The sequence below is a fragment of the Ictidomys tridecemlineatus genome, chromosome 9, assembly GCF_052094955.1.
Source record: "Ictidomys tridecemlineatus isolate mIctTri1 chromosome 9, mIctTri1.hap1, whole genome shotgun sequence".
Classification (NCBI taxonomy): Eukaryota; Metazoa; Chordata; class Mammalia; order Rodentia; family Sciuridae; genus Ictidomys; species Ictidomys tridecemlineatus.
In genome coordinates, this window is record NC_135485.1 from 8,568,226 (window position 1) to 8,712,404 (window position 144,179).

General features: G+C 37.6%; 1 protein-coding gene and 1 pseudogene across 4 annotated transcripts; both read right to left on the reverse strand.

The window, feature by feature from the left end:
- Positions 1 to 32,095: 32,095 nt before the first annotated feature.
- Rab28 (RAB28, member RAS oncogene family) lies at positions 32,096 to 111,141 on the reverse strand. 4 transcript variants are annotated; one of them, XM_078021047.1, is made up of 8 exons: positions 110,865 to 111,140; positions 106,192 to 106,288; positions 100,982 to 101,070; positions 89,646 to 89,775; positions 46,538 to 46,641; positions 40,813 to 40,890; positions 33,451 to 33,510; positions 32,096 to 33,037 (listed from the first exon to the last, which is right to left on the reverse strand). In XM_078021047.1, the coding sequence occupies exons 1-7, from the start codon at positions 110,937 to 110,939 to the stop codon at positions 33,466 to 33,468; spliced, it is 618 nt and encodes a 205-aa protein (XP_077877173.1). In that variant the 5' UTR covers positions 110,940 to 111,140; the 3' UTR covers positions 32,096 to 33,037; positions 33,451 to 33,465. The 4 variants fall into 4 exon arrangements, with proteins under 4 accessions (XP_077877173.1, XP_077877171.1, XP_077877170.1 ...); XM_078021045.1 differs by lacking the exon at positions 33,451 to 33,510 and adding an exon at positions 34,247 to 34,340; XM_078021046.1 differs by lacking the exon at positions 32,096 to 33,037 and adding an exon at positions 34,247 to 34,340 and having other exon boundaries at positions 33,492 to 33,510; positions 110,865 to 111,141.
- Positions 111,142 to 132,642: 21,501 nt separating this feature from the next.
- On the reverse strand, positions 132,643 to 136,152 carry LOC101961025 (putative ATP-dependent RNA helicase DDX47; annotated as a pseudogene).
- Positions 136,153 to 144,179: the final 8,027 nt, after the last annotated feature.

Here is a 144,179-nt window from a genome sequence, read left to right on the forward strand (position 1 = left end):
TTTAAAATAACCGCAGAATTGTTCATAGAGAATTCTGATGGCAATATTCTCAGAGCGGGCCTCCCAGGCTCTCACCTGCCTATCACCAATTGATCCTGCCTCCTGTTTCTTCCCTAAGCAATGATTTATCAAGTTATCTCCCTAATCCAGACTTTTGACCTGTTGCCTTTCAAATAAAGCCAAGGGCCTGGGGTGAACTCAGTGGTGGAGCACGTACTTAGCATGTGCAAGGCACTGGGTTCCGTCCCTACACGAGCGTGCAGAAACACACACACACAAACACACACACAAATTAAATGTAAAAATAAAACAAAGCTCAGCTTCCTTTTGTGACACTCATCATCTGACCGCTACCAGTCCTGCTCCTTCAGGCATTTCACTGTCCCCCTGTGCCACTCTGGGCCACAGACAAAAGGCCCCCGGTGCCCCAGGATCCTGCAGTCATGATGCTGGAGCTCCCTGGGGGCTATCCTGCCTATGGCTACCTCTGCACACCGGCTGCAATTCACCTGTAAATTAGTTAATTAAACAAAACAGAAGCACAGCCCTCATTCACAGGAGCTGCACCTCCGTGTCCAACAGCACCTGTGGCTCCTTGCTGCTGAATAGACAATGGAGATCCCAGCACCGCAGGAAGGGTGAGTGGTCCCAGCACCGCAGGAAGGGTGAGTGGACACACATCTCTACCGTGTCCTCCCTCCCTGGCTGCTCGTCCAGTCCTACTGACCGTGTCAGGTCTCGGTCCTAACAGCCACCTTCTTTCCACAGGAAAGCCATTTGGCCACTCAGGGGAATTCTAGAGTCACTCATTCCTGCTTTTCTTAGAGACTAAGCATCTGGACTCTGGATCCTGGCTGGAACTCCCTCCCGCTGGCTGTGTGGCCCTGAGAATCCACTTAGCCTGTCTTTACTCGGTTTCTTCATCTGTGAAGGGGATACTAACTGAACCCGACAGTGGCATTGGTATAAGTGCGGAAGAAGCCATCAAGACGTGCTGATGGAGGGTACTGATGTGGGCAAACCCTCATATCAGAGCCTGACACCAGTCTCCCAGCGGCTCTGGCCAGCAGCAGCCACAGAAGCTCCCACTTGTCATCCTTCAGACACAAGCCTGCTTCATCCTCTTTCTGGACTCTCCCCTCCTCAAATGAAGGAAGCAAGTCTAACTCACCCTCCAGTGTCTAGGACGATGCCTCCACTTAGTGGATGCACATTTTTTAATGAATAACTCAGATGATGAATAATGATGGGCATTTAGCAGCAAGGTTTCCTGCTCAAGACTCCACTTCCCTCGCTGATCGGCCTTCAAAGGCTCTCACTTCTAGAGAGGTCCGACCACCTTAAAATGCTGGTCCCCACAGTGCTGGGACCCTGGGAAGGGAGGAGAATGAAGACCTCCAGGCTGCCTCGGTGCCTTTGCATCTGTTGGCATTTTTCATCCTGCACAGAAGCCCTTGTGCTCCCTCTGTCCCACCACTCCTGAGGCACAGCCTGGTCAGGCCTCCCTGAGTCCCTCCGTGCCCTAGCGGCTGTGAGCGTGGGTGCAGGCAGCACAGGACAGCGGATTTCCCCCGCACTCCTCCGCCCATTCCCTCACCTCAAAACCTGCTCAGGACTCTGTGTGAGGTGCTGGCAACTCAGAAAAAGTAAAACAGATGCCCAGAGCAGTCGGGTTCAGTGACTTGCATGGCGGCAACTAGAGCTAATAATCATGTGCAATATACTTAACAAATGCTAACAGAGGAAATTTGAAATGTTCTCACCACAAAAAAATGTTAAGTAGGTCAGGTGCTGATGTTAATTTGCTTGATTTAATCATTCCAACGTGTCTACATATATTAAAACATCGTGCTGCGTGCTACAAATGCATACAATTGTTTGTCAATTGAAAATGTTTTCAGTGCTTAATCTCACTGAGTTTCTCTTTTCTTTCTTTCCCTCCTCTCTCTTTCTTCTTTCCCAGAAATATTTTGTCGAGCACCTATTACATGACACATTGTCTGATATACTGGGATTATATTAATGAATGAAATGGTGCATCATGAAATTCATGTTCTAACAGAGGAAGTCAAACAGAAATAAATAAATTATATGATATTAGGTAATAACCTGATATTAGAAGGTTATAAATGTTGTGGGCAAAGTAGAGCAGAGTAAGGAACAGTTTGAGTGGACATGGTAGTGGGTGGGGCAGTGATTGAAATTTAATTAAGTGGTCAAACAGGCTTGATTAAGAGAGAGAGGAGACTCCAAAGTGCTGGGGGAGAGGGAGATGGAAATGTCTGGGGAAGAGCATCGCAGGAAGAGAACACCTGTGCAAGGGCCCTGAGGTGGACACAGATTTTAAATACAATTGCAGTGGTTTTCAAAGTGTGATCTTAGGAGTCTCAGAGACCCTTCCAGGAAGCCTACAAGGTCAACACTTCATAATAATACTGAAATGTAATTTGCCTTTTTCACTCTCCTTTTCAACACCAGCTAAGAACGTGGGGGTGTGTCGTGTTTTTAATTTTTTCTATTTTAGCTTTCAAAGTGGTTGATATGCATTACTTACCTAGGTCAAAGCCCTCTGGGTCCCTTGACCAGTTTCAAGAGTGCAAAGGAGTCCTCACCCCAGGGAGCTGAAGAACCACCTTGGGAGAGAAGCAAGGGAACCAGGTGGGGGAGCCGCGGTGGGGGGCAGAGCCAGGCAGAGCCGGGCAAGAGCAAGGGGAGGGTCCCTGTCAGGTCAGGGTTCCCTACTCTAAGAGATAGGAAGCGATTCTAGGGCCGTGCACTCACCTGACCCACGTTCTACGTTTTAAAAATTAAATCTGGAAGGCTGTCTTTGATTCCTGTGTTTGAGAATCAACTCTGGAGGAATGGAGGAACCCTTGTTGACATAGGGTGACCTGGGGTGAACACTCGCTGCGCTGTGGACGCACTGACCAGTGGCCTAGCTGGGGGAGGCAGTGCCCAGGAAAGCAGGTGAACTCTCAGCAGGTGACGAATGGCGCAGACCCTGCCTGTCAGCGGGGCACTGTCCTGTCGGGTCATCAGGGAAGGGCTCTCTCACAGTGTGATGTCTGAGCAGAGACCTGTAAAAGGTGAGCTAGGGGGCTGCGTGGACATCTGCTGTCTCCGTGGCCGCAGGAGAGGCAGCAGCACAAGTGGGTCTGTGGAGAGCAAAGCCAGGTCTCAACCACAGAGAGCACGCAGGACTGTCAGCCTCCTCGGGCGCCTCTGCCTCCTAATTGGAAAGTGTCCCCTGGGGTTCCCTGTGTGCCTGAGGACACACACGCCTTGCTCGGGGTCATGGTCCTCTTGGCTGTGGGACAGAGCCTGTCTTCTCCACTGGGGCTGCTCGGTGGCACCTGCTGCCTCTTCCTCTGCAGATGCTCCTGTTCACCCAGGCGCTGTGCCTCTCCCAGCCCAGCGAAGCCGGGTTGTCACCTCGGGCACCGGGAGGCACCTCCACTACCCACAGGCCTTTGCTTCGTTACGGTCCACTTTTCAGACATTCCAGCAATCACAGTCTATTTTTGTTGTTGTTGTTATTTTTATTATTTCATCTTTCTTTTCTCAGGCATCAGCCTGAGAGGCAGGGCCAGAAGATGGATTGGGCGCAGGGTACCCACTGTACTTACTGTCCCCTGCATGCATCAAGGACTCGGAAAACACTCAGCCATCTTTGTTCTCTTCCCCATCACGGGACACTCCTTCCAGCTAAGTGAGAAACATAAAGACTAAAATAATAAGAATGTGAGATCCCTCTATTGAAAACGAGGTTGAACACATACACAATTGACCACCTGTAACTGTGGATTCCAGATCCATGCATTCAACCAGCTGTGGATTGAGAATATTAGAAAACAACGTGTTGAACTGAACACCCAGACATTTTCCTGTCCTTACTCCCTGTACAGTGTAATGACTACGTACATAGCATTTACGTCGCATTAGATTTTTACGAGTAACATAGAGCTGATTTACGGAGCTGTGCGTAGGTTATATGTAAATACTACACCATTCTTTAGAAGTGATGGAACATCCCTGTGTTTTGATGTCTGCAGGGTTCCTGGAACCAGTCCCCTGTGGATACTGGGGGACGGTTGTACATAAGAAGAAGGGAAGCAAACAGTCTATTGGTCACGGTCAGGTCTATGCCCTGGGTTCCATCGTTCAACACAGTATCTATCTGGTGCCTTCTAGATGCCCAGGACGGTTTAGTCACTGAGGATGTAGCAGTGAACACAGGCCACAAAGTTGTCACCTTCATGGGGTCCAGTGGAGCAGGGGAAACAGTAGATGTGAGATGGTAACCTCCACAGTCAGAAGAAGCTGAGGTGGGGGTGGGGGCGCAGTGTTCCAGGAGGGCCCCACGATGACCACAGGCCTGAGAGGAAGGTAAGCAGGGGAGCAGCCCGAGCCCAGTGGAGAGGCCAAAGTTCCCGCCAGCCCTCTCTCCTCCATGGAGAGTCCCTCTGTCCTCTGAGCATCACTACCAACCAAGATGTTGAACAATCGTTTCAGGAACTTAATCAACAAAATATTGACTTGAGTTGTCTTATTTTCAACATTCCAAATTTTAAAAATTACATCATAATATTTATTAAATATGCTTTTTCAAATGACGCAGTGACTGCCCAGAAAGTCTTGTAGGCTCTCTGTCCCCAAATGTCTGCTTTGTCAAAAACAGTCCTGATGGCAGGTTATATTCTCTAATAATCCACTTTCGTGCTGTAGTCTTTGGGAAGAAAGCAATTTCTCACCTTCTCCTTCCCGTGAAGACAGGACTGCAGGTCGTGGAGAGGTGTAAGGCATAAAAATACACTGTAGGTATTTCAAACAAGAGGGGAAATGGGCAAGGAGCGGACAAAACCATTGGGAGAGTGACAGAGAGAGAGCTGGGGCATCTCCCTGCCGCCGCCAGATTCATCAGGAGCTTTTAGAGGATCAAGAAGCAGAAGAAGGCACAGAAGGAACCCCCCTAACAACTGCCAGCAGCAACCGTCAGATCACTTGGGGACAGCACCTGCTGGCCCCTGCAAAGCCAAACACTTGTAAAAACCCACACATCTGCCCACTTCTGCCAGAGGAGCAAAAATGTGGATTCTGCCTCTGTTTGCCTTCTAGACTGTGACTGAGTGGCTGTCTGGTTGAAGTCTAATCCTGCAAGGGATTCTGGGAAATGTCATTCCCCGGCTCCAGTCCCTGGAATTTAGGGAAGAGCGTGGCGTCTTCATTCTGAATGGGTAGCAATGGTGCTGACATGGCCGTCAACTCTCCAGCCCACCAGGGAGCCCACCATGACACAGTAAATATACTTAGGTGATAGGAGAATCCCTGCCCATGGCCTCTGCTCGGGTACTAGGCCTGGATGCTCAGTTTGGTACTCCAGTCCTCTGACCCTCACAGATGTCCTGCAGGAAGACAGATAGGAGTCCACCGGTGGTAGAACTTAGGTTCCTGGGACTATGGTCAGCTGGTGGGCTGCTGAGCCAGCACTTTTCCCCCTCAGACAAGGTAGCAGAAGTGCACTGGATCTACCCCACCTAACATGGAACCTTCTCCCTGCTTCTCCTCTCCTGGAAACTCCATCACCCACCCCATCCCACTTGACCTTCCGTACCGGACACCCTGGAGGTTGATATCCCTCTACATACATTCTAAGGTGCCATCCGAAAGAGCCTCAGTGGAGCACTGCAGCAGATCCCAAACTAACAGTAATGAAAGCTGGTTCCTTCCCTGCTCCTCAAGGGCCCCAGCTGCCAAAACATTGTCCCATTTCTACTCTCCTGGGGAGAGGTTTTTAATGAGTCCCACAAATAGTACAAAATCGCACTTCTTTTACTTCTTGAACAGAAGACAAAACAAACCACACGTCCGTGTCATTCTTTCAGTGTCAAGCTCACAGGTGCCTGTGCTGTCACCATGGAATACCCAGGCACTTAGATTGAGGCACAGGAAGACACTGTGTCGGGTCCATTCTCTCTTGGACGGGGCTCTCCTGAGCTTTGGTTGGTGAAATGGTGGAGTCGTTCAGGGAAGTGCATTCACGGGAGGATGGGCCATCAGGAAACCGTACTGTGTGCAGAATGTATTTTACAGAGAACAGAAATGGATTTCTTTGTTCCAAGTAAATTGACAACATCCCCATCAGTAGGCTAAGCAAATGAAGAGAACCGAAACATGGTGTGTCTCCTGATAAAACACCAAAATCATACATCTATATTGCAGAGTGTGCATTCAAAGCCCACTTGTGTGTATGAAAAAATATGTATATGTGCCCCTGTGTAAAAAAACAAGTGCTGTACCAACTCGAATCAGGCCAGGATAGCAGTTAATGTCACCTTCCAGGAGATGCATAGCATGGGTCTTGCTGCTCAGAACACCTTTATTATCCTTTCCGCTCGCAGATTCTTTGAGACTCTGGCAAATGGCCTTAGGGCAGCCTGTTTACTCTGGCTTTATTTGCTCTGTGTACTTTCCCAACCTCCTTTTTCTGGTGTCTTTGGGAAACTGCTCCCCGACCCCATGTGTTTCTGTAAAACTGTCCCTGAGAGTGTTAGGGATGGGGAGCAGAGGGGACCCAGGTAGATCTGCCAGAATGGCTCCACACCTTAGTCCCGAGGAACAGTGGAGCTCCCTAGGTGACCCCTGCAGAGGATGGAGGGTCATCCTCTGGCCACTGGGTAGTACCAAGGTAGGAGTTTAGGAATCATCCTTGGTGACTTTATGTCCACCAAGTTAAAAAAAAAAAAATTAGAATTCAGTCAGAGGCAAACTGAGTTGGGAGGCAGAAACAGAGAGAGGTAACCTAGCCAGAGTGAGCAACTGTGAAAGTTTTTAGGGCCCTGAGAAGGAGCTCCTGGAAAAATAAGCCAATAAATCAGTCATATTCTCAAGGTTTGTGTGGTCCAACGAGGATAATCCAGGATTAAATGGATCTTCTCCCTGAAGAATGCACAGACCTACCACACACAAAATCATCCATCCATCTTCAAGAGCTTGTGCATATAAAATCAGAAGCTGAAGCCCTGGCAGGTTAAGAGCTCCTACCCATCAAGATTCCTAGATGGTCTTAGAGTTGATTTTAATATGAAAACTGTCCCTTTGGTTTTGGCCATTTATTGCACTTTGGGTGGGAAAGTAAATTAGTACAGCCACTGTGGAAATCAGTATGGAGCATCCTCAAAAAACTAAGAATCAAATTACCATATGGTCCAGCTATATCAATCCTGGATGAATACGTGAAGCAAATGAAGTCAGCCCACAAAAAAGAGAACCGCACACCCACAAGGGCCAAGCTACGGAATCAGCCTAGTGGCCATCAGCAGATGACTAATAAAGAAAATGTGGCCTCCTACACACTGGGACATTATTATCCAGCATGAAGAAGAATGAAATCATGTCATTTGCAGGAGAGATGGGCCTGGAGGTCATCCGGTTGAGTGAAATAAGACAGACTCTGAAAGACAGCTCTCACGTATTTTCTCTCACATGCGGAAGAGAAGAAGAAGCTAAAGAAAAGGAGAAGAAGAAGGTCAAGACCTGAAAGTGTAAGAGGGAGCAGACATGTACAGAAATGTCCCAGTCAAACCCATTAATCTATAAAATTAATGTGTTAATAATTATAATTTTTAAAAGACCTTTCTTTTGTGTGTCGGGGTTCTCTTAAACATGTGAAAATGTTGGACCCTGGAAAAGTAAATGCCATGTAACAGCCATTAATAAAGAGCCCGAGGAGAGCGAGCATGATGCAGAATTACCTGCAAGGAATAAGTTGGCAAGAAGATGACGAACAAGAGGCTCTTGGCTCTTACGACTGGAGCTAGAACAAGACACTCACCCCATCTGAGACGTTCCCTTCTCCTGTGATGAAGTTTGGATGGATTTCTGAGGGTTCTTTCACTAATGGATCTGCCAAATTAACCATAAGTGCTTTTCCCACTTTTGACCATAATATAAGTTTAAGCCAAGTCAAAAGAGGAAATGCTTCTTCCATGAGCAAAGAGCTTTGCCCACCCCCCTCTGTGAGTCCCAGTGTTGTAAAGACTGGCTTTGGTTTCTTCTCCACCAGAGGAGTTTGTGAGAATGGCGTGCAGAGGAGTCTAGTGGAATAATAAATGTATCACATTACCCTTGAGCGGCTGTTCTTTTAGTTATTCCAGGAAGACTCCAAACTCCATTGAATTCTCTAGCTTCAGAAATACCCCTGGGAAGGCTGGGAAATGAATGTGTTAATACCTGCATGTAAACCTATTTAAAAACAGAGCAAGGCATTTTAAGATAAAATACCAAGATGAGTGGAAGATTTCTCACTGGAGGAATAAAATTAAGATCTTGCGATTTGAAACATGGAAATAACTTCGGGCTAGTCTCCTCTCAAGAGAAAAATGAGCAGATGAGTAACCCAAGCTAAAGAGCAGTGTTTTTCTCTTCAGGATAAGGGGGTGGAATCCCCGTCTGAGCCTAACCTTGCTCACACTGAGGTTCATTCACAGCTCGCAGTGATGGGAAAACGGCGAGGCCCCCAAAGGATACATTTAATAAGGAAGAGAAATCAGAGCGTCCTGGAAGGGAAAACTCGCCCTAAGGAGAGCATGCTGCTTTTTTACACGTCTGACCAGAAAATCATCTGTCCACCTCAGTGGAGTGACCTGGGGCCGGTTCCCGCTTGCAATCCATCGACAGCCTGAGGCTCTGGGCTCACACCTGACTTGTACCAGTGTTGCTGCAGGAAAAGAGCAAATGTAAGTCAGGAGAGTGAAACAGGAACGTGGGAGTTTCTGCAGCCTGGAGGTCAGCAGCCAGGCACCAAGTAGACTGGTGTGTTTACACCCAGGGTCACAGCCCTGGTGCAGGACCCTGGCACTGCCCAGGAAGCCTGTGGCTTCAGAAGTGCAGGGTGCGGATCACAGCTGGAGGGACTCCACAGCAAGAGCAAAGGCCCTGGAGTGCACAAGGACCTGCTTCTGGGGACACTCAGGACCACTAGGAAGAGGACGAGGGGTACTATGGAGGTCTGTATCTCCCCTGCTAAGCCTCAGCTGCTTCACTTTTCCTAGTCCCTGGCAGTTAATGCCCTGTTTTCCCTCAAGATGGGCACGGCCCGCAGACTAGAAACGCCAGTAAGGTAGGCCAAGTGGAGCCTTGCCCAACAGTGGTCGGGAGATAATTAGAACATGGAAATCTTGGGTTGGGTTCGAGTGCTTCAGGCCCTCTGCCCAAATTGACATGAGAGAGTCAAACCAAGACGAGCTGCCAAATTTCCAACTCTCCTCCCTCCTTCCCGTCTCTAAACAGCTGTTCCACTGTTAGCGTGAATGCCTCCAGGCCGAAACCCTGCGATTGTCAAGGTGATGAAATGAGATCCGAATATTCCAGACACAAACTTCTAAACCTTGGGTCCGAGTGGGGGAAGGGCAGGGAGGGGGGGCCTGTTTACTGGTGATAGTACACTCTAAAAGTCAATTGCCTGATTTGTACACCAAGAATCCAGTCTTTTTTACAACCTAGTTAAAAAATGGGCAAAGGACATGACAAGACGTTTCTCCAAAGAAGATATACAGTAAGCACAAGACAAGGTCACGTTCAACATGACCATGCATCGAGTAACTCAACTCAAGACAACAACAAGGGAAGGGAAGGGAAGACATCTGGCAGAACAGGGAACACATCCAAAGGAAGTGAAGTCCCTCTGCTGGGTACACATCCAAAGGAAGTGAAGTCCGATTTTGATAGCTGACCATCATCTCTATTGCACCACTGCTGTAATAGCCAAGACATGGAATCAACCTGAATGTCCACTGGCTGATGAATAAATACAGAAGATGTGGTACCTGGCATGATGGAATATCATTTGGTCATCCAAAAAATGAAATCCTGTTATTTGTAATGACACAAATAAATCTACAGGACGAGTGAAAACAAGCCAGGCACAAAACACAAGTACCACATGATCTCACTTAAATGTAATAAAAATGTCAATCTCACAGAAGTAGGAAATGGAATGGTGGTTACCGGAAGTTGGGGAGGTAAGAGGAGGTGGGAAGGAGAAATGTTGGTCACAAAATATATAATTCCAGTTAAACGGGAGGAGTAAGTTCAAGAGACCTATTATATGACACAATGATGATGGTTAAGTGTGTTCTTGAAAAATGTAAGAAGAGTGGGTGTTAAGTCTTCTCACAAAGATGATGGCTGTAGGAAGGAATGCATTGAACCAGCCAGATGACCACTGCACGTGCATGCAGGCCTCCAATGTCACGCCCTCCACGTTCAAGGCATGCAATGTCACCTGAGTTCTAAAAACAGAAAAGAAGAAAAAGATGAGAAAACACTTCGCAGCAGATGAAGGCATCAGCAGAACCTGGTGAACACTGAAAGGCAATGGAATTTCATTTAGTCACAGGAAGCAGTGGAAGCTGACACCTGTGCCACTTGGGTGGCCTTGGAAGGCCTTATGCCACGTGAAATTAACCACACACGAAAGGACAAATAGTATGTGGCTCCGTTTGCATGAGGAACCTGCAGCAGTCTGATTCAGAGAGACGGAAAGTAGAATTGCGTGGAATGGTGACTGCCAGGGCCCAGCAGGAGGGACATGGAGAGCTGTTGTCCAGTGGGTCCAGGGTTTCAGTCTGGGATGCTGGACATTTTCTGCAGATGGATGGTGGGGAGAGGTGAGCAGCAATGTGATCGTATTTATGTTACTGAACTTGAAAATGGTCAAAATGGCAAATCACATGTTATGCAAATTTTACCACAATAAAACAATAAAACTCCCGGTACTTTTCATACTTGTCCATGTCTCTGAACAATGAGTGTCTAGGTTGAGAGTCTGGCTGGCCCTACGCACTTGTCAGGGTGGAAGTCCTGTCACCAGGACGTGCCTTAAGTCACCCCGTGACTGTGGGTTACTCTTGGAAGGCTCTCATTTGCAGTCATGCCTAAGTGGATTCACATGGTCCTCTGCTACCCAATACCACCCTGCGGCAGACAACAGGAAGGAACGAGAAAAACTGGACATCAGAGTCAAAACACTAAGCCCCCGCGGTCTCCAGTGGCAAAAGGAGTCCTCTGAGCCTCCGCACCACCCGAGCAGGGCAGGGGTCTCATCGACCCCCCTTCAGCTTAAAAACCCTTGTTTAGAAGGGGCTCACAAGGACGTTCCACCACTATGATGTTTTTTCCGGAAGATTCCTCCCAGACTGCCTCCCACCTCAACTCTGCACAGAGGCATCAAGTGTGTATCCAGACTGCCTCCTGCATTCTGGGCTCAGCCTCCTTCTGGTCACAGGAAGCAGTGGAAGCTGACACCTGTGCCCGCTGGGTCATGTTCTGGATGTGGCTTCTCGGTTCCCTGTTCTGCCAGATGCCTTCCCTTCCCTCAGGCTCCAGAGCTGATTTTCTAGCTTCCCTCTCATTTGACCATTCTTCTAGTCTTCTACTTCATTTTTACTTCCTTTATTTGCCCAAAAGATTTGGTGCGTTGCGTTTGTGCATAAAGGTTAGCAAAACAGAAATAATCCAGATGGAAGAAGAAAGGGAAGAAGAAAACACAGAACCTGTAAAAGTTAACCCAGCGGCAACCGCAGAGCTTCGAAAGGAGAACTCCGTGCTTCACGGCTCTCCAGGTCCAAAAGAAGCCAGTGAGTTTCAAAGGAAAATAAAGCTTCTGTGGGTGGCAAATTCTACAGCTTCTCACAAGAGACATGGAGTATACAGGATATTGTCAGCATGGAATAGGGAATATTGTGTATGGAATACGGAGATGTCCACGCGGCTTAGTCTTGGTTTGACTTCTGCTTACCCACTGGAGAGACATTTGCGTACCCACACAGAGCAAGACCCTTTACTCTTGGGTTCTATTCCCTTTGCAGGGACCAAGTTGGAAATCAAATGGTCTTTACAAATTTTCTATGTCATGTTTCCTGTCCTGTGGGGAAAAATCACATCCACGGTGAAGTCAGTGGTGAGCTACTGTGTCAGCCGCACCATGAGGTCCTTTCTTCCCATAGGTAGGTGACTGTGCCCCATGTGTCTGACCGTCAAACATCTGTGGCTGCTAAAACCTTCACCAGCTGCCCTCTCCCATCATAGTGTCTAACCAATAGGAGAAGTCATGGAAGAGCTATGGCGGACACAATTTTCATGATTCACTGAGTTGCTTGCGGCAGCTGGCCAGACAAAAGGCCAGGTCCTGTTTGCTCCTCTGGGATTAAAGGGAGTAGTGGACAAGCACTGCTGCCCTGAGCTGGACACAAAAGCTGCACAGACTCCTCTCCTTGATCTGGTACTTGCCAAAACAGAGGCTGGGAAACTTAAGGAAGGGCCACAGAGGGAGGCAGAGGTGGCAGGGGAAGCCCTGAACTGACCCTTAGCATCATGACCCACCAATCACTAGTTTAAAATAATAGCTTATTTAAAACAACTCCATCAAGCCACGTACAGACAGGGTGCGACCCCAGGCTCTTTATCACTCACAGAGTGACGGACCCCTCTGCCATTTCCAGCCCCCGCCCTCTTGTCTTCACGTCCTATATTGATCCGAAAGCTAAATCTTGACCTCACAGCCTTTCATGACTTATGACAGTTCAGGTCCCACCAGCGGCATGTAGGAACTGGTCCCCAGGGAGATGTCCATGGTAAGCAGAATAATGAGTCCCAACGCCACATCCTAATCTCCAGAATCTGTGTAGAGGTCACTTCCCTTGGTGAAAGGGACTTTTTGGATGGGACTAAAGTGAGGATCTTGAGATGGGAAGATGAGCCTGGATTGCAGGTGGTCCCCTGTAGTCAAAAGGTCCTTAGAAGTGAAAGAGGGGACAAGAGAGGCAGAGACGGGGATGCGGCAGCAAGAGCAGAGTCACAGTGATGTGACAGGAGAGAGACTCTCAGCCACCCGTTGCTGACACTGAAGATGGAAGAGCCAAGGACTGCGACAGCCAAGGAGTGGGGCATGACACACCTTCCTCCCAGTGCCTCCACTCGGAGCCAGCGCTGCCTGCCGACAGCTCACCTTCAGTCCCGCAGAACCAGCTGGAACTCCTGCTCTCCAGAACTGTAGGATAACAAATTTACAGCCACTGTGGGTTTTTTGTGACAATTTATTACAGCATTATAGGAAATTAATGTAGTTTCCCTTGTTAAATGAACGTACTTTCCCCTTCTTCCTTCCTTCCTTCCTTCTTTCCTTCCTTCCTTCCTTCCTTCCTTCCTTCCTTCCTCCCTCCCTTCCTTCCCCCTTATAGTTATATGGGATGTGATATGAAGCCTGGAGGGATAGCAGCCATCTGGTCATCTGAGGCATTACGAGGCTGAAGCCTTCATGCTCTGGGCGTTAAGCAGAGTCTGGGGTCGTGAGTTTCACTGAGCCTCCAACTCTTAGCCTCCCATCCCTGAACTTCTTATCACATTAGACACATAAGATGCACTATTTTAAAATCACTGTTGTAGGAACTTAGACGTTGGTGTGCTGAAGCTCACACACCAGCTTCTGGGGAGAAAGTGGTGAATTTTCAGGAAACCATTGAGCTGAGTACTAAACAGAGCCACTGGTAAAGATTAAGTTGTAGAGTCTAACAATTAAGTAAGCTGTCTTTAAAATAAAGGCATTTATACTCAAAGCTCCTCTCTTCCTGAATGGTGGACCAGTACACTTGGCTCTGTGCTCTGGGGTTTATGTGTCCTACTGTGTGGAGTGGGGGGGGGGGACATCATGCTTCGCCCAGCTCTGCCACGGCAGACTGCAGTGGACTGAGTCCCCTCTTCCCATCCTCACCCTTGGGGCCTCACATCACTAGCCTGAAGCCAGCCAGGAGGGAGAATTTACACCACAGAAATCAGCAAACACTACCAAACAAGTTATATTGACCCCAAACTAGATTCTCCCAGCTTCCCTTTTAAGTAGACATTTAGGTACCAGGCACTGTGCAAGGCAGGCTCTTTCTTATTCTCTCTCAGGTGATCCTTACTACTCAAAAGTCTCATTTCATAGGTGAGGAAATCAACACACAGAGGAACCATGGGGTATGCCAATGGCCTGTGGCCAGTCCTACCTGGTCCTCACCAAGATAGGACTGAACACGCTTTCAGTGACCTGTATTCAGTCTCCAGTAACCTGTGTGTTTTGAACAAGGTAGGGTGAATCATTGTTAAGTCATTTAAACAAAAGGCAACTCTCCCAGAGAGTTGGGGGCCTGGAACGCTCGGCTCATGGGCAGGGCGGAGTCCTCACCATATGTGCGGAGGACCTTGGCACCAGGCTGCTTTCCCCGAACATCAAAGCAAGCCCTGAAACACTTATGGTCAGAAGATTGAATTTCATAAAAGTATTAAATTTATGTGTTTTCGAACAGCATCGCTGGGGGAGGCACCGTGGTTACCACTCTCTCATCTTGAAACAGACAGAGAGTAATTTCCTCCTTTGCTGGTTGTCAGCCTGGCTCCCACTCATTCCCTCCAGAGCTGGCAGAATTTCAATGACTCTAAAATTAATCTGCAGGGCAGAGTCTGTCCAGGGCCTTGAAATTCTGGGAGCTTTGCTGTGGTCTCAATGTCGTTGCCTGGGATGGGAGGTCAGGAGGTCAAAGGTGAAACCCCAATTCTATGTCCAATTGGGGAATGGTGGACAACCTCGCAGACACACTCCACCCTGAGTTTTGGATGCAGAACCCCATCAATTATTCTCAAATGGAGTGATCAGCAACTCACAGAGAATGGCGAGGCATGAACAAGGAGTTTTAAAAATTAGTCTGCTGGACACGTACTGAGTTCCTAAGGAAGACAGACACGTGAACAAAGTGACACAGGTAGTGAAAGGGATGTGTGCAGGCTACTAGGGTCCACAGAACCTGGGGTGACTGTGCCCACACAGGAGGGAAGGGAGAACTTCAACAGTTTTTGGCAGTAGGTGATGCCTGAGGTTAGTCTGTAATAAACCAGAACTGGAGGAGCGATAAGGTAGCTGAGAGAGTTTCAGACAGGGGAATAACGCACCTGTGAAGCAATAAAGTGGCTAAACGGCAAGAAGATTAGCTTATAAAGCAGAGCACAAGACACCGAATGGCAGAAACATAGTTCAAGGCATGAATAAGGGCCAGGAGCTGCAGGGTGCCTAGATACCATACTAGGGTGCCCACACGTTATCCCACATGCAGCTGAAAGTCATCCAAAGTTTTATCCAGGAGATGACAGAGACATGCTTGAGTTTCAGAACCATCTCAGAGGCCTCGAGATCCATTAGGAGCTTATTACCTCTGCTCTCCCCTTGCAGGAGAGGAGCCCCAGGGGAGAGCAGAGGTAAGATAGGAGAGGACCAACACACTGACTCTTAAGCACTGTTGACAGAATCACAGGACATAGGGATTGAGATTAGAGCCAGTCTAGGATAATCCCTGGGTTTCTAGATCAGGTAACTAGCTGCATGGCAGTAGTCATAATTAAGCACTAGTGGTCAAAGAGCAGGCCTAAGGGGCAGATGGGTTGCAGAATTAGTTCAGTACAATTTTGGGGGGAGTCCCTGAAATGGAGGTATGCAAAAGCAAATGGACAGATGAGTCTTCATGGAGGACCCTGCTTGATCCACCTTTCACTCAACTCTAGCAAAAATCCTGGCACACAAAAGGTTCTGGACAATTATTTGTAAAACAGAAGCCGACATCAAGCTCAGGAAAAGGGATCATGTTTGCCAAGTGTGATGGTTAATCGTACATGTTAACTTGACTGGGCTAGAGGATGCCCAGAATGCTGGTGACAAGTTACTTGCGGGTGTGTCTGGGAGGGTGTCCCAGGAGAGACTGTAATTTGAATCAGGAGACTGAGTAAAGAGGGGCCATTCTCACCAAGGTGGGGAGGCCCCATACGATTCATTGAGAGTCAGAACACAAAGGCAGTGAAAGGCACATTATCAGGCATCAGAACTGCTGGTCCTTGGGTCTTTGGATTCCAGGACTCATCACAGCAACGATCAGTCTCTCAGGCCTTCAGCCCTGGTCTGACCTACATCCCCAACTTGCTGATTCATCAGCTTGGAGACAATAAATCTTGGGACTTCTCAGCCTCCATCCTCATGCGAGCCCACTCCCAAGACAAGCCTCCTCTTACTTATGTATATATGTCCCACTGGTTCTTAACTCTGGAGAACCTTCGCTAATGCACCCAGAGTGGTTGAAACTGAGAATGAATAAAATTCCAGAGAAAGAATTTTTCTAAGGAGAGCCAAGATCAGGGTCCCTGGGGGAACCACGACGTAAGAAGTGGGTGAGACAGGCAGGTGCAAGGAGTTGGAGACCCAGGGTGCAGAGTGGTTGGAGGGACACAGAGGCCAAGGACACGGGAGCCTCATAAGACGTTGTGAGGACATGGAGAGCTAAGACACACCCCGAGGAAGGCCTGCAGGAGCCCCCTGTGGACACCTGCAGTGGTGGAGGACTGTCCTGAATATAACATGGAGGTGACGAGAGGGAGGCAAGGAGGTGAAGAGGGCTATCTATCGGCACTCAAGGTCAAGGAGATGATGTTTGCGAACAGGAAAGACAGAAGTAAGGCTGGAAGTTTTAAAAAGTTGAAACTGTAGGGGGAAATGGGATTATCTACCATGTAAGGTCCTGTAGCAGGTCCCGGGGGAGGAGACTGACAACACGGTGGAGAGAATAGCCTTTTACCTGCGTGAGGTGCACTGCGTCAAGACCGTGAGGAAGCGCAGGCTCAGCGTGGAGAGTCGTGTGGAAATTCTGGGGGTGGAATTCCGACTTTGAGCTGGTGTCCAGAGGGGTGGAATTGGAATCTCCTCCAATGGCATCATTGACCGCAGCCAAAAACCTGGGGAAACCTTTCACACCCAAACATAGGGGAACAGGGGTGTGGTAATACACCATGACATATGACCCAAGGGAACATCTCATACTCATGAAGAATAACAGTGAGGAAATTATAGGGACATACGAAAAAGGCATTTTAAAATAATGTTACATTAAAAGGATGAAAATATTAGGAAGATGTTACCATGAATTTTAGAAGAAACTTCAGAAAATTTCTAGAACATGATTTCTACACTGACCGTGATCATGAAAAAGGATAGAGATCTTGTGGGTGCTTCTAGTATATTGTGTTTTATTTTCTACCACGTATTGGATTTACTTTTGAAATATTCACAAAAAAATGAATTTAAAATAGGACTGACAGGATGGAGCTGAGTTTTTCCATCATCAAAATTCATTCTTCTGGGTTCACGGAGCCGAGGAGCACGGTTCCTGGAGCATTTCCGCGGCTGGAAATCTTTCCTCCTCCTACATCAAGTTGCCCTCGGTGGGGCCTCCCGCCGCCTGGTAACTGGCTCCTCACCTTTTCCCTGACAGCCCTGGCCCTAGAGCACACCCAGCGGCCCCTGCATGAATACCGACTTTGAGCTGGTGTCCAGAGCTGCGGCCAACTCACAAGGAAGACCCTGTCCTCGCCGTAGGGCAGGTGGCCGAGGTGCCAGCCAGCGCTGGAGTCAGCTCAGTTTCCTTTGACACTTTGCCTGAGTTCTCGCCTGTTTCTGAAAAGGTGATCCAAGTGGGGATTTCAGGGCAGGTCCCGAGGATTGAATGAGAGGAAATGGAGATGGAATCTCCAAGCCTCCTTATTATTAGGCCACGACAGTTAGAAAAATAGCTTCAGGGTCTGCATTGGTAAAATGGGGGTGATAAAAGCCACTCTGCTGACGTCTGAGAATTAAATGAAGAAGCATGACTTTGTCTGTATATGTAATATCTTGTTAGGTCTTTATCTAGCTATGTACATTGGCATTAGAACTTATCAAGGTGGGGTTGGTATTGGATGTCGTCATTTAGAAATTGAATGACACCTTGAACAATTCACTTCACTGTCTTCTCTCTTCATTTTCTCGTGTGTACAGTGGGGATAACGTGACTGCCTCTGTGATGGTTCTAAGTGCCTTAAGTGTGTGTACAAAGAGGCCATGTTCAACAAAAGGCTTTTATTATTGTGCAAGTACCAAGCACGTGGACGGAGCAAGGAAACGTGATTCTGTGCCTCTTTGCACAAGCAATACAGCCATGGCCAGGAACATACCTTGCCCTGCTTCTGCTCAACAAGTCTGCAGAGGTAGTGGGCCTTCCGAGGTTGTCTCAAGGTGCCTTTTGTTTTAGACTCAGCACACTGACTGTGTTGCCTGCCCCGGTGTTACCTATCTAATCTGAGAGCAGTGAAGAAGAATGGGTATTGTCATATAGGTATTGTCAATACAGGTATTGTCAGCCGGGAAAAGCCATGAGGAACCAAAGGATATAGGGTCAGGTAGGGAAATCTCCCAGAAAATATCAAAGATCAGAGACTGAGCAAAGAAGAGCATCGTGATGTTATCGATGGCACTCATCACCATTTAAGTATCCTTCTACTTACTGTGGTCCATGTTAGGAGTCCTGCTCTCTAAGCCTGAAGACAAAGCTTGAGGCTCCCTTGGAATCAGGAGGTGAGCATCTGGTCTCAATTCCACTAATCACAAACATTTTTTTTGTTGTTGTTCAGAACAGTACAACGTGAGGGAGGAGGTGCCCTGCGGGATCCGTGGGAGAGTGAGAATGGCAGCCTGGGCAGAGGTGTCAGCAATAGTGCCCTACACTGATCATGTATGGAGCCAGTTCTGAGATCTGGGTCCCACTGCCACGGGATGGCATTTGCAAACCATCCAAGGTGAAACTGGAGTGTTCTCCTGCTTGTATCACCCCCCAAAGTGGATTTCTGACTTTCCCAAAGACTGAAGGCCATCCAATGGATGTGTTGCCTGACCACCTTGCTGAGTGTGAACTCTCCTCTTTGCAACTGAGAATTCCAACTAATGCACATGGGCTGTGTTCCTCCATCAGAGCACATGCCGCGTTGATCTTGCTGTCTTGTGGGATAATATTTTGAAACAGTACCTGGATGTTTGCTCTGGTATTCATTCACGTTTGCACCTGTGCCTTTCTTCCTTAGCATACCGCTAAACCCAGCCCCTGTCCCTCCCACTACTTTAGAAAAGCTATGTGGAATAAAAGGGGTGTGCGGCGGGTACATCTCCTTAGGATTTCGGTTTTAAGATTATTAGAGGGGTGGATAGGATTTGGAGCACAGGTAATGGATTGAAGAGAAAATAAATCAAGCAAGTGAAACTATACATCCACATGACAAAGATTCTCCAACTTAGAAAATCGTATTATGTCAGAAGGAAAGCACCGTGCACACAGAAGTGGGGTGTCTTGGACAAAAGGGTTCGCTCCTTGAGATGAGCCCCAAGGAGAAGTAAATTCCAGGGCTACATTGTTGGCTCTGAGAGAAGGGGAGACCTATATGCTTCACGGAGGCCTGAATCAGACCAGGGGGTGAACACAGTCCCAGGTAGGTCAGGGTTGTAGGGATGCCCCGGCAGTCAGACCTGAGACAACCCATGATTTCCTCAAGCCCTCTTCTGCCTCGCTGATAGCACAAGGTGTGGATGCACCCCAGAGGGCCCCCGGCAGGGAGGACAGGACTGTGTGTCTGGGGGGCTCCATGCATGGCAGTGAGGCATCTCCATGGCGACCTGACAAATTAACAAACGAGGACAAGATAAGATGCTAAGGACTGTCGTTGGGAGCTGGTAAGGACAGATGGCAGTGAAGACCGAATGAACTAGCCTCTTTAAGAAGCTTCTAGAACTTGTTCAAAACCTGGGGATGAATGGGATGGACCACTCAGGCTAAGTGGGCCTTACAGGGGGAAAAAAGTAAGTTCACTGTAGAAGAGCAGAGGTTCCTTTCTTTCCCGTGGTTCACGCACTGAACGTCACGTGGTAATCTGAGTGAGAAGGTGGCAGTGGAGTAGCTGGCATACGAGGGAGCAGCTGGCAAGAGGCAACTTGCGTTCCATTCCTGACCTCACGTCCTGGCTTTACAAACCGGTCGATGGAGGCCAAAGGAGAGGCAGCGATTGTTCATAACCACAGAGCAGCTCCAATTCGGGTCTCCTAACCTCCAGGCCCACGCTGCTTCCCCAAAAGCTGGTTGTATCTTTTCCAAAAGGAACGGAATGGGAGCAGAGTGCCCTGCCTGTGACAGGCCATTTCCTTGAAGTGCAAGTCCTTGGTGCTTGTGTCTGGAGGGAGTAGTCTTTCCCTTGCATCTGACCCCTTCATTACATCGGGGGTGGGGGACATAGCCACACCATCCCAACTGATTGCCCAGAGGGACGGGCATCTTGAGATTCCACCTATGTCAGGTTGGGTCAAGCAGTGATGGTCCAGCCCTGTGCGGCCCCAGTATCTTCCAACTAGGTTTATTCTCGAGGCAGGATGGCCTATGAGAATCTCCACCCATGAGCCTTGATCCGGGTGACACAGGGACATTTTCTAATCTACACTATTGTGTGGCTTAGGACTACTTTGTCTGAAATGACTGAATGTCTTGAACTAGCTTGGGTAAGCCCACGAGTTTCTTAGGAGGATGCTAGTCCCAGGGCTCACGGACATGGGATTGGACTCCAGGATTTATTGGAAGCAGATATTTAAATGGCATCAAGAATTCTAACTCTGTGTTTAATTTCTGAGCTACTGTTTTATTCTTAAATTCATTAATCATAAGAAAGGATTCACCCTTGGGCTGGCCAGTTGGGCTGACAGCCTGGGTCCCACCGGCACGTCCCTGACTTGGCCTTCACTTAACGGAAGAGGTGGGGTCAGAGGGTCCTCCGTCGGCACCCAGCACTGGTTCCAGTGTTCATTAAGTGGAGGACTCCATGCTCGTTTCTGAGGGAGAAGACAAGTCAGGGAGAAGAGCCAGATTTTTCCCTCTGGGAGCCTCCCACTTTGGAAGGGAAAATGACATAATGTGGTCCAGGAAATGCCATCATCGTCTTGGGTACAGGGAATGGAATTCCCCCTCACACAGGGCCTGGGTTCTGAAGGTAGAAAGCAAGGCCAAAAGGGGCCTAAGTCAAGTGCGTATGAATACCTTAATCGCACCCAGCAGGCCAGGTGCTCACACCCAGGGAGAAGATCCCAGAGTGACTCACACAACCAGGGTCACCTCTCACCCCACTGAACAGACTGGCAGGCAAGAGCCCCTCCCCAGCCAGAGCAGTCCCCCCCCATTCTCTCCTACCAAGAGCCTGGAGTTAGATCTATGGGACGTGCTCAGTACGTCCCCCAAGCCAGGCAGCACCGAGCTTGGGAACCAGGATGCCAGCCCAGGGGACCTCAGTTTAGCCCCATCTTTCTTCTCACTCCAGGCGAAGCCTAGAGTCGCTTCACCCCCGTTCTCTAAACCTTTTAAAAGTGGAGGAGGCTCTGCGGCTTCTCCTTGGGATTCTCCACCCCACCCCAGCAGCAGCACAAAGTCCAGCTCAGATGGAGCCCTGTGAGTCCGGGGAGGCTGGGTTGTGCTGGGCTGGACTGGAGGTCCTCTGGATAAGCAAGGGGGGTGGCGGGAAGCAATCCCCGGGCAGCTGAGGGGTGCCATCCATTTTCCTAGGTTGTATATGCTACAAAGAGCTTATCAAGGGGTGTTTACACATGAGGAGACCTTGCTGTTTTTAACAGATTAACGTAATGTATTGGCTCAGTGACCTGGCAGCCCATTTACATGAGTTGTTAGTTTATACTTGACTTTTCCTGGACAGTAGGCAGATAAAGAGGCCACCAGGTTGGTGGGGAGGAAGCAGGCCTGGGCCAGAGTGTCCATTAAGCAGTTAGGCATGGGGTCTGCAGGCTCTGTGCACCCTAGAATTTGGCCCTAACTCACCTCCCTCTTTCCCAAATGGAGACAGGAAGCCTCCCATCTGGCCCTGCCTGTGTCCTTCACTGAACATCTCCAAGCACTGGCTCATGTCCAAACACCATGGAGGAATTTTACTGTCAGGTAAAAATACCAAGTATTTACGTCACAACCAGGTCAGACCGGCCAACGGGATCCCAGGGCCTGGTTACGTTTTCTGGTCTAGAAAAGTCTGGCCTCAGGGCAGTTAACTGGCAGGCACTGTGCCCTCGCCTGCCGACTGTGTATGCTCCAGGTCTCCAGGAGATGGGCACCGCTCTCTTTTGTGTGGATGAGAAAACTGAGGCTCAGGGACATTCGCCCAAGTGGAGCAATTCCTGGCAGTGGAACTGGAGGTCACCTGTTTGTGCTGCTCAAGCAGATGACCAAGGACTGGGGATTTACAAAGAATAGATGTTTCTTTGCCAGTGGCTCTTGCAGGCTGGGGAGTCCAAGAGCAGAGTGCCAGAGTCCTGCAAGGGCCTTTGTGCAACACCACCCCCTAGAAGAGGGTCGGACAGGTGAGTGTGCAGACCGGAGAGGACAGGGTTTTTCCTTCAGGAACCTCCTGCTGAGATGATGACATCAATCCCTGCAGAATCTGATCACCTTGGAGAGGTTCCAGCTCTGCACACTGGCACAACGGCCATTACGTCTCAATGTGCATTTGGAGGAATCTTCCAAACACAAGGGTGTTCTTCTGCCTGTGACCTAACCAGACCTCTTAACTTCTAGGGGACAGAGGAACTTGTCACTTGCAGAACACTTGGGACAGATGTCTGATAGTGAAACCCGCTGGCAGTAAGTCACTTTCAGTCATCAGTGAGCAAGAGACTCCTCTAGGGAGCTTGTTCAAAGTGCAAACCCCCCGGGGCTCACAGACTGTGGGTCTGTAGTTCAGCCCAGGGAGCAGCATTTCCCATATATCCTTCACAGGTGCTCCAAATCTGAGGCTGGTCAACCAGATGGCATCTTTCAGCAGCACAGGGTCCCCTCCTCTCCAGGAGTGGAGGGTCTCTGGTGAGATCAGTTATCTGCTCCTGTCCTAGTCCTTCCATTTTCTAACCTTTTAATTTTACGATAAACATACATGATTCCTGGAGTTATTGCAGCCATCTTGGGGCCATGAGGGAACCAACTTAACAGTCATAGCCAGAGAAAAAGGCAAAAACTCTGGAAACTTGATGGTATCTTGGGGCAACTTACTTAAGCAACCCGAGAGTCACCTTACCCTGAGAATGCTTCTTGTGAGAGGTGATTCGTATTCTTAGATTATTTAAGACATGTTAAGCTGAATATTCTGTTACTTGCAGCCAAAAGGGTCTCAGCAGGTATACCTGCTAATGAGATTCACCTGCTTACTGCCTGAGCAGTTCCAACAGGGCTTTAAATATATCAGCATAGGGGGCCCGCCAGACAGTAACGCCTAGACTCGGTCTGGCTGCCCAAATGACTTTAATTGTCATTAAATACCTAGTTACCCCTTGAGCTGCTTGAGTGATAATCATGGCATTTCATATCCACTCCCTTCATGCCAGGAGTTGGGTGATGCAGATGCTATCACATGCCACCTCATCCCATCCTTAAAATCACCCACTGAGATGAGGAGCATCTGTGTTTTGCACATGAGGAAACTGAGACCCAGAGAAGTTAAGGAGTTTGACCAGGCTGCTTAGCCGTGAGTGGCAGAGCCCGGACGAACCCCAATCCGTCAGACTCTCAAGATGGTTCTCTCCAGGAGACCATGTGTTCCATCTTCTGTGACTTATGAAGCTCTGTGTGTTCACACATACACCGAGGTGCTTAACGATGCGGATAAAAGGCATTCATCATTGTAATCCCTGAAGGAGATAACAGAAATATTAGCAAAGGCCCAAGTGAAAACAGATCAAGTGAGGCCTCATCTTTTACAAGGCCAAGGAATGATTTACTTTATCACAGCAAAGAATTTTATTTGACAAATGCATACTTTATCATCTCTGGTCTGCTGAAACTGTAAGTTTACATTTTTCCCAGCCATAAAATTAAAATAATTTTGGCTCCAAAAACTTAAAAAGAAATCCCATTGTAGTTCAAGTATTTCCCTGGAAATTTCAACGTGAAATATGGAGCTGGAACAAGTAAAAGTACTTTCAGGCAGGACAGACTCTGGAGTCGGGAGGGGCAGGGTTCAAATCCTGGTCGGGCTTCTTGCTTACTGTGTGACCCTGGACAGGGCAGTTCGCTCCTCCAAGTCTGAGTTTTCCTATCTGAAAGATGAACTCACTGCAGTCTCACTGCAGGCCTGGGCAGAGGTTTAAATGGGTAGCCTGTGCCAGCTGCATGGCTGCATAGGTGCATAACAAAGGTCTCCTGATGCAAAACGGTGTGGGAAGCGTGTAACATGGCACCTGCTACAATAGGTAGCTATGCGATAGATCTTAGTTCTCATTTCCCACCTCCAGGGTGGGCCTCCAGACCCCGCACCAAACCCAGGGGGTCGTGGTTGTGGAAGGAGTGACAAGAAGCATCCCCATGGCTCGGCTCTCTGGCACCTTTCACAGCATGGTCCCTACCCCTGACCCAACCCAGGGCAGAGGACCAATCTGTCAGTGGGCCATCTGCCAACTGAGAAGACAAATTTGAGAAAGTTGGAGGATCAGAGTAAGATCAAGGAGTGGGGCTGGAGAGAGGAAATGGTTAAGTCAGCTCAAGAGCCGAGGTCTCTGGGAAGCTGGAAAGAGGCAAGCCTCCATGTACAAGTCAGAGTGGGTTTCAAGCACATTTCAACGAATGAGGGACTGTCCAGGGAATGTGGGTGGCTAGTGGGAGAGGCAAGAGACAGGGCCCTGGCAGGGAGGACCTAGCCATGGTCAAAGGGAAACCCAGCAGCTCCCTAGAACGATGGGTTACCAAAACTGTACTCCCAGAGACACTGAGATAAGCAAGCCTGGAAACCAAAAGTCCCCATCCTTGTTTGGAATTGTTGTGCTTTCGTGCTATCCCCTACCGCCCATACCACGTCCTTAGCACCTCCTCTCAGCCCAGGAAACTCTCAGCGCTGTCCCCATTTTACACATTTGCAAACAGAGGTTCACGACTGGTAATGTGTTCTCTATCAAATAAGGGAAATAAATGGAGAGACAGGGAGATGAGTGTGTGCAGCGATTGCCAGAGAGAATCCAGGGCCCTGGGTCTGGGCTGGAGCCCCAGAATTGTTTATTAAGCTTTCCAGGCAATTACAATAATCACCCAGGTTTGTGAAACACCAATATCATCCAAACACCCTCACTGTGGGTAAAAGAAACACAGCCGGACAGAGATGGAGGAAACTGCCTGAGGTCACTCAGCTGGTCAGTGGAGAGCAAAGATGGTTGGTCCCTCCACCTAATCTTCAGGGCACTTCCTGGGTCACCTCATGGCTGTTTGACAGTCCATGAACCTCCAGTATGGATCGCTTTCATTCAATCAATAAGGCTTTATTGGGTGCATGTTTGGTGCTAGGCACCAGGTTCTGGCCTCTTGGGGTTCATGGTCTGATGGGAAACTGGTCAGGTAGCTTACGGAAGCAACGGGACATGAAGGTACTTTGAGGGACAGCAGCTCGATGCACAAGCAAAGGGGCACACGAGGGGTTAGCAACTTCTCCCTGGGAGGCTTTAGAGGAAGGAAGCAAAAAATAAGTAGAGTGTCCTTACCTGTGAGCCTTTGCTTTAATAAGCCACTTATGTGCTGGGACTTGATATAATTAAGTTAGAATCAACAATGTTAAATGGAGTGTGTGTAAGGGTATTTATTATGTGGATAAGAAAAAATATGACGCCACTGAATATGTTAGGGCAAGTATGTAGGACCAAGATAGAGGTACCAGGAGAACTTCCTGTACACATGGACCTCTGACTGAGCCCAGGCTGCGACTCTGCTTGTGACCAATGGTGGAAGTCAGCCCTTGTCTGCACCGTGCAGAACACGAGAGGGGTCAGCACATACACCGCAATTACAGAAGGGTTTACCATTTCCAGGGTGAAATGAGAAGGGGTGGAATTCATTTTCTGATGGGAACTACAAGGTCACTGCGAAGGGCACACTTTCATTTGTAATTAGCACAGTAAGCCACATGGTATCTCTGAAGGATGGTTTGGCAAAATTTAAGAAAAATACAATGCACTCAAAATGTCCTTTAAGCCAGTCTGTCAGTTATCATACCAACACCCACTGAATTAGTTTTCTATTGCTATGAAGTCAATTACCCCCAGACTTGGGACCTAAAATAACTATAACAATTCACTATCACTCCTAGTTTCTGTGGGTGAGGAACACGAGGGCACCTCAGCTGGGTACTTCTAGCTGGGGTCATTGCTGAGGTTGCAGTCAAGTAAAAAGCCAGGTTACAATGACCCAAAGCCCTGACTGGTGGTTTCCAAGTTGGCTGAACCAAAGGGCCACAAGTCGGTACTGAATGTCAGCAGGGTGTCTTGTCCACAGGCTCACGTTGCTGCTGGAATGTTCTTGCAGCATGGTGTCCAGCTTCATCCAGGAAGAGTAATGCAAGGGACCCAGGAGGGAGCTTCAGTGCCTTGGGTGGCATTGGAGCTCACTCACACCGCCACCATCCCTGCTGAGGTATTCCAGGGTCACAATTAGCTCTGATTTAATCAGGGGGTAGGTAACACCAAGGTGCGATTATCAGGAGGTGAGAACCTTAGGGGAGGGGCCCTTTGGGAGGCTGACTACCACATACATCAAAGGAGAAAACATTTAGAAAGAGCTCTGGATACCTGCACTGCACTGGGAATCAGGATGGATGGTGAATGATGGCCCAGACCTCTGGTTTTTCAGATCAGAAAACTGAATCTAAAAAGTCTGACTGATCATGCAGGCAGTTTCATTCTTGTTTATGGTGATACTGGCAAGTGCTCTACTACTGAGCTACATCCCCAGACCTTTCTATTTTATTTTGGGACAGGGTCTTGCTAAGTTGCCCAGGTTGTCCTTGAACTTGCGATCTTCCCATCTCAGGCTCCCAAGCTGACGGGATTACAGTTGTGGACCACTGTGCCTGGCTAGGCAATTGGGTTTTGAGACAGGAGAAGTAAGTTTTCTAACTGTCCTCTTCAGGGTCTTTCTTCCAAGGGAAATCCCAGCCAAGGTGCAGAGTGGGGGCCCACCTGCTAGAAATCAGTGGTCTGCAGAGTTGAAGAAGAGCCGATGTTTTAGAAGGAAGAGCCGGAAAGCTGTGAGAGGATTCTGCATGTCAGACAGAGGAATTCACTTTTCTTTGATGGAAAAGGCCACAGAGGGCCGCTGGGGGGTGTGGCACCAGAGAGTGACTTAAAACCCATAGGTAAGCCCATTCTCTGAGGTGTGTGTGCAACGGTTTGTGAGGCCTCCGAGGTAAGCTGTTGGAGCGATCCACCAGGTGTTGGGAGACCAGGGCAGCAGCCAAGGAAAACAAAAAGGGGTCTGAGACATGGCATCCAGGAGTCCCCACCATGTGCAATATGTGGGTTCCATGTTCATGAAGGACTGAGGGCGAAGGTGAGGGTGGCTAAATGTGCATGGGCAGTGCCCAAGACATGTGCCTCCCTCAGTCCAACCCACAGCCCCGAGTCCGCTTCCCTCCACAGTGTGGGAGGCCCAGGAACATCCAGTACAACTCAGGATCAGGACTTGGAAGCAAGTAGTCTGCCCTTCCTCGTTTCCAGCTCTCCAGAATGGAAACCTGGTGTCATGAAGGGCCAGACATGGTTCTGAGCTCAGCCCAGAGGGCCCTGCCCTACTGACAGGCTCACTTCCTGCAGGGAGGGTGCTCTGGGGGAGGGCTCCCTCCAGGCTCTCCTGCAAGCCCTCTCTCCCCACCCAATATGCTCTGACCGCCGCTGCATGCCACGTTCTCCAGATGGAACCTCTCCCGATACCTTAGGTGCCATGGCCTTCCTGGCTCTTCTGCTTACTCCTCCAGGCTGGGGGCCTCCTGAGGCAGACACCAGGTCTGCACATGCTGTATCCCCAGGGTGTGGCCTGAACACCATGATTTTGCTCTCTGAAAAAGCTTGACAAATAATATTCTCTCTCCTAATTTCACTAGCTTTATATCCAGAAACTAAGGTTTACAGTCACAAGGCAGAATCCGGCCCATCCTTGGGGCTGCTATTCACAAAACCATTGCTGTAGATGTAGCATGTTCTCTAGAACAGAGAAATGCCTTGTTCTAACAAAAATGGTAAGACAATGTTTGAAAACAGGCAAGAAAGGGACTTGAGAAAGAAACCCATTTTCTAACAGGCATGAAGATTCTGAATGGGGTAAGAGTGGCCCTGGCCACACAGAGGAAGCTGGCCAACAGAACTTGAAAAGCTGGATTAGACAGGGCATATGCCCTCTAACTGGTCATCAGTGACCACTACTCCCTACTGTCTTACACACTTACCTGCTTTTTATTCCTGTGATTACATGGATAACCTCTGAAGGCGTATGAGTCCACAACCCTGCAATATGATACAATGCTTCAAAAGGAATCCTTTCCATCTTTGGGGAGAAAATGTTTGCAAGGTTCTTTGTTAAGCTGGATAGAAATCTTCATAGCGTCTCCCTACTCATTTCTGGGTACCACAGGTCCTATAGCACAGATACAGCCTTGCCCTAAAGCACACTGTCTGACCTTCAGAGTCTCTCTGAGCCCTTCTCTTTTCCACATTAATTTAGCGTGAAGTCTTCCTTCAACTGTTTCATAAGACATTGAGTCCCCTCACTGTAATCAGAATGCACCTTATTTCTTTAAAGAGGAACATCCATAAGGCAAAAAACACTGTAGGCCTGGCCTAATCCTTTGCAATCCAGGATGCAGTCCAAAACCCAGCTGCACCAGCATCCTTGGGAACTCATTACAAATGCAGAACCTCAAGCCCACTGCAGACCTACCCAATCAAGATCCCAGGTGACTCACACACACAACCTACTCAGAGGAGAACCGTCTTCACCTTATATAGCATAAGGCTACATGAGCTTTTGAAGGTTATTATAATATCCTATTGGCCTTGTTTCCTCCTATCAGACATACCTGCTTTTTTTCTACCCTTACTGCTAAGCTGCATCTTATATATTATTGTTTTTTTAAATATTTTTTAGTTTTAAGTGGATACAATATTTTTATGTGGTGCTGAGGATAGAACCCAGTGCCTCACACGTGCTAGGTGAGCACTCTACCACTTGAGCCACAACCTCAGCCCCAAATATTATTGTTTTATTAAAGCATTTAACAGTCTTATTACATTTTGGTGAGTTCTGCATGTGCCTTCGACTAAGTTCTGAAGGGGCAAAACACATCATGTTAATCTGTCTTTGATGTCGAGCAAAGACCCCAGTATGTCATAGTTGCTTGTGCAAGAAATAATCAAAAACTAGAGACACTGAAATGACAGAGAAAATCAGCATATCCAGGTATGGCATGATCCAGGGCTCAAGCACAGTGGCAGGGATTTGGGCTCTTGACCCCCATCCCTTGGCATCAGCCCTGTCCCTGGGGAGGCTCGCTCTCTGCGGCCTCACATTGGCTGCCAACATTGCTCAGAGCTACATGTCTTTTTATTCTAGTCCAGTGGGTACAGTGTTCTGGAAACTTCTGTGAGAAAAGCTTTTTCCTTTTCTGTTTCAGAAACCTCAGCAAATTTCTCCTCCGGTTTCATTAGCTCTATGGACTGATCAGCTCAACTCTGGGCCAACCACTGAGGTGAGGGGAGAATATCACCTAATATGCTGAAACCAGTAAGGATCCACTCTCAGAGCAACGAGTGGCCAAAAATGGAGAAGGAGGGCTCCACCAATAATTTGGGAAACTGATGTTGGGAGGAGTGGTGACATGGGCACCAGGAGGCAGCGGATGTCTGCCTCTCAGGTTCCTTTCAATCTCACAAGTGCACAGGACACCCAGCATCTCGCCACCACCAGTGTGGATTATGGCCCCAAACTTCTCTGTTTTCAAAAGGCACACAATTATTATGTCCTCTGCTTGTTTCAGTAATCAACTTTAAAGGTCCTGGCCTACCTCCTCCTGGAATAATGAAGTAGTCACAGGAGCTCTTGGGCCACTCCAAAAACCACTCCAGAGTGGTCTGCCACACATAAGAGGGTGAACTTGAAAGGCAGCATCCAAACATGGGTGGAAGACTTTTGTGTTTTCCAAAAGCTCAATAAGCAGCAGAAGTAACCACAATGTGTTTGAAATTTTATAGCATGTGTCTTCAGGAGACAAAGTGCCTCAAACTACAAAGTAATCATGGGGAGACTTGTAATTTTTTAAATTAAAAACTGTAGGCAGGAGAGGTAACAGTTGAAGTAAAACAAGCACGAATTCTACTTTTTGTTTCAAAAATAAAACCCGAGGTACGGGGAAAATTGTAATATGGAATTTAGAAATAGGCTTTCTCTGCCTGCTGTTTCTGTGTGTTCATTATGCCTGCTTGCTTTGGCCCAAAAAGCTCTCAGCGACTGGCCACACTTAGCTGAGAGACCCAAGGCGGGAACAGGGAAGGGGTTCAATTTCTGACTTCAGGGGGAAAATTATCACCGGCTCCTTTGGACACACACTGCAGGTCGAGGTGGTCAGCGTGAGAGCACAGGTGGAATACAGGCCCATGGCCAATTCTCCAGAGAACCATAAACCAGACCTGTTCAATGCCCAGGAAGGACGTCAGTGGAGCAGGGCATCTGGAGAGCAGATAGAAACAGGTCCCAGTTTCTTCCATTATACCTCAGAAGCATTTGGGGCAGCTCCTGGCTTCACCACTGACTCAAGGAGGGCTCTTAACTGTCTCCTCACTTATCCTCAGCTTCAGTTCCCTCGGAGAGAGGGGCCAATGATGCCTTTCTCATTGATTGGTGTGAAAGTAAAACTATTCATGTGACAGGTGTTAGAAACGTCCAGAACTGGCCATTCTAGAAAAGTCCACAGAGGCCATTTTTCCCCTGCCCCCACTCAGTCCCTTTCAGTGCTCAAACTTTATAAAATACACAACTGAAGAATTCTGTTCTCATCATAGACCAGCAGCACTGAGCTTGTACAATCGTATGTATGTATAAAATCACACCTTATAGTACTGCAGTAGCTGTCCTGGGTCAGGAGAGGGAAGCTTTTCAAAGTCCTCAAGTTTTCACACAGATATAAACAACACAGAATGACCAAAAGGAACTTGGTCCCATTCCTTACTAAATATAAAACCTTGGACAAGTTAGTTCAGTAGTGGGCTTCAATCAACCACGGCATTTAAAATAGCAGCAACAACAACAAACATGTCTCCTACAAGACTGTATAGCCTATGAAGGTTAACATCTCACTTATTCAACTTTATATTCTCCTAATGGCCCTGGTTTGCATATGTTAGGAAGATGTTGAAAGGAAGGATAAACCGAACTGTGTGAAGGGCTTAAAAGGGTGCTAAATTATTATAAAAGATACAGAAATCCAAATAAGGAAGTTAGATCTAGTACCTAATGAGTACAGTCAAAATGTTTAAGTCATCTTTAAATTTTTAAACTTAATTTCTTTTCTGGAGATAGATGATCTACCCAGTCTAGCACTGAGCTTCCATAACCTCTGGCAAGTTACTTATTTTGTCTCCTTAGCCACACAAGGATGTGAAAGAAGTTTTATAAAATCCCTCACAGCTCCAAAATCAAATGTCCAAAACTTCTGCACACACTGTGGCAACTTTCCTATGAGAAAGGCACCCTGATAGGCACTGTTAGGGACACAAGAGAGAAGAAACACAGAACTGCCCTTCAATTAGCTCATGACTTATGAAACAATAAGAGAGGGATACAAATAGCTCTGATTTAATGCAGCAAAGGTGGTGGGCGCCTTCTAAGAGGGAGTAACATGGAGCCGTCAGCTAGCTTTGTACAGGAGTGGCATCCACATGGAGCCGTCAGCTAGCTTTGTACAGGAGTGGCATCCACTCCTGTTTCACTGTAGCAAATACAGGGTACCCATCATGCCAGGCACCATATCAGAACACAAAACACATCTATGATCAAGACAAAGAAAACTGCCTTCATGGTGCCCAACGTCTTGTGGCAGGGGACAGACAATGGGGACGCAACAAGAAGAAACACAAAGCAGACAGAAATAAGTTCACAGTGCTATTTGCACAAAGGTCTAAGAGTAACCGAGAAAAGATAGAAAGGTAGGATGCGGCTGTCACAGAGCTTCTGAAAAGCCAAGCTATAGAATTCAGACTTTAATGAATCCAACAAAATAACCTAACAACTCCAAGTCACTGGCTATATACTGAACTTCAGAGGATCACTGACCATGTATTCAATTATAATTTTTCTATAATAAAAAGAAAGATGGCCGAAAGAAATTTTTAAAAAATTTAATTTAAATAAATTTATTTGTGAGAGAAAAACATCTGAACATCAGGTACAGTCTGATCCACAATGATCTAACAGGATGTTATAACTCATTCTGGAGTACTCTAATACAGTTTGTAGGGAAAATTCCATGTGGAGCATCAGCTGAACACTTATTAAAATTCATAAAGCCATCTAAGCTGAGCATAATACAATACATAATGACCATGATACAGTAATAAAAATACAATATCAAATACTCACTACTTTGTGAGTTACAAACTATAGTATAAACAATTTAGGCCTCTTTTTAAAAAATGAAAAAATATTTCTATTACAGCCTTATTTCAAGCATTTTCAGTTAGGTACAGCTTTATATATTTTCACTTAAAACAGATAGCAAAAGAATGCCTTCTTAAATAAGTGCAGGTAAAATATGTGACTTGTTTCAATATTTGCACTCTGAAGTATACTATGACATATGTGAGTTCAGATAAGAGAATGAAACTGTGTTGTGGCAAAATTCTGGCTGATAATCAAGACTTGGAGGTTTTTCACATTTGGTTAAAACTTTCACGTTGGGAAAAAAAAAAGAAGTGAGGATATAAGGAACCAACATCATTCCTTTCAATGAAGCAGTCCAATTCCAGAGAGTGGGCTTTCCGTTTTGATTTCAAAGTGTGTGGTCCCGAAGTTGAACTCCTTCCAGTCAAGGCACTGCCTGTGGCTGAGAGGCAGCACTTAGTGATGAAGTGATGGGGAGGAGAGTGGGAACTGAACTACAGAGATGGTCACTGATAAACAAGCTCCTAGATGGCCCAGGGTGGCCAGCGCTCCAACCCAGGAGGAAAACACGCTCACTGCACCGCACACATGGAGCTCCGGGGCGGGTGAACAGTTCTTGACATGGAATCCTGGCTGTAGTTTACAATATCTGCCTTCACCACCCTCTGTCATAAGAGAAAAGAGTTATTATCGGTACATCAGAAAGAGCTCCTTACAGTATATTTTTATTTTCTGAACTTTGGTGAACCCCTGATGATAAACATCATAAAAGAAGCAGGAGTTGATATTGAAAGAATCAGTCAGAACTAATGAACAGCTGTGTTTTTGGTTTTCTTGTTTGTGTGTTTCTTTTTTTAAAAAAAGGCAATGGCAACTCAGTTATTGAGTCTCTTCTGGTTTTATAACATTAATTTGCAGTTTTCACAGTCTCATAAAAATGTGACAGATCAACATGAAAATTAAACCCTGATCATAATTTAAAAGAATCAAGATAAATCATAAATCATTTACACATACTTTAATTCATGATTTTTTATCATCTATTAAATATTCCCAAAACCAGGATACTCAGCCATACCTTCTCTTAGAATGTTTACAGCGGTCTGTGTGTCAGTGAGGAGAGGTATGCTGTAGAGGACTGAGGAAGAAGGCAGAAATGTTCTGGGAAACCAAGTTTTAAAAACTTTTCTAGTTTTAAACACTTGCCTCCTAAATCCCTAACTTACTGCCAAATAACTCACTATTGGATTATGAATAAAAATAAGGTATAATGAGGAATTTAAAAAATGAATTCATGTTCATGTTTTTAAAATAATTCAATCTAAAAGATACTTTTAAATCTTCTCTTCTTTCCACTAACCCATATGTAAAGAAACATCTGAAACAATGAATTTATCAAAGTGCCCTAATATTTATCTCTAAGTAATAATTTAAATTAAAACAAATCCTTTACTGATTTCAACTCTTTAAGTCTGCACACAGAAGCAGACAAAAAAGGCCAATTCAAGGCAAATTTGAAAATACTCTTTCAATTCCCAGCTATGTCAGAAAAAATGGAAAGGAATGAATAAGAAAAGAGCTGCCTCCACTCTCCACTTCACTGCACGTGTAATAAACACAACCATGAAGACAAACATGTTTGAAAGTAACTGAAATGTTATTTTAATTTTTTCTAAATTTCTTGTTTAATTTTTAAGTCTTTTGACAAAAAATCAATTTTTCAAAGTTATAAAACAGGACTTATGCAATATTAATTTACTAAAATGTACAATAATCATCTGAATTTCCCTATTCATAAGGAATAAAGAACAAGATAGCATTCACTGGTCATCCCCTCCCACCTCCCCAAATTCCAATAATTTATCCATTAATACCTGACTACTGTACTGAACAGATTCTACTCTGAGAAGAGCTGGTATGTTGATTATCTTCTTCCGGATACTTCACTATTTCTGCCCTGACAATATGCTGTCAATTCCGTACAATATAAACAAGATGAAGGAGAAAGAATAAAAGAGAGAGAAAGAGAGAGAGAGGGAGAGAGAGAATGAAAAGTATATTCAATGACTGAAAACAGAAGGAAACACCAAAGTAGAAAAAGAAGATTAACATATAAATTTAAACATGTCACAAAAGAAACAGCAGAAGCATGCAAACAAAAAAACAATAGGAACAGAGACCTAATAAATAATACTCTTTATAATTCTATTTAAATATTGAAATAGATATGTACATTGAACTTCCCAGACATTTAAGTTCTATTTTTTACCCCACAATCATACATAACATATATAACGCCCAGTATATCAGAGGACTTTTCTACACTAAAGTACAGTAAGAGAATTAATTCCATTTCCTTTGACGCACATTGCTGAGGATCTTATGTGCCAGTTACTCTCTGCTGGGAACACAGGGGTAAATTACACAACTATTTGTCATACAACCCAAATGCTTTGCTAGTGGACCTATGCTGTAAGAACACAAAGAGAGAGTAATTAAGCATCTTTCAATGCAGGGCACGGAATGAAGAAATTAAAGGCTATTTTTACATTTAATAATATTTGTTACCTGTCCAAAATTTCCTTTTGAAATTACTCCTCCACCCCTCCTAACCCTGACCTTTGTGCTTCCAAACTGATGTTCAGAAATAACAATTGGGAGACATGTAAAAAAATATATAGAATATGTATTGTCTTCACAAATAGCAGCCCATATTAAGATGCTACAGCTATTGTTTTCAAACATCTAAGAGTTTTGCTAAGTAAAAATAATAAACTACACTACAATGTTTTTTAACTGCTTCAGCCCTTAGGATGAAACAACATGCATGACAGAGATTACAAGCTCCCCATTATTTTTAGACTTGAAGCTATCCTTGCTTTTCTGTATGACCACATATTTTATTTCAGAAAATCTTTCCTTTGCACTAGAATCTATAAATATAATGACACAAACAGAAATGCATCTTGATATGGGCTGCTGTTTGTGAAGACACTATGAATAAAGATCAGGTGAACAATTGAGAGTAAATTAATAGGATGCTAAGGCATATGTATGTATGCATTACCTTAGGTCAGTTCTGCTTAAGTTCTCTAGCAAACAATATTAACTTCTGGACAAGATTCATGATTTACTAGGCACTCAACTATGGACAGAAGCACTCCTAACCACCAGATGAGGGCTGAGGAGGGGTCCTCAGTGAACTGTTGAGCACCACCACCTGGCCTCCCTAAACCTGACTGCTGAATGTCAAACTATGAATTACAGTGAAGAAAAGGGAATTTCTAATCAGTAAGCAACTCATCAATCCAACAAATGTTGATTTATGCCTATCCTATAAACAACCAGCTTACTGAACTATGCTCCAGACATTTTGATCAGAGTACCTGACTAACATAAATGATTTTGGTTTTCCTCATCCATCTTATAAAATTAAAGAAGAATTAACAAGGCAAGGCAGCATCTTTCTTAGGGGTCTTGACTCTATGACAAAAATCTTTGTATGATGTTTCTAAACTGTAAGCCATAATGAAGGCTACAGATTCAAAACTTAGCTTTCTATGATTAGAAAAATTAATTTCCATGTCATAAACTTCATGGTAGGTGGTTTCACAGCAGCTGGCTTGTTTATAAGTCATTTATTGATTTTTTTCTCAGAGAAAATATGGTCTACAAAACACTGACCTTTATTTTTAGAGTCAGAAAGTACACTAATTATTCTCAGCTATTGGCCAATGGAGTAAAAATAATGAAGTGGCTTTAGGAGGAAAGGAGACTTGTGGGTGATCAGGATCTTACTTAACTCTGACCTTCAAAGAGCATTTGCAAGTGGATACTGGAAAGGGAAGTGGTAGAGATCCAGAGCCTACACAAGAAGCAGCTTAGGGCTGGGCTAAAAGGTGTAAAGATGATAGGTGGATTCATAGGAAGGCATTAAAGATAAATTTAGTTAACTGTATAATTGTGCCTTAATCTAGATAGTATCTACCTCAGTAAAAGACATGGTTTGTCTTACCCAGAATATGGAGCAATATTTATTACTATCTCTATTCTAGGTGTTGTGAACATTTAGATAAGTAGTGTGTGATCTCTGTTTTTGAGATGTGTAAGACTAGGACAAAAAAAAACCCAGATGTGTAAACTATTAAAGAGTAATCTGGTTGATATACAAAGTATAGCAAGATTACAGATTATCATATGCAGCATGGACACAGAATGTTAATAGCATAGTACTTTGCACAGAACAGAAACTAAAATAAAAGTTACTACTGTTCTTCTGTGTAATGGGCTACCAGTAACATTCATGACTTTGGGTAAGTTATTTTACCTCTTTAGTCTTCACAAACAACTAATTTATAAAACACAAAGTTTATCCATGTGGTGTCTAAAATCCCAGATAGTCTTGAAATTTTATTTTAAAATAAATTTAAAAGGTGAATAGGAAAAAAAAATAGGATATGATGGGGAAATCCATTAAGCAAAGTTCAATACAGGGTATGTACAAAATGAGTAACTGTGTTCTTTAAGGAAGACAAGTGGTACTTAGAGAAGGGATTTCTAGTGCAGTCCTCAAAAACACTGGAGAAAATGATAAAAAGATTAACATTTGGATAAGAAGAATTGAAGTTCTCCCAGGGCTACTTAAAGGTTGATATTCAGGTAAGTGAAAAAGCAGGGAAGTCTTAGGATCAGGCCTTCAATGGGCGTTAGTGTTACACAGCTACTAGCTAAGATGTTAATGAAGACTCAACTGAAATCTAGAGCATGCTTACCACATGCTAGGTCCTATTTAGAAACTGTCATATACAGTATGAAAATGATCTGAGGAGACATCAATGTACCAGACATTACAGAAATTTTTAAGAAACTAATGCATACCTAATTAAACAAATTCTTAGTTTATTAACTGAGAAGAAAAATGCCAAGGCTAACAATGTATTTACAACCCTTAACAAAAGCATATATGGCAAAACTTCTATGCAATTAAAATTTTTTTTTTAAAAAAAAGATTGTGCATTCATCACAGGTTATCCAGTGAATTATTAAAAAGCTAAACACTGGACTTTCTGAAGAACAGCAGTTAGAAATTTATTTTTCCTCTGAAGCTCTATTTTTCAAACAGAAACATAGGAACAATCTGAGAAACCAGAACACCTGTTAACAACAGTCCCAATTTTCACACTATCTTAGAGGGAAATATTTGGGGGAGGAGAAATATTGATAAATAATGCAAATAAAATTATTAACTAAGTTAGGGATTTTGAGAAATGCATCTGTAATGTACCTAATTGTTTAAATGTTTTCCTGCTCCATTTATCCTGAAGCTCCTATAGGGACTTTACCTTATTCATCTCTGTTCACAGATTTTAGTATGCTCCCTGGCAATGAACAGACTCTCAAAATGTTTGCTGCATTAATAAATCGCATTCACTTTCCTTTCTTCCTTTTCCTGTTTTGTTACAAAACTTATAAAATGTGTTGATAACCTGACTTTATGATTCCCACACAAAAGCAACCTGGGTTAGAACTAAAATATCAAAATCCCTTTAAATAACCAGTGAATGAAACTAATATGGAAACCTCTTTATAAATGTTTATGTCAGAAATTAAATTATTACTACAGCATGAATTCCCATGTTACATTAATTTTCTGACATTAATTTTCTCCTCAAAATAATATAAAATACTCTCAAACATTACCTTGAATCCCCTCAAGAAATATTTCAAATATGGAAAACCTGCAGAATTTTCTCCTCCCCCCCCCCACAGGACTTCTTTCTTTCTTTCTCTTGTTTTCTCTCTCTTTTAAGATGGGGGTTCATTCTGTTGCCCAGACTGGTCTTGAACTGTGAAATCCTGGGCACAAGCAATCCTGAATGCTAGGACTATAGACACATGTCTCCAGACCCAGCTAAAACTTCTTATTCTTTTAAGCAAACTTTCAAAATTATTTCACTGAAAAATACCAATTGTGAAATTAATAATTGAATTGGCACCTCTACCAATTCATCAGGTTTAGGGAGGGATAATGAGTCTTCCCACTGTACATAAAGAATTCTGAGACATGACAGATAGAGGAGGGCTCAGTATCTTACATTTATCTTCACATTCATGAATTAAAATCAAGCTCCACCAATAAACTGAAGACAGAATGAAACCTCAAAGCACAGTAAACAAGGGGCAGTGTGCAGGGACAGAGGGTAGAGGGTTGTTTAGTTAACATGTCCAATATCTCTTTAGTTTAAATATGCCTAGGTGTTAAACACTCCTCTAAATCAAGAGTAACTGGATGCCCTTATGACAAGAGGGAACTAAGAAAAGTAAAGTTTTCTGGAAATTTTGCCTTTTAAAATTTTTCCAGTTCCTCCTCTTTGGGGGGTCTTCCTGCAACCTGAACACCCACACAGCTCAGGCCAAATGCAAGAGTTCTTCCTTAGTGCAGCTCATACCCCTGTGAAAGACCAGCATGTTTTTCATCCTAAGTATAGCCACCAATCACTGGAGGACCTTGTCTCCACTCCTCTAGGCAAGCAATCTTAGAGTTACATTGGACTTCTGGTTCTCTCTCTTATCGAATCATTCCACACACCCTACAAATTCTTCTTGGCTCTGCTTTGACCTTGTCTTTATCCCAAAATAGCAGTAACCCAGTCTCCTTACCTCAATCCCCTTTCTATCCAACCATACACAAAAATACCCCAATAAATTAATTCTATATCAAAATTGCTTTATTCCCTACATAAAAATTATTTCCCTCTTACTATAGATAACGTTCATCAATATGGCATTCACAAATTCCTATGATCTTTTCTCAAACTCCCTTTAGACTCTTATACAAATCGTCACTTATTTTAATCAAACTGCTCTTTTGTTTCCTAAATATGATCTAAGCTTCTCTACCCAGGTACATTGTTCATGTCAGCTCATTTTCAGCACTTTTCTTCCTCTGCATTCCAAACTGCTCATTCCAAACACCTTCCCCCAACATGGTAGAGTAGTGACAGCAGAGAACTTGTGTCAGACAGACCTGTGTTCAAATCACAGCCTCACCACTCCCTACCCATGGTTTAGTGATCATGTTACTTAGCTTATTCACAGAAACAGTGTCCTGGCCATAAAATAATGAAATGTCACTTGTCCCAGAGAGTTATTCTGAAGAATAAATGAGATAGTTCAGTATCTGGCATAAAATATACTAATATACTAATTTTCTTTACTAGAGACAGAAACTACAATTTTAAACTCCTTTAACTCTTTCTTACATCCACCATGATATTGTGTATATAATACATGATCAATAAATCATTGACTGTTTGATAGTTATCCACAGACTCCAATTAACCAGCAATAAACATCATTTAGAAAAAGAAGGGGAAAAGCAGAAAACCAAAGGATCTCTGAGGTCTACAGGGGTCTGTGTGATCAAACAAATTATCTTGACTCTTCTTTCTTGTATTCTCCCAAACCAAAACCAAGAAACTATTTTTTAAGTGCTTGGGACCTGTTTACACAGCATAAAATATCTTACCTTTGTATCTGGCCATGGAAAGTGCTGAAATAAACATCTTTAAATCATGAGAATTAAAAGTAGCAAATTTCCAAGTTCCAACTTTTAATCGAGTCCTAGACATAACCACCTCCTCCATGTAAAACTTTTCAATTGATAGTTGCTCTAATTATTTACACACACACACATACACACACACACACACACACACACACACACACACAGTAGCCACAAGAATGTGACACAGAAATAACTTTAAAAGGAAGAAAAATTTAAGGATGGGAAAAGATAATTATACCTTTTTAGCTGTACAGCAAAGTAGGAAGGGTGGAGAAAATTGAAGGGAAATGTTAGTTTGTTGCTTCTAACCAAACCACTTATGAAGTTTAACTGCAGACTGCTACTCTAATTTTTCATTCTATCAAACATGAGACTTAAGTACAATCACAATGGCATTGTCAAGTTCTTGACTGCTGGTATTCATTTGTTTTAAGTCTAAGGTGACTATTGAGGAATAGTGAAAGAACACAGAAATTCTCAATAACCAATAACACTATTAAACTGACAAGATAACATCAAGAACTAATATTATAGTGGAGAGTGTTTTAAAGATGAACAGATTATCCCTGAAAGAACTTAAATGAAGAGATACAAAACAATATGGTCAGAATTTTAACCCATCAATTAGCCACTGATAAAATTTTCATTAATCTTTTTCTTTCCACTAAAAGGGACAAAATGAAGTTTCAAGATCATGATAATTTGGTACAAAGTTAATATCCTTCATCTTCTGCAATTAATACTGATTCATACACATAATCTAAGGTTTTATAGGATATGTACATAGAATGCATGAATGAGATTCATAGACAAAAACTAATGATTTGTTAAAAATTCATTAATTTTTAAAAATATACAGTTCAAGATAATCACCTGTGACTGTTCTATTTCTGCTTTGTTTAATTTTATCCCAAGGATTTCAGCAGCAACTTTTTGGAAGCACAGGAAGACCTACATAACAAAAATAGGTTCACATGATTTAAAATAGTCATACTTAAAGTTACGTTCAAATAAGGTAAATTTTCTAAAAATCGTTAAACAGGAAGAATTGCAAAAATATGATGTAACATGTGATTCCAAAAAAAAAACTTTATTGATCATGTGTAACAACTTATCATTTTTCAAATCATTAAACCATAGTTTGAAAGTCCATGAAATTCAATGAATTAGTCTAAATTTGTATTTATCCCAAAAGCATATGTTTGTAAATATTTAACATGACAAGTATAACCCACCACATTAAAACGCACACCTACTAGCATAACAAACTACCATAATTCCTAAAAGAAAATAAAAATAAATTAATCTATAACTTAATGCTCTGGTTTGTCACTGTCAGCTCTATTTTGGTCCACTGAGCTCACTCTAGTCTATCTTAAAAGGTTTTTCTTTTCAACTAGTTAATAGTCTTTCTGGTTTTCCTATCAATTTCAACAAACTCTCCGTGTCTTTTCAGTAAAACAGCTTGCTACTCTTTACTGTATTTTATCAGTTCAGAATAAAGGAACAATATACTCCATTACTATTATAGTTAAACAGAAATCAACAGAAGCTTTTCTATAAACAGTCTTTCATACATAGTCAGCTTACAGCAGGTCCACTATGATTCTCAGAACTTCCATCCTGACATTTATTGCACTATAACTTATCTTTACCTCAAAAGTGTCCTCCATATGCCTAGCCCTCCAAATCTCATGATTATTCACTGAATATTTACTACAGCTTTAATAACTATAATTTCTAATAAAAAAGAGATACATACCTTTGAGAGGCTTACGCACTTTACTCCAAAAAGCATGTTTTAGTTCATTGATGGTCAATGTTAAAAGAACAACAGAAAAGCTAATGTGGTATAACAGAGAGAAAAAGAGCAATCATAAAAGAAAATGAGCAAAGAGATGAAGGAGGTACAAATCATATAGGATCTTGTGGGCTAGGGAAAAATTTGGCATTTACTTGGAACACAAATGAAAGCCATGGGAGAATGGCCTGATCAGACTTTTATTTTAGTAGGACCCATTCAGTTGGTGTGTTGAGCATTCATTACAGAATCACAAGTGAATAACAAGAAAAATCAACAAGGAGATTAATGTAAGAGATTATGGAAACTAAACCAAAGTAGTAGCAGTGGAGTTGGTAAGAAACCAACTCCATCAGGATCTGAATTCATCATTAAAGTAGAACCAAAAGGAATTGGTGATGGATATATGTGGGTTGTGAGAGAAAGGAGAGTCAAGTATGACCAAAATTTTCTAGGTCTGAGCAACTAGAAGGATAGGATACGCCATTTTTGAAGTGGGCAAGACTGAGATTTGAGAAGAGAATATCAAGAGGTCAATTCTGCACATGTTTAAACTGTTAAACATCTCAGTGGTGATGTCAAGGGGGCACTTGGATCTACGAGTCTAGGCAAAGCCATGAAACTAAATCAGATGCTAATGGAGTAAGTTTAGAAAATGAGACACCCAAGAACTGAGCCCTACAGCACTCTAATATTTACAGGTTCAAGAAACAAGATGAGAGACTACTTAAGTAGAATGAAATCAGGAGGCATAGAATCCTGGAAGCTAGATGAAGAATCTATTTCAAAGAAGGGAGAGTAATCAACGATTTTATATGCAATTACTAAGTAATAAAGATGGAGATGAAGAAATGACCACTGGATTAAGCAAAAAAAGAGGTTGCTGGTGAACTCTGGCCATAGCAGTTTGGGAAGGGGCAAAAGTTTGCTGGAACAAAAACTGAAAGAAGAGGAATTGGAGATAACTCTATCAAGGCCTTCTGCAAGAAAGTGAGGAAAGAAATAAAGTAATAGCAAGAGAGAGATGTGGAATTAAGAGTCTTCTTATTTTTAAGATAAGTCATAATATCCTGTATGCTGACATTATAATCCAGTACATGGAAAAAAAGACAATGCTGGAAAAAGTGAACTGCTATATCATAGACTAGGTAGAGGGAAATGGGACTACTGAAGTACACAATGGAGGGTTACCTTCCTAGGAGCACAGATCCCACAGTGACCATGGGGAAGAGGTTTGGGAACAGATGTGCAGGAGATAGCAGAGGGATTACTATAGATGTGGTAATGTGAGTATGTGAAAGTTGTCTTCTCTTTGTTTCAAATTTCTTCGAAAATAGGAAACAGGGTCACCAGTAGAGAGAGTGAGAATGTTTTAGACATCTGAAGAGAGAAGAAAAGCTATGAAACAGTCATCTAGATATCTAGATAAGAGGGTGAGATGATAGAGTAGGAACACATGGCACAATCACCAAGCACCATTAAGGGCCCACTTGAGGTTCGTCATTGTAAATTTGAAGTGAAACGTCTGGCATGTCTCTGTATTTTTTTTTTTTTTTTTTGTGGTCACATGCCTTGCTGCAGTCACAGGAAAGTGGAGGCTTGGTTTAAAGCAGAATTAAGATTTGGCCAAGTGAGTATGACAATATGAATGAGGGGAAAAGGAATTGAGGGAATATGTACAGTAATGGTTTGGATTGGCCATGAGATTTTAGTTAGGAGGAGGCAAAAATGAGGACATAAAAAGAGACTAGGGGAAAAAAAATTAACAAGTTGGTTAGGGATTTTAAAATGGCATTAGAATCAATGTCTTAAAGGTCTTGGTTAGGTTAAAATAAACTATTCAGTGTTATGGTTTAGATATAAGGTATCCCCCAAAACTCATGTGTGAAACAACACAGGAAAGTTCAGAGGTGAAATGATTGAGAGCCTTAACCTAATCAGTACATTAATCCAGTTGAATGGATTAACTGGTTATGTTATTATATATATATATATAATATAACAAATGATTGTTATTTTTAATATAAAAATGGTCATAGGAATTTTTTAAAACCAAATAAGAGATCCAGAATAGCTAAAGCAATTCTAAGCAGGAAGAGTGAAACAGGTGGTATTACTATACCAGATCTTAAACTATACTACAGAGCAATAGTAACAAAAACAGCATGGTACTAGCACCAAAAGAGGCTGGTAGACCAATGGTACAGAATAGAGGACACAGAGACCAACCCACAAAATTACAACTACCTTATATTAGACAAAGGTGCTAAAAGCATGCAATGGAGAAAGGATAGCATCTTCAACAAATGGTGCTGGGGGAACTGGAAATCCATATGCAACAAAATGAAATTGAATCCCTTTCTCTCACCATGCACAAAAGTTAACTCAAAATGGATCAAGGATCTAGGAATCAAACCAGAGACTCTGCATCTAATAGAAGAAAAAGTTGACCCTCATCTCCATCACGTGGGGTCAGGCCCCAAATTCTTTAATAAGACATCTACAGCACTAGAGTTAAAATCAAGAATCAACAAATGGGACAAATTCAAACTAAAAAGATTTTTCTCAGCAAGAAAAATAATATGTGAGGTGAATAGATAGCCTACATCCTGGGAACAAATTTTTACCCCTCACACATCAGATAGAGCTCTAATCTCTAGAGTATACAAAGAACTCAAAAAGTTAAACAACAAAAAACCAAATAACCCAATCAACAAATGGGCCAAGGACCTGAACAGACACTTCTCAAAAGAGGATATATAATCAATCAATAAATACACAAAAAAATGCTCACCATCTCTAGCAATCAGAGAAATGCAAATTAAAACTACTCTAAGATACCATCTCACTCCAGTAAGAATGGCAGCCATTATGAAGTCAAACAACAAGTGCTGGTGAGGATGCAGGAAAAAGGTACACTCATATATTGCTGATGGGACTGCAAATTGATGCAGCCAATTTGGAAAGCAGTATGGAGATTCCTTGGAAAGCTGGGAATGGAACCACCATTTGACCCAGCTATTCCCCTTCTTGGACTATACCCAAAAGACCTAAAAAGAGCATATTACAGGGACACAGCCACATCAATGTTTACAGCAGCACAATTCACAATAGCTAGACTGTGGAACCAACCTAGATGCCCTTCAATAGATGAATGGATAAAAAAAAAAATGTGGCATTTATACACAATGGAATATTACACAGCACTAAAAAATAACAAGATCATGGCATTTGCAGGGAAATGGATGGCATTAGAGCAGATTGTGCTAAGTGAAGTTAGCCAATGCCTAAAAAACAAAAGCCGAATGTCTTCTCTGATATAAGGGGGTGACTCAAAATAGGGTAGGGAGGAAGAGCATGAGAAAAAGATTACCACTAAATAGGGAAGAGAGGAGGGAGAGAAAAGGAGGGAGAAGGGGAATTGCATGGAAGATGGAAGGAGACCCTCATCATTATACAGAATACATGTATGACGATGTGAGGGGGAAAAAAGAAGTGTGTCACATTAGATTGGATAGAGAGAAGTGATGGGAGGGGAGGGGAGGGGACGGGGGGATAGGAAGGACAGCAGAATAAAACAGACATTATTATTGTATGTATATACGTGACTATATGACCAATGTGATTCTGCAACCTGTACACTCAGAAAATGAGAAATTAGACCCCATCTGATTCAAATGTATGATATGTCAAGATCATTGCACTGTCATGTGTAACTAATTAAAACAAATTAAAAAAATTTTTAAAAAGAAAATTATAACTGATAATAACAGAAAATGAATAGTTAATAAAATTTTCAAAGATTCAATTTTAACTTCAAGGAAATTCAAATTTCAATGGTGAAGTATTTTTTTCTTTTCTTTTTCTTCCTTTCTTTTCTTTCTTTTTTTTTTTTTTTGCCTGCCACATTGATAAAGACTTTAAAATAAATAAATTCTCAATGTTAAAAAGGGTGTAATAGTATATAATCATACAATGCTGATGACTATAATTTAGCCTTTCTGGTAGTAATTTACAATATTTCAATCCCTTGTCAAAGACTCCATCTGAAGAAAAAAATCAAAACATCAAAATCTTATGGACAAAATTTTACATTAGAACATTATGTTCAAAACTTAGAAACATAACAACATAAACATGGTTAAATATATTCTAAAACATTTACCTAATGGATTATTAAATCTATCTGATATTATTAAATGATATGGGAAGTTTTCTTCAGATAAAAATAGTAAATAAAATTTTAAGAAGTATTTCTATATTGTATCTTAACACTTTAATATTTACTGTGGATTGGAGAGGGGCCCTGGAACATCACTGCTTGGTCACAGTCCTACCTCCACGAATCATCAGCTTGGTAACCTGGGCCCTCTTACATGCCCTCTCATAAGATTCACCTTTGAAATGGAGATGATCAAGGTAGTACAACACCTGTCACAGAATAAGTACTCACTAAGTGAGAACTGCTGGCAGTAGCAGTACTAGTGCTTGTGAATACTGAAAAATGAAGACTAAAAGGAATCACATGAAATAAAGAACAGTCACCTCTGGATGTGGGGATCATGGGTGATCTATATTCTTTTAATTCTTTGAATTTTAATATTCCTTAAAATAATAAAATAATACTAAATTAGTTACAAAAATAAGATAATCAGAATAAGCATGTTATCTCTTTTATGCCTTCAATAGGAATTAATTTGTTTCAAAATTTAAGAAACAGAAGATTACTGCCCAGGAATACTAGTGAATAAAAGTAAAACATTACTTATAATACACAGTATTCATTATTTTACTTACAGAGTCTCCTGTCTTGGCTGAGACAAAGTGGCTACTAAAACCATTTTCCTGGCAAAATCGTAAATGTTTCTCAGGTTTTACTGTTCGCATATGCTCCAAATCAACTAGAAAAGTGTTAAAGAGAGGGGAAAAAAATGCACTATTAGAGTCAATCAAAACATTTTTTACATGTTTAAATTTGACTAACTTTGCAATATTATACCTAGCATAGACACTAGCTGTATAATGCTAGGCAAGTTATTTAATTTCTTTATGCTTCAGTTTCTACATTAATAAACTTGAAATGATAAATTTATTTCTTTAATATGGAATTCTTTCAGAATTAGTTCATGTAGAGCCCACAATGACTGGCACATATGGGCTTTAAAAAAAAAGTTCAACTGTCATATTATTATCTATATAAATTAAACACACTGATGAGGCTCAAAAAAATCTACTTGACATAATGCATTTCAACATTGTGACTAACTGAAAGTAAGACATATTTACTCAAACATATTTATTTGGAAACAGTTTAATAATTAGAACAGTTTTGTAATCTTAACTTTAACACAAATACACAGTATTCTGCCAAAAGAGATCAATATTACATTACATATTTATATTAATTTATTTACAGCTATGGTTTAATTTCACAAAGACACATTCAACTCTTTTTCCATTTCTAAAGTGTCCACTCGGGGAGTTATGGGTAAGGATATGTCCCTTTGAATAGCTGAAAGTACTTTAAAGTACAGCACAGACCTCATATCCAATACTGGTTTTTTTATCCAGCACTCTATTTTTTCAAATGTGATTCTTTATTGAACAGTTTCTCCTTTTACAACGCTACAGACCCTATAAGGGTGTTGACTCAATGCTGTCAAATTATAAGGCAAATATATTCACAGGACTTAAGGACAACTAGGCTCTTTGAGTCAATAGAGGGAAAAAAATCTTAAACCTATTTCCTGAGGAAGGGACCCAACTGACTTGTAAAAACTTGTAAATTTGCAAATCTAGTAAGCCTACATAATAGTAGCAATTGATTGTCAACTAAAAAATGTTCTCATGCTTCATAAAAAGCTTTATTTAAAATTATATCGAAGGTTCTTAGTTTGTAGGCTCAAGGGATTTTTCTCCAGGAGATTTCTGATGTAGTGGGGGATTCCTGAGACCATTTATATTGCTTACCTTGGAAAATAGAGAGTTCTTTTTTTTCTTCTTCTTTTTTAGACAAGTTGCTATTCCTTAAACATCACTGAGACCTTATTTACAAAAACCAGGCCAAAAAATGTCCAGATGCCACAAGCACCAATTTGTGGAAGACTAAAATACTAAGCTATTAGCACTGATGTTTATACATCTAGTTCATCATAATATTGAAACTAAAATACTTTCCTAATTCAATAAGAATGAATTCTGTCTCTAGAAAAAAAATCCCCAATGAAATTTATATCCAATTAAAAAAACATGAAGTTGTGTCATTGAAAGTCTATTTGAATTTGTGTTTTCTAATGAAACAGTCTATCGTCGTCTTTCTTCCTTTTAATCTTCACTCCTTCTTCCCACCTCCCCATCTACCATATAAATTATAACTGAACAATTTACTATCCAAACAAAAATTTTTCCCAATAAAGGTAACCATGAAGAGATGGTACTATATCAATGATCAATTAAAAAAATATTTTATTTAATAAGCACTTATTGAGCACCTGTTATATTCCAGGTACCATGTTAGGCAGGCAATGGAAGGAAATTACTGTTTCTGCTGTGGGAAGAGTTTTGTAGCTATGTAAATCCAGCATAAAAATATACAGTCCAGTTTCTGAAAAAGCCACTACAAATACTGTGAGCATAAAAGGCCCTTAAAAATTATAAAAATCATTTTAATTAGCTGAGATTCTCAAAAATGAGACAACAAGTACAAAAGGCTCTCAAGAGCACTTGCCTACAAAGCTCTTCTCTGATATGTTAGAATTTAGTAGGCAGCTTTTAAGAGGGCTTGGTTACTACAGGATTTGGCTTGAATGCCACCCACAAAATCATATGTTAAACTTATTTACTAATGTGATAGTACTAAGAGGTAGGATCTTTAGAAGGTAATTAAGTCATGAGGGCTGTGACTTCGTTGGTAACATCAGAATTCTGATAAAAGGGCTTGAGGAAATGGGTTTGCCCTCTTCTACTCTTCTGCCATGTGAGGACACAGCATTCATCCCCTTTTGCTTTCCCACTTTCCACCAGAAACGACAGAGCACTCAAGATACCATCATGGAAACACAGATGGGGCTCTGATCAGACACTGGACATTCTAGCACCTTGATCTTGAACTTCTCAATCTCCAGAACAGTGAGAAATAAATTTCTTTTGTTTATAAATTACTTGGTTTCATGTATTTTGCTATGGCAGTACTAACGGATGAAGACAATGGAACAATTCGTTCTAAATAGAAAAAAGATATAAAATGTAATGATGGGGGCTGGGATTGTGGCTCAGTGGTAGAATACTCGCCTAGCATGTGTGAGGCCCTGGGTTCAATCCTCAGCATCACATAAAAATAAATAAATAAAATAAAGGTATTGTGTCAACTACAACTAAAAAATTATATAAATAAATAAATAAATAAAATATAATGATGAAATTGCAGTGAGACACTGGGAAAATCTTTTTCTTCTATTTTTAAGAGCATCCTTAAAATTATTATCCAGTAAACTATCACAATGACTTTATGTGAAAGATTAAACTAAAATGCAGCATATTTTCAACATTATTCATTCTTCACTAGAAATAACTTTTTATCTAGAAGGAATGGATATTTTAGCTGGAATGAAAATAAATTTTTGAAAAGAAAGCACCACAACTTTATGAATGCCAAAAAGCATATGTGCTTCTAAAGACACTGTCCACTCAATGTAAAATGGTTAAGAGTACTGCTCAATTTTCCTCCCTGCCTTCCTCCAAGTCAAATTATGAAATTTCTATCCCAAGAATTCCCAACAACAATTTTTACCCATCACTATCGTTTAGTCTTTTGTGAATTCTGTTAACAAAAGGCGGAGCTATTTTAGTATCACTACTTTTGAACAACAAGAATTTCCTGAAGAGTTAGGCAAGTCATAAAAGAAATGTTAACTGAGGACTCCACTTTGCTTAAACATGTAGACTTCCAAACATCATGGAAACCCCAGAAATTAACCTCATATAATATAACCAAATGACCTTCAACACTCAAGACTACTCAAAGGGAAAAGGACAGCCTCTTTAATAAATGTTGGTAAATTTTTGGCATTCTTTCATGAAAAAGAATGAAGTTGGACTCTTACCTCATGTGCAAAAATTAACTCAAAATGGATTAAAGACCTAACCAAAAAAACCCCAAAACTAAAACTCTTTGACTAAACAGAAGAAAAGTTTCAGGATATTGGAGTTAGAGATGATTTTTCAGAAGAAAAAAATAGACAAAGTGACTGAATTAAACTTTAAAATAATTTTTGCATCAAAGCACACAACAGAGTAAAAAATCTACAAAATGGGAAAAGATATCTGTAAATCATTATTGATAAGGGATTAATATCTAGAATATATTTTTTAAAAGTCGTACAGCTCAACAACAAAAATCCAAGTAATCCCATTTAAAAATAAGCAAAAGAATTATACAGACAGTTCTTCCAAAATGATCATCAGAAATATAAGCTAAAACTACTAAGAGATTTCACCTCAAACCAAGTAAAATAGCCACCACTGAGGGGTAAAAATCAGAAGTATTGATAAGGATGTCAGAACCCTTGTGAGCTATTGGTGGAACTGTAAAACAGCACAATTGCTATAGAAAACAGTATAAAGGTTCCTCAGAAAACTTGACATAGAACTACCATATGATCCAGCCATCAATTCTTGGTATTTCTCCTAAAGAAATGAAAACAGAGTCTCAAAGAGTTAAATATTAACACACCTCTGTTCATAACAGCACTAAACACATGAGCCCAGAGGTGGGAGCAGCTCAATCCATGGATGAATGAGTAAACAAAACGTAGTACAGACATGCAATGGAATGTTACTCAGCCTTTAAAAGAAAGGAAATCCTGTCACCTGCTACACCATGGATGAAACTTGAAGATATTATGCAATGTAAAATAAGCCACTCACCCAAAAACAATTGATATTGTATGATTCCAGTTACATGAGGTAACTGAAGTAGTCAAATTCATAGGAACAATTTAAAGTAGAATGGTGGCTATCAGAGGGATGAAGGGAGACAGGAAAGTGAAGTTGGTATAATTTCAGATTTGCCAGATTACAAAGTCTTGGAGGTCTGTTTCAAAATGTCATAAGTATGCTACTTTACTGAGCTATACACTGAAAAATGATTAAGATGGTGAATTTTGCTATGGTTTTTTTTTTTTTTTAACAACAACAATAAGGAAACACAGCCTATCCAAGCTAGAATTTCTGATAAGCAGACACTCCCAAATAGTTTAATGGAAAACTTCAAATTTATACAAAAATAAATCAGAAAATGACTCTTCACATACCCCTCAATCAGCCTTAAGAACTGTGTCTCCCACACACTCCATATCACTTCACCCACAGATATTTTAGTACCATGCATTCTTACTTTTGTTTTGATTTCATTGAGTTTCACAGCTTTGGTTCCAAAGCAAAACATGAGAATTCTGAATCTAAAGCTATTACTTTCATCTTTCAGTTGGCCCTGCTGATTCCAATGGAACAATCACTCCCCTAAATTTATGTAAGAACTCAAATTTGTTTACACAGATTACTTCCAGGATAAAGTGACCAGTATACTAAGATACAGAGACAGATTGTGATAAGCAACAGGAAGTAAAGGGTATTTAATAAACAAAAAACAGTTCTAGGAAAAACTGCATTAGATCAAAGGTCATCATGAAGAAAGCATCATTACCAAAAAAAAAAAAATTCTCATATCCCAAGAAATGTCCTTTGATGTTCATTGATCCATAGATGATGGATAATTCATAAGAACTAGCCTCATACAAGAAGTAACTTTCAAACATCTCAATTGTCTGTATTAAGGCAAATGTAGAAGAAACTTGGGCTGAATATAATCATAGTTCTTCAATTATTCATTGATTTATCTGAAGAGGAAGTAGGGTGTGACAGTGAAGAACAAACTCCCCAATAGTGGGCACATCTTTGCCAGCACCTGTCATGTCTTATCTTATTAATAACAATATATTGCAATCTTGAAAACTGTTGAGAATAGATTTTAAAGTGTTCTTACCACAAAAAATGCTATGTGAAATAATGCATTAAGTTGATTTGCTTAATTCAGTCAATCCCCAGTGTATATATATTTCTAACCATAATGTATGCTTTATGTATATTATATACATATATGTGTATAATTTTGTCAATAAAAATAATTAATTAAAAATAGATATTTTAAAAAAGAAAAAAGAGGAATGCACTCTCCAGAGCCAAAGTGGCTAGGTTTGATTCCTTGCTCTGTTATTATCTATGGGATCGCAGGCAAAACACTTAATCTCTTCTCAGTTTTCTCATGTACAAAACGGGGATGAAAACAGTATCTCTCTCATAAAGTGGCTACAGTGGATAAAATGAGTAGACACCTGTAAAGGAAACAGATTAGTGATGAGCAGATAGTAAGGTACACGGTATGTGATGGCACACACTCAGTATTAGCCAGTGTGACTATAGTTTGTCCATAACTACTTAGTGTTTTTAACTGATGAATAATGGGAAAGCAAAAGGGACCCATGTATAAAAAGTACTCTACAATGAAATGCAGAGACCAAGAGAGTAAAGAGGGCTATAAGGAAAACTGCCTGGGGATGACTGAAAAGATCTCACAGAGAATGTGATACTTCAACTAACTACTGAAGAATGAGGAAAAATTAACACAGGCATAAGGATGCATATTTTTTACAAAAATAATAGCATGCAAAACCATCTAAAAGAATCTGATCTGGTGACATTAGCAGCCTGGGCAATGAAAGTCTTCTATGATAAGATGCTAAGAAGTTTACATGCACATAGGAAATCAACTGTGCAGCTGCAGCTTCCACCCAGCCTACTTCACACATTCCTGGCTACTTGAGCAAGGAAAAATTATAACCTTCAAAGGAAAATCCTAATAGGTGCCACATATCAGAATGGGTGCCACATTCATTTTCTCATTTTATTGGAAGCTCTTCTACTGACTACACAAAGTGATGATAGTATCTAAATTCAGAGATTATTTGTGATGATGGTATCTAAATTCAGAGATTATTCAGAAGAAAATTACAAATGATAAAAAATGTTGTACTCCTATTCATGTCACAAACAGTATAACTGTTTAGCCACCTTGTAAAAATAAATAATTATCCATATCTATTTTATAACTTTAAAAATAGAAGATGGCAAGTTTGATACTTACAGATAGCTGATTTTTTTTTCTTCCTCTGGAAAAGTCATTACACTCCTACACACTTGTCAACCTAAAAATGGTTTATATTAACAGTATATTTGGGAAACCACAGATATTTTTAAAAAGAGGTAAAACAATAGATTCAAATAAATTTATTAAAATTGATATGAGTATCTATTATATGTCAAGCACTGTGCTACTAATAAGCATAAGCAATAAATAGGGGAACAAATTAGATGTTATCCTTACCCTCAGACTCATGAGAAAGAATGATAAATAAACAAACATGTAAATACATGAGAAAATTACAATTAATGTAATCTAAAATGGAGAGGCAGAATGAACCAGATATGGAGTAAGAGAATGAAAGAGAAGGACAGGCATCAGAATAACAACAATTTTATATAGGGTAACCATGGAAGACCTCTTTGTTCTCAGATCTAAATATAAAAACGAGCAGAACAAGTTAAGAGGAGGTTCAGGGAAATAAATGTTTCGGTTACTGGGACAGCAGAGAGGACAATTAGAAGAGGACAAGATTGGAATACCATAAGGAAAACAAAGAAGCATAATGATCAAGAGTAGGTACCTATAGCATCATGAAGTTATGATCCAAATACAGCGATGATAAGCCAGTGGAAGGCTGTAACCAACATCACAATGTGATCTTTAGCATTTCAAAAAAATTATTCTGGTTGCTACAGGAGAAAGAAGGTTGGAGAGCAAAAATAGAAGCAGGGAAACCATTTTAGAAGACTTTTGAAACAACCCAAGTGGTTTCAAAATCTACAAAACCCTTTGGGGCATCATAACAACCTTGAAGAATAGGTAAGCTTTATTCCAACTGTACACACAAATAATAATAATAATAATAATAATAATAATAATAATAAACAGGTACAGAGTGGCTTGACCAAAATTCCAAAGCTGGTTACAGTAGCACCAGAATTTAAAATATGCTGTATCCAATTCAAAACCTAAGTCTTCCCAAGAAGAAAGAGCATCAGTTTTGGTGATAATCACTTAACAAGGTTTATTCAGAATTCTAATTAAAATAATAAAGATCAAGAAACTTTAAATAGTCACTATAATTTTTTAAGTGTGATCTATTATACTGCTTGCTATTTACTTGTTAGTTCTTTTAGAGTATTAGCAACAATGAATCATAAAACTGAGCGCATAAGCATTATAGAAGAATATCACATATGCTTTTGCCTGAGCACTTGATTATTTAGACCTTTTTGAAGGACTTGCAGCTGTACCTACCAGTTGTGAAATTGTATAATGTTTAAAATGATCCATCATGATTAGCCCAACCATGATAAGTAAAATTTCCATAATAATGTATTAAACTTGATTTACATGTTTAAAAATATGTATATATGCTGACTTCTAAACACCAGTGCTAATAAACCAATTATATAAATACTTCCCTTTTCAGTTCTATTCATTTACTAGCATTCAGGAATCCTTACTCAAGGATCTCCATGGCATCTACATAAACAATTACTGATAATACTGGCCAGAACAGTAGTCAAAGACATAGTATCAAATTTAATTGATTTTTTTAAAAAATTAGATATAGTAAATGTATTATAAGCAGAGTCACTGATCAGATTAAAATGATGTAAATTTTTAATAAAAATTTTAAAATTCTGAAACACTTTACAATATAGCACTTACATTTTTTCATATTGGCCTGAAACTTTACAATGTTCCATTTTCCAAATACTACTTTTTCAATATGCTATAAGAACATGTCCTATAATGAATATGACTTTTTTCATTCAAATCACAATGTTATTTCATGATTTTAAAAAGGGGCAAGTTCTATAGATGCTAATTAATTATATTATTAATGTCTACTCTCGACAATGGAAAGAAAATGTTCAAAAGTATAAACTATTTTTGCTCCTTAATCCATACATAATAGCAGGAACAGAATATTCTCAGTGAAATGATTATAAAAAATGTCACTGTCTAACTTAAAAGAAGTAAAAGCAAAATATAAATATAGTACTTGTACAGATTTTCACAGTAATTTTTAGGTTATCAAGGAAACATCTAGAGTGTTGATCTGGTTATACTCAATTCAAACAAACTACTTGTCACATTAACTACCTCCAGGAAGTTACTCCAAACACAAAATAAACTGTTTATGCCCCTACTCAGATAGATAACATGACAGATTGTTATTAGTTGAAGACAGATGAAATACATTAATTTGATTGTGAGCATGTGTTTAATTTTACCCTGCCATGTACACTCTCTAATGCTGTCTTTCTATGATGACATAGTAAATCACGCCGTATTAGAAGAATTGCTTAATGCAAGAAACTAAAAATTAGCAGAACTTGACTTTGACTTTGACTTTGCAGATTCTTAAACCAACCTTCTCATAAAAATAACTGACTAAAAATCAATGGGTTCTACAAACATTTAAAGAAAAAGGGTAGCATCAAAGAAACCACTTTAATTTCTAGTATAAATTTAAAGACCTCAATGAAGTTTAGCATTTTTCCTGTGTACTAGCCTTTGTACTTCTTTATGAAATGTCTCTTCCTTCCTCTCCCCATTTTCTACTGGGTTTCATGTATTTACCTTATCAATTTGTGTAAGCACATTCTATGATAAGGACACTTGTCACATTTGTTCCAAACATTCTTCTTAGTTTAGAACTTTCCTTTCAAATATTTCATAATGCTTTTGAAGAAAAAAATTAATATTTTATGAAGTCAAATACTCTGAGATAATAAATTTGTTATTCTTGCAGTTATACTCATTTGGTTCTATTGTTACATGGAATCACAAATAAAAAAAAATGAAGAACAACATAAAAAAGGGCCCAATACAATAGCCACCCACAAAGTATTTGTTAATTGAAGAAAAATATTTCTAGATTCTTAAAATTAACACAAAATATCAACTGTACCTAAAATAATATTTATTCCTTCATTTTACAGGAATACTACATAGGACTAAAAATTAAGTAGAGTTTCACACCCCAATAAAAATAAATCTCATAGACATGTTGAGACAAGATACAAATGAATACATTAATGATTCATTTACATAAAATTCTAAAATGGCAAAACTAAAATCTGGTGAAGCACAAGAGACTGAAAGCAAGAAGAAGCAAAGATCAGGACAAAGAACAAAGTTACTTATTTGGTTTACATGTTAGGTGTTCCCCCAAAACTCTTGTGACACAATGCAAGAACATTCAGAAGTGGAATAATGCCAGATGGAGATATAACTGAGTGGTTACTGAAGTCAGGAAGGGTGTGGCTGGAGGAGGTGGGCATTGAACGTGTGCCTCTGGAGTAGATATAGTGTATCTGGTGAGGAGGGTCTCTCTCTCTGCTTCCAGATCATCTTGTGAGCCGCCCCCCCACACACCCTTCTGCCATGACATTCTGCCTCACCTGCAGCCCAGAGCAACACAGTCAGTCATCTATGAACTGAGACCTCTGAAACCATAAGCCCCCAAATAAACCTTTCCTCCTCTAATTGTTCTTGTTAGGTGTTTGGTCACTGCAGCAAAAAAAAAAAAACTAACTAAAACATTACCTGGAAGGACAGAAAGGGGAGGCATGAAGAAAAGCACATGACATGCCTCTGGGGAGTTGGCAATGCTAAGCCTCACCCAGGAACAGTTCTTTATACTACACACACTTTATATACTCCTCTAGATCTATATTTTCTTATTATAAAATTCCTACTAAAACTGAAATACATGACATTCTTGTCTTACTAATTTTTCATATGATAAGTGTTGCAAAAATATTCACAGTCTTCATCCTTTTTCCCAATGACTTCTATCAACCCTTTAATCATAGAATCATACCCTCCCAATCTATCTATCTACCTATCATGAATCCTGTGGGTTTTTCTCTTTAATTACTCATCACCTGATTCTGATAGATCCTCACTTTTCTTTTTTTTTTTTCTTCTTAGAAAGATTCTGAGGAGATAACAATGAATATCTTAATTCAATAGACACCAAAATACCACCAACAGTAACAATTATCAAGAGGTCAGAGAGAATGTAAAAATTCATATTATTTCCTCAACTTGAAGTACCATTAATTGGATTACCCATACCCAAATTTCTTCTGGGAGCAAATTAATGCCTAAATACTTCTCCTATTACCTCAGTTCAAATTAGATAGTGGGTGTAAATGAGGGCATAGCACCAGTGAATAAAATCTTTCTATATTTGAGGCTGACTACAGTTTTTCCTCTTTTTTTGTAATATTTGTATATAAATTATATAGAAGATTAGCATTTACTCACATTTACTCACATTAGCATTTGCTCACATATCAAACAAAAGGCTAAAGGAACTGGAAAATTAATAAACATCCTTTAAAACAATCTGGGGCATTTAATTTAATTTTGGGCATTTCTCATAGAAATTCTTATTAGAAAACTTCATAATCACACAGACTAGATAGGCTTATTAGAAAAGTTTTGTATAATAAGTAGATATAATAAGGCCCAGGTTCACTCATATCATTCTTACACAGACATGTGTGAAGAAAAAAAGTATATTTGCCCTGCCTAGATAATAGCATACCATGGCATCTTACAAAGAACAGAAGAACTGCCTTGATTAGGCAACTATACTATGGTTTTTAAATCCTTCTTTATATTTTCTCCTATTTTCCAATTACCAACAATGATTGTATATGTATATGACATTCTGCCTCACCTGCAGCCCAGAGCAACACAGTCAGTGTGGAAGAGGGGAAGTAATACAACATAATTTAAAATAAAAACAAGAAGTCATGAGTAAACAGAAAATTGCCCTAATGGCCATAGAATTTAAAGCAATAAGAATAACAAAGACTTGTACAGCAGCACACTGTTTTCTAGGCATTTCATATGTATTAAATCATTTAATATTCACAACAATCATTATGTGATAAATGAGGAAACCAAGCTGTGGAGAAGATAAATGACTTATGTAAGACCATACATCTAGTGAGAACCAACTAGTTATGTCTTGATAACTAATATGGCAAATGCTTCTTGCTCTGTGTTTTAGTAACTATCTGTGGTCCTTTATCCTCTATAGGCATTTCAGATTTAGTTTGCTTAAACAATACAAACACAAATACTTACTTGGGCATTTGGTTAAAATAACACTGAATCAATTAATCAGTCTATGAAGTGATATTTTTATAAAACGAGCGAGTCTTTATATCTTTGAACATGGTGTATTTGCTGTCTTTCATTATGTCTTGTTTTTGTTTTGTCTCAATATAGAGCTTCTATGTACTAATTATATCACCTGAGAATCCTGTAGTTAATTTCTTCCTTTTAAATCTGTAAATTGTCTTTACCTCTTTCTTACTGTTTTTAAAAGCTGAAACCTTAACAGTGTGGAACAGGAGTGGTGAAAGTGAATTTCCTTGCTTTGTACATGATCTCAAATGGAAACCATTCACTCTTTCACCATTACATATGCATTAACTGCAGGTTTTTCATAATGCTGAAGTTCTTTCTCATTCCTAGCTTGTACACAGCTTCTTTTAAAACCATGAATGGATATTAAATGTTATCAAATGCTTCCATTCATCTATTGAGATCATAGTATAACTTTTCTTCTTTAGTCTATATACATGGTAAATTATACTCATTGATTCAAATATGAAACCAGTCTTACATTTCCATGATAATCATAATGTAATATCCTTTGTGAATATTACTGGATTCAATATGTTAGTATTTTTTACTTTTTTTTCTTCCCTTAACCTTTCCTTTTACCTTTCTTCTTGCTTTGGGTTTAATCCATTTTCTATTTTCTTAAGGTAGAACTTAAAGCAAGGATTTTAAGGACTTTTTTTTTTAAAAATACAAGCACTTAATAATGCTAAGCATATTCCTTTAAATACTCTTCTGACTATATGGTACAAACTTTAATATGCAGTTTTCTTTTTATGCAATTCAAAATTTTTATAACTGTAATTCTTATTTGTCTTGCAGTCTATTTGGAAGCAAGTCACTCGATTTTTTAATATTTTGGTGATATTACTGATATGTCTCTGGTATTGATTTCTGGTTCAATTTCATCACAGTTAGAGAACATATTTAATTCTTTAAAATTTATTAATTCATTTTTTCTAGGTCAGAATATTTTCCATCATTGTAAACATCCCATGTGTATTTGAAAGTAACATGTATTCTCCTGTTGTCAGAGGGATGTTCTATCAACGCAAAATTAGGTCCAGCTGGCTAATGTTGTTCATACTATCTATATCCTTACCAGTTCCTTGTAGTCCCAATACAGTTGGGACTGCTTTTCTATCTCTATATCTTAATTGGTATATTTAGACCAGCTATCTGAAAGATTTTTCTGTGAAGGCCAGGAGAGAAAGTATTTCAGAGTCTGTGTGTCATACATTTTTTGAAACAACTACTCTTCTGTTTTAGTAAAGATGCAGCCATAAGTAATACGTAGAGGATAAGTGTGACTATTTATGGACACTGAAATTTTATTTCACATATTTTTCAAGTTTCATTAAATATTTTCCTTCTATTTTCTCCCTACCATTTTAAAATGCAAAACCCATTCTCAGGTAATGGGTAATACAAAAACAGGTCATGGGCCATGGTTTGCTGACCCTCTGCTCTATACCTCTGCTCAAACTGCCCCTCTGCTAGAAAACCCTTATAGGCTTTCTATGGTTCTTATGATAAAATCTAAGTTCCTCAAAACATTTGTCTGTTTCTCAATTCTTCCAGCTTTGCACCTTATGTTCCAGCTGTGACAAAATGTTATAAATCCCCCTTATATTTCATACTACTTACTAATTTTTGCAGCTTTATTCATTCTTTCACTTCTTCCTGGAATGTCTTTTTTTTCCTCACTTCTCTTCATGGCACACTCCTGCACATCCCTTAGTATCTCTGCTCTTAATTTTCCTCTGGCCATTTCTTCCTGCCAAGCTCCCTGTATATCAAGTGCATCATCAGACAACAATATCCTACTGTCTTCTCCCACCATTGTGCTTGGTACATAAAAGGCACTCATGAAGGAATAAATAAGTGAATGGAAACTTTAAAATATATGAAGAAACTGAATGTGTGCAAATGTTTACAATACATTAGTGACATTCTAACGTGTAATTATATATTTAAAATTGCCAAAACATATTTTAGTCAAACTAATTTTAGAAACATTTTTAAATTACAATAAAACTGAAATCATTTTGTCAATTATAAAATGACTTTTAGATTGTAATATTAAACTGTAATGTACAAAGCTCTCAGAATGATGTTGGCCCAAAATGTCAATAAGCCAAGAAGTAAACAAATACAAAAATAATGTACAAAAATAATGCTTCTTCTAAAAAAAAAAAATGGTTTCACTTAAAGACATAAGATAATTCCTCTCAGAATTCTCTTTGAAAAAATAAAAATCCATTCTTGAATGAACCTAAGACTAAATACAAAATTTAATCAATTTTCACCAATTCATATGAAAAATATAGAATATAATCAGTAAACTTCAGTGTTTTAAAAAAGGGAACCTTAAAAAAGGTGGAATGTAATTTCAACCTTCAAAAATACTCTTCATTGCAAAGAATTCAGTTCATAGTCCCAATATATTAGCATATCAAATTATAACTTTATGTATATAAATGGCAGTGGTGAGGAGAAGTTGGAATAAGAAAGGAAACAAAATTATACCAACCAACTTTGGTGTTCAATTTTAAAACCAAAACAGTATTTCTTTTCAGAAATTAAAATGGACACGTACAGTTGAGAAGTTTTAACAATACCCACCTATTTTTTGCTTATTTTCAGACAACTGCCACTTTACATTTTTGGTTAATCCCAAATTACAGAAAATAATAATATAGGACTTGAGACTCACTCCAGAGGAATTTTTTTTTCTTTTGTTTTTGGCATTGGGAATTGAAAAAAGGAGCACTTTGCCACTGGGCTACATCCCCAGCCCTCTTTATTTTTCACTTTGGAACAGGGTCTAAGTTGCTGAGGATGGCCTGAAACTTGTGATCTTCTGCATCAGCCTGCCAAATTCCTGGGGATTTTTAAAACTCCACATTCAGGTATTCATTTTCAAAAGATTCAGCCTTTTTATAGAATATTTCTGTGTCCTTGTGAGAATTTAAATCTATAGCTGAAAAATAAATTGTCTGGCTGAAAGATTGAAATGTTCTGATCTCTCAAGTATACATAGCCAAAATCCTAGTCCAATATCTGACTTAAAACTAGTAGTCTTCTAGTCTTCCTTTTACTAGGGTGTGTTACTGAATTACACATTTTAACTTTGAAGTATATTCAAATATAGAATGTTGATTCTTATTAAAAAAAGAACAGAAGCATATCTCATGGAGGCCATCTAGTATACGAAGCTGAAATAACAAACATATATAAGTTTACACCTAAAAGAAACAAAAGAGAACTTACATGGAATATATGGTAAATTAAATATATTACTGAAACACAGTTCTGGGGATAGGTGGCTTTCTTGTAGTATGGATCACTTGATTCTACTGATACTCTTTTACTAACTACTGCAAGAAAAACTTTTAATCAGAAAAGCCATCAAGCTTCCATCCATTAAAGTCAGAAATACAATTAACATTTATGATTAAAATTCTTAATTTTCATAATGAATACTGTATTCATTATGGGCACTACTGATTCCCATTTTTTTCAGAATACTCATTATCTGAAAAATAGAAGACTACACTAGGGAGTTTAGAACAATTAAACGATATAGTTTTCCAAGTGATAGCAATAACAGAAATTTTGCACTCCTCAGCAGCCAACTCTCTCATTTTCCCAATTTAGTACAATCTGTTATTCACTGAAGCTGGACCCTTGATTAATTTTTCCCCCTTTATAAGACTTGACAAGTTATTTTTAAAAATCTGAAACAATCACAAAATGAAAAGTGAGTAAACTATAGGAAATCCAATCTATAGGCATTTTAGTTAACTCTTCAAAATGAAACCTTAAAAAACTTTCAACACAGCAATAATAAAAGTAAACGGGCTAAAAACATTACATGAAAAAATATGTATATGAAAATAAACAAACATATCAATGATTTCTTGTACTTGAACAAGTTGTAAAGTTACTCCACCAATATTTAATAGTATTTTTAACAAAAACTTAATAATATTTTGGACCTCCCGATTTATAATTAATTTTTTTAACAATTTTTTCATTACACTGTCTTCTGTACATAACAGCCTCAGAAGAAAATAAACATTGTAATAAAATCTCATTGGGGGACAAAAGTGGCATAATGGCTATTCTGCCTGCTTCCAACAAATCAAAATATACAGTAAAAATATATTACATCTGATAGGAATTAACTAACCATACTGAAAACAAGATACTGAAATCAGTTTCAATGATGAATCACGTGTCATTGAAACAGATAATTCAAACTAAAAAGTTGCCAAAAAGAAAAAGTTTTAGATATTACTTTATAATTATCACATCATAATTCAGTATCTATTATATAATATGAAGGTACATCCATATGTTGTTCGCCAAACACTTCTCGCTATGCCTTTACCACAGTACTGATTTAAAATGACACTTCTATCTCAACCTAGGCCATTTAAATGTAAAAAAAACCTTTCTAGTTCCTTTATGTATTCTCCAGCTCATTGTTTTGTAGAACAAGTCTTTATGGTGAAAAGACTTCAATTAACTTTAGAAGATTTTCAAGTCTGTGTTTTTAAAACTAATGCACACGAATAATAAAGTTTTTAGTCCAAACTATTATTTAAGTTTCAAAATACATACTATTGATAAGCCAAATAAAATCTAATAATGAGAATACGAAGCACTGGAAAAGAAAAACAAAAGGAAAAGGTGCCAAGAATAGAAGAGAATTACAGAAAAATTTCTAGAAGATAAAACGAGCCAGTAGAAATAACTTTCTTAATATGAAATCTAATCTTAAAAAAAGACTATTATTAGGAAGAACCCTGGAAATAGAGTTCAATTAAATAAGCAGAACCACTGTGATAAAAAAGAGTTAGACATTCCATAATCACAAGCTGCTGGGGAGAGAAGAATGGACTACTGGATTTGCATCTATTCTTGAGCTGGAAATCACTACCGATCAGCAGAAGGGCACTCAGAATGAGACACTCTGAAACTTGCATGGGTAAGTTGAAATGGCCAAAAATACAAGAAACTAGAACCTGAGAGGACAACAGGAACTAGCAGTGCCAAACTAGAACTCACACCTCTCTCTCACCAACTCCAAGCCTGATGTCAAAGATCAGTGAAGCTTGTATCCTTCAGAAAGAAGCCACATATGCAGAACAAGTACTCAGAAAAGCGAAGGGGAAGACATGGCAAGAGCTGGATAAGCTGTTGCCTCATGTGCTTTCTCATATCCTGTGAGAACTGTGACAGTGGGAGGTATTTAGCCCTGACCCTCAGAAAACCAAAAGAAGTGTCTGACACTTCACGTCCTCCTTACAAATCATTTGCAAAATGTTTCTTGTGGCCAGTACTAACCAGAACAACACAGAGAAGGAAATTTGGGGAAATGCATTTCTATTACAGCCTAGAAGATTCATCACAGAAGGAAACAGGTCAGTGCCTCTATGAAAATAGAGAAAGGAAAGACAGCAGACACAGCAGCAAAATTTGCTAACTCGGTCCAAGAAATTCCTTCTTTATTTCTACAAAGGACAACCAACCTACTGCCCATCTTATGTACCCACATTAGAGGCCTGACTGCCAGTGCACAGGGTACACTAATAGTCAGGGTGAAGTCTACATTCAAGGAAGAACATCTGTGTAAGAACTCATTTCATGCTCAAGGCAAGACTGCTAAGAAAACTCAACACTGATGTTCTAATTGTAAAACCCAAATCAGCTACCAATGCTATTAAACTCTATCTTCATGTTAAAATAGGAACAAGTTAAAGAATCAAAAATATGATTGCAAGGCCACATAGCTATTTCTTTTTAAACAATGGTTAATAAAGAAGATGAAGGACATGCAAACATATGTAATGGTATGGCAACCTTAGGATCAATATTGTAAACATAAAGCAAGAATAGGCTGAGGAAAAGAATATGGGAAAATTTTCAAAATATAATTTCCAGAACAGTTTTTAGAATAAAATAATTAAGAGGCTGAATACTAAAATAAATTTGGCAGAAATCTTGTGGATGCAGAAGAAAAATTGAGACATTTTCTCAAATATAAAGAAAACTAAAAGCAAAAAGATAGACGTCATGAAAAATAACTTAAAGCTGTGGAGAACATATGAGGCAGCTCAAATTTCCTCGGATGAGCCAGAGCAATGATAATGTATGTAATCACAGCAATTCAGGCACAAGTTCAAAGCCAGCCTCAGGAACAGTGAGGCACTAAGCAACTCATTGAGACCCTGTCTCTAAATAAAATACAAAATAGGGCTGGGGCTGTGGCTCAGTGGTTGAGTGTCCCTGAATTCAATCCCAGTACCTCCCCCACCAAAAAAAATTCTACAAATCATTTTTTTCTGAGCTATATTAAGTTTTAAAAACTTATAGAGCCATCTAAGCACCACAAAGTATTAATTAAAATAATAAATAAACAACATGGTAAATTTCCAATACTCCAAAGTAAAAAAAAAAAAATTCTATAAACTCAATGAGATATAAAAATATAGAAGGAACACTAATCAAAATTAGCATCAAATGTTTCATTTTCAACATTAAATATCAAAATACAATAGAACAATGATTATAGGAGAGAGGATTCTAAATTTAAAACAAGAGAAACTATTGTTCAAATGTTCTCAAAACAATAAGATTTCAAACAACAGAGACACAAGGCACATCACCTAACATAACTTTTATGAATAAGTGATTAACTGATGAATTAAGGCACACACAAAAAAAGATGGTCCATTGAAGAATTCAATGGATACAAGAAAAGTTGATGAAAAATGAAGCTGTGAAACACCAGTGATATGTGACTATAAAATAAAGCATACTATACATCCAATGTAAAATTAATATTAAACTGATAAAAAAATTAAGATTAAAAGAAAATCTTAATATAAAAGGAAAAGCAAAAGTAAATATTTTATGCTGTAAATAGTTTATGCTGCTAGATAATTCTGTAATAAATGTTAAATTTAATGATTTAATGATAATATTGAATATTATTTAGCTTTTAAGGGTAAAATATATTTTATATTTTTAATATGGTTAAAATATATTTTAAATGTGAAATCAAATTAACTATAATTAAAAAATAAGAAATATAATTTTAAAATATCCAAATCTCTAGGGGGAAAAGTAGTTTTCAAAATGTTAACTGATGTACAAAAGACAAGAAAGGGTCTTTGGAATATTCTCTTCCACCCGACTTCCTTGGAATATCATTCACTTGGTATCAAACCAAACAAAAAACATTCTTGATATGTTCTAGAAATACACTAAGAATACTTTAAAAGAATTCTTTAAGGTTTTAATATTAATCTTATCAAGAAGATGAGCAAGCAATTGATTCTAGAATTAAGTAAGTCTCATTACATGATACTAAAATTAAGGACTTAATCCCATTTAAAACTAAACCAACAAATGCTATTTTCCTGAAATCCTTTGCAGTAATTTAATATAGAACTTTCTGTTTCAAAAATTCCAACACTCGCAAATTCACTTTCTAGCATCAAGAAAGAACTGAAGATGTCACATTATGTCTGTGGGCATGCAATTGAGGAGGAGGGATTCTTACAGAAAGCTGAGTTGATTCAAATATGTTTTCTCAAGATCTTGATTTTGACATTATAGGAGGACTAACAGAAACTTTCAACCTCTGGAAAAGTTATTGCCTTTTACAAGTCCTAGCACTTTTGTTTTGTTTAACACGTGCATACAGAGTTCCATGGCAATAAAAAACCTGACAGTACAGCAATCACACTTCGGAGTTGCATCAATTCTAAATAATGTACAGGTGATTATCCTCATAGGATTAGCACTTTAAGATACCACTCCCTCCTTCCATTTTCACTCAACACTTGTTTATATTACTATAGCAATAAAATATGAAAGAAAAAGAAATTAAGCTTAGGTTAAAAGCAATGTGGGATTTAAGATGTCACATTGATAACTATAATTTGTTTTATGATTATCATATTACTATCAGGTTTATCTCTGGAGATTTAAAGTTGAGATAAGGCTTTAAAATGAAAAAGGCAAAAATCTGCCTAACTGCTTAATTTCAACATGGTGATCATCTCTGACATTTTCATCTCCTGACAAAATTCCTGGGAGGCTTTCACAAAGATTCAATGCCAAAGACTTACTGAAGAAGATGAGGCAGAGCAGAATTCATCCTCTTCTGAGTCTCGGGTTACCAGCTAGTCTCACCCTATCAGACATGATTCATGCACTAAAGAGGATGCAACCTTGGAAAATAATCTCTGAGGAGATCCTCCACACCATGAGAACCACAAGGAACATGATTTGATCCCTGCATAAGATCCCAAGAATGATACCTCCTGTCTTTTGTTTTACATTTCCATGGTACTCATCCTTTAACTTGATGCCCATTTAATATATTTCATCTTCCTCTGCCTGTCCATAAACTGGCCACTGTTCATTTTTAATCCTGTAATTCTAACCTTCCTTATAATTTTGTGGCTATACTTTGAAACCTATCAAGTCCTTACAGAAAGGGACACTGTCTTCCTCTTTTTGAATTCTCAGCTTTTAACATGATTTCAGACATAACAGGCCCTCAACAGATGTTTGCTAAATAAACTTGCTATTTGGTACTATACTAATGAAATTATACTGATGTTAGCCAACAGAGTTAATCACAACATTTGGTTGAACTTCAAAATATTTTACTATTAATTTTAGTCTTGGTTACCTTTCCTCACAAAATGACTAAGGAGAATATTTTCAACCTACGGCAAGTTTAACTTGATTCAAAGGCTGCAACCTGTACTTTAGAGCTTCAGGTTATTAATCCAGTCTCTAAAAGAAAATGTTGGTTTATGTGGATTTTCAATCATCATTAACGTCCTCTTTTTCCTCCTTACAATGTATAAAATTGAGATGTGTATTGTATTAGAAAATAACTCAGCCTCATGATCCAATGTTCAGAATTCCCTATTCCTGCTATTTTAAAATAAACTGATTGTTGAGTTTTCCTAATTTTTTCTAAATCTGGAAATTCTCTTCATGAAAATAGCTAACAAGACACTAAATATAATCTTTGTTCTTTGTGTATATGTATGTGTGTGTACATGTAAGCATGCACAATGAGGATCAAACCCAGGTTCTCATTCATGCTGGATATATACTCTATATCATTCAGCTATATGCCTAGATTTCATTTTATTTTATATGTAAATTTGAATATATAAAACATTTTGAAGATATATATATTTGAAGACTTAAAAATCATTTTCAAAGAGTACTGCTTTCATCTGTAATAGAATAACTAGGACATTTTTTTTTTCTCCTGCTACAAACAAGGAGAAAACTGGACAAGAGGAATGAAGGGGAGGGAAGGGGGATGGGAACAGGAAAGACAGTCAATTGAATCAGATAAAACTTTCCTATGTATATATGTGAATACATGACCAGTGAAACTCCACATTATGTATAACTGCAAAAATGGGACCCTAACTGCAAAAAGTTATACTCCATGTCCGTAACTGTTTTCAGACAACAGACAACAGGCAGGACAAGCACATGCTCCTTGACAAATACACAGACAAAGGCAAGCTAAACTTTATAATCACTCTGTTTTTCTACCTGGAGGTACTTACAAGGCCATACATAATAAAGAGAAGGAAAATGTGATAATCTTGTTTAGTTCAAGAGAACAGAAGCACCTGGGATTTTGTGGAGCAGAGTACAGAAAGTAGAGCTCTAAAAAGAAAAAAGTTCTGACATCTTTCTAGGAGTTTTCTGCAGTCTCTTCTTTACTAAGCTATATATATATATATATATATATATATATATATATATATATATATATATGCTTGTGGAAATATTCTTAAGAGTCTGCCAAAGAAGAAAAAGAAGGCAATAACCAGAAAAATTCCCAGCATGCAAAAAGACTCCGGAGATATTCAACTGGGAAAGAGGAAGGAGCTCATTGAAATCTCAAGGCATTCAGTAGGGAAGAGAGAAAAGTAACAGCTAAACTACCTCTCTGTATAGGTACCCGTAACAAAGCATAAAAACAAGCCTTGGAATATCAAATCACAAATAATTTAAGTGCCTGTTAAAGTTCAAAAGAAGATAAACAAAATCTAGTATTCAAGAAAATAAAATGTCCAAAGCCCGATAAAGAAGTATCACACATGTGAAGAATAAAATATCAGTGATGATTGGGAAAATCAGGGAAAGAGACCCAGAAGTGGCAAAAGTCACAGAATTAACCAACATTTTTTTCTTAAATGAAAAATTCACTAGAGTGGCTCAAGAGAAGGCTCAAGCAGAGAGAAGAAATGATCAATGAATCTGAACACAGATCAAATGAAATTACTCAGCCTGAGAAGTAGGAAGAAAAACAAATGAAGAAAACTGAACAAAATATCAGAGAACTATGGGCACCACCATGTATTTCTCCTCAGGAAGAAAAAAGAAGAAAAATTATTTGAAGAAATAATCAAAAACTTTCCAAATTTTATGAAAAACATTAATGTACACATCCAAGAAGCTCAACAAATTCCAAGTAGAATAAAACTCAAAGAGATCTATACTAGACACAATATAACCAAACTAAATAAAGGAGAAAAACAAGTGGCTCAATAATGCCACTTGCCTCACATGTATGAAAAATAAGCCAACCCTGCCAGCACACTGATCTTGGACTTCTAACAAACAGAACTATAAATAAATAAACTTCTATTGTTTAAGTCATCGAATCCAAGGTACTTTGAGATAGAAGTCCTAGCAAAAATATATATATATATATATTCTAATAATATTTTTCTGTTATAGATTCTCTAACATGATCTAGATCTGTAACATGGAAACAAACACCAAAATACTGAAGTGGAACTCATATTTCAAGAAACTATAAAATAAAATCTTTCGGAGAAATAAATGTACAAAAGAACTTTGGATCTCTTTTCCAAAAGTTTGAATTACTTTGGGTGTAGTGGGACTGGAGGAATAGTAAATTCCACATTCTTACAACAAAAAGTTAGCTTCATTTTTGTGTCACAGTACATACGTGTGTGTTTATGTGTGTTTGTGTGTGTGTGTTTTAATTGTAAATAAGATTATCATTAAATTTCAAATCGAGAAGGCCCTTGAATTGGCTCAACACTTCCCTGTATCAACATGAAAAGTAGATATGCTTTGGGGGAAAACAGAGCTAGATTCAAATCTTAGTCCTGCCTCTTACTAGGTACTTCACAATGGACATTTTACTTTCTCAGTCTCCTGAATCTGGCAAAGTAAATTCTCTAAGCATGACTGATACCTAGCACATAGTATGTAACACAAGCTTTATATAAGAGACATCATTTCTTTTTCACATCTTATTAAAAACTCAGCCCAAAAAGAACAGCAGGCTATCTACCTAAATATTACCCCCCCAAAATTGCATTTTTACTATCATACAGTTTAAATAATAAAGCCTAAATAGAATCAAAATTAGCAACATAGTTTATATTAAAACTATTAATACAAATACTTTAAAAAATAATAAACACTTGGCATGGACTCCATTTAATGCATGCAATATTTAAGAAGGATTTGAAGTGTTTTTTTTTCTTGCTCATTCTAACTAAACCGTATTTTAAAATGTGACATTTTGCCAGAATTTCAAAACTCCCACTTAAAATCCAAACTCTACTAATTTTGCAAGAATCCAGTTTTGAATTCCACACTCTAATTAATTCTTAGCTTAGGAAGGAGGAATATCAGCAGAGCAGAAGAGAGAGAAAGGGGAAGAGAGGGAGGGAGAGAGGAAAAGAAGGCAGAGGGGCAATGGGGACTGAAATCAAATTCCTGTATGGATAATTATTTCAAAATAAATCCAAATGCCATGTATAAATATAATGCTCTAATTTTTAAAAAGCAACCATGTATTCAGAGATAACACAGTGATCTCAGCATCAACTATGTTAAACAGCTATATAATTTTGTCTTTCCTTTTCTACAATGCTTAATTTTAATGTTTGAAACTATGGAGAACTCAGAACATACCTTTAATTTAATTCATATATAGAATCACACAGAGAATTCAAAGAAAGCATTCTAAAGAATCACCTCATTTTACCTAATCATTTTTTAAAAGGAATTATTTGATAAAATACAGACCACAATATTTATTTTTTTCCATTGTTAGCAATATTATTAGCAATATATCTCTTTTATAATCTACAGTAGTTAATCTTTCCCATTCCCCAAATGATAATGAGAATATATTTTCACAGTAGCAATTTGTGACAAATCTATAAATCAATGTGCTTCAGTGATACCTAAATAAAAGCTTATTTCACTATAATGATGCTTCCAGGCTTCCCTCAAGTCAGGTGGTTACTTGCAGTTAATGATCTGTGACATACCACACAAGAAGTCCTAAAAAGACTTATTATCCATCACATGTGCAACAACATTTGCTTTATGGATGGGAATGAATGAAGACATTCAATGTAACTGTAAAAGTAAAATCAAAAGAAAACTTACAAGTAACATGTTTTCTTTAAGTAAAAGGGCTGTGACCATTTTCCATTAATACTTAACCTTTTGCTGGAGCAGTGCAACCACATATGAGGCTCCAATCCATAAAGCCCAGGAGCTGTTCTGGGTTAATGCTAATTAACTGCCCCCAATCAAAAGAGCAGTCACTTTCCACAAATGTTAGATCATCAGCCTCTATTGTTAGCATCAGTCATATCTCAAAATTTAATCAACAGTAAAAAAGAGGTATGTTTTATACACCACTTGAAAACATATCTTTTAACCAAACCTATATATACAAATACAACACCAAAAAAAGAATTATGATGCATGAAAAACTGGCTATCTCAAATACTTTATCTTTCAAATCTGTCAGGCTTTGAAGGCATTCACATGTTTATCATTTATAATTTTATTTTATTTACGTAGACTCAGCTTTTGTCTACCATATGTCCATTGTGGATTAACTATTCCCTTAGGCACAATTGAGGACTTTCCATTTGTTGTAAGAAGAGCTAAGTATGAAGAACACAGCCAGAAATAACATTTATACCTCAATCCAAGACAGAAGCACATTCAAACTCAAACGATGGTTCATGCTGCATCTATTTTTTTTATTAGACACATGTCTACATAATAAACTTGAGCTACCAATCCATGGCAACAGTGCAAGAGCTTTCATCATTCAGATGAGATATAAAAATTTTATCACCTTCATCAATTAAATATAAACAATTTTCCAAAACATACTTCTAAACTATAAGTTTGGTTTACAAACATTGATTATATGACTATAATTATTTTAATTATTATGTATTTCTATGATATTTCAAATTTTTTTCATCTTTTTTATTTTTAAATCCTTACATTAGAAAAATGGACACAGCAGGATTTCTCTTATAACTCTAAATTGAAGACAGGATTTGAAGAGAGAATGGGAGATACAATAACAACTACCACATGCAGCAGTATTATATAATAGGCATGGTTCTAGGAACTTTACATATATTTAACCCTTAAGCTCATTCTATGTTTACGTCTACTTCCTAATGAGGTAGACGCTATTATCAGCCCCAGTATACAGATAAAACTGAGGTACAAAGAGGATAAATTCACAGTTAATAAATGAGCCCACATCCAAAGCTAAATAGTCTTGATTAGGAATCTATACCCCTAGACACTAGTCTTCACTTTCTACTTCTAAATATATTTGGGTGGGAGAACACAGTACAAAACAAATATTCCTAGAGGAAAATATAATTCTCATCTTTTTAAGCTTGAAATTTTGAATGAAAATAAAAAGACTAGGGCTGGGGATGTGGCTCAAGCAGTAGCGCGCTCGCCTGGCATGTATGCAGCCCAGGTTCGATCCTCAGCACCACATACAAACAAAGATGTTGTGTCCGCTGAAAACTAAAAAATAAATATTAAAATTCTCTCTCTTTAAAAAAAAAAAAAGAAAAAGACTAATTAAGGTTAAGAGTTTGCTTAACAATAACAACAAAAGACTACATATGCAATGGGAAATGCTTTATAAATGACTTTATGTGGTACGAAGTCATAAGCATCAAGTGAAGTTGTTGTTTTCCTCAGCTTCATTAAGATATAAATGACAAATAAAAATTGTACATATTAACAGTGTCCACCATAAAGTTTGATATATGCAAACCTGAAAATGATAAAATCAAGCTAATTAACACAGCCATCATATCACATTCTTATTTTTTTGTGGTGAACATTTAAGAACTACTCTTCGTAGCAATTTTCAAGTACAGTAGTTCCTTAGTATTTGTAGGGGACTGATTTCAGAAACCCTTGCAAATACCAAAATCCCATCATGCTCGAGTCCTTTACATAACATAGTATAGTATTTGCATATAATCTTAACACATCCTCCCAGAAACTTTAAATATCTCTAGAATAGTTATAATACCTGTTATATTGTTACTATAGGTATTAGTTATAATACCTAACTGTTATAATACTTGTTATAGTGGATTAGTAAGGGAATACTGACAAGGGGGAATATCTCCATGCATTCTGCACAGATTCTTTTCCAAATATTTTCCATCTGCAGTTGTTTGAATTCAGGGATGCACAACCTACTGATACAGAAAACCAGCTGTATACATTACTATTACATATAATTACCATGATGTACAACAGACTCCAAGACTGTATGTATCCTAATTCAAAGTTTATAACCTTTGGCCTTTCTTCCCAACACCCTAGACCCTGACAACAAACTCTACTCTTTGCCTCTATGAGTTCAATGCTTTTAGATTCTATATATAAGTGATATGATACAGTATTTATCTTTCTGTTGTCTGGTTTATTTTATTTAGCATAACGTCCTCCAAGTTCATCTATGTTATCACAAATGACTGGACTTCCTTTTTAAGGCTGAATAGTATTCTACTGTACACACAAGCACACACATACAACACAGTAAATTTTCTTTATTCATTCAGTCATTGGTGGACCCTTAGAATTCTTTTTCATGACTACTGTAAATAATGCTTAAATGAATATGAGAATAAAAAATCAATATATTGATTTCATTTCCTTTGAATATATATATATTCAAAGTGGGACTCTGGATCATATTTTTTTAACTTTTTGAGGAACCTCCATACTATTTTCATAATCAATATACTAATTTACACCCACAAGCAATGGACAGGTTCCTATTTCTCCACATTCTTGCCAACACCTATCTTTCGTCTTTTTGATAACAGCCATTCTAAAAAGTAAGTGATAATATCTTACTGTGGTTTTAATTTGTATTTCTCTGATGATTAATAATTTTGAACATTTTTCTCACACCTGTTAACCATTTGTATGTCTTCTTTTGAGAAATGTCCATTCAGATCCTTTTTTAATCAACTTATTTGTTTTCTAGCTATTGAGTTGTCTGAGCTTCTTACATGTTTCAAGATAAATTAACTCTTGATCAAATGTACAGTATGAAAATATCTCCTGCCAATCCACAGGCTGTCTCTTCATGGATGAGTTTTTCCTTTGCTGTGCAGCTTCTTGGTTTGATATGTATTTTTGCTTTTGTGGCAGGTGCTTTTGGGGTCATATCCAAAACAAAAAAAACAAACAAAAATCACTGCCCAAACAAATGTTAAGAAGCTTTTTTCCTTATGCTTTCTTCTAGCAGTTTTTACAGTTTCTGCTCTTGTTTAAGTCTTTTATTCATCTTGAGTTGATTTTTGTTATGTGATATGAGATAAGGGTCTAATTTCATCATTTGGCATATAGATAACCAGCTTCCCCAGCACCATTTATTGAAGAGGCTGTCCTTCTCCCATTATGTGTCAAATAAATAAAAGTATAAGTGGGCTGGGGTTGTGGTTCAGTGGTAGAGTGCTCTCTTCACACATGTGAAGTACTGAGTTCGATCCTCAGGACCACATAAAAAAATAAATAAAATAAAGGTATTGCATCCATCTACCTAAAAAAAAAAAATTAGAAAAAAAATAAGTGAAACAGGAGACCCTACAAATGATAAAAAGAAATACAAAAAATCATTAGAAATTATTATGAGCAACTATATGCCAGAAAATGGGATAACCAAGAAGAAATTGGACAAATTTCTATAAATATATAACCTGCCCAGAATGAATCATGAAGAAAATCAAAGCAAATCAATAACTAAGAAGACTGAATTAGTAAGCAAAACTTCAAAACAAAATATCCAGACCTAATGGCCTTACTGGTAAATACTGCCACTGAAGGAACAAATTTGAGTCAATCCTTCTCAGACTCTTCTAAGAGAGAATACTTCTAAACTCATCTTCTATGGCCAGCATTATCTTGATATCAAAGCAAGGCAAAAATACTGTAAGACAGACAACTAGACTCCAATATTCCTGATGAGCATAGATGCAAACATCCACAAAATACTGGCCATACCAAATTCATTAAAAAATCATAAAGCCAGACATGATAGCGCATGCCTGTAATCCCAGCAGCTCAGGAAGCTTTGGAAGGAGGATCAGAAGTTCAAAGTCAGCCTCAGCAACATAGCAAGGGACTAGGCAACTTAGTGAGACACTGCCTCAAAAAAATAAAAAGGGCTGGAGATGTGGCTCAGTGGTTAGTACCCCAATGTTCAATCCCTAGTACCAAATAAATAAATAAATCATAAGCCACCAGAATGAAATGAAATTTATCCCTGGGACATAAGAATGGTTCAACATCAAAAAATGTGATACACTACATTAATAGAATAAAAGATAAAAATCATAATATTATCTTGATAAATGTAGAAAAGACATGTTAAACTATCCTTTCATGTTAAAAACTCAACAAACTGGGTATAAAATAAATGTACCTCACCATAATGAAGTTCAAATAAGATAAGACTCTTACTAACATTATACTCTATCTTAAAAAGCTGAAGCTTTCCTCCTAAGATCAGAAACAAGGTAAGAATGCCCAGTCTCACCATTTATATTCAATATAGTAAATGTCAGAGCCAGAAGAATTAGGCAAGAAAAAGAAATAAAAGGCATTCACATTGGAAGGGAATAAGTGAAACTGTATTTATAGATGACAGGATCTCACATATATAAAACTCTACCAGAAACAAAGATTTTACCAAAAACTGCTATAACCCATACATGAATTCAATAAATTATAAATATACAAAATAGGTAGCACTTCCAAAAACAAACGGCAAACTATTCAAAAAAGAAATCAAGAAAACAATTCTATTTACAATAGCATTAAAAACCAAATTTTTTAGGAATAAATTTAACCAAGGAGACAAAAGAATAGTACTCTGAAAACTTATAAAACACTGAGAAAGAAATAAGGAAAACAGTGTGCAGTGGTATTCACCTATAATTCCAACAACTCAGGAGGCTGAGGCAAGAAGATTGCCAGTTCCAGGCCAGTTTCAGCAACTTAACAAGAATCTGTTTCAAAATTTAAAAAATAAAATTAAAAGGTCTGGGGATGTAGCTCAGTGGTAAAGTGCCCCTGGGTTCAATCCACAGTACCAAAAAAAAAAAAAAGAAGACACACAAATGAAAAGATATCATGTGTTTTCATGAGTTCATGGATTGGAAGAATCCATATTGTTAAATCTATAATCCAAAGTGATTTACAGATTCATTGCAATTCCTATCAAAATTCTATTTTTTTGTAGTTATAGATGGACAGTATGCCTTTATTTTGCTTATTTTTATGTGATGCTAAGGATCAAACCCAGTGCCTCACACATGCTAGGAAAGTACTCTGCCACTGAGCTATAGTCCCAGCCCTCCTATCAAAATTCTAATGAAATTTTTCACAGATTAGAAAAAAAAGATTCAAAGGGTCAAAGTAATCTTAAATAAAAAGAACAAAATATAGTCACCACACTGATTTCAGTACAAAGATACAGTAATCAAACATGACACAAATTAAGTATCCCTGATTGAAATGTTTGAGACCAGAAGTATTTCAGATTTCTGATTTTTTTTATTTATCCGAATATACATAGCGAAATATCTAGGGGCTATTATAGAAGTCTATACACAAAAATCACTTAGGTTTCATATAGGCCTTATACATATATCCTAAAAGTAACTTTATACAATAGTTTTAATAATTATCTGCATGAAACAAAATTTCATGGTGTATAATTTTCCACTTGTGTCATGTGAATACTCAACAAGTTTCCAATTTTAGAGAATTTGATAAGGAATGTTCAATTTCTAGTGGCATAAAAATAAATACACACACCCACAGAACAGAATAAGAGAGCCCAAAAATTAATCTATGCACTTTGGTGAACTGATTTTCAGCAGAATCTGTTAATAGTAAACCCCCTTTGGGGTTGAAAAATCTAGGCTAAGAATTAAGCAAAAGCTAGAAAAAAGAAGAGTACTATTTTTACTTTCTCAAGAGATCCTCTTACTGAGACAGAAAACTAATTTTGTAATCATTCATACAACAAATATTTATTGAGCACTTTCTAGTTAGAGACTAAAGCAACAGCAGTCAACAGGATCCTCCTTGAAGCCTGAATCACAGAACACCTGCATAATCAGAAAAGTCACTGAAAAGATAATGTCTTCAGAGGCGTCTAATGATTTAAAAAGCAAAAAATAGCTAATAATTATTTAAAACAAGTAAAAAACTACTAATTTCAGGAGCCATCAGTGAGCTGTGCGTGAACTATGTTATGCTACATAGTAGCCTAAGAAGGGGATAAGTCTGGCACTGGGAACCTCCCGGGGCACCCCACAGGGACTGATGGCCTGATGCAGGTAAACTTCCCCCCCTCAAGTTCTGCCAGAGATCCCACACAGCACCTGAGATGGGTGTGATCTGCCAAGATGTCAATCAACCTGCTGACTACAAGACCTGAAGCAAGACTCTGCTCTTGAAACCTTATCCCTGCCTTTAATGTCCCTCCTCCACATAAATAAAGCACTTATGGGCTCCATTTTGCTTTTTTCAGTGTGGAAGCTCCTCCCGCCCCCACTTTCTAAAAATGTTTTCTGTGTTCTGTTTTTTTGCAGTTTTATTTTCCTCAGCTTTTATTTTGCAGCCAGCCCATTCCACCTAGGGGAACCCCATTTCCATCGTTGTGCAGGACACGGGTGAGAACCTAGGATTCTTTTTCAGTCTTTTTCCATTTTTTCTTCAAAATTATCTCAGAACTTTTATAAAAAATTCAGGAAATGGGAACATTCCTATAGACTTTTCTACCTTCTCACTTAATCAGAACCAATGCAATAAACTGCAGAATAAGGAATGGAGATGACTCATTCAAAACTACATTTACAAATGGAGCAAATTCAAAAACTTATTAAATCCATCAGGTGTTCTTTCTCCCTTCCTCCCTCCCTCCACCTTTTTCTCTCTCATAATTTCCATAAACATAAAACAAGCTGTACATCACTTATCCTTAACAAAACCAAGAGTGTTGTCAGGTTTTACATTGCTGTGACCAGAATTATTGACAAGAACAACTTAAAGGAGGAAAAGTTACTTTGGGATCATGATTTTAGAGGTCTCATCCATAGTTGTGATTCTATATTACATTGCTCTAGACCCAAGATGAGGCAGCACAGAATGGGGGAATGTGCTCAAGGCAAACACACATTCTCAGTGCTCATTACCAGTGATCCACCTCCTCCACCCATAACCCACCTGTCTAGTTACCACCCACTCATTCAAACTAGGATGGACTGATTAGGACACAGCTGTCACAATCCAATCACTTTACCTCTAAACATCCCCACATTACACAGGAGGTTTTCAGGTGACACCTCACATCCAAACCATGACACAGTCTATACAGCTGCTACCCCATTTATCAACCATCTATTAAGGCAGCATTATGTATACATGTTGCCTCTATTCACTATCTGCAATTCATTTCTTTCCCTTCACTCTTGACCCTACTCTAACCATCGTTCCCCCACCAGCACCATTCAAATGAACCTGCTTGCAAGTTACCTCTACAATGATGAATCTAATATCCATTTTTAGTCCTTATCTGTGGACACTCGCTTCTCTTTAATACACCTTTACATTTCGCTTCCAGAACAGTTCATTCTTATGATTTCCCTTCTATTTCCACTGACCATTGCTAATGCTTCTTTTTTTCTTCAAACTCTAAAACATGAGTATTACTCACTTGCTTAATCTTTGGAAAAGTCATTTGATAAAATTTATCTAGCCTCATGGCCTTAAATGTAGCCCCCCATGTCACTGAGTACACATGGTGCTTTGAATGGCAGATATCTATATCCAATGTATCTACTGAACATCTCCACACAGATTCCAAATAAGCATCTCTAACCAAACTTTTGAACCTCATTCAAAATTTAAGCCTCCCACACTTTTTGTCATCTCAGTTAAAACAACTTCAGCATTTCAGATGCTTGCACTGAAAATCCTCACACTATATTGCCCCTTCTCTCCTTTACTGAACAACCAATCCATGAGAAAATCCATCAGTTGTACCTTTAAAATATAAACAAAAGCCAGCCACTTCTCCCTACTTCTCTTATGATCACCCTGGCCTATGCCACTATTATTTCTCGCCTAGCTTATGTCAAAAGCCTCCGATCTGATTCTCATGCTTTTACTCCGAAACACTACAGTATATTCTCAAAACAAAAATTATCTAATCCTTTTCAAATATGAATCAAATCATTTCACTTTGCTCAAAACCCTCAGTAACCTTCCATCTCAAAGTAAAAGCCAAAGCTCTTAAGCAGCCTACAAAGTCTTTATTGATCCTTCACTCTATATAGCTTAACCTCATTTATGCTACTCCTTTAAGTTCTTATTCCCTATATATAACTACACACAGGCACACACAGTTACACACACACACATATATATGCATACACACACACAAACATGCGTGTATTTCTTTGGAATTCCTGGGAGAAAAAAACAACAAAATATTGCACAAAAGTCTTTACAACTATCATTTCCCCTCTTCTTATACAACTCATCTCCCATTTACCTATGTAGCACTCTTCCACTTGTGTGCTCTCTCTCCTTTATACCTTTGCTCAAATGTCACCTTCTCAGGCTTTCCTGACTACCATATTTAATATCTTAATACAAGCTAAGCACAGTGGCACGTGCTTGTAATTCCAGTGACTCAGGAGGCTGAGGCAGGAGGATCACAATCTCGAAGCCAGCCTGGGCAATTTAGGAAGACTGTGTCTCAAAATAAAATGAAAAAGAGTGGGGATGTAGTTAAGTGGTTAGATTGACCTTGGGTTCAAACCTAGTATCGCAGGAAAAAAAAGTAAATAAATAAAATCTTAATAGCATCCTTCATACTTTCTTTCTTCTCCCTTTCCTGCTTTATCTATCTCTTATTATCAAACCCCTTTTCTTTCTTTCTTTCTTCCCTATCTTCACTGGAACATCCAGCAAGATGAGGGCAGGAATATTCATCTGTTCACTTCTATAGTGAATACCCAGACTGATATGTGCTCAAATATTTATTAAACAAATGAATAGAAAGAAAATAATTAGAAATAAACAAATAACATACCTGCCAATTTGCTTTATTCACACTGCAAAACTAGACAACAACAAGGCTAGGGAGGTAGCTCAATGATACAGTGCATTTCTAGGATGTACAAAGCCCTGGTTCAACCTCCAACACCATAAAAAAAAAAAAACTTAAGTATTCATTTGAAAATTTAGAAAAGGATGACACATAAAATGGACACTTAAAATTTAAATTCTAATTCAAGAACAATTTTAAGTTAAAAAAATGCTATTTTTACTACCTCCAAAAACACCCTAAAGTTGGCCACATTTCTAAGGTATGCCTGGCAAATAGTAAGAATTCAATAACTCTTAGGTAGATTTCTTACTATTACTATTATTAAATGCACTTATCCAGGTACATAGAAATTTGAATTTTTAATGATCTAATAATTGAATAATAAAAGAAGCCAAAGAAATCTTCGAAAAGACAACAGGTTTAGCCTACATATGAAGTTAAAATAAAACTCTCCTAAAACTGTATAGCAACTATTATGTCCCATTCAGTAATCTTACAACTAAACAGTTTGGGTCATCAAATTTTAGTAGTGAAAAATAATTAGGAATATCCAGTATAATTCCCTCATTTTATATATAAGGAAGACCTTAGTGGTTAAGCAAATTGTCCAAGTTCATATAGCTAAATAAAAAAGACAATACCAAGAGAAAAGCTGAATTTTTCTGATACACAGTCTAGTATTCTTTTAAATTATATTGTATCTGTTCTAAATTACCAAAAATACAGTTGAAGGAAACTATTAAAGGGACTTAAATTATGTTAAAGAAAATGTCAAATCCCTTTTCACAAGGAAATCTGGTATTGTAACTCTGCTTTTAGTATAACCTTTATCTATAATAATTAATTTCTTCTACAATTTAAAATCTGAGATGAATCATAAAAGAAACAAAGTCAATTATGATTCCTTAACATTTAATAGGCCTTCTCTATTGTGAAGAAGACAGAATAAATTACATATAGTTATAGGACTCCCCCAAAACCAAAGAAAACAAAAACTGTAATACTTCTTAGGCTAAATAAATTACAGTACTATCAAAATTGCTTGAGGTAAGCTATCCAAAGTAACTGCAAAATAATGAAATAAGATCATTGCAGCTGGGTGCAGTGGCACATGCCTGTAATCACAATGGCTTGGAAGGCTGAGGCAGGAGGATCTAGAGTTCAAAGCCAGCCTCAGCAAAAGCAAAGCACTAAGCAACTCAATGAACACTATCTCTAAATAAAATACAAAACAGGGCTGGAGATGTGGCTCAGTGGTCAAGTGTCCCTGAGTCCAATCCCTGGTACCAAATAAAAAACAAACAAACAATCAGGTAAACAACTAACAGGTAAAACTATCAGTTTTTGATTAATGTTGTGAACAGCTCTCATTTGACATTTTCTTCCCAAGCAATTGTCACTCACACTACCAGTAAGAAGGCAAGCTTATTATTACGATTTGTAGGTACTATTCAACCAATAAAACTTAAAATACTATCAACATGTCATGAAAATAAAATAGGAGTGTAAATAATCATAATCGTGTAGGAGAACACCTTTGTGTGAATATTAAAAAACTTTCTCTTGGCATGTAGAAATGCTTTCTGTATCTTCCAGTAAGTAAATAACCACAGCTGTTTGAAAAATTTACATGTCAAGAGAAGAAATAGTAAAGAAGCAGCAACAGTAACATTAGTTTCATCTGAAATACACACTTGGGCTGGTTCTTCAGGATTACTACTATCTGAACCAAAAAAGAAGCAAAGGATTAAAAGAAATAGGGGAGGGGGCAAGATGTGTGAATTTCAACCATATAAACAGAATAAATGTTTCAAATCCTCAAAAGAATTGTTTATGCTTTATAAATTATAGCTCTCTTAAATTTTAACAACGACTTTTTCACCTTGGTATAATAGTGTAGGTGATTCCTTCAAGATAAGAATCAAATTAAACATTACCTATTCAAATGTACATTTCTGCTCTCTAGAGGAAATAAGAACTTTTGCAGACTCAAAAGAGTCACGGTATAGGCAAACATTTTTACATAAATTCCAATGAAATTTTCAAATTTGACACTAACCATTTTTTATATTCTTCTATTACTAAGAAAAAAAAGGAAGTTTTTAAAAGTCTTGTGTTGATTTTAAGAACATCAGTAAAATCTTCAACTTAAAATTTACTTGTTTTACTAGAATATTCCCACTGAGTCCAGGGAACACAGCTTAGAGGGTACATTAAAATGTAACCTTTAAACCTCCCAATGTAAAACATCACTTCCTGCGCAGAGATAGTTCTCCAAGAACAATCAATCACTGTTAAGAAGAATATACATTCCACATTGTTAATTAGTGTTGATGCACTCTTCTCTATGCCCTCATCTGTCAGGAAGATTGTTTAAAAATCTGAGTTATTAGTCTTTATTTGGGAAAGGATCTGGTTAATATCTTTAAGAGTAGAAATCATTCATCCATCCACTCTATACTGGAGCACGATAATTCCTACACCCAATACAAGTTACTGATAACCACCACCCCTTCACTAACTACACAGCTATAAATCAGAAAGAGGGCAGCTCCTATGCAACCCCTGTTAATTCTGTTTACAATCTATCCAACTGAGAATGTTAGCTAGCCCGGGAAGAAACTGGCTGATGGATCAGATAGTAGAAAGGCGTAACAGATTAAAGATAGAAAAATAACAAAATGACAAATTAAAATGCCAAGTGGTTATAAAACATGGACTGAATTTAAAATTAATATTTGAAAATTAACATTCCTAAATTTTCATTTCATTTTATACCCTTGCCTGAAACACTGGAGAAAAATTTAAACTGTACTTCAGTGCAGATCATGGTTTTCTTTTAATTAAACATAAAATTAAAACTACGTAAAGTAAAAATGGTAGAGGTTTCTATTATGTAAGTCACAAGTTAGGAAAAAGAAGCAAATTTCCTAATTTTTTTGTATTTATTTAACCTAAAATCAGAATGTAAAATTTCTGACATTTTATTTCAAACACTAGCCAACATAATACAACTAGGATGTATTTCCTAAGAAATCCCACTGATATTATTCATCAGGGTGGAATTCAGTGGAACAGTTAGGTCTGAAGGCCATCTAATAGATTCCCTATATCTAAATATGTATTTTCCTCGTTAGGAAAACATTTTCTCCAAATAACACACCCTGGGCCATAAACACTTCTAATTTCAACAGAGTCTTCATGAAAAGGCTTTTATCCATTCATTCGGTATTCACTCATTCAGGCACTGTTCTCAGTGATGAAGTCCTTAGCTTTCATAAAGCTTAAATCTGTTAGTGGAGAAAGGCAGACAAGAAATAATGACAGATGGCAATGAGACTATATGGAAAACTGAAACATAATGACCTGAAATAAAGGATTATGTGGGGCTCCTGTACTGAATGGTCAAAGAAGGCAACTTTAAAAAGATGACATTTAAAATGAGATGAAATGACCTATGGAGCTAGCGAAAATCAAGGGAAAAGCATTTCAAGCAGAAGAAATTCTAGTACAGATTAACTTGGAATGTTTTAGAAACAGGAAAAAAATAGAATAATGAGTCTTCAGCATACAGTGGGCAAGAGAACATGTAGAAAATGAGGTCTGAGAGACAGGGAAGAACCAGATCATGTATACCCAGCAAAACTGGATAAAGAATCTGGATTTGGGGCTGGGGATGTGACTCTCGAGGTAGCACGCTCGCCTGGCATGCATGCGGCCAGGGTTCGATCCTCAGCACCACATACAAACAAAGATGTTGTGTCCGCCAAAAACTAAAATATAAATATTAAAATTCTCTCTCTCTCTCTCTCTCTCTCTCTCTCTCTCTCTCTCTCTCTCTCTCTCTCTTTAAAAAAAACAATCTAGATCTCACTGGAAGTATGATAAGAAAATACTAAGGGTTTTGAGCAAAAGAATCATATAATTTGATTTGTCACTTGACAACTGAGTCATAGAAGAACAAAGTTAGGAGCAAGAAGACTAGTTAGGGGAATACTGTAATAGTTTACATGAGCAGTGACAGTTGTATGTTAAGCCATGGCCAAGTTCATCCATGAAGAGCCCTTAAGGGGACATAAATTAAATATCTAAAGGCTCTGCAGTTGAAGTGAGAGTGAGCCAAAACTGGAATAACATGACTTTCACAGCCAGGAAATTAGATAGATTCTGCTCCCTGCCTTGTGCCTCCTTGCATAAGTTGGTTTATGTGGTAATATAATGGTTTACAGGTGCTTACTCAACTGAAGTTGTGGCCTTTCAGACATCTCACTCTACATGGAGTGGCCAAGATCACTAAATGTCAGCTGAATTTCTGTGACAGGCACAGAATAAAGCAGATGAGCTACATTCTTTCTTGTTTTGAAATTTACCTACCAGGAATTTCTTTTTTAACTCATTATAAGTAAAAGTATGAGCTTCCATAAAAATTTGAACATAAATGTATTTATTAATCTTGATAACTAGAGCAAAAGAAAGGCAGTCACCTTTTAAGAAAACTTTATGATGACAAAGAAAAAGAATAAAAGTAATACCTAGGATGGCAGACTCTAATCATTCCTTAAAAACTCTCCCTAGCTCAATCTTTGAGCAAATTAACAATAGCTAGCTTAATACATATGGACGGCACTCAAAAATGTTGAGTGATTGGACCTACTCAGCTCATAATATGTTAACTATCAACCCCAGGATGGGGACGGGGACAAGGAATAAGACAACAAGGAAATTCTCTATGAACCATTTCTTTCCAGCCAGTTATTTAAAACATCTATTTTATTTTATTGACCATAAAAATGTTTATCTTAATTGAGCAAAAGTAGGGTGTTCTTGCCCCCCAAAAAAAACATTTAAAGAAAAAAAAAGAAAAACATTGGAAGGCATGATGATGGTGGTATTACAGCATTGTGATTAAAATGGACTAATAATAGTGCCTCCTCATAGGATGGTTGTGAGATTAAAGTACTCTGCATGGGTCCTGGTATACAGTAAGAGGTTAATAACTAGCAGCTGTTGTTTTTGTTAACATCATAACTGTTACACAGTACCTGAAGAGTTGGGTTTTTCCCCTTTGTTTGCCATGTAGGGGATCAAACCCAGGGTCTTATAAAAAAATTTTTTAAATTTTAAAACATCTATGTTAGCTCTACTAATTTATAACTTGTGATCATTCAATTGAAGCTGAGGTATTCAGCATTTTTAAAGGCTATCCTAATAGCCTTTAAATAATAACTAATACTTATTAGGCATTTATTATGCATAAGACCACAAGATTGGTGCTTTTCATATCTACCTCGTTTAATCTTTAAACCAACTTTATGAAACAGAAACTATTACTCTCATTTTAAGATGAGGGAAATTAAGGCACAGAAATGTAAAGCAACTTCTCTGATGTCATACTTCTGTTAAGTAAACAAGTTGTATTTGTAAATAAAATATAAGTCCAAACCCTGTGATCTTAACCATTACTCAATACTTTAAAACCTTAAATTATACAAAAGCAATGCCATTAACTAATATCTGACGGATTTTCAGAATATAGACTAAAATAAACTAACTTGTTTTAATCATTAAATACTTTTCATTGTTATACATTGAAATCATGTACTAATTGTCAATCATTCTGTCCATTTTTCTTTTTAAATTAAATAAAAATTTTTATTCATTATTCTGCTGAAAACACTCCACTTCATATTATCAAAAACTCAATAATCTTTTCTTTATGGGATCTGGGTCAACACCGAAGTACATCATACACAAAAAAGTTTGTTCATTTCTTACAAACAAATCCCTTCCTCTAGTGCCTACATCATTAACTTATTCTAGTTAATCCATTTTTAAATAAAAAAACTTAAATGTTCCAAATTTTTACCACACACAATCGATAGTGCACTAATCTCTAAGATATATGAAGCACTATAAAATCTTAACACCAAAAAAAAAAAACCCAATCAATAAATGGGCCAAGGAACTGAACAGACACTTAGCAGATGATATACAATCAATCAACAAATACATGAAAAAAATGTTCAACATCTCTAGCAATTAGAGAAATGCAAGTCAAAACTGCCCCAAGATTTCACCTCACTCCAGTCAGAATGGCAGCTATTAAGAACACAAACAACAATAAGTGTTGGCAAGAATGTGGGGTAAAAGGCACACTCATACATTCATTACTGGTGAGACTGCAAAATGGTGCAGCCAATATGGAAAGCAGTATGGAGAATCCTTGGAAAACTGGGATGAAACCACCATTTGACCCAGCTATCTCACTCCTCAGTTTATACCCCAAAGACCTAAAAACAGCATACTACAGTGATGCAGCCACATCAATGTTTACAGCAGAGCAATTCACAATAGGTAAATTGTGGAACCAACCTAGATGTCCTTCAACAGAAGAATGGATAAAGGAACTGTGGTATATATACACAATGGAATATTACTCAGCATTAAAAAAGAATAAAATCATGGCATTTGCAGGTAAATGAATGGAACTGGAGAATATAATGCTAAGTGAAATTAGTCAATCCCAAAATACCAAATACAGAATGTTTTCTCTGATTTAAGGATGCTGATTCATAATGTAGTTGGTGGGGTGGGGGGAGGATTAGATGAACTCTAGATAGGGTAAAGGGGAGGGAAGAAAAGGGAGGGGCATGGGGGCAGGAAAGACGGTGAAATGAGATAGACATCAAAGTACATGTATGAAGACATGAATGGTGTGACTCTACTTTGTGTACAACCAAAGATATGAAAAATTGTGCTCTATATGTATAATATGAACTGTAATGCATTCTGCTGTCATATATAATAAATTAAAATTTAAAAATAAAAAAAACTTAAATGTTTCATTTTAAAAAAATTCATCTTTATATCAGACTACCCTCTATCCTCAATTCAAGTTTAGTATTTGATATAAAAAGCAAATAATCTTATAACTTACTAAATATAAGCTCATTGCATGGAAAAAGTTCACACACACACACACACACACACACACACACACACACACACTCCTTCTACTAACTTTCACTACAAGCTGACTACTGCTGTTAATATTTTAACAGACTATATATATTTCTTTTCAATATTTGTTTTCTATTTAAGTTGCAAAAAAATGGGATACAACAGTTAAAAAATACATTTAAGCAGATGACTATGTTTCAATGTTGAGAATAATCTAGTTTTAAATGTCTATCATATTTCTCTTGCTTTTCCTTTAGTTAATGTGTGAAGTCTTTGTGAATTTTACTGCTTTTTGGTTTTTTTAAAATATATTTTTAGTTGTAGAAGACACAATACCTTTATTTTATTTTATGCAGTGCTAAGGACTGAACCAGGCCACACGTGCCTGGCAAGTGCTCTACCACTGAGCTCAGCACTAGACCCAATTTACTGCTTTTTAATGTAATTATATTCCCAAAAAAAAATGAATACATACTACTATATCATACTAATGTAACATCAATTTGAAAACAGAAATCATATGATATTGAGGAAGCTCAGAGTTAAAGCCCTAATATTCTTAACTGCAGAAAGATCTTTCATTACATGATCACATGAAATTGAGCTAGTGACAGATTATACAGTAAACAATATCCTGGAAAATATTCATCTAGAATCTCTTCATTTTACATGTATAACAGTCTATGTGACTGCATACTCTATGATCTCATTCTGAAAGAGAATATTATAAAAACATGTAAGAAAGTAGTTACAGCGAAGCCAAAAAGGGGGAAAAAACCTGACTTTTATACTATTAAATCTCAAGTAAAATACTGTATTAATTTTCTGTAAAAAATCCAAATAACATATAACTGTTTATTCTTAAAACCTGGGCATGGCAACACCAGCCCAGTTCATAGCTCATTTAGTCTGATTTCCTGTCTTTGACAGGGATCAGTGGTAGATGCCTCACAAAATAGCATAAACATGTAACAATGTACATAATTATGCCCCACTATACCATTATCTCAGATGGTGGTTAGATTATATTCTGAAAGAAACAAAAACGAATCCCCTCCTCCCTTTATAATTTCCCATAAATGATGGGAAACCCCAATAAAGCATAACTTTCACCATAGTATAAGCCAATGTGTTGGTAACATAACAAACAATTAAGAAATTATCTCCTAAAATGAAAAGCTGAACCCAAAAACAGAACCTAAGGTCATCAAAACTGAAGATTTGTAAAGGAAGATTTCAATGAACTGAAAAGCAACTGATTCATTTAAAAATTATTTATAAAACTGATGAGGAAATTTGACATACTTTTTTAATATCTTTTAGTTGTTGATGGATCTTTATTTTATTTTCTTATTTATATGTGGTGCTAGGAATCAAACCCAGTGCCTCACATGGATGAGGCAAGCACTCTACGGCTGAGCTACAACTCCAGCCCCATTGACATAAAACCTTTAAAAACTCAAAAAGTACAATTTCTATCCAGATCATGCCATTTTGTTATATGTAATACGGTTTTCTAGTGAATACTATATATTTTTAACTCTTGAGAGAAATGGCATCCAAGCCTGTTTTGCAATGGTTTTAAATTAAGACTTAGATTTATTAAATGTTCATCTCAGTGTGCACAATCAGCAATGTATAAATCTTGATCTGGTTATTCAGGAAACACTATTTTCTAAACAATTACAGAGAAAAAAATTACTATATTTTCAAAGACCTTTGGAGAAGGTAATTCTCTGGGCAGTATATATGGATATTGAGTTAACAATCCTTGTAGTTAAGAAACAGTTCCTGACTTACATCCTCTACTGCACAATTTGAAATTTTTCCTCTCTTTCTGATCTCAAGCAAGTTAGAGAATATCAGGTCATATCTCATATTTCATATCTGAAAGCCTTTATCAATGATTCATTTCCTATGAACCAAATAACAGTCCTGCACTAATTTTAGTTTTAAAATTTTATATGATACATCTCATAGCCTGAGAAACAGATATCAAAAAATGGCTATCCATAATTTTTACCAAGGACTGCTCCTCTCCTAATATAAAGCACTCTTTCTCAAAAAGAAAGAAAGAACTACAAAACAAAAACCACTGAACAAACCACAAAAATTCTGAAAAGGAAGTTCATAAGTGATTGGAGCAAGAAACAATGCATATAAAATTCTATGTAGACACTGCTTCCTTCGCTAGAACAGAAGATTATTTAACGAAATGTATCTCAAAACCTCAGGGACAGAGCCCAAGCTGCAATGCAATATCATAAACTCTACAGCTGTGTTGCTGTTCTTAATAGTCCATGCTGCTTCCTTAGACCACAGGAAGCCAAAACACACAGAGTCAGGACTGAACTTACCTTCACAGGAATTGGCCAAAACCAGCAGAGCAGTTAGGAGAGAGCAAGATCAAAATAGTTATTGAACAGTACATATTCATTACCACACTGTAATGCCTAAATGGGGGATTAATACGCATTTAAAAGATGTTTACTACAATATGATGTACACTATATGGTATACTGTGAATTTCAAAGAACAGATACCATTTATGAAAATAAAGTTATTGAAAAGACTGAACACACTCTTAAGAATTTTCTACTCTGTTTCCAGTTTGGAAACAGATTCCAAAAAAGTCAAATGTCTTTGTAAGTTCTCAGTTCAGGTGGCTACAACAAAATACGACAGACTGATGGCCTAAACAACCAACATTATTTCTCACAGTTTCAGAGACTGAGAAATCTAAGACCATGGTGCAGTTGACTCAGGGTCTGGTGAAGGCCCTCTTCCTAGTTTACAGATGGCCACCTTCCTGCTATAACCCCACATGGCAGAAAAAGATCACCTCTCTCCTCTCTGTTCCCATAAAGGTATTTATTTCATCTAAGAGGGCTCCATTCTCTTTATTAACCACCCAAGAGCCCCACCTCCAATTTCCATTATGTTGGGGATTTGAGTTTCAATATATGAATTAGGAGGGGGACACAAATATTCAGTTCACAGCAGCAAACAAACTTTACTATAAATAAGTAGCAAGAACTTACTTTTATTGCCCACCAAAGCAACCAGCGGCTGAGTTTCTGATTCTTCACTCACTTTCTTCACCACAGTATACCAATCTTCTAAATTCTCAAAGCTTTGATAATTTGTAATATCATATACTAAGAGGATTCCCTGTCATAAAAGAGGTACAGAATATTTATAATGTACTACTTTAAAAATATTAATTATGAATATTCTTCAATTATGCTTCAGATATATCAAGTAGAATATAAGAGATAAAAATGTAAAGTTTTTATATGTAAACTGATTTTATTATAAATCTTAGCAGATAAATAATACTAAATGTTATTTCAATATAAATCCAGTAATTAAAATATAATGCAACCCAGGGTATAATTTTATCAAAAGTGATTTTCCTGTTAAGATATGCTTGGCAAATTATAGTAAATAAAATCAGGGCTGGGATTGTGGCTCAGCAGTGGAGTGCTCGTCTCGCACGTGCAGGACCCTGGGTTCGATCCTCAGCACCACATAAAAAAATAAATAAGTGAAATAAAGATAATGTGTCCAATTACAACTAAAAAATAAATATTTAAAAAAAATAAAATAAAATCATATCACACAAAAAGGAAAGGCTGCATGTCTACAGTCCTGTCTCTCACGTTCATGAGGTCAAACATTTAAGCTTTTTAATGAATAACCATCTGTTGCTATTTTTTTTAAGTATTTTTTAAAATGGAGATTCCATGACATCCCTTGATAGTCCATTTCAGTGTTTAACACAATTTTCTTTAAATGAAAAGTCGATTTCCTCTTTTGGTCCTCTGTGCATTTGGAGAACAACTTGAGAGTATCTTCCTTATAATAACCCTTCATATACTTGAAGATAGTTAAGTAACTCCTTTACCGTCTGCTTTCCAGAGTAAATAAACCGAGTTCCTTAAACTTCTCTCAAAGGACCTATTTTCTGTCCCTTTAATCATAGTTGTTGATTCTTCCCAGGACACACTACATATAGTTTTTTGACATCCTCTTTAAAATGAGCAATGTAAAACTGGACATGATACTGTAATAAGAGTCTGAGTAAAGCCAAATATAACAGAGAGATTGCTTCCTGCCTCTTATATATCATATTTCTCTTAATTTATCCCATTATTTTGCAGGGGAAGAATGAAAAGTATATACATACACAAAAATAACTTCCACATTCTTGATTCTCATCCAGTTTGTGGTCAAACACTTAATACAAGTTCTGCATAAGTCTGGACTCTAATGGCATCTATGTCTACTTCTTAAGAGTGAAGTACTTTTTGCATCTACTATGCATCAGATATATGTCTTTCATTAATTCTCACAATAATCACGTGAGGCTGGCATTATCATTCCCATTTTACTGATAAACAAAGGTTACACACCAATATTATAAAGATAGGTAAGTGGGTCAAGCCAGAATTTGAGTCAAGGACTAAATGACTAAAACCATTTCTCTGACAACTACACACCATGCATTGTGCTCGGTGCTAGGGTTATAAGTTCCAAACTCTAAGGACCCCATAGTTTTGTAGCAAAATCAGATACATAAGTAGACAAGAATATACAGTAGTGATGGCCAGTAATATGCTGGTAAATATCGAGCAACTGGCTTAGGCTCAGTGAGGCTGGGAGTGGGAGTACTACTGTACTATTTGCCAAAATTTAGGCAGAGATTGGTAAAATAGAGCCTGTGGGTTAAGTCCAGCACAGAGCCTATATGTGTAGATAAACTTTTATTAAAACATCATCATACTCATTTGTTTAAGCATTACTAATGGCTGCTTTTGTGGACAACTGCAGACTTGATTAGTTGCAACAGAGATAGTACAGCCTACAAAAAGGCCTAAAATATTCCCTACCTAGCTTTTTACAGGAAAAGTCTGCAAATTCCTAGTCCAGATCAATGTGTCCAAAATTTTCCATTCAGTGATTCTTATAAATTTTTCAGGACTCATAAAAAGACAGAAGGATAAACTTATTAACTGATCTAGCCATCTAAACAACCCTAATGCTTCTCTGATCATTCTCAATACAATTTAAGGTAAAAATATTATATTGTTTTTGATATTATCATCATAATTAGTACCAGTTTTGATCTTCTCCATTTTTGTGAAAATCAGAGAAATTAAGAAAAGCAAAAATATTAAAATACAAAAGGAATTCTAGGACTTGATCAGTTTCAGCTCCAACATATAAAAAATTTGTAAGTGATCACACCTGTCCTTAAACAAGGAAAAGTCTAGGCACAATGAAAATCAGTGACTTTATTCTTAGACTCATCAGAGAACTGAGATTGCAAGGCAAATCACCATTCTGAAATATATGGAGACAGGAGAATTCAGATAGTTATTGTCAAGATCAGCTTACCTGGAGTAGAAGCTACTAGAGGCAGTAAATGGTAATATCTAGATATTAACTTTGTTAGCAGTTTTAACAAATTGCTAGCAATAGTGGTCAAGCTTCAGTGGAATATACTAGGGGCGCACAGTCTTAGGGTTACCCCCACACCTCCATGCGTCTTACCTCCAGAAACTTGGGGAAGAGCCAAGAAAAATTCCCTCATGGCTCTGAACGGGGAGAGAGAGAAAGTAACCATTGTGAGATATTTCCAGAGTCTTATGTTCCCTAGGAGAAGGAAAGTTTCCAACTCCAGTCTCCTCTGGCCATTGTGTTTCACTAAGTGGGAGAAGCTCAAATACAGTTGTAAAGAGTAAAGCTCCATGACACAGGCCACTAAAAACTGTGAATGCAGAATTCTTCCCCTTCCCCATAATTAGCCACATTACTGACAGTGCTCCAGTGTAATAACAGTACACGACAGCTCAAGAGCTACAAGATACACTTCAACTAAGGAGTTCACTAAGATATCAAAAAAGGATAGGGAGAGGAAAAGAATACTAGAATTTCATGCCTTTGGCACCTATAGCTACAACACACATTCAATATGGCACAACCCAGGCCAAAACAACATAAAAGCTCACACTAAAGATCTGTTTACCTAAATTTTTATCACTCAGTTCATCCTACCCAGCTTTCAGTAGGAAATTATACGGCATTCCAAAAAGCATTTTCAAGAGAAAAAGCAAGCTTCAGAACTAGAGTCTGATATGACACAGATTTTGCAATTACTAGATTTAAAATAGCAATGCTTACAATAAAATGGTAAGAGTTCTAATGGGAAAGACAGACAGCATGCAAGAACAGGTGGATAATGTAAACAGAAAAACCGAAACTCTAAGGAAATACTAGATAGCTAAACTACTATAACAGAAATAAAGAATGCCACTGTTGAACAGATTAGTAGATAGCCTGGGACATCAGTGAACTTACAAAATTAGGTTAATAGAAACTTCCAAATCCAAAAAGAAGATGAATAAATCAGAGCAAAAACCTCAAAGAACAGTGGGACAATTCCAAGTCGTGCATCATATCCCTAACTGAAATAACAGAAGAGACACTAGAGCTTATGAAATATTTGAAGTAATAGCCAAGAAATGACCCTAATTCCACATATCAAACCTCAGAGAATATAAGTAGGAAAAATACCAACAACTGTAAAAAGAGGCATACCACATGCACAAAAGACAAGATTAAAAAAAAATAAAAAAAAAACCCTTGAATGAAGCAAGAGAAGAATGGGAAAATGCCTTCTTAATAACAAGGATAAGAATTTCAGAGAATTTCTCATAAGAAACTTTGCAAATAAGAAGAGAGTAAAGTGATGATAGAAACAAAACAACCACCAGTCTAGAATTCTTTATCCAGCAAATTATTGTTCAGAAGTTAATAAGAAATAAAATCTTCTCAGAAAAGCAAAACCAAGGAATTCATTGCCTGCTTACCTGCTCAGGAGAAATGTTTTAAAAATAGGTCTTAATTAAGGGGATTGAGAGGAAGGGAAGAGGGGAGAACATGGGGAAGCACTGGGTAATTAAATCTATTAAATTATGCTATGTCCACACATGAATATATTACAATGATTTTATATCATTATAATGCACTAATAAATATAATTTAAATTATAAAAGTAACAATAATAGAAGATTGGTAGAGTAAGCAGATCAGGGAGAGGGAGAAGGAAAGGAGACGCGGAGGTATTTGGGAATGAGACTGATCAAATTATGCTATGTGCATGTATGAATACAGCATAATGAATCCCACTAATATATATGATTATGTTACAAGAATAAAAAATATTTTAATGCTCTTCAGGGAGAAGGAAAATGATCTAAGAAATCTGAGTTCTACATAACAAAGAATGACTGCCACAAAATACCTCAAGTAACACAGCAAAATGAGCAAAAAGAACAAAGCTGGAGGCACCACACTGATTTCAAGTTCTATTGCAGTTATAGTAAAACAGCATGGTATTACCCCCCCCCCAAAAAAAAACTGACACAATGATAAATGGGACAAAACAGCCCAGAAATGAACCACACATGTACAATTAGGTTTTGTTTTGTTTTGTTTTGTTTTTACAAAAGTGCCAAGAATACACAATGTTGAAAAAGGACAGTTTCTTCAATAAAAGGTGTTGAGAAAATTGGATATATATGCAGAAAAATAAAACTGAATCCTTTATCTCACACTACATACAAAAATCAGCTTGAAATGAATTAAAAATATAAGCATAAAAACAGAAACTGTAAAAACCACTGGCAGAAAACAAAGGGGAAAAAGCTTCTTGATATTTACCTGGGCAGTATTTTGGATTTGACCCCAAAAGTACAGGCAGCAAAAGCAAAAACTGTCAAAAGGAATTACATTAAACTAAAAAGCTTCTGTACAGCAAAGAAAACAACAGTGTGAAGAGAACTCATACAAATCAATAATAAAGTTTTTAAATGGGCAAAGGACCTGAAGAGATATTTCTCAAAGACAGATATGCAAAAAAGTCAAAAGATACAAGAAAATGTTTAACATTAATTATCATAAAAATGTAGATTAAAACCACAAGGATGTATCACCTCAAATCTGTCTGAACCACTATTATCAAAAAGGTGAGACTACAAATGTTGATGAGTATGTGGGCTACAGAGAAAACTTTTACACTGTTGGTGGTAATGTAAATTAGTAGAGTCATTACAAAAAACTGCATCAAGTTTTCACAAAACATTAAAAAACAGAATTCCCATTTGATTCATCAATCTCACTTCTGGGTATTTCTCATCCAAAAGACCTGAAATTAAGTTTATCAAAGAAATGTCTATACTACCATATTCATGTCAGCCTTATTCACAATAGACAAGTTATGAAGTAAAACTAAGTGTCCAAAAACAAATGAACAGGAAAAAAAATATGGTATATACATACAATGGAATACTACTCTGCCTTTAAAAAGAAGTAAATGCAGTAATTTATGATAACATGGATTATACTGAAGAATGTAATTCTAAGTAAAATAAACCAGACATAAAAAGACAAATATCACATATTCTCACTTAATATGTGAAATCTAAAACAACCAAACTCATAGATTAGAAGCAGAGAGTAAAATGATAATTACAGAGGCCTGGGGATGTGAGGTAAATGGGGAGATGACGGCCGAAGGGAATAAAATCTCCCAGTTAAAAAGGAGACATACTTTTTGTGTGAGATCTCAGCACAGCCTGGTGAGTATAGTTAATAATAACAATAGTGTATTGACAAATGTTAATTAGCTTGAATTGGTCTCCACTATATCTATAAATCATAATAGCACTTTATATAGCATAAACACAAAATAATCAATTGTTGATTTATAAAAAAATAAATTTTAAAAATAGATTCATACAGAATGAGGAAGGGAGAAAGGAAGGGAAGTGAGAAAAAAGAAGCAATAAATAAAGGCAAAATAAAATATCTTTTTCTTATTGTTAACTGATCTAAATATAATTAAAGTAATTATAGCAACAATGTATTGAATGACTACAGAATATAGCTTAGGGATAAGTCAGATGAATAACAATGCTATCATGAGACACAGGGAGGGTGCATTGAAAATATTCTCTTTTGAAGCATCCTTACCTCACGTGAAGCAATAGAGTGTTATTCAAGGTGCACTTATATTAGTAAAAAAATATATATATTGAAAACTCTAGGGCAATCACCAAAAAAAATTAAAGAAGAATGTTGATACACTCAAATAAAATCAAAAAAGGCAAAAAAGAGTGTGGAAAAAAACAAAAATGCAAACAGTAGAAAACAAACATGATAAATATTCATCCGAGTAAATCAATCATTCCTTTAAATGTGAATGGTCAAAAAAATACCAGTTAAAAGACATTGTCAGAGTAAATTTAAAAAACAAGACTTAACTATATATTTGCCTATAAGAAACTCATTTAAAAATTTTTAAAAAGGTTGTCTATAAAGCAATAGGAAAATAGAAATTAATGAAAAGAAAGTTGGAATACCATATCAACTTTGAAGAGTTTAGAACAAGGAAAAATTAATATAACTTTAAAGACAATAATGTTAGAAAGGTCTGTTTTCCAAGAATATATAACAAATCTCAGTGTATATGCAACCTAACAACAGGACATCAAAATATATGAGGGTAAAACTGATAGAACTGCAAGAAATTCCAAATCCATGGATTCATTATTATCCTGGGGACTCCTAAACCCTTTTCTCATTAATTGACACATCAAGTAAACGGATTATCAATAAGGATATAGTTGACTTGAAGATCACGAATAATCAACTTCATCTAATTTACATTATAGAATATTCCAACCACCATTAGAATATACTCTCTTCTCATATTCTCTTGGAACATTCACAAAGACAGACTATATTTTGGGCCTTAAAACATACCTTAACAAATTTATAACAGTAGAAATAATACAAAGCATATTCTGAAACTACAAAGAAATTAACCAGAAATCATCATTTTTTCAAAGACAGCTTATGAAACTCAAAATATTTACAGATTAAAATATATATATATTTATATATATATATGTATTTTATATATATGTATATATAAAAGAGCATAATGCATTACAATTTTTATTACATAGATAGAGCACAATTTTTCATAAGAGATTAAACAATATATTTCTAAGTAATGTATTCATCAAGGAAATCTTTTTTTTTTTTTTTTTTCCATTTCATGTATAACCGACGTGATTCTGCAATCTGCATTTGGGGTAAAATTGGGAGTTCATAACCCACTTCAATCTAATGTATGAAATATGATATGTCAAGAGCTTTGTAATGTTGTGAACAACCAATAAAAAAATAAAAAATTTAAAAAAATAAATAAATAAATAAATAAAATGAAGTGAAATGAAATGAAATCTTAAGAGAATTTTTTTGAGTTTCTGAACTTAAGAAGTACAACTTATCAAAACTTATGAGATGCGCCTAAAGCAGTGCTTAGAGGAAAGTGTTCATTGAATGCATATGTTAGAAAAGAAGAAAGATCAACAATCTAATCTTCCACTGTAGGAAATCAGAAGAGCAGTTTTTAAAGCAAAATAATAATAATAAAAAATTATAGCAGACACCAATGAAAAGAGAAGAACAGTAGGAAAAAAAATCAGTAAAACCACAAGCTGGTTCTTCATAAAGATCAATTTTTTAAAAAAAAAGAGAAAAGACATAAATTACTACTTTCAGAAATGGATGAAAGATCACTATTAATTATCACCAATATTAAAAGGATAATAAAATGAACAATTTTATGACCACAAACTTAATGATATAAATGAAATGGACCAACTGTCTGAAAGACACTTAATATCAAACTGGTAACCCCCAAGACTTCTACCCACCAAGCTCAGCACACACACACAAAAGCTAGACCTCTAAGAACTCACCTCTTCAGAAGCCCATCAAAAAATACAAGCATGTTTAAATATGAGTTTCTCACCACATCAATCAATCCAGAATTCTTCTGATTTCTTACAGAAACTATTAGAATCCACCCAACCACAAAAAAGTACAAGTCCCTCGAACATATCTTAACATCAACTGAAGTCTGAGGACAACCTACTTGGGGCTGCTGGATCTAATCTTCCTGGCATGCTTGTGTCATCTAAACCCATGGCCATGTCTCCTGCCCCATAGACCTCTTGTTTCATTTATCTTTCTTTTGTATTCATCCCCATAATGCCCTGTGCTTCCTCTTCCCAGTTTGCCTCCAACTGTACCTTTTCATCAAATTTTTATATGACCTTGGAAATCAGATTTCAAGTTTAATATGTCCTTCTTTATCTTTAAATTCTTCAATAAAAATTTCCCTTCATTTTTTTTCTTAACTACACTTTTCTTCTATCTTCCAAATTCCATAGGATACTACTAACCCTTCTTTGTAAACTTCACAACTCTTATATAAATAGTATGTAAGGTTACTTTATATAGTACTTTGTTTTCATCTATTTCACTTATCATATCTAATAAGCATGATCAGTCAGCCAGTCAAGTCAGTCAAATGAATACCATTTCCAAAGTAGGAATTGATAATTGTTTTGAAGTAACACATATTGGTATCAACACTTAATAGCCTTAACAGTGAAATATTACATAGGTTTAGTTCCACAATCCACAGGTGCCAAGAACTATTTAACCTCTGAACTGAAACATTTCCTTATTCCAAAATGCAAAGGGTTTTTTTGCCTCCCTTACTTGCAAGAAAAATGATCTACTTTAGTTTTTAGTTATATAGAGAAATTAATTAAGTCACACAGATTATACAACAGTCATAACAATATAATATCTTGCTGTACAGATACAACCTCTAAGAAATACCAACCCAAGAGAGGTCTCTAAATACAATAATTATAAATTGGCAATACCCAAATAAAGTTCATGGTAAAAGACAGCAGAGGGTTTCAGGGAGTCCAGTTTTGAGGTATGCTTTCTCCCCAGTTGTCATACAGGCACCAAACTATTTTGTTACTAGTTAACAAGTTGACTCATCTGTGTGGGGCACTGGCACACAATAGCAGTTGTGTTCTACCTCACAAATAACTATACTTCATTGAGTTTATGCTCAGTGGGGCAGTGTTTGCAAACCACTTAGATTCCAAGACGGAAAGAGCTACAAAAATGAAACATCCAGTCCTTCTCTGAGGTTTGTTATTAGCCTCTGTTAGCCACAGGTTACAGGGCACTAAACACTATGTACTGTGTGTTTGCTCCTAACCACTAGGAAAAATAGCCTATAACATCTTTCTGAAGACTCCTAGAAATTTTTTAATTAATTTAAAATCTGGGAATTTAACTGGGACATATTTCAATTCTTAGAACTAGTTCTTGTTAAAATATCTTACTAATTCTTTTTGGGTGTCAATTCAATTTGGTTTCAACCAACACTATTCAATAGACTATGGCTATTACTGGGGGGAAAGTGAAGAGGGTAAAATAATCAGTTTTATTTAGGCCTAAGTTAACTTCTACCCTAAAATAAGCTTCTTCCTGGATATTAATAAATACTTTTTAAAATAGACTTGCTGGTTTAATAGGCCAGACATGGATAAGATAATTCTTTCTAATCACAACACAAAGTTAGAGAACCTAAAACAAAATCCTAAATAACACATTAAACTCATGTCCTCAAAATAGCTAATCAAACATTATTTGTGAAATATTTTTGTATTGTAGCACGTGTACACAATCCAAAGTATTCATGAAATGGGCAATAGAAGAATCTACAACTCTAAAAGCAATACAGATCTACTATGAAGAATAAAGTATATGATTATATAATATAAAGTCATTAAGTATATTAGAATGTTTACAAAAGTATTGTTTTATGGTTATAAATAATGAATCAGCTTTTCTGTCCTAGATGTATATTTATATCTATTTTAACAAAATAAACTACTAATAAATAGGCTTTGTATATTTTACATAGCATTCACTTTTGAATTTCTGGAAAATAGAAAAAAGTTATTACATTATCATTAGTTTATGACAACTCATTTCATCATCTGGAATTCTCAGTTTCCTGGTCAATATCATGAAAATGGTCATGATTTTCTCAAGAACACTATACTACATGATTGTTTAATAAAGCAGGGTATAGCCTGATAACAGTCACAAAAACTACAAGGTATGAACAACATAAGGCATCAGCAAAAGGAACAGCATCAACATGGACCTTCAAGACAGAGGCTTATACAAGTTCTAAGAGAAAAATAACATTTACTTTCTCCCAAGAAATGAAGCATATGAAAAAAGAGAATAGAGACATTTTACTAAACCTAAGGACTCCTCAAAAAGATGGAAATTCTCAAATTTTCCACAAATTTTCATATTAAAGCCTGCTGATTGTAATCAACTATTTAATACATAAAACAATATGTTAAGAGGATGGTTAGGCAATATTGTGAACGTACTAAATACCTCTGATTATGTACCTTAGAATGGTTAATTTTATGTTACATTATTTTCACATGAATTCTAATTTTTATATAATAGTAATATATTTTAAATGACTTTTAAAAATAAAATAAATTTTAAATGATTTTAAGTAAAATAGAATTGATAAAACCCAATTCATGAACATTATATTTCCCTAATTTTTAAGAAAAAAGGATTATTTGAAGTTTATATTATTTACTCTTGAAATGCATAAAGTACTCCTGTTCTTCACTAACTCTAGATACACTATAAAAATTATCCTATTTGACACCAAGAATAAAATATCATTATAAATTAGATCGGTCTTACTTTTATTTTTTAAAAAAATCCTTTATGTGACCAGAAGCTAGATTTTATGGGGCAAAGAGGAAAAAGAGTACAATTTTCAAATTGCATTTTATCAAGCACAGGAGTAAATCAAGGACTGCAACTTTCTACATATCTCTGTCCAACCAGTTTTCTTTAGCTTCATGTCCACTTTAGTTCTAATTTGTTTAAAATGGCAAAAAAAGCCAAACACACAAGTCTTATATACAGGTTTTAAAAATAATAGTGCATAAAATAGCAGGTCATATAATCACAAATGTAAATGTTAAAGATTTTGCAGAAAATAAGGAACAATGTAGAAAAACAAAGAAGGTTTTAAGAATCAAATTTTTGTCCTTGCAACTTTTCTCCTTTTCTATTTTTTATTATAAACAAATCATCTAATAATACCAAATTTGACACTGCATTTTTCAACTGCTAACAATAACCTCTAGAAATATAGATGGCATGTAAAAGACGTTAAGAGTTTTCTAATTCCTACCAATTCCCTCACCCAAATCATTCCAAACATAATTTGGGGAGAATGAAACCAAAGGACTGGCACAAATGCAAAATGAGTCTCTCTCATATCAAGGAAAGATTAAGTTACAAAGAGTGTGTGTGTGTACATTTTTATAAGAAGAGTTTTGTCAGCAGTAGAATAACCATAAAATTTATGTCATACCTGTGCTCCATAGATATATTTATCCAACATCTTTCCTCCTATTGTCTGTCCTCCTATATCCCAAAGTTGAAGAGTAACATTCAAGTTTCCTAGAATATAAAAAAGGTATATAAAAAGTTAAGTAATATGAAGCAACTGAGTGGAGTTTCACAGAACACCGAGTCACAATGTTAAACTCTGAATCTAATGTGCCTTTTATTCTGAAAAAAAATATTTGGAACTGTGAAAATAGTGTTGTCAAAGAAGTCATAGTGGAGAATCTAGGTTTATGCCTTTATTTCATTGCCATGAAACCACATTTATTCTTCTTCAAAACAAAATTAAGTACGCTTTAATTTATGAACTTAAGCCTTAAAAAAAAACACAAGAAATATTCTGAACCTTAAAAAAATGTAAATATTCTCAAAGAATAGAACAATAAAACACATGTGCATGAAGTAAGAAACATACTTTAAAAATAAAAATTAAAGCTTGATATATTAACCCACCCAACCCACATGAATTTTGCTGTGGGTTCTAAAACTCACCAAAAAAAAGACTATAAAAATGCATCTTAATTTCAATTCAAAGAAATATTTTTATTTGAATGTCTGCTATATACTAATGGTAAATAATCAAATATTATGTTTTCAAATTTAACCTGTAAAATATGAACACATTTGATGACCTTGGTCAGAAATGATATAAGATACCCAGACCCAGTATATTTCTAAACAAGATACATTCATACATATTCAAAGTATGTCCACTGAAACAAATTATATATGCTTCAAAGTCTTGATAATATACTGTGATTAATTCTCTTGCCCCATGCAAGCACTATAAAAGCATCCTAAAACACTAATTAAAAAGTAATCTTTAAAATTCATTTTTACAGTTTGTAAAATATTTGGGTGAAGCAAAATGTGTGCAATAAGTTATTTCCTCTCATCAATGCAATTAATGATTGAGCTATAAAAGTGAATGACCATGTCCAATATGCATTTAGCTTAACACTTCGAACTATTCTGGCTCATAGCACTATGTTGTTCTCTTCAAAGTCTCAACCAGCATCTTCTAAATGACTTGCAAATCAGGAAAATCCACATAAAAACTGAGAAAATGACCTCACTTCCAAAACAAAAAGAATTATAAAGACAAAAATTTTTAGGTCAATGTCAAACACTAAAAAAAGAGAATGCTAATCATATCATTTAATTATGAAACTGAAAAGAAAGTAAGACATTGAATTAAGCAGCAAAATTTTACCCTTACTTCTAAATTTTGGTGGGTTTGTATTACAATCTTTCCATTGTTTGGATGTAGGCCTGCTCCATCTGCCACCACGCAGAGGATTTCCAGGAGGAACTTCCATTAGCATTAATGAGAGCTACTGAAGTTTATCACCCACCATCATTCCCAAAGAAACACTTTCAACGCCCACAGAGTAATGAGTGAAACGGTATTAAAGCCCTATGAAAAAACCAAAATGTCACAGACTAAGACTTGTCCAACAACCTACATAAACACAATTTCTTAAAAAATGTAAATTTTTGGAGAGTCAAACAAAAATAATAGTGTTACAGAACACTGTCTCAAATTTAGTAGATGAGAAAGCTAACCTCAGTAAAGGCATATGTTTCAGAAGTCCCTAGATAAACAGACAGTAATCCATTCATTTTATTTGAAAAACTCTTTATAGGCATTTGTTTATATCAAAAGACAATGCTTAACTCTTAGAGTGAGTAAATTATAGAGTAAAACTATAGGCAATGCTTATTAATTGCTAAAGGGTATTTAATCCAATTTCTTCAAGGTCAATAATCCCTATTACTTAACCTCACATCAAGATAATATAAAGCTTTTTGCCTTTTTTTTTTCTTTATATTCTAATACTAGATCCTATCTGAACTAGATATTGTGAATATTTCAACTTTAGGAACACGCTCTTTATTACCTGCTTCCAAATACTGACTATAATCATCTTTAAAACCCTAAATCATCTATCTATCTCCAATCTAAGAGATTTATATTCATATGTTGAAGATACTTTTTAAAATCTATACCTTTTCAAACACTGTTGTTTGCTTGTTGCTTTTCTTTTTTTAAGATATAGATTCTAGTGACTCAGTAGTAAAAATAATTATGCATTATTGATAATCCACCAAAATTATCAGCAATGCATATTTTGCTAAAATATTAGTGAAAAGCAATTTATTATCATTATATCTTTGACAAGAGGTATTACGCAGATGTTAATACCTAGAAATGTTTCATATACCTAGAAATACATATTTTTAACTTCTGCATTAGAATTTTGGGCTTATTAACACATAAAACTAAAAACGGGGATTCTCAATTTGAGGAAAAAAGTCATGTAAAGATGTGATTCAAATCAGTTTTAACTTTAGGTTTGAAAGTATAAACATATGAAGCCTCCTATTATGTTTTCAAGATGACATACCTATAAAGTTGCATAAGCATATTCAAGTAATACTATAATTTTTTTCAATCAAGTCTGCATCTAATACAAATGTGTAACAAATAAAGAACATCACAGATATTGTCAACAATCTAATCTCAAATGCAAAATGCGATAAAGTCCCCGCTCCTCTGTAAGAAATGACATGTAACTAGGAAAAAAACAAAATAGATGGGGTAACAAAATACAAGTAAGTTGTTTTTGGTATGAATCAAAGCCACCAAGAGGACTCAACAGTGACCTTGTAAAAGTACACTTGGTGCCTTGGTTAACCTTACTTAAAGTGCTGCATAGTCAAGATGAAACTAAAAACACAAGACTGCCCACTTCTTGTACTAAGACTTAGAAATCCTTTTCACAGTAGAATGCTGTTTACTGGACTGTACCCACAAGCTTCCTGAAAGTATTTTGACTAAGGCTCTTAAGAAGCTCTATCAGCAGAATCTCTGACTAACAGATACACTATTTTAAGCAGTAAAATCTGCACAGTGGTTGCATCCAGACTATACAGCATACCGGATCATGAACTATACTAAAATGGATGAGTATTTGCAAAGTAATGACCTTGAAAACCTGCATGAAGAGAATGTAATAGATGGACATGAGGTTTACATCCCTAACAATCTGACTGTTCAGAAGACTTTACTGAAATAGTAACAAGTATTAGATTCACATACGATGCTGCTTTACCATAAATTCAACAATGCTTAACTTAGCAAATGATACAAATAATAATTCTCCATTGAACACTTACAATGAACTGAAATTAGGGTGAAAGCATATAAAGGATGAACTATGAACCTTGTGATTTATTTGTATTTCTTAAATACACATATTAGTTACATAAGATCAAGACAGACTAAAACAATTTTGAGTCCATTAAATGGCAAAAAAAATAAAATCCCATCCTTTTAAAATGTAGAAATTTTTCTGGAACACTGTATATCAAAATAAAAATTTCATCAGGAAAATTAAGATATAAATTCATTAAGAGCATATGTTTCCAAGAGCATATGTTTCCATATGTTAGCTCAGCACTCACCTAACACGTAAAAAGCCATAGGTTGAATGTACTGTACCACAAAAAAAAAAAATTTCTCAAAAGAATATATGTTTCCTAACATCATTTTTTAACCTAAATACTTTGTAAGCCTAAATTATTATACTTTAAATTTGAATCTTAAGAATATCAGAACTTTTTACAAAGTAATCAGAATTTTTAAATTGGTAGCACTATGCAATGGTCAGAAATCATCACAAGTGTCACATAAATAGTCCAAATCAGTCTTTATAATTTTTAAGTAGGTGCTTCCTCCTTTATTTAAGCTTTCAACTAAATAAATGAGAAAAAATTAAAATAAAAAGACAAAAAGTTGGTGCTTTTACTAATCAAAACAAAATAGCTGATAACTATTGAGGTTCTCTATGAACAACTGGCATCCCTGAGAAAAACTGGCAAAACTCAATTTTTGATATGTACATTATATGATTTGTGACTTCCCTAAGTGTCTTGAATGGAGCTTTAATCTATCGATATGAATAAGAATGATACAAATAAAAATATTTTCAGTTTTTAATACATTAAAGAAAAATACAGATGAAGTAAAGAATGTATGTTTCTCATTAAACCTCTTACTAAACAATAACTTATTATTGGAAAAGTTAAAATTCTCTTTTCCTCATATTGTCTCTCCTATTCTTCACTAAGAACTAAATAAAAACAATCGCAAAATAGAATATATTAATAATGAGATAAGAAGAATACCTCAATTATCAAGAGTTTTCCTTAACTGCTCTACAACTTTTATGGGGAATAGTCTGATAGGTGGGGTGTTTGAGAGGTTAACAGATTTTAATAATACTGGAATTTATTAAATCCCATTCCCCTGTATCACTTGCATTCTAGTATATGCATTTAACATCATACCATTTTATTCAAATGTGTTTCCTTACAGAGAAGAGGGTGATGGTTTATAAAGTCAATCAAGATAAACTGCTTTTAATAAAATACTTTAAACATAGAATTTGACCATTGAAATTGAATGGACAGAGCATTTTAAAGCCCCAATTGTTCAGAAACTAACTTAAAACATAAACCACTCTTTTTGTGTTATTATTTCCCTGTATTTCCCACAAAATGTGCTGCAACTGGCATCTAAATAGTTTCTTTGCATGGTGAACTGAAACATCTTGAATGCTCAAACTGTATTTTTATGAGTGCCTAGGGACCCTAAATTTTAGTGGTCTATTAAATGCCAGCAATTTCATGCTGCCTTGCATAAAACAGCATTCACATATTAGAGCACAGAAGTTCCATAGCTACATTATACTTCTGTTCCAACTTTCAAACAAAAAACTGAAGTAGAAGCTAATCAAAATAATATTTTAAAAAAATAATCCTTCCCAATCTTTTCACATTTAGTTAATACAATATCTGTTAACAAATGTATAGCATTTAATTTTTTAACACCTTTTAGAATTTTATAAGCAAATATGATTTATCCTCAAAAAATGTATAGTGGCCAGAAATAGTGAGGGGGTGTGGGAACATATAATCTTTTTATCAATCACATGGACAATATGCCTTCATTCAGATGCTGATTAAAGTTAAACTTCCTACAACAGATTTACTGATTGCATATATTTTCTTGCAGAAGCACCACAAAAAATCATTTTACACAATTTGGCCTTATGTTTTTTATTGCAATATTTGTACAATATTCTATGTTAAGACTTTTTTGTCTCTTACCTGGCAATGTTATCCTTCTCAAAAAGAAATCCAGTCCTATAGTTTGCTTGTACTGTTTTCCAAAAGTTTCTTGAGCAAAACACGTAGCTAAGGAGGTCTAAAAAAAAATTGATGCACAAAATACCAAAGTTAATTAATGGAAACATAAGACTACTACTAAATCTTATTAAGTATTTTCTTAACATTTATACTCCAATTGATCCACCAGACAACTTAAAGCAGCTCTAATCAGTTACAAGGGGAAGGAGAGACCTAATACCCCCAGGTAAACTTCACTTGCTAGCAGCCAGCAGTGGAGACAAAAGACTAATCAGTTAGATCTCTTCAAATCCCCTGGCAGTCAATCAAGGGAAATTAGAATTAGAGAATTATTAACAAAGAAAACTAACGGAACATGACCAATAATCTGAATCTGACCTATCAGTTCAAAAAAATGTTTTCAGAGAACTCTGAGTTTCACTTATAAGGTTAAATATAAGTGAAAATAAATAATAAATATTAAATAAATATTAATATTAATAAATATAATAAATATTAATATTAATATTAAATAAATAATAAATAAATAAGCTAAATAAGAAGAAAGGGAAAGTAGCTTATAAAATTTCTTTTCTTTTATTTTTTGCAAGAAATTCATCTTAACAATCTAATTTTCCTCTGTTAAAGATATTAAATGAAAATAATTAAGTAGAATGACCCTGATAATATGTATCTTTTACATAAAGAAGCTAGTATTAATAAGATTAATATAAAACAGGCAATATAAATCCTACTCAAGTTTCATAATGCTTAAAAGTCATAAGATTATAACCAGAACAGATAATTACCTACTTTTTTAATAAAAAGGTTTCATTCAAAAATCCTAAAGCTTTTTTAATGTATTTTTTCTAATCAAAGCAAATGAATAATTCTGGTAACAACTCAAATAACTCAATAACTCAGATTTCTTAAACATTTTAAATGCACTATTATTATTTGAAAACCTCCCCAAAAGGACAAAAAAGGCAGCTTCACTAAGATTTTATACTTCTCAAGACAGAGTACCAAAGTTAGGGTAAAATAATCCTTTTTTAAAAGTTAAAATTAGATGTCAATCCTTAAAATAACGAAAACTAAGATAAATTTTATAAGACAGCTTATTATAGTTAATTATGATGTAAGAACAGCAGTGTAAAAGAAAACTTGGCCAATTTTTAATTTCTTTTAATAAGGCGTAAACTTCCTTTTACACAAAACCATATTTTTCACAAATGGCAATTTGTACACCCTAGCCCCAACTTTTTAAAATATTTACTCAGAATTTGTAATAAATTGCTAAGATATTTGATCGAGTAATTATTGAGCACTACCATAAGAAAGATGTTCTACTAGACATTTAGAAATAAACTCACTACATTTGTTATATCCTTGAAGCATATAAGGATATCAAAACTGAAAGACAAAAATAAAAGAGGTGAGTATTCTTTTTTAAGTCTTTTTGGCTATCTTTTAGCCTACTTGTGCCTCCCTTGTAGAAAAAAAAAATCACCTAGTAAGAGATTCAAAGTTCTGAAGAAATATAAGTATGATCACTTCCACAACTACAAGTGCTTCAAATGTTTAATATATGGGTGATTGGAAATGTAAAAGTAAGGAGAAATTTGAGGCACATGGAACAGCATATTGTCATTTGAAGTAATTTTTCACTTTCATTTAAGATTCTCAATATTTAATATTTTTATGTTAATATTCAGAAAAATTCTGAGTAAACTTCTTTTCTTGGAAATAGAATTTCCAAGATTTTTAAATATTTTTAATTAGCTCACTACATTTGTTATATCCTTGAAGCATATAACAATATCAAAACTGCCTCAAATATTTGAGGCAAAAACAGTCTCAAAATCAGAGGAATTTCAATTGGACTAAAGTATAAACTGTCAACAGTACAGGTCATAGGAAACACAAATAGGTTCTTATTCAATCATTTCCTGACATCTAGCTCTAAAAATTATTCATAGAATCAACTGAATCTATAGGAGAGAGGCTTCTTCCTCAATTGTCTAGACATCATCCCACCTTTCACACTCAATACTTTCTCACAAATTACTACAGATACCATTCCTAAAAATCATAAAGTGAACTACCACCAGCTACCATATCTCAACATTTTTATCTGATTCTTTGTATTTCTTGTTTGGAAAACTAATATTAACATCTTTAAATCAAACTACATTAAAACCATAAAACAGCAAAAAAGACTATTTTGCCTCAAAAATACCTTGAGAAATGTTTAATAAATCAGAATTGAAAATATACAAAAACATGTGCCACTGGAAGGAGTAACTAAATTTCTCCTGAAGAAACTGTTAGAGGTCATGTCAGTACTGTTCTTTATTGCTTCTGTCTGTGTGTATCAAAAATGCACAGAGTTCAAAGGAGCAGGAAAAACTAATGCTAGAAAAATGGCAAAGAGTTACATCAGGATACAAATAAGAAGTTGAGTTCATAAAAGAAAAGGATGGAATATTGACAGCTGCCAATAATTGGAGGCTGAGTAGGGTAAGGAGAAAGAAATTTTTCACATAAGAATAAAAAAAGAAAAAAAAAAGAACCTTAGGTTTCAAATGCCCATTTCTGAAAATTTCTGACAGGAAAAGAAAACTGTTCCTTTTTAAATGCATTGTTTAGTCAAGAGGATGAAGAGTAAGTTAGAGCACCATAAAAAATATCACCATTATTCTTTGAAGTAGAATGATAAGTCCTGATTCAACAATACACAAGTGAAAAACTGTTCTACAAGAGACAGAACTTAAAACAGAGATGAAAAACTATAATTATTCACACTAAATTAGCAACTAAGTAAAAATATGTAGAAAAGCCTAAATTTTGGAAAACATGGATTTGAAATTATGAATAATTACTCTTCAACTAAGTAACAGATGTACAGTTAGATAAAAGCCAGAAGAAAAAAATGAACAAAGTTTAAAGAAATATGATAACACATGGGATAATAGGTGATTTGAGGATCATTTCACTAATATTATCGTCATAATTTTAAATGGAAAATAAGCTTAGTTACTAACTGAATTCAATAAAATTTAGAAAGCAAAAAATTATGTGGCTTTCAAAATAAAATCTAAATGATAAAATCATAAAAACCTAACTTAAAATTTTTATTGAATAAGTGTTAGAAACAAGGCTGACTTATAAATTTATAACAATTCACTTATTCAAAATCCTTTTTAAGTGTCCAAAACATTCGTATGCTAATAAAGTGACCCCATGTTCTTTTCTTTCCCAAAATATTTAAAGGTAATTACAACATATCGAAGTATTTGCCTCAGAATAAAACTCAGTAATGCAGCCTGGAAAGATAAAGAAATGATAGGATTACTCCAATTCTGAATACGAATAACATCTTTCCCAAAGTCTCTAAACCTTGAACTTCAGCAGCAGCAGTAGCAGCAGCAGTCGTGCAGAGCAAAATGCCAAGGAGGATTCGAACAGAAGCCTTCACCGCATTAACCGGGTCCAAACTACACCAGCAACATTGTAACGTGAAACCGAAAAAGGGGAAAGGCCAGCGTTTCTGAAGGCTGGCTGGGGAAAGGGGGCGGGTAGAAGAGAGGCAAACTTCAGCAATATTCCCAGAAAGTGTATTGGCGCCCTGGACAGAAGCAACAGGTGTGAAAGTACCCGGGGCAGAGGCTCTTCCATTTATTTGGAAGGTGGGTCTCAGACCCTCTGAGATCCCTGCAACCCTCCCTCTCCCCCAGCAAATACCTGGCAGTTTATAGCACTGCAGGAGTCCCACAACCTGGGGTCAAGAAACCCAGCTCAGGGGCACTGGCTGCCTGGGGCTAGTCTCAGGCATGCACTCATTCATTCTTTCAACCAAAGATCTTTGGTCATCGAAGGCTGGATTTTATGGCAGGGGCCACTGTCATGCTGGAAGTTCTACCCTAAGCATCTTGCCGACAGCAGGAGCTCAAAAAAACATTTGTCCAACGAATGCTTGTACTGACAGGTGCTGTGCTGGGAACAGATATGAAGAACAGGTATGATACTAGCTTAGTTAGTAACGTTTATTGAGTGCACACCATGTTCTAAGAGCTTCGTGTGTGTATTTTCGCATTTAATGTGTATTTTCACATTTCACCCCTGGTGGCGACCCCTATCGATACCATCTTATGGACGAAACCCAAAGAGGTTCGCAACGTGCCCTCCAGTGACCCGCCAGGAAATGACGGGCCTGATCCTCTCGCAGGGCACCTGGGTCCTGAGCGGAGTTCTGGGGTCTCAGTGGGCAGCGCAGGCATCCGGACCTGGAAGGGCCGGGGGCGCCAGGTGCGACCTGCATTGCAGGCGGAGGTGCGGAACTCCCCGGCAGATGCTCGCCAGCCTGGAGGCGAGGAGCTGAAAGCTTCCCAGCGAAGGACGCGGACCCGAGTCTTGAAGGAGTTCGCGATCCCGCGGGGAGCTGGGGACCCACTTTTCTGTTTTTAAGGGGGCGCTGGACAGCTCTCCGCCTCCGAGCGCCCGCTCCGTGTTCGGCCGCGGGCACCGCCAGGAGGCCGGGCCTAGGGGCGCAGGGCTCGGGGCGAGAGGCGACACCGGAGGAGCGGAGGCTGGGACGCAAGGGCCGCGCCGGGGTTCCTGCAGGCCTGTGATGGCTCGCCCGCTCGAGGACTGACCTTCCCGGAGGTGCCGTCCCCCAGCACGACGATTTTCAGTTGCCGGTCCTGGCTCTCCTCCTCGGAGTCCGACATGGTGTCCTGCGAACCTGGCCCGCCCCCCGAAGTGGAGGGAGGAAGGGAAGCCGGAGGCCTCCGGGGGCGGGGGAGAGGAGGAAGGGAGGTGATGAAGGGCCGATCCCCCGCCCCGGAGTCTCCACAGCCGCTGGAGGAATCCAGGGAGACTCACTCTCCGGGCGCCATCTTGCCCGCCTCCCCACCCCCTGCGCGCAGCCCCGCCCCTGCGCCTGACGTAGGGCGCGCGCCCCGCCCCTGCGCCAACCCGTGCCCTCCGCGAGCCTCCCCGGCAGGCTGGACCACTATGATGGCGTAGGGGTGTTCTAGTGGAACTCACGAGACGCAGCGCTCCACTGGCAGAGGAAGTTTGCTGGAAGAGAAAAGTAAATGTGTCTTTCAAGTTAATTATAGAAAATATGAGCATATAAGCTTTCAAGCGTCCTATTAAATTCCGCTCTTTCTGTCCCCGCCTGAGACGGTCCCTGAAGCAAATGGTTTAGCCCAACGAGGTAGAAGATGCTGATGCTTGGTTGCCAGGGAAGCCAGTAGTCGAAGAGGCGGTGGGGCGTGGCCTGTCTCTGGGCACCCACGCGCGTGACCCTAAGGTGCCCAAAGGGAGCGTGATCTGCAACCGACTTGAGGATGAACGTCCTGAGCCGCAAGAGCGCTGGCCGGCAGCAGGGCGGTGGGGTGCTGACTAACACCGCCCTCCAGGCGTTGAGCCCAGGAGCCGCAGTGAAGTCAGTGGAGCCCTCGTTCTGTCTGCTACTTGTTTTGGCCTCTCAAACCCTCGGTTTCCACCTCTGAACAACCAGAGTCAGAAGATTCATTCACCAAGCAGTGCTGGGCGCCAACCTCCTGGCGAATGCTTTTAAACTAGGGCACCCAAAAGTGTGGCCCCGCTCGTATTCCGATGAAGTGAAAACAATTTTCCGTGATAATTTGCCTTTATTCCACCTTCGTTTCTCACAGAGATGCAGTTTTCCAGAGGATACCTGCGGTGTATGACGTCTTCACTCTAGTAGCCAAGGGAGCTAGTGCTTGAAACAGTTCTTAAACATTTCTCAATTTTTCATTTCAACGTATTAATGATACGTGTAACGCACAACAACATAAAGTCTTTGGCATTCATAGTATATCTTGAGAGTATAGAAGTCTTTGTCCAAATAAAGGTTGAACTGCCCTGTACAGCCTCCCTAACAGAATGTCATCCAAACTTTATTAGAATACATCCACATTCAATCAGTTTTTGAAACAACCTGACAATGGATGATTATTGGAAGACTAAGTTTCTCAGAGAGGGGTAGGGAAGAGAGGGAAATAAAGACCATCAAAGCACATTATCTGCATGTATGAAAGTGTCACAAAGAAACCCAATTTTTGTACAATTAATATGAACTATAATTAAAATTAAAATTTAAAATAATTTTTTAAAATACTTTAATTTTTTTTCTCACTATAAAGTCCAACCAATGGCATTAAGTATGTCCTGTAAAATAAAACAAAAATCTCTCATTCTATAGGTAGATGTTCAAAGAACCACTAGGCTGGGGGAGGGGAGTGATAATACTTAATGATTAGTTCAACAAATATTTAGTGAATGCTTGCTGTATCAGTTATTCTTGTTCACAACTCTTCTAAACGCTGAGGACAGGAAAGAAAACAAAACAGGTAAGGGCTCTGCTCTATGCAATATACAGTCTGGTGACAGGGTGTACTAGGCTGATTAATGGCTAGACAAGATGTCAGGCCTGGGTCCTTGGAAACTGTAAATGTGAACATGGAAGCATCTTTCTGATGTGATCAAGTGAAGGATCTTGAGAAAAAGAGATTATCTTGGACTACCTGGGTGGCCCCTTAATGCAATCAGATACATCCTTGGAAAAGCAAAAGGAGATTTGGCCCAGAAACACAAAAAAGGCAGCAGTATAACCACAGAAACAGAGACTGCAGTGATGCAGCCACAAGCCAAGAAAGCTGGCAGCTAGTAGGTGCTGGAAGAGACAAACAGTGAATTCTCCCATGGAGCTTGCAGAGAGTGTGCATCTCTACCCACATCTTGCTTTCCAATGATATGACTTAGAACTTCTGGCTCCCAGAAGTATGAGCATATGAATTAATGTTGTTTTCACCTACCAATTTTATGGTAATTTGATACAACAGCCACAGGAAATTAATGCAAAGAATAACAGATATTTAATAAAAAGAAAACTTCAGATTCGTATAGATTAAAAATAGTGAAACAGCTGATGGAGGGGACAGAGCAAAAACATCTGAACATTATTCTTCGAATATCACTAAGAAAAGTAAGAAAATAAGTGAATTAGGAAGTGACTTATTTTAGAAAGTACAAGTCTCTGCTATCTTTTGTCAAATGCAATAGTCAGCCCTCAGTTTCCTTCATCTTTTTTGAAATATTTCATAATTTTGAAAAGCAAATTTTATGACTAAAAGTCCATGGAAATATGGATTTTGGGGAAAAGATGAAATATTATTGAGTAAAGCAAAATAATCTCAACTTTTACATTTCTGTACTTCTGCTGAAACGTAAGAAAAATATAGGAGCAGTCCCCAGAATTTACTGGTTTACCAAATGTCTAAGCGGAAAAAAATGAACCTCTCTTCATAAAATTATTCTCTCCCGTGTTTATGTCTAAACATACAGACAGAAATACACATATGAATGTATGTAGGGGTGTGTGTAGATGTGTGTGTATGGGTGTGTTTAACACCACCTAGATCAAGACATAGAACAATTCAGAATTCCAGAAGATGCCCTTATGTATTCTCTCTCAGTCATTTATTCTCCAAGTAATACTATTCTGATTTCTAGCAAAATAAATTTGTTTTTTTTTAATATTTTTTAGTTGTTGGTAGACCTTTATTTTATTTATTTATATGTGGTGCTGAGAATCAAACCCAGTGCCTCACACATGCCAGGCAAGTGTGCTACCACTGAGCCACAGTCCCAGCCTAAAAATAAGTTTTAAGTGTTTTTGAACTCTGTATGAATAGATTACACACAGGATGTACTATTTGGTGTCTGCCTCCTTTCACTCAATAGCATGTCCATGAGAGTTATCCATGTTGTATGTGCAGCAGTAATTTGCACTTTCCAATGCTCCATGCTATATTCCATCATGTCCACTTATCATTATTCATTTACCACTTTCTTTTGATGGATTGATGTTGTCTCCAATTTATGAAATATGCTTCTTAGTACACATTACAATTCCTCCAAAGGAAATCTCAGTTCACAAACACCACTGTACTCTAAAAGAAAACAAATTCTCCAGCTGAGGTTGTAGCTCAATGTTAGAGCACTTGCCTCGCACTGTGAGGCACTGGGTTCGATCCTCAGCACAATATAAAAATGAATAAATAAAGGTATTGTGTCCATTTACAACTAAAAATATTTTTTAGAAATTCTGTATGTACACTTTATAGTCTTGAGATGAGTGAGGCACTCAACAATCGGGGAACCCGGTCATGAATGCCCCTTCTGAACATCTGCATGTAGTGATTTAACCTTGGATCATCTCATCTAACATATCTAGTGGTCTCTACTTAATGCATCAATTTTCACATAGCATTTTGTTCAGAAATATAAAAATGTCATTTCCACATAAATAAATATATTTATTTCATTTTCAATCAAAACCTCCCTAACTTCTTTAAATTGATGGAATGATATTAAATTTCATCTGAAAGAATAAACACTTAAGAATAACCAGGAAAGTAAGTAGGAGGAGCAAGAAATAAAGGATCCATCAATAAGCAATATAATTTTATTTTTCAATTTCATATTTATTGGTTCTTTTAGTTACAGCTGACAACAGGATTCATTTTGACATAATTATTAACGCATGAAATAAATTTGCTCTAATTCATTCCCCAGTATTTCCCCTTTCCCTCCCCTTCTCCCTCGCCCCCTGTTTCTTTCCCTCTACTGATCTTTCTGCTTATTCTAGTTTTCTATGGTTGAAAGATAAGAGAGTGCTTATTTTTTCTCTTTATTTTTTAAAAATTATAGTTTTAATTTAGTACAAATCCTGACATAATCATAGAACACAAGATGCTCCAATTCTGGCCCCAGCCCTTCCTCACATCACCCCCTGCCCTGCTCTCCTCCCTCCACTTTACCGATCCCTCTTCAACCCATTTTTTTTAAATTAGTGTCCAGTAGACATACCAATGCCAGGCCCCACTGTGTCCCTTGCATGCATGCACATAGGAAAATGCAGTGTCATTCATTCCACTCTTCTTCCTTTTTCCTGTCCCTTCCTCCTCCTCCTCAATCAGCTTAATCTACTCTTAATGCCTCTATTTTCTTTCTTGTTTTTTCTTATTTTTTTTTAATTTCCCCCATCCCCTTAATGTGAGTTAGCTTCTGCATATCAGAGAAAACATTCTACCTTTGATTTGGGGGGATTCCATCAGTTTATAGGCCAATGCCATAACTGCATATGCCATAATTCCACTCTTCTTATGGCTGAGTAATTCTCCATTGTGTAACTGTACCACATTTTCTTTATCCATTTTTCTGTTGAAGGGCACCTAGGATGGTTTCATAGCTTGGATATTGTGAATTGTGCTGTTACAGACATTGGGGTGGCTGCATTATTGTAGAATGCTGATTTATTTATTGATTCTCTTTAGAATGATAATAGAAATCCATTTTGATATAATTGTACAAGAATGGGATATATTTTATTTTAGTTAGGATCCCATTCTTGTGGATGTACATGATGGTGGGGTTCACTGTGGTGTATTCATATATGCACATAGGAAAATTATGTCAGATTCATTCCACTGTCTTTCCTTATTCCCCACTTCCCTCCATTCCCCATTGTCTGACTACTGAACTTCTGTTCTTCCCCTCACCCCCTCCAGTATTGTGGTTACCTTCCACATATCAGAGAAAACATTTGACCTTTGGGCTTTGGGGGACAGCTTATTTCACTTAGCATGATAGTCTCCAGATGTATCCATTTACGACAAATGTCATAAAGTTCTTCTTTATGGCTGAGTAACACTCCATTGTGTATATATACCACTTTTGTGCTGGGTGAGAGGTAGGGGTCAAGTTGCATTGCCCTACATGTAGATATACACTTTTCCCAGCCCCATTTGTTAAAAAGGCTATCTTTTCTCCAACATATGTTTTTGGCACCTTTGTCTAGTATCAGATAACTATATTTATATGGGTTTGTCTCTGTGTCTTCTACTCTATTCCATTGGTACCCATATCTTCATGCCAGTTTTGGTGCCAATACCATGCTGTCTTTTTTCTTTTTTAACTACAGCTCTGTAGTATAATTTGAAGTCCAGCATTGTTCTTTTTACTTGGGATTGCTTTGGATATTCTGGTCTTTTATATTTTCAGGTGAATTATAGAAGTGCTTTTTCTTGTTCTGTGAAGAATATCATGGGTATTTTGATGGGAATTGCATTGAATCTGTATAACATTTTTGGTAGTGTAACACTTTTGACAATATTAATTCTGCCTATTGAAGAACATGGGAATTCTTTCCATCTTCTAAGGTCTTCTTCAATTTCTGTTCTTTAGTGTTCAATAGATTTCATTTTAGAGGTTCTTCACCTCCTTCGTTGGATTGATTCCCGAGTATTTTTGATGGGACAGTTTTCCTAATTTCATTTTCAGCAGATTCATTATTGGAGTATAGAAAAGCAATTGATTAATATGTGTTGATCTTGTATCCTGCTAGTTTACTACATTTGTTTATCAGCTTTAGAAGGCTTCTGGTAGAGCTTTTTGAGCTTTCTAAATATAGGATCATGTCATCAGCAAACAGTGATAATTTGACCTCTTTTTTTCCTATTAGTATCCCTTTAATTTCCTTCTCTTGCCTGATTGGTCTGGCTAGAGTTTTTTTTTTTTTAATTTTTTTTAAATTTATTTATTTTTTTATTGTTGGTCGTTCAAAACCTTACACAGTTCTTAATACATCATATTTCACAGTTTCATTCAAACGGGTTATGAACTCCCAACTTTACCCCGTATACAGATTGCTGTATCACATCAGTTACCCTTAAGGACTGTGTTGAATAGGATTGTTGAAAGTAGCATCCGCGTGTGTTTTGTTCCTGTTTTTAGAGGAAATGCTTTCAGTTTTTCTCCATTCAGAGTAATGCTGGTCTTGGTTTGTCATATATAGCCTTTACAATGTTAAGGTAAGTTCCTTCTATCACTAGTTTATCTGGTGTTTAAAACTTGAATGGGTGCTTGACTTTGTCAAATATTTTTTCTTTATCTATTGAGATAATCATGTGATTCTTGTCTGTAAGTCTATTTATGTGGTGAATAACATTTATTGATTTCCATATGTTGAATCAATCTTGCATCTCTGGGATGAAATCACTTGATCATTGTGTGCCGTCTTTTTAATGTGTTTTTGTATGTGGTTTGACAATATTTTCCAGAGAATTCTTCGATCTCTGTTCACCAAGGATATTGGCCTAAAGTTTCCTTTCTTTGTTGTGTCTGTCTAGTTTCGATATCAGAGTGATACTGGCTTCAGAGAATTTGGCAATATTCCCTTCTTTTCTATAGCATGAAATAATTTGAGGCAGGTTGGTATTAATTCTTCTTTAAAGATTTATAGAACTCAGCTGAGAATCCATTCAGTCTGGGCTTTTCTTTGTTGGAAGTCTTTTGATAGCTGCTTCAGTTTCATTACTTGATATTAAAGTGTTTAAGTTTCCTGGTTCAATTTGTGTAGGTCATATGTCTTTAGGAATCTGTGACTCTCTTTAAGATTTTTTAGCTTATTTGTGTATAAATTTTTGAAATATCTTCAAATGCTCCACTAGATTTCAATAGTATCTATGATGATGTTCCATTTTCACCTCTTCTTTTCTTTTTTTTAAATATTTTTTAGTTGTAAATGGATCTTTTATTTATTTATATGTGGTGCTGAGGAGGATCAAACCCACAGCCTCACACATGCCAGGCAAGTGCTCTACCACTGAGCCACAACTCCAGCCCCTGACTCTTATTTTCTTTATTTGGGGGAAGGGTCTCGGTCTCTCTCTCTCTCTCTCTCTCTCTCTCTCTCTCTCTCTCTCTCTCTCTCTCTCTCTCTCTCCACCCCACCCCCTTTTGGTTGGTTTGGATAAGGATTTATCAATTTTGTTTATCCTTTCAAAAAATCAACTCTTTGTTTCATTGATCCTTTGTTTTTCTTTTCATTCTCAATTTCATTGATCTCTGCTCTGATTTTAATTATATCCTATCCCTCTGATTTTGGTGTTAACTTGTTCTTTCTCTAGAGCCTTTAGGTATAATGTTAAATCATTCATTTGGTATCTTTCTATTTTTTTAATACAAGAACTTTTTTTCTTAGAACTGCCTTCATACTATCCCAGAGATTTTAACAGTATTGTATCACTAGTCTCATTTCTTTCAAAGAATTTTTTTATTCATGAAATGGCTAGAATTAGTTTTTGCATATGATATAAGGTAGGATTCAAGTTTTATTTTTATAAATAAAATTTTATATGACTATCTGATTACTTCTGATATTCATTCATCATTCAGAAGTGTATTATTTAATCTCCAGGTATTAGAGTGGTTTCTTTTCTTTTTCTTGTCCTTGATTTCTTATTTCATTTCATTATGATCTGATAGGATACAAGAAATGATCTCTCTCTCTTTCTCTCTCTCTCTCTCTCTCTCTCTCTCTCTCTCTTTTGGGGGGGGTGAGGGGGTATTTGCTAAAATTTGCTTTGTAGCCAAAATACTCCATATTCTGGTGAGAAGAAGGTGAATTAATTCATTGATAGACGAAATATTCTGTAGATATGTGTTTCGTCCATTTGATTAATAGAATGTTTTTAGTTCTGAAGAATCTTTATTTGGTTGAAATTACCCAGTACTATTATATTGTAATTCATTTATTCTAAATATTGAGAAGTTTTTATTTTATGTATGTAGATGTACCATTATATCTTCTTGTGAAATAAATCCTTATGCTGGTTTTCATTTTTATTATTTATTTATCCTTAATGCAATATTTTGTTGAGTATGTTTGGTAGTATGACTCTGTTATTATGAATTCTTTTATTTTCTGCTTTTCATGAAAGGTTTTCATTTCATCTTCAATTCTGAAGAACAATTTTTCTGAGCATAATAATCTTGGTTGTTACCCATTTTCTTTTGGCGATAGATATAAATTATCCAAAGCCCTCCTGGCTTGTATAGTCTGGATTGAGAAATCAGTTGTAATCTACATTAGTTTACCTCTAAATTTGACCTGCTATTTTTCTCCTTCAGCTTTTAAAATTATATCCTTATTCTATGTTAGGTATTTTTATTGTAATGTGTCTTGGAGAAGATCTATTCTGATTTTGTCTATTTGAATTTCTATATGCCTCTTGTATTTGAATTTCCATCTCATTCCTAAGATTTGGAATATTTTGTAATATTTTATTGAAGATATTGTATATCCCTTTAGTTAGTATTTTGGAGCCTTGATCTACCTCTGGTGATTCTTAAATTTGGTCTTTCGATATTACTTAGATTTCTTGAATATTCTGGCATGTTCTCTTAATATCTTTTCCCTATGATCACTTTATTTTTAAGATTATTTAATTTGTCTTCAGGGCCTGAATATCTGTCTTCAAAGTGGTCTAATCTATTAGTGATGCCTTCAATTGAATTTTTAATTGACTTATTGAGTCTTTTATTTCCAACAATTCTGTTGTTTCTTTTTCAGAATTTCATTCTCTTAAAGTGATCTTTCAATTCCTGTATTTTCTCTCTGATTTCACTCCTAATATCTTCTTCTAGCTTACTGAACATTTTAACTATGAACTTTATAAATTCTTTTTCTGACATTTCCTCCACTGTGGTGCTGGTGGAGTCAACTGCTGAAGGGTGATAGGCTGTTTGGGGTGGCTTCTTCCCTTGTTTTTCATATTGTTTGTATGTCTTCCCATCGACTTGAGATGGTTATCACTCAAGGGACTAAAACCTTTCTTATAAGACTCCTGCATTGGGCAAAATATCCAGTTATTGATACTTTAACTCAATGAAGCAGACTCTGCTGTTCCCAAGATCAGCATCACTTTTAGAGAAGCCACTGAACACTGTTTACTACAATCACTTCAGAGCCAAGCCATGCACTATTCAACCTTATGAAAAGTGAAAAACTTGTTGATACAGTTCTCCATAATTCTCCTAATACAGGTATAAAGTTTCAGTAAAATTCTGGAGCAGGTAAAAATAATAGTTATTAAATTAGTAAAATTGCTGTAACATTATACAGGGACCGAAAAGGGGTCTAGAGTCAGATTGGGCAAAAAAAGAGGGAAAAAGAAAAAATGAATAATACACACCAAGGTAAAAGGAGAAAAAGATGTATAGGGGGTATTGAGGTAGAGCAGATAATATAAGGGGGAAAATATGGTGCAAGAGGAGTAAGTATAAGCCAGAACTAGAAAGCAAAGATAGAGACAGTGATTCCAATTAGTGTTTAAAGCATTAGAAGAAATACAGTCAAATGGGTTGAAGGTAGAGTGTTGTTTACAAGGGTAACAACTATCAATCAAGATAAAGAGGGATATATATGATCAAAGTGGACATTAGAGTTATAGTAAACCAGGCCAAAGTGAAGAAAATTCCTATTCAATCTTTGGATTTCATTACAATTTGGGACATTTCACAAATGTCCATCATTCGTGAGTTCTGGAACCTTCCAGAGGTGCTGAACCTTCCAGAGGTTGCTATGAACCTCCCACCAGCCACTTCTGGTTTTTCAGCTCAGAGTTCTTTGGCTGATTGCTCGGAGGGTGTGGTGCTGTGTCTGTTATGTGAGGAGTTCAGGATGCTGGCCTCTAGGCTGTCACTGTGTACCCACTCCCCTCTACAGTGTCCTTCTCAAGATGACATAGTCGCTCTCTGAGGCACTAGGCCCAGGCAACTTTCAGCTTTGACTGTCCTCCCACCATGGTCACCATCTGGGTACCTTCCCTTTAAACCTCCTGGAACTCAGGCAACTTCTCATCCCAGCCTTTGGCCAGCCGCTGTCACAGTTCATGCATGGACTGTCTCTCTGTGCCACTGGAGCTCCAAGCAGCCTACCTCCAGGAAAGGCCCCAAGCAGACGATGGCTATGACTGGGGGGGAGTCGCTCTAAGCTTCCTAGGACTGAGGCCACTTCTCTGCTGGCTGTGCTCTCTGCCAGCGTGAATGGCAGCAGAGATCCTGACAGCTCCCCTTTCCTCTACTGCCTTCCAGCCTGGATCTGAGCTCTAACTTCCTGACACAGGGGATTGCGGGCATCCACTCCTCTCTGCCCAGGCTCCCTGGGAGGTTAGGCAGAACTGGGTTGGGCGAGCACTTTCCCCAGTGGGCTCACCCACCTCACTCTCCTTGTTGCCCTAGGAGGGAGGGTTTCAGCAACCATTGGCCACTGCGATTTCTCTACAAGATCTTTTTAGATGGATTCTTAAGAGAACCCTCTGCAGCAGGGCTCCCTCTGGTTTAGTTTGCTGCTCTCAGGTAGTGAAAGATGATTTAGAGGGTGACTTTTGTCCACTGTGGGCTCCACAAAATGACTGCAGAGCTGGTCACCTCTTTCTATTCATGATTTGGTTTTAAATTGATTGACTGCTCCAAGGATACCTCTGCTTCTATCACACTTTAATTTGAACATTTTTCCCCCTAGATGTTGTTAAAGCTATGATGTTTTTTTTCTTTTCTCTCTCCTCCCTCCCTCTCTCTCCCTCTCTCTCTCTCTCCCTCTCTCTCTCTCTCTCTCCCACCCTCTCCCTCTCACCCTCCCTCCCTCTCTCTCTCTCTCTCTCTCTCTCTCTCTCTCTCTCTCTCTCTCCCTCTCTCTCTCTCCCTCCCTCCCTCCCTCCCTCTCTCTCCCCCACCTGCTCCTCCCCACTTCCTGATCTGAGTTTCCAGTTGGGGAACTCTGAGCTTATTTTCTGCTTTCAAGCCTCCCCAGGTCTTAGACTTTGTACTAGTGGGTCTTAGAGCCTTTATTCTGCAACCCACCTCTCAGATCAACTGTTCCTTCACTGCTCCCTTTCTATTTCATGGGGAGATGGGGAATCACTAATCTCCAAGCAATATAATTTTTAAAGACACTATTTCTAATTGCAGACACATGGGAAGATTTGTATCAATTTTCCACTAAGGATACTCACAAATCTAGACATGATATTGTACCCTATTTTTTAAGCTATCAGAGTTACCCAATCATAATATAAGGAATTAATGGGGCTAAGAGCTAGGTGAGAAAGGAAGTTAATGTTTGAGGCCACTCACCCCGATAGTATTTGCTCATTCAAAAAGTGGAGTGGAGAGATAAAGGGGACAAGTGGCACTTTTTGGTTTTTTTTAACAATCCTATAATATTTCTGGTACTCATACCAATGGACACAATACCTTTACTTATTTATTCATTTATTTTTATGTGGTGCTGAGGTTTGAAATCAGTGTCTCACATGTGCCAGTCAAGGGCTCTACCACCAAGCCAGAACCCCAGCCCCAAGTGGCACTTTTAACAGCCTCATAAACATTGAGGAGAAAGGGCAGACACTGGCCTTCTGGCACTCCAAGGAGGAGAGGCTAGTCAACCAGCCCCTGTTCTCTAGGTTGGGACCCGAAAAAGCTGCATCTCAGGAGAAAGGGTGGGTGAACCAGAAACAGGGTCTCCAGAGGACCTGGGGCCAATATTTCAGTTATCTTAGTTTCTCATGAGGTTGCTAGCATCCCTATGTAAACCACGAACCAAAAATAAAGGTACGGTTTCTTTGGAGGAAAACCATACCAAATCATCTCTATAATTTTCCTTAATGGGTATCTAGTCCTCAATCAAAACTAGGTACATAGAAGGCAAAACTTTGTGGCTGAAAGTCAAAGGGAATCATGAACAAAGGAGGTCTAGCACAGAAATCCAAATAGTGGAGATAGAAAACATGAACTTTAACAAGCTGATATATTGACAGGATTAAATGACAAGATTAGAATTTTTGTTAGCAAGTTGAAACTATAAAAAAGAACCAAAAGAAAATTATCAATAAAGATATAGTGATTAAAATTAACCAATGAATAACTTTTATAGCTTGTTAGACACAGCCGAAAAGAAGAAATAATGAGGTACAAGTAAGTTAAACGAGAAGACCTAACCTGGGTATAATGGCACATGCCTATCAACCCAAGTACGTGGGAAGCTGAAGCAGGATGCTCATGAGTCTAAAATAGACCAAAAGACACAAAGACAACAGAATAGAAAATACAGAAAACATGGCAAGAGACTATGGAGTGTGGTCCTCAATGTACAGTTGGAGTTCCAAGAGGAATTTCTTTCTTGATTCACCACAAATGTGCTGCTCTAGAACAATAAGAAATGACCCTTTTTTTCAATAGTCTTGAGCCAATCAGATAATTATGTAGGATAAAAATAAAATTTGAGGGCTGGGATTGTGGCTCAGCGGTAGAGCGCTCGCCTAGCATGGGTGAGACCCAGGTTCGATTCTCAGCACCACATAAAAATAAAGGCATTGTGTTGTGTCCATCTACACCTAAAAGTAAATATTTAAAAAAATAAGTAAGTAAAATAAATATTAAAAAATAAAACTTGAATCCTACCTTTTATCATAGGCAAAAACCAGTTCTAGGCATTTCATAAAATTAAGTCTGAAAATAAATAAGCTTATAAAAAATTGTATAAAAATTTTTATGATCATGGGGTAGGAAAAGGTGTCCTAAAGAAGACACAAAGAAAAACAACCTTTAAAAAAAAGTTGATTGAATGAATTATGCTAAAATTTTAAAGTATCAAAAGATACCTTTAAATAAATAAAGATGAAAAACTTAGAATGGAAGGAGATATTTTCAGTCACTTACAAGGCACTTATGGCTAAAATTGGAAAGTACAGCTACATCAATAATAAACTGATGCAAATAACCCAATAGAATATTAGACATGAGGCTTAGATAGGCAGGTCACAAAATGGTCAATAACATTAGTAACCAGGTAAATGTAAGTGAAAACTACAGTGAACTATCGCTCCACACCTACCAATGAATAACTTTTATAGCTAGTTAGATGCAGCTTATTGACTGATCCAAGGATAACTCTGCTTCTATCACACTTTCATTTGGACATTTTTTCCCCTAGATGTTGTTAAAGCTATGATGTTCTTTTCTTTCTCTCTCTCTCTCTCTCTCTCTCTCTCTCTCTCTCTCTCTCTCTCTCTCTCTCTCTCTCTCTCCTGCTCCTCCCCTCTTCCTAGTCTCAGTTTCTAGTTGGGGAAACTCAGGCTGACATTGCCATGTGTTGGGGAAGCAGAGCCCCTACACTTTCTGAACACTGTTGATAGGAGTATATCTGTAACCACTTTGGAAACCTTTTAATATCATAATTTAACTAAAGTCAAATCATACTCCTATAAGCCAGAGATTTCATTTCTTAGTGTCTATCTAGCTAAAAGTATCCCAGGGTACATACAAAAACACTCATATATTTGTTATCCATAATATTCCCAAACTGGTACCATATTCATGTAGCATATTCATACAGTGGAATATTATGTAGCAATGAAAACAAGTGAATTCCTCTATGTTTGAGTACGGAAAAAACTCATCAATATGATATTGAAAGAAGCCTAACACAAGTGAAGATCATCTTCTATGATTCTATTCATAATAAAAATTTTTAAATACTGTTATTATTCAAAGTCAAAATAATGGTTGCCTCCAGGAAAGAAGCTTTTGGAGTACTGGTAATGTTCTACTTCTTGGCCTGGGTGGTAGTCATATGGCTATATCTACTTTTTGATAATTTGCTAAAGTATAAGCTTAAGATTTGCCCAATTTTCTGTTTCACTTATATCAAGATTATAAATATATCTATATGTATGATGGATAGTAAATGCATAGTAAAATCAAATCTAGAGGGATATAAGCCAAATTATAAATATCTGTGAATAGCAATTAGATTATCAACAACTATCCCTTTCCATGTTAGACATTTTGGTATTGTATGAATTTTTTACATTGAACATAAATTTGATTTGAAATTGGTAACCGAAAAAAATGAAAAAGTAGGTTAACAATTACAAAAGACATAACAGTTCTTTTCAATGAGCAAATGAGAACTTTGTCATGTGTTACATTCCACTATTATGTAGAAAACCTGTTAGTTTCACAATCCTCTTAAATCATCTTTTAAGCCTTTGTTTGAAAAGAAACAAGTCATTTTGCAACAGAACCTCAGGCTGGTTTGTGAGCAGCAGTTTCCCAGCTGTCCACAGTTCTGCCTCATTGCTTGGGGACGTGCTTCATTGACTCCTAAAGCAGAGCTCCAGACAAACCGAAAACTTGTAGAGCAAGAGAGTTCGCAAATCACCTCCACAGCTGTGAAAACCAGACCTATCACAGCTCTGCAGCCAGGAGGCCTGGTTAAATAAGGTAATATGTGTCCAAGTGTTTTGAAGGGAGGAGTGGAGTTGCAGATGCAAACTATTACTTGAAGCTCAAAGGTGGGAGCCTTCAGGGTATGGATTTCCCTGACCTCAAAAAGCAGCAGTGAGAATTCAGTGGTTTGGGGAAACTGCATTTCCAGATTCCATGGCCTGGTAGTGTGTTCCTCAAGATATAACGTCCTTTACTTTGATCTCTTCTGAAACTTTGTTGTATGCACATCTCCCCTATTGCATAACTCTTCATCTCTGATGGCCCTTGACTGTGCCCTCTGGGTTTCCAGTTTACCCATGTTGTTCAGTTTGGTTTTAGGAGATTGGGACAAGTGGGGTGCTCTTATCAAGTTCTATTAACCTTGGCATGCGGCCTCCCCAAAGTGAGTTCTTTTGGACGATAGACCTGGAACTTGCTTTTCAAATAAAGTTTGAAAGCAGCTGTGGCTTTCCACATTTGGGAAGGGACAATGAACCTGAGCATCTCATACCCTGAGAAGTAGGGCAACAAGCCACCTCTGTGGGTCTTTTTTTTTTTTTTAACACAATGTGACTTGAAAAAAGTAACCCAATATTACTTGCAAATAGGTCCTTTGATCAAAACGTTGGGGAGCTTTTCCTGGCGATATTTACTAACAGTATATACAACTCATGTAGTAGAAATCATAATCTCTGAAATCCTAATTTAAACTAAAAAAATTCAGGAAAGTTAAAAAATAGAATCCCCACACTTAAATCCTCATTACTGAAGGGCTGAAATGGTCCTCCGTTTCCTCCTTTAAATATATGTGGAGCTCTGTATGATACACAGTGTATTGACTCATGAAAGGTCAAAGGAAGAAAAAACACTCGCTGATATTTATGTAGGCACTATAAAAATACTAATATTAAAATAAAGACATCTTAATGACTATTTCCTTTTTTAAAAAGGATCTGTTTAGAGCTGAGATTTGCCTTTGTCATGATTAGGAAAACAAATTACTATCAAAGGAACACGAAGGACCACTGCAGAACAGAGGGTAAAGTGGTAAACTAGATTCAAGTAGATCTGATGTTCATTTTATACTCACGCTTATGACCTTGAACACTGAGTTAAATCCCATGAATTTCAGTTCTTCATCTACAAAACGGAGATCAATAGCACATCTACAAAAGAGTTCATCTACAAAATGGAGATTATATGGGAAATCACCATCCTAATGTGCACATATGATTATACGACCAATGTGATTCGAAATCATGTACAACCAGAAGAATGAGAAGTTATACTTCATATATGTATATAATGCCCAAATGCATTCTACTATCATGTATAACTAATTAGAACAACAACAACAACAACAAAAAGCTAAAAACCTAGAATATCTATGCCAACTTTGAAAAAGAATAATATGAAGTTGGAGATATTATTTAAAAAGTAGAGATATTACTTCTAGGACTTTCGTTATGGGGTGGTTATGAAACTTATCAACAATGCAGATATAGTGCTTACTATAACACTAAATCTATGTGGAAACCTGTAATTAAAGTCTCATTTTATATAAGTAAGCACATTAAAACATAAATATTCAAATGAGCTCCGTCTATAAAACACTAAAACACTCATGATAGCAAGCTGTCCAATGGAGCCAGCCATGCTAATATTTTTCCCCCACAAAGATTTTGTCCCCACCCCAACCCCCGCCCAGGTGAATGAAGGGAGAGAGGGGAAGCTTTCTGGGTAAACATGCATGAGCATTTGGTGGGGCAGGGAGAACCATTTTCCTGAAGAAATTTAACTGAATTCAATAAAAACATTGGATTTAGCCTGTGTACACACAAAGCTGTGGATTAATACTGCATGCTTTGTGACGGTTAATTTTCAGAAACTGAGGTTTCCTGGAGAAGAAATTCTACCTCAAGACGGCCACAGTCTGCTAGAAAGCCTGCCTGAGTTTCCAGCCAGCCTGCCTGGCAGGGTCCACACTTACATGAACCAGTTCTTAAAATCTGTCTGTCTTTGTCTCCCCGGCTCCACATTCTGTTTCTCTGCAGAACTCTGAGTGATACACCCCACGAGGGATACGAAGATGAATTGTGCCTTTGTTTGATTAATATTTATGCTGCTTTTCCACATAAAAGAAGTTTCTAATTACTCTTTTTTTTTTTTTGAGCACCCACTATGAACCGGACACCTCAAGAGGAACCTCAATATAGATTATCAAAAGTTATGTTCATAATGTTCCAACAGAATTGAGATGGAGTAGAAGTTATCATAAGTTGAAATTTAGAACTTTCTTTACAGAACATGAGATTCTGAAAGAAGGGTTGAAAAAAAAATAGAAAAAAATGAAGCCAGAAGTAAGGAAATGTGAAAATGAAAAATAAATAAGTAGGAAAAAGTGTATTTCAAAAATCTCTTGTGATATGCCCAGGAAGCAGCTGTCTTGAGCTAAGCATAATTAGCTTTTTCCAAAATTTAATTTCTACATAATGAAACAGAGTAGACTTTCCCCAGATATACAGCTTCCACTATCACATGGCATATTCCTGAAAATTATTTAAGGATCTATACTAGAAAATATATGAATATAATGAGGACAATAAAATGTGGATTTCATTAGAGCTCTAGTTATTACTAACTTGGCTGCCTTGGGTAAGTCTCTGTGCTTCAATTTTGTTACCATAAGATAGAAGTAAGTAAACACCTCAGTATTAAGAGGATTGAGCTAAATACTATTAAAGAACTCTGTGATTTATACAAAGCTATGCAAATACTTGTGATTTTTCATTTGAATTTTCTTTTTCCTTATGTACAATTTAAATATCAGATACACTTTAGAAAATAAAAATAAATAAAACTCTGCATTTTTTAAAAAATGGAACTTTAAGAAGTAAAAATTACAATCCCTGAAATTAAAATCTTAGGAAATGGATTAAATAGTACTTTTGCAACAGCTCGGTAAGGAAAAATATAATGGAATTACTCAGAATATAGCACAAATATATCAGGATATTTAAAACAGGAAAGAGAGGTAAAGAAATATGAAGAACAAGATGAGAAACTGTAACATACACCTCAATTTGGAGAGAGGCACTATTCTAAAGGATAAAGCCTTCTTCCAGAACTATGAAAGACATTCAAATGCACATATGTGAAACACAAATATTCTAAACAGAACAATGGCAATGGTGCCTAGATTCATCATGGCAATACTTCCTAAGCCACCAAAGACCAAAAAAAAAAAAATAAATCCATATTACATCCTACATGGGCTAATCAGAAGCCCAAATCAATTTACTTTTGACCAGGGAAGTGAAAAATAAAAACATATATCCCAATGATGTATTTAATTGTCATTTTTAAAGCTTTTGAGATTTTTCTTCTGATTTTGTTTATCCCCCGTCCCCTCCCCCCCCCCCCCCCGTATCAGGTCAATTCATTACTTGCTGGAAGTCATACCAGAAAGCATTTTTGCCAACTATTTATGTTCTTTCTTTATTCAGGTAAAGAAAATCCCATACTTTCTCAGTAGGGTTAAGGTCAAGACTCTGAGGGGAGCTACTCCTTCCTAATTAGTTCCCCAGACTCCTCTTTTTCTCCCCTGCTTTAAATGGCCACAACAGTCCAGGGAAAATGTTTGGAGTCCTAATGCCCCTGATGAATGAATCCCTGATGGGGCAGCTGGTTTCCAGAAGGGACCCCTTGCTGTGCTGCAATTATGTGGAAGCTGAACCCCAGTAGTTCAGGTCACAGCTGAAGTACTTCAGGGAGAAATACCCATCTCTGAGCTTCATTGTATGATACACTGAGCTGTAACACCCCTCCAAAGCCCTCACCCTCCAAAGCCCTCACCCAAAACATCAATATTCTCATTACTTAATGAGAAAAATGCTTAATGATGTGAATGCATGTGGGGGTCCTCTGCTGGTGACCCGTAGAGGGAAAAGATCCATGCTTTCAGAGTCCTGGTAACTTAAAACCCACCTAGAAATCTTGCAAATGATTTTCTACTTATTAGATGATTCACTTAATTTCTGAGCTACTGATTAATTGTCACCTGTGAGTGGTTGAAGCCATATTGTTTGAGATTTCTCAGGTAAAATCATTCTAAAGGGGAAAAATGTATAAATATAAAATTATACATCACACGAAAAAACATAAGATATAGGGAAATTTTAAAACACTTTATCTTAACAGGAAAAAAAACAATTTAAAACAGAATTACTTACTTCAGCACTAGCTGAATGTATGCAGTTTGGCTACCTTTCTACAACTCCCATGGATTTCTTTATTTTCCCTTCCTGATTCTTCCAGGATAATAAAAACCTTGTGTTTCTGCTCCATGTGAAGGTACAGCTCTCTCTCCCTTGATCCCGTCAATAATGTTGTATCCGACATGAAGCTGATTCTTGTTTATGCCAAGATATATAACTAAAGGCACCTGTGAGACTACCGTGACTCTACCTTTACCTTAGTTTCAAGGAAAAAAATTCAAGTCATTCTGGGAAAAAAAAAATAATAATATGAGGCATCCCTGCAAAAGGTCCTGTGTGACACACATCAGATAGAGCACTAATCTCCAGGATACATTAAAGAACTCAAAAGACTTAACACTTTAAAAAAAAAAAAAACAAGCCAAACAATAAATGGGCTAAGGAACTGAACAGACACTTCTCAGAAGATGATATACATTCAATCAATAAATATATGAAAAAATATTCAACATCTCTAGTAATTAGAGAAATGCAAATCAAAACTACTCTAAGATTTCATCCCATATCAGTAAAAATGGCAGCTACCAAGAATACAGACAACAATAAATGATGATGAGGATTATGGAGAAAAAGCAGTATGGAGATTCCCGGGTGGTGACTGTGGGTAGGTAGGTTGTGGCTGGAGGAATTAGGTCACTGGGGGCGTGACCTTGGGTTTTATATTTTGTCCTTGGTAATCAGAGCTCTCTCTGCTTCCTGGTTGTCATGTCCTGAGCTGCTTCCCCTGCTGCACCCTTCTAATGTTCTACCCCATCACGGGCCCAGAGCTACGGAGCTGGCTGACCATGGACTGAACCCCTAAACCATGAGCCAAAATAAATTGTCCTCCTTTAAGTTGCTCTTGTCAGGTCTTTTGGTCACAGAGACAAGAAGCCAACTAAAAGAATGAACATAAAAGATTAAATAAAGGATGAAAAGAGGATTCAAGATACAAAATCACAGTGAAGTAGAAGATTAAAGCAGTAAGGAGAACTAAACCTGTGAGTGTAAGTGACTTTGGGTCTTGAAAAATACTATCATTTAAAATTTTCAAGATTTCAAAGATCAGTAATAGCTAGAGAGCAGTGCAGTGGTCAGAGGGGACATCTGCATGACCCCAACAGCAGAGGGAAAGTTTCAACTTAAAATTTTGTCTTTCCTTTACTTCTATGTAAAATTTTAAAAAATAAACTGTATCCTTTAGAGTGCATACATAATTACTAAAAATACAAAGAAAAGTAAATTCTACCTGGTGGTTAACTCCATGATGGGGAGAGGGTACCTACTGTGGGTAGATGACTTAGTGGAATGTTGGGAACATTGTATTTTCTTATTACTATAATAATTTATCAAAATGTAAAATATAAATTTATATTATAGAGTTTCCTGTATATGTGCTCCATTTCTTTCAGTGTCTGTAAATAAAGTTTTACTGAAACAAAATAAATAAGTAAATAAATAAATAAAATTTGTCTTTCTAGTCCCAGTTCTAAGTAAATCCTGGATTTTATCAAACTTTTTTATATTAAGGATTTTCCCCACTAAAATTGTTTTTGCCATACATTGAATTGATAACTTTAAAATAAAATCAACCTTGTCATTAAAATATTACAGAGACTAAAAATATCTTCAATGAAAGTCTATATGCACTCATAAATTTTTAAAAAATAAACCCCTTAGAAAATTAGAAATAGAAGGAAATTTCTCTAATAGGATTTAGAAATTCCTGAAACCCTTCAATAAACATCACACTGAAAACTTTTGAAGCACTTTGAAGTTTAGAATAAACAAGCAATGATGCTTAGTCTCTATTCAATACTATAAGTAGAATGAACATTGGAAAGGAAAAGATAAACAGTCTCTGATGATATGATCACCTCCAAAAAGCAGGTAGGAAAACATTTTTAGACCTTTATTTTATTTATTTATCTTTTATGTGGTGCTGAAGGTCAAGCCTACCACCTGACACGTGCTAGGTGAGTGCTGTACTGCTGAGCCACAACCCCAGCCCCAGAAAATCTAATAACTCTCACACATAAGAAGAGTTTATTAAAATTGTTGGATCAAGGGCCACAACTATAAGCCCACCTATTCAGAAGACTGAGACACAAGGATGATAAATTGGAAGCCAACCTTGTCAACATAGCAAAACCTTGTCTTAAAATAAAAAATAAAAATGGATGTAGTTCCTGGAATTCAATCTCCACTACCACAAAAAAAAAATGCTGTATACAAGAGCAATGTGCAATGATTAGTGGTATTTCTACCTAAAGGAAATTCTAAACGTTGTATTTAACATGAGAAAGGTAATGACATGTAAAAAGAACAAAGTGATACTTATGTGGGTGAATAAGTAAACACCTGGCATATAAGATGACATCACCCACTGTTTGAAAGGATAGAATCAAAATACATGATAATGATAATATTCATGTCAGAGAACGAAAGGCATAAATAAAATAAAAGTTGTTTAAAGTCATAATGAAAAATGCAAGGTTGGTTTGACATTATAAAATTAAATAAGGTAATATGCTACATTTAAAAATTAAAAGAAAAATGATAACCATCTTAAGAGATGCAAAGAGGGAAATATCATAATTCAATAGAATTGAAAATCCATTCATGATTTTTTTCAGTAAAATATAAATGTATTGTGTCACATGGGTCTAAGGAAACACAGGCTCCAATGTCTTTAATCCCATTTATGGGTGTACAATCCTTTCCTTTACAGTTACGGGTTACATAATTCATCAACCCAGTCCTCAACTTGCAGCTGCCAAAGGTGAAAGGTCTCTGTGACATGACAGAAAGGCACATCCCCTCGTGTCCTGAGCAAGGCATCAAAGCTGAAAAGCAGAAACAACCTGGCCAATAATCTTGCAGCAGTGATACCCCAGCGCTTAGAAAGGGGAATGAGCACTGGGTTGGCAGCTTCTGGACATAATTTGGACAGATTTCAACCCGAGGAACTCTGTTGGAGGGGTTTCATTCTTTTCTGTGATTCCATTTTACAGAGAGAAAGCAGAACTCAAGTCTTCATCCAAGTGATTAACAGTCTTGCTCTCTCTTCAGCCACCTTATTTCTACTGCCAACAGCACCCTCTGTGTCAACATTCTCTCCAGCATTTTCTTATGTGTCACCGGCCAGCTATGGGCTGTGTGGGGGAGCTATGAGTGTTGGAGTGTGTGAGAGGACTGGCCTGTGTTGCAGGCTCTTTGGGCCGTGCAATACACGTGTGCATTTTTCTCTTGCTCTGCCTGTGTTCCCACACAGCACCTGAGATGGGTGTGACGTGCCAAGATGTCAATCCACTTACTGACCACAAGACTCAACCCCCTGAAACCTGATCCTTGGCCTTATTTGGAAAGAACATTCCATCAAATTTCTCTTTGTGTGCCCTCCCTATATAATTATAAAAGATTCAGGTGGCTCTCTCTCTTTCCAACAGACCCTTAAGATCAAGAGAAATCCATCATTGGACCCTAGGAAAAAAGGTCTGTGTAATTATTTCCTGCCAACCCAAATTCACCTGGAGTGACCATGAATGATTTAGTCGTGTGTTGTGGCACTTAAGTGCATTTCTTCTTTGCTCCATGTTCCCTTAACTCCATCAGGGCAAATCCTTGGTCTTAAGTCACTTGTTCTATCAACTTCATAATCTCGTCATCCTGTGTTGGAAAGACAAGCAGTTTTTTCCCCAATTAAATGTTGTATGTGCTGGAAGAGTTGCCATCATACTGTGTGACAAAAGCTCTCACCTTTCCAGAGTGCCCAGCAGTGGCTGTTCCACCTATACCATAGACGTAATCACTGGAATGAGGCAGATGTCCGAGGTGACCACCGAATCCACATAAGGGATGTCCAAACCTCTGCTGGCAACATCAGTTGCCAGAAGAACGGAGCAAGCCTCGGCCTTAACCTTATTCAGCAATCCTAGGCACTTGCTCTGACTCATCTGTCCACAGAGGGGGTAGCAGTAAATCCAAGATTTCAAAGCAGCAAAGCTGTTCTCTGAGTATTAATACAGGTGCTGCAGAATATCATGGGGTTTCCAGCCAATTCCTTGACAATATAAACCAGGTATGCATCCTGGAATTTAGAGGGAATAATAAGATAACATTGCTGTAAGTTTCCAACCTCTGGTATTTAGAGGAAACAGTAAATTCACAGGATTTTACAGAATTCTTCAGAGTTGCTCTCCGAAGTTTTTGTACCTTCGGGGTAATGTTAGCAGAGAAATGTTTTCCAACCTTGAGGGACCACTTTGAGGATCTTGTCAACCCATTATTTTATTATATGTGGGGCTGTGTGTGTGTGTGTGTATGGTTTGTTTGCTTTTCCGGGGCTAGAGATTGGGACGTTTAATAGATTGCACCTACAGTCCCAGCACTCTGCACTCTAAGAGAGGACCGTAGGGCTTCAAAGGGCTCTGAGATCTGAAAGGCCAACTCCTGAGTGAGGGGTGAGCATGTGGGCATGTGTGTCCTCCCTGTATAATTATAAAAGATTCAGGTGGCTCTCTCTCTTTTCAACAGGCCCTGAAGGTCAAGAGGCTCTGACCACTCTGTGGTGCCTGCAGCAGAACATTCAGGATGGGCAGAGTCAAGACCCCTGTTTTTCCAGAGCACGTTTCCCCCTACACAATGATATCACCACCTTGTAGGGCCAGAGGAATAGCTTCAGTATGGATCTTGGTGGGCTTTGCTGGCCTCAACTGATCACAATACATCTGTCATACCCAGGTCTTTCAATGTTTTTGTTTCGTCCTCCTCTACTACCAGCTGAGATGATTCACCAGGGGAATCATGCTCCTCCAACCTCCATTCACGATTTCTTTAAAATTCTTTCTGCAAACTAGAAACATAAGGGAATTTCCCTAATCTGATTAAGGAATTTTCAAAAAAGCTTATAGCAATATGATACATACTGGTAAATGTTGAGTTTTCCATTTGAGGTTAGGAAGAAAATAATTTCCACTAACATTCCACATTGGTACACCAGGAACCCTGGCTAGCACCATAACTTCAGAAAATGAAAAAACAAGATTCTCATTATCGAGGTTGACAATGAAAATCCAAAAGCACTATAGATGAATGATTAGCTTTAGAAGTGAATTTAGCCAGTCTCCGGGACTCAAATTCAATATCCACATATTCAAAACTCAATTGCAGTTCTATGTACAATAATTAACTAGAAAACTAAGTGAAAATAAAAGGCTTTCATGATAGCATAAGAAGTATAATTCATTTAAGAATATATCTCAGGGCTGGGGTTGTGACTCAGAGGTAGTACGCTCGACTAGCATGCATGAGGCACTGGGTTCGAATCTCAGAACCACATAAAAATGAAATAAAGGTATTTTGTTCACCTACAATTAAAAAATAAATATTAATAAAGGATATATCTCAGATAGACAGAATTAATATTGTCAAAATAGCCATACTACCAAAAGCACTATACCTTTTTAATACAATGACACATGCTTCATAGAAGTAGAAAAAGTAGTCATGAATTTCACTTGGAAAAATAAGAGGCCAGAATAGCCAAAGGAATCCTCAGTGAGCAAAGTGAAGCAGGAGGCATTACAATATCAAACCTTAAATCACACTACAGAGATGTACTAACAAAAACAGTATGGTGTTAGCACCAAAATAGACATCAAGGAGCTGGGGATGTAGCTCAGTGGAAGAGCACTTGCCTGGGCCACGTGAGGCACTGGGTTCAATCTTCAATACTATATAAAAATACATAAAATAAAGATTTTTGTGTCTATCTACAACTTAAAAAAAATAACTAAAAAACAGACGTGAAGACTAGTGGTACGGAATAGAAGACACAGAGACTAACCCACATAAATACAGTTATCTCATAATAGAAAATAGCACCATAAACATACATTGGAGAAAAGATAGCCTCTTAAACCAATGGTGCTAAGAAAATGGAAATCCATATATAACAAAATGAAATCAAACCCCTATATCTCACCCTGCACAAAACTCAAAGTGGATCAGAGTGGGAGAATATCTTTGCCATCTGCATCTCAGAGAGAGCATTAATTTCTAAGATATATAAAATCTAAACCACACAACAAAGAAGGTAAGGAGACAGTATTCATGATGAGTCAATACATTAAGATAAACTCCACTACATTCAATATTTAAATAGGAAATATTCTCCTTTTTTGTGCAGAACCAAAGAGGTTGAGTGGCACCCTCCATCATCTCAGAGCATTAAACCCCATTGTTATGATTTGGATATGAGGTGTCCCCCAATACCTCCTGTGTTAATGCAGAAATTCAGAATTGAAATGGTTAGTTTATGAGAACTCTAACTTAATCGTTCCATCCTAGTTTGAATGGGCTGGATAGTGACTGAAGGCAGGTGGGGTGTGGCTAGCGGAGGGAGGTCACTAGGGGCATGTCCTGGAAGGCCTCATCTACCCTGGCCCTTCCCTCTTCCCTCTCTCTGCTTCCTGGCCAGCCATGAATGCAGCAGCTTCCCTCACACACACCCTTCCGCCGTGATGTGCGACCTCATCTTCGGCTCAGAGCAATGGCATCAGCCAACCATGGACTAAGTCTCTGAAACCATGAGCCAAAATAAACTTTCCCTCCTCTAAACCATTCTTGTCACGTATTTTGGTCTCAGCAATGTAAAACACCCCACTCTGCCCGTGGTTTGTTTTCCCTTTATTTTACTTGAACTTCCAAACATATTTTTAAACTTTCAATTTTAAAACAAATTTCCACTGTCATCCTCCTCATATTCTCACAATTTTGTGCTACGTGTACATCCTTGACCAATGGCCCCCTCTCCCATCTTTTATTTTTTAATAATTTTTATGTTTTAATATTCTCAGAAAGTTCTCTATGCAAATATTTATTTTTTAAAATAACTTATTTAATCTCCATTAGCATTGTTTACAAAGGAACTACTAAACTTTCATTCTAGAATTTCATAACTAACTTCAACCTCTCGAAACATTTCATTTTTTTCCAGTCTTAAATCATGAGACTACACATGCATTGTTTTCCTGTAATCTAGAATACCCTCTATGCCCAAGGTCACCTCCAAACTCCAAATTCCAAAGGACAAGATCACTTTGTTCTGAAGCTCCTATGAGTAAGAAAAAACATTAACTTTCTATTAATGCATAACAAGTGACTGCAAACTTTGTGACTTGAAATTGCATTGCATTCATTTATGTGTCTGGGTACAATATGGCTGGATTCTCTAATAAGAGTTTTTCAAGGGCTGGGGATGTGGCTTAAGTGGTAGCATGCTTGCCTGGCATGCGTATGGCCCGGGTTCGATCCTCAGCACCACATACAAACAAAGATGTTGTGTCCACCGATAACTAAAAAATAAATATTAAAAAATTCTCTCTCTTTCTCTCTCTCTCTCTCTCTCTCTCTCTCTCTCTCTCTCTCTCTCTCTCTCCCTCCCTCTTCCACTCTCTTTAAAAAAAAAAAAACTAAGACTTTGTTGCCAGCCAAACTATAAGAAATATTAAAATCTTAAAAAAAAAAAAAGAGTTCTTCAAGGCTAATATCAAGGTGATAACTAGGCTACATTCCCACCTGGTCTGGTGTCCTCTTTCAAGCTCATGGGGTTGCAGCTGGGTTTGGTTCCTTACTATGGTAAAATCAAGGTTTTTGTTTCTTTGCTGATGGCAACTGGGATAACTCTCCCATCTGTTTCCCTTACTATATGGCTCCCCTCTTTCTTCAAAGCAAACATAGAGAGTTCCTGTGTCAAATCCCTCTCATGCTTGAAATCTCTTTCATGAGGAAGGGCCCAAGTCTTTGAAGGATCCATCTGATTCATGAAAATGGAAGGAGATCAGTTGAGTAGTGGAAGGTACACTAGAGGCAAGAGGCGGGAGGAAAAGTGGAGCTACTGGGGAACAAAACTGACCAAATTATATTGTTCTCTTATGAACATGTACAAATATGTGACAATGATCCCACTGGTATGTTTATAATGTGCCAATGAGAAACAAAAACAGACCCATCTGATTAGGTCAGGCCTATTCAGAATCAGCACCTTTTCTTAAAGTCTCTGTCCCTAATCCTAGAAGTGACAACTCCACCAGAGTCACACACAAAATGTACACACCATGGCGTGGATAAGGAGCTTGAGAGGTCTCAGAATTCTAATTCCACGCCAGCTCGTGTTCCCCTGTAGTTTAGAAGTAAGCTAGAATATAAAATATTGAATTTCCTACTTTTTATTAAAATTTTGAACTCATATTATGGACAAGGCCCTGTACTCAAGGATGCACATTAGTTCAGTTAATTTCTTAACAATTCTATGAAACAGGTATTATTATCCCCCATTTTATAGACAAGAATAATTCAGCTTAGATTGATGATGATGTTTGTCTAAGTGAAGACCTCAGTGAAGCCCCGTCTTCAGAGGCCCTCTTCTCAACCACTCTGCAAAAACTCTCTTCTGAAAGTAACTCTTTATGCAATCTATCAAAAATAACTTCCATTTGTCTTCCAGTTGTCTTGTAAACTGGAATGCATTCCCACAACAAATACTCACCTTTCTCTTTTTTTCCATCATTAAAAATGTTTTTTCACCCATTTATCCTCGAGTTTGTGAATTTCTCCTCAATCTCTCCAACTATTTCATTAGAACATTTATCTCCTTGGATCACAACCTTCCAAACTATAGCAACAGAGTGTGATCACTTATAATATCAAATTTATCATGTTTGAATAACATCCCAAAATATATGCTCTAGTTTGAATGTTTTTGATCTCTCTGAAACTCAGGTTGAAACTTAATTCACTATGCAAGGGTAAAAAGAGACAGGGCTTCCCCTTCGTAAATGGATTAATGAGCCTCTGAAAATGGATCAGATGCTTGTTCTCTTCCGATCTTCTGGCATTCGACAAACAGGACTCCTTCCACCAGAGGATACAATATCCAAGGCACCATCTTAGAAGTAGAGCCTATTCCTCACAGGACACCAAACCTTGATCTTGGACTTTCCAATCCAAATTCCTATCCTTTGTAAGTTAGGTAGGTTGTGGTATTCTGATAAAGCAGCACAAAACAAAAACAATACAATGTAAACATTATAATTTTTTAGTTTAATTTATAGTGTCCCACTAAATTAATTTTTCAGGATGTTAAAGAACCATGACTCATTACTTTAATGAGTGTTGCCACATTAAAAATCTTCACAAACTAGTAGCATAAGTCAGCAACCATTTATCACCTTCAAGGATTCTGTAGGGCAGGAAGTTGGGCACAGCACAGTAGAGGTGGCTCTTCTCTATTGTGCAATGTTGGGTCTACAGGTAAAAAAAATCAAATGACAGAAAAAACAGAAATGCCTGGGGTCTTAAAAAGAGCATACTACAGGGACACAGCCACATCAATGTTTATAGCAGCACAATTCACAATAGCTAGAATGTGGAACCAACCTAGATGCCCTTCAATAGATGAATGGATTAAAAAATGTGGCATATATATACACAATGGAATATTACTCAGCACTAAAAAATAACAAGATCATGGCATTTGCAGGAAAATGGATGGCATTAGAGCAGATTATGCTAAGTGAAGTTAGCCAATGCCTAAAAAACAAATGCCGAATGTCTTCTCTGATATAAGGGGGGTGACTCAAAATGGGGTAGAGAGGGAGAGCATGAGAAGAAGATTACCACTAAATAGGGAAGAGAGATGGGAGGGAAAAAGAGGGAGAAGGGGAGTTGCACAGAAGATGGAGGGAGAACCTCATTGTTATACAGAATACATGTATGATGTTGTGATGAGAAAAAGAAAAAAAAGTGTGTCACATTAGTTTGGATAGAGAGAAATGATGGGAGGGGAGGGGAGGAGTAGGGGGGTTAGGAAGGGCAGCAGAATAGAATAGACATTATGATTGATGTATGTACATTCCATGAATGTATTATATGTCAAAATACATTCTGCTGTCATGTATGACTAAAAAAAATAAAAATAAATCATATGGTAAAAAAAAAAAAAGAAATGCCTGGGGTCTTGAACAATCTGGAGTCCTCTTCATTCGATGTCCAGGTTCTGTGCTAGGTGATTTGAAGACTTGGCTTAGTTAGGACCCACAATGGGAGCACCAACATGTCCTCTCTCAATGTGTCTTTCACTTTCTCATAGCATGATGGCTGTGTTCCCAGAGAGAGTCTCCTGAGAAGATAGAACCAGAAAGCACACATTCAAGTACCAGCATCCTTAGGTTAAACCCCTTTTTATTAAAGTAGTTATATGGCCTGGCATGGTGGCACTCAGCTGTAATCCAAGCTACTCAGGAGGCTGAGGCAAGAGGATTGCAAATTCGAGACCATCCTGGGAAATTTAGCGAGATAAATTGCTTAGATATAGCAGTGTCCTTCTGCTACAGGATGCAGGCAGAATCTGTATACCTGGGGGGCAAGAGAGTACTGCTGCTCCTTTTAATTTTTCCCCATGCATGTAACTTATCCCACTCTCTCTATTTAGCCTGACATTCTCTGCTTCCTTGCCCCACTCTGTAACATAGCCTTGCCCCAACTCCCAGACTTATATAACTGTAATTTCAGTTACATCAGAAATAAATTCTCCATCACCAAGTGGTTCCCAATTCCAAAAAAAAACAAAAACAAAACTGTTTGTTTCAGGGCTCATTCCAGGTCTACCCTGGAACTCAGATCAGGGTCACTGCCCAGGATTCCATGTGAGGAGGATGATAAAGAGTGAGGGAGGATGACTTAAATTGTATACTCCATTGAAAGCATTACCCTTTTATGCTTTCCTGTCCTTCACAAATTATGTTCCAACTTTCCCTTTAACCTTGGTCACTCTCTTTCAGCTTATTTTCCCTTACAGCACCCAGCTACCCTGCCTTCATTTTCCTTCTTGATTTCTCTTAGGACTCTAAAGATTTGTCTGACTCTTATCATTTGCTTTCTCTCTATGCTCTTGGTGATAGCCTGCATCCATGTATTGGGGTTTGGTGTGTATGTCTTCAAGGGGTGGGGAGTAGTAGAGCATCAACTATATTACTCTTATCCCTAACCCAAGCTCACTCTGGTGAATAAAATGTCTCCACCCTAATGCACGCATTCACCTGTTTATTCTTGATGTTTTTCCTCTGCCCTCTTAACAATTTGAACAGCTGCTCTCATTTCTGGATCTCTCCTTTCATTTCTTCTTCTCTTTCTGCATTATTCTTCTAGTACTGGTTATATCAATGCCTAGGCTCTGCAGTCTGCAGGAATTACTCACCCCAGTGACACTCCAGTAACAGAACATCATTTCTCATTCTGTCTCTGAAATTCCAAATTCACATGTGGGGAAGGTATATGGGAAGCTGTATGATATCTTGGAATGGGTTTCCTAGTGTAGGAGACCAGAATGTGCCATCCCAAACCACAAGTAACCATAAGAGATTGGCATAGGCCACCGAAACATACTTCCTAGGCATAAGAATTACTTTGAGCTGATTACTGTTAAGAAACAGCACACAAAGGGAAATTGCATGGAAACGGAAGGAAACCCTCAATGTTATATGAAATCACATATAAAAGGTTGTGAGGGGAAAGGGGGGGGGGAAACAAGGGAGAGAACTGAACAACAGATTAGGTAGAGAGGGAAGATGGGAGGGGAGGGGAGGGGGGATAGTAGGGGATAGGAAAGGCAGCAGAATACAATAGTCACTAATATGGCATTATGTAAAAATGTGAATGTGTAACTGATGTGATTCTGCAATTTGTATTTGGGGTAAAAAAGGGAATTCATAACTCACTTGAATCAAATGTATGAAAGATGATATATCATGACTTATGTAATGTTTTGAACAACCAATAAAAAAAAAAGAAAGAAAGAAACAGCACACAAAGAAGCAGCTCTAAAAAGAGTATCAATTACCCTTTTATAAAGGGTATAAATGACTTACAATAACTAAAAAAATGCAAATGCTATCTGAGTAGTTGGTAAGCTGTGTTGTTTAGGGAGAACAAAAAGTCTGTTCAGTACCAGCGCAATCTCCCCTCCCTATTTCCCATCTACTGTTAATTGAATCTAGGATGCAGTCCTGCAGACTGTATTGGTAATCCTAACAAGATAAAGAAATTTATACTCAAAGGAAAACATCATCTCTGTGTGTCTCTGGACTAAGAAGAGAAGAAGGATTCTTAGTTGCCAGAGGCACTTATCAATAAAGGCACTAACAAATCTGCATAACAAGCCTTACTCTTGCTTACCATACCTTTCCTGGTTCCCTTCCCATAATTTGCAACTTCTTTTCTTTAACTGAAGGTCGTATTTAGCCCAAATTCAAGCCACCTCTGTTGAATTATTCATCCCTGAGTTTCATCCATTATATGTTAAATATACATATTAGTAAACTTCTGCTTTTCTCTTGTTGGTCTGCCTTTTGTTATAGAGTCCCCAGCCAAAACTCTAAAGGTTTAGAAGAAAAAGGTTTTGTTTTGTTTTTGTTTTTTTCCTTCCCTACACTGGAAACATATCTGAGCCCAAGAATTGTTTGCAGAAATTTTATTAGCAGGTGTTACTGTGAGCTATTCCTGCCAGGAAGTCTCTGTTGAATCCAGTGAGAAGCTGACCCTGAATACAATTGAGACTGAGGCCTCCCTCATTCCATCCAGCAAGGTATTCTGGAGTGGGGTGGCTCTTCTGAGTTGTCCCAAATTGAAACAAGGAAGCCAGTTCTTTGAATTCTTGCACAAGTCAGTCACTAATCATGGGACAACCTCTGAGAGGGGATACACCTTGGCCAAGCAGTGCTCTGTAGCTGAGAGCTGTTCTCAGTGAGAGATGCAGCCATGAGCAGTCAGATACAGATACTCCCATCTCTGAGGAAGATGCAGTAAAGAAAGGACAGAACATCATGGGGACAACCATGTGTGATTTCAGACTAAAAGTTCAGTAAAATTTGGAAGTAAAAGTTGGAAGACCCCAGCTATGATTTTGGCTTTGCCAAAAGTATGTGTCCTTAGATCATTGATCTCTATGAACCCTGTCTTACCTCACCTACAAAATGAGATAAATGTAGGACACTGCATAGGCATTTATTTTCGAGCAACAAGTCCACATATATATAAAGAGGGTCAGGCAAAGGTCCCAGCTATTGTACTGAAACATTCAACAAAGCAGGTAGGGAGCACCTAAAGTGCGCAGTTATATGTCCAGTTAAAATGAATTAAGTGTCCCTACATGTACTAATATGGAAACCTCTACATGCACTAATATGGAAACCTCTTTAAGTAAGACTACAAGGCAAAAATAAAAGCAGAGGGGTTAGTGGTGCAATCAGTGATGGAGCACTTGCCAAGCATGTGCAAGGCCCTGGGTTTGAGCTCCAACACAGAAAACAAAATAAAAGCAAGTTACACAACAGGTATGGTATGATTCTACTTACATAGGAAATAAATTACACAAAAATAAAACCATGTATTCAAATGCATTTGTGTCTGTTAGAAGACATGCTGAGGTAACATGGGTAGTCACCACTGTAAAGGGTGTTAGGATTGGGGCCTGGAAGCAGGGCAGGGGAGGAGAAAGACTGAATTATTTTACATTATTTAGCTTATGATTTGTAATCACATATTACTTACTCAACTTGAGAGCAAAAGAAGAAACTATAGATTATACTGAGGTGACTATATGCAAACTCTGAAATTCCATCTCTAAAAATCCATGATTTTAAAGGCCATTCCTATATTTTTACTCCACTTCCCTCCTTTCCACAGTGCTCCACAAAACACAGTTGTTCTTTGGAATACATGGGGGATTGGTTTCAGGGTCCCCAAAGGATATATTCAAAATCAGAGTATGCTCAAGCCCCTTATGTAGAATGCTGCAGTGTCTGCCTATAACCTGCACACATCCTCCTGTATGCTTTAAGTCACCTCTAGATAACTTACAAAGACTAATGAAATGCAAATGCTATGTGAGTAGTTTGTAGACTGTGTTGTTCCGGGAGAATAAAACATCTGTTCAGTACAGGTGCAATCACCCCCCGCCCATTTTCTATCTATGGTTAGTCAAATCCAGGGATGCAATCCTGCACAGAGGAGGACTGTATTGGTAATCCTAACAAGAGGGTAGGAGAAAGTGAGAAACTGGAAGTACAAATTTTCTTAAATTTTCTTAAAATGACTGTCTCTCAAACATGTTAGCTAAGAAAACCTTAAGAACTATGTACTGGACATATTCTCTATACTTAATTTGAGTTTCAATTCAATAGATGTAGCAATAGCAAGGAGTATACAACTGAAATAGCTACAAATAGATGTTGGCTGATCCAGACAGGTCTTTGAGAAAGAGCTTTGATTTTCAATATGAAAAGGAAAGTCCGGCCCCTAATATGTGATTACTGTCTTGGTAATCGTAATTCTTATATGTGTATAAATTATTATAAGGCATTCTTGAGTTCCACTATTTTAAAAATAAGATGTTGAGTCTGTGCATTTACAATAGTTGCTTTCCAACATCCTTTAAATTATTCTAAAAGTAAAAAACATTTGAAGGAAGAGTCTATGTACACATAAAAATATTCATAATTATAA

What these genes read in the sequence shown, in the direction of transcription:
- Rab28 (XM_078021044.1), bottom strand. Translation starts at nt 110,939, where the DNA reads ATGTCGGACTCCGAGGAGGAGAGCCAGGACCGGCAACTGAAAATCGTC. An exon ending in GAGAAGGATAACATTGCCAG is followed by an intron (nt 101,071 to 106,191) that starts GTAAGAGACAAA and finishes TTTATATTCTAG; the next exon opens with GAAACTTGAATGTTACTCTT. An exon ending in AATATATCTATGGAGCACAG is followed by an intron (nt 89,776 to 100,981) that starts GTATGACATAAA and finishes CTTTTATGACAG; the next exon opens with GGAATCCTCTTAGTATATGA.